Raw genomic sequence first — 144179 nt, forward strand, 5'->3', positions numbered from 1 at the left:
TACAGTTCAATCTGAGATTCCTCATAAAAAAATTCCAGCAAAGCAGATTTAAGAGCCTATATGATCAATTGCTATTCTTGCTGCACTTATGTAAATAATTGGGCCAAGTTTCTTGAAACTAAACTTATTTTACAAACCAATTAGTCTTAATTTGGCTATCTTTGGTGAAAATGAGGGTGATTTTAGAGAGAAGAACTATGTTTCAGTGAAAAACTAAAATACGCATTTGTGGATATTAGATCCTAGTTCTGTTAATTGTCTTTGAGGCTTTTTCTACCTGTGAACTGGACTGGATCCTGAATTCTTCTGCTGAAATATCTGGTTATAAACCTCCAAACTAATGTTTTCAATTTTTACCACATCTTCATTTGGAATCATTGAGAATTGAACATGCTCTTTTTCCTGAAGCCTTGCAAACTAAAGCTGAATGACTTGATAGAAACTTGAGAGATTCCTGTCTGTTGCTGTGTAAGCTGTAAGCCACTCAGAAAGATACCTGAATGCCCAATGACATCATCAGAGATGTTTCAAGCTGCTAAAGATGCTTCACTCTAACATCTAGAAGTCTTCTTGACTGGCTGCCTCTTGGACTCAGAAACTAGCTTATAATTGGCTCCAGCCATTAACCTTGTTTTTCTTTTATTTCCATAGAAATGCTTATTAAATACCTGACTGCTTGTTTCCAAAATATAGGCCTAACTTTGCGAGCCCACCTGCATCGCCGCCTTCTAAAATGACTTTAACTGGACTGATCTATTACCAGGACTAAGAAATGTGTTCAGTGAGATGAAACAATCTACCACTCTGCTTCTGGACTGTGAAACTTCTTAAAGTTTCAAAGGCAGGACTGTGGGGACCTGAAATTGGCCACCCCAAGACATGTCTCTTTGGCATCAGGATTATTTGAAGCTCATTGCTTTTGATAAACTGGGACAGGGAAGAAGGCTCTGAGGAATGGAACTTGCCCTTTGTTAGGACACGTTTACATCTGTAAGGTAATAAATCTCTATCTGTAAAGGTGCCTCCCTCTCTGTACCAGGAAGAAGAAAGGAGATGACCTTCTCTCTAGAAACTCTTAATCAATACTAAAGGCAAGGATTTAAATCTGCATTTTATTGTGCTTGTCTGGTACCCTCCTATAACTGACTTCCCTCCCCCTCCCAACGTTGGCATTTCTTAAGGATTAAGCATCTTTCCTTAGGCTAGGAACTGATTGCTGCACTCACCTGTGACCACCCAGCTCTAGACAATAGACTTGCCTCCAGCTACACCCTCCAAGATAGCAGACCTACTACCTGCTGTGTCCATCAAGTGCTGTGCCTACCGGGCAATCTTGTGACTATTGTGGGAGGGACATTTCAATCATATGTGAAACACCCTGTTTGGGGGTATATAACCACTCTGTGCACCCCATTTCTTCGATGCCCATTCTTCCTTCAGGAAAAAAGGCCCCGGGCCATGGTTCCTCATAAAGCTTTGTTTAATTTTCTCTTGCTATTCTGTCTCATGTGAATTTAATTCGTTCTCCGGCCAGACGAACCCCTATTTGGGAAGTGGAAATGTCTTCCTCCCCTACAGATGCAATTTTCTTCCTTGAGTATTTGGGAGGATTAAGTATTGAAGTCATCAGCACTTGGAGTTCTCTTTGTGGAAAAGATTTTAATAATAGACTTAAGTCTTGTAACAGATACAAATCTTTCCAGATTTTCTGTTTCTTCTTTGGTGATAAGTGACATTATTCAAAGAGTTTAAATATTTCATCTAAATTATCAAATCAAATTACTCATAGTATACCGATTGCATTTTAACATCTGTAGGATTGGTTGTGATATGCCCATTTTCATTCCTGATGTTATTTTGTGTGGTAGGGGAGGAAGACATTTATTTCCTCTACCATCTCTGGGTTCGTCTGGCCAGAGAACGAATTAAATTCACATGAGACAGAATAGCAAGAGAAAATTAAACAAAGCTTTATGAGGAACCATGGCCCGGGGCCTTTTTTCCTGAAGGAAGAATGGGCATCGAAGAAATGGGGTGCACAGAGTGGTTATATACCCCCAAACAGGGTGTTTCACATATGATTGAAATGTCCCTCCCACAATAGTCACAAGATTGCCCGGTAGGCACAGCACTTGATGGACACAGCAGGTAGTAGGTCTGCTATCTTGGAGGGTGTAGCTGGAGGCAAGTCTATTGTCCTGAGCTGGGTGGTCACAGGTGAGTGCAGCAATCAGTTCCTAGCCAAAGAAAGATGCTTAATCCTTAAGAAATGCCAACGTTGGGAGGGGGAGGGAAGTCAGTTACAGGAGGTTACCAGACAAGCACAATAAACAAATGCAGATTTAAGTCCTTGCCTTTGGTATTGATTAAGAGTTTCTAGAGAGAAGGTCATCTCCTTTCTTCTTCCTGGTACAGAGAGGGAGGCACCTTTACAGATAGAGATTTCCCTTACAAATGTAAACGTGTCCTAACAAAGGGCAAGCAAGCTCCACCCCTCAGATCCTCCTTCCCTGTCCCAATTTATCAAAAGCAATCAGCCTCAAATAATCCTCATGCCAAAGAGACATATCTTGGCATGGCCAAGACCAGTCCCCCACAGTGCTTTCTCTCCTTTTTTCTTCACCGGTCTTGCTATTAGTTTTATAAATCTTTTCAAAAAACCAGCTTTTGGCTTTCTTGATTTTTTTTTTCCCTCTGCTGTGCATTTATTCTCAATTTTATTGATTTTTGTTCTTTATAATGGCAGGTCTTCTGCTTTCTTGGAATCTACCTTGAAATTATTTGTCTCCACTCTCCTCTCCCCCTTATATCCTCTATTCTACTTCGTCTCTGAAATTTGCCTATTCTATGTACTTCATATAATTGGAATCATAGAATATTTGTCCTTTTGTGTGTGGCTTATTTGACTTAGCATAATGTTTTCAAAGTTCATCCATGTTGTAGCATGTATCAGAATTTCTTTTTAAGGCTGAATAGTATTCCTTTGTATGTGTATACCACATTTTCTCTATTTATTCATTTGTTGATGGACACTGGGGTTGTTTCCACCTTTTGGCTATTGTCAATAATGCTACTATGAATTTATTTTCATTATCAGTATGCTTAAATATTTTATAATTTCTTTTGTGATTTCTTTAGCTCATAGGTCATTTAGAATTGTATTGCTTAGTTTTCAAACATTTGTGAATTTTCTGTTTATCTTTCTATTACTTCTTCCAGTTTAATTCCACCTAATCAGAGAACATACTGAATTATTTCAATCCTTTGAAATTTGTTGAGACTTTCCTTGATGTCTCAACATATGGTATATTTTTTCCACACGGTCTCACAATCTTTCTCACAATATCCATTTTTTTCTCTATGCTTCCAACTGAATATTGTCTACTGACCTGCCTTCCAGTTTATTAATCAACTCCTGCCAGCTATGTGTAATCTATTGTCAAATTTAGCTACTGATTTCTTCAATTCAGTCAGTGAGTTACTCAGTCCCAGAATTTCAATTTGATTATTTTTTCACTGATTCTAGTTCTCTGTTGAAGTGATCTGTCATTTAATCAATTTTCTTGAACACATTTGTCAAATTTTTCATAGTTTGTGTCTGATAATGCTAATATTTTAATCACCTATGAGTCTGTTTTCCTTTTCTTTTGGTTTTCTGTCATTTGGCCATATTTTCTGGACTATTGATTTGAGGTTGAATGTTGGACATTGTATATGAAAAATAGCAGAAACTGGGTGTGATTTCTTCTGAAAGGATTAATTTTTCTAGCAGTCACATAAAATATGGGCTGATCACCTCGATCTAAGAAGGGGTTGCACTAATTCTAGGTTCTGCTTCAAGTATCTTGAGGTCCTCTTTCGAGTTTGCTCTTACTCCTGGAGTGTAGTCCTTCAAGGCTGTCAATTCAAAGACTGGGCATTGCCCAAGGTCTTTCCTTTTGGCAGCCTAGTGTCAAACTTGCCACAAACTGTAGGATGCCACTTTTTTCTTGGCCTCTATGTCCCATGCTATCAATCTGAAATATTCTGACGGGGGGAAAATAGTGGCAAACAGTGGCAAATACAGGGTTCACCTCAATGTACTCTTCCCTTCTCTGAATTTGCTTTCTCAAGTTTGTGGCTGCTTTTTATTTTCTTTTCCTCCAGTTAGTTAGTTTCTTGTCCATTTACAGCTTTTTTAGCTGTTTTCATTGGAAGGGTCAGTTTGATACAAACTATTCATTCAGACTCAGTAGCAGAGTGACTCCAAGATTATTTTTTGAGTCATTTAGGTTGTGTACATTTTTAAAATATTTTGTCTTTGAAACTAAAACTTCCATCCCTAAACACTCCACCACTTCCCCAAAATGCTCTTTTTGTGAACTCTAGAGACTTTCTTGAGAAAGTTTAGCCTCCTCTGAATGTTACTTCTGAATTATAATTTGCTATTCCCTCAGCTCTCCCACTCTTCCTTAAATTTCCAGTGGGGACACACTCCCATGTCCTTCAGAGGGCACTGTAGCTAATTTTCTTTTTTGGTTCAACATTCTTAAACCAAACAATGAAGACATTCATCGAGATGAACGTTACTAGGAAACATACACACACACCCACACACCTCCCCCCCCCCCACAATGAAACTAATAAAAAGACACAAGTATCAGGAGAAAATTTGTTTTCAGATCTCATATTACTTTGTTTACAGTGACCAAAACCTAGTTACAGGTTGTCATAAGTAGAATACAGTATCTTACCAGGCAACCATTCCTAGTCCTATTCATCTTCTTCTATTTTTACTCCTCCTCTTTACCAGCATGTGCTCTCATGGATCCAGTGTATTTGTGTGCACAGAGGCCCCTGTGCCTGTGGTCGCTTGACCACATTCCTCCCACTATAGCCTCTCCAAAAACTTGAAGCTTCTACCTAGGAAGCTTCAGAGGAGAGTCTGTTAGAAAGATATATGAAGTAGGGGTAAAAAGCTTTTCTTTTCAATTTTGTTAGAGGAAGGAATTAACACATTTTTAGGTACAAGGACTGGTAAATCATCCACGGTTGGTGAAGTTTGAACTGAACATGCTCCTATCTCAAATTATCCCATCTACTTGGGCCCCTCCAAAGAACACTGCTCTGGCAGCTCTCCTCTCTCTCCTAAATCATCAGTTTTCTATCTCTACTGGATCATTCTTAGCAGTGTATAAGATGCAGTTTCTCCCATCTGAAATCACTCTTGAATCCACATCTCTAGTCCTCTGCTCCCTTTCCAGAAGAATCTTTAAAAGACTGTCCACACCTATGGTCTTCAGTTCCTCTCCTGATTCTCTCCTGAGCTCTCTGCCCTCAGGCTTTTGCCTTCTCCATTCCACTAACACAGATCTTGTCAAAGGCCCCAATATCTTCCAAGTGGCTAAATCTTAAAGTCATTTCTCTGACCTTATCTAAATTGACTTGTCAACAGTTTTCAACATATTTGAATCCTTATCACTTCCTTGAAAAACTTTTTTCTCTATTTGACTTTGAGGATTCCATACCTCTTGATTTTTTTTTTAAGATTTTATTTTTTTCCTTTTTCTCCCCAAAGCCCCCCCCCCCCCCAGTACATAGTTGCACATTCTTAGTTGTGGGTCCTTCTAGTTGTGGCATGTGGGATGCCACCTCAGCATGGCTTGATGAGCGGTGCCATGTCCATGCCCAGGATCCGAACAGGCAAAACCCTGGGCCCTCGCAGTGGAGAGCGTGAACTTAACCCCTTGGCCACGGGGCCGCCCCCCCATATCTCTTGATTTTTATTCTGATTTTTATGCTCCCTCACCAGTCATTCTTTCTCAGTTTGCTTTGCTAGTTTCTCTTCACATCTCATGCCTCTAGATGCTAAAATGCCCAAGGCTCAGAATTCTTTTTTCCTTCACTCTCTTGGTTATCTCATCTATTTCAGTCCTTAAATACCATCTATATGTTGACAATTGCCAAATTTGTACCTACAGTCTATACCTCTTCTCTAAACCCCAGGTGCAAATATCCAAACATGTCTACTTGGGCATCTAATAGGCATCTCAAACGTAGCATGTCCCAACATGCTTTCAATTTTCCCAATTTCAGTAAATGACACCATCTCTCTAAGTGTTAAGCCAAAACCTTGGAGCCTATCTTGATTCTTTTTTAGTCATATTCCACATTCAGTCCAAAAGCGAATCCTGTTGACTCAAATTTCAAAACATATCCAAAGTCCCTTGACTTCTTACCAGCTGCACCACAATTATTTGATCTTAATCATTATCTCATGTCAGGTTACATCAGTCTGTCCTCAAAACTCTCCAGTGGCTTCCTATTTCCGATAACTTACAATTTTCAAGGCAAAAAAGATCTTAATCCCTCAGCTCCTATTACTTTGCTGATCTCATCTCCTCTTACTCAACTCCTTGCTCATTCCATCCCATGTCCCACTGGCCTCTTTGCTGTCCTTCAAACCTCCAGGTATGCTCCTGTTTTAGGCCTGTGTGGTTTTTTCTCTGTCTAGAATGCTTCTTTTCATATCTACATGGCTTCTTTTCTCATCTTCTGAGAGTCTTTGCTCAAATATTACCTTTGCAAGGAAGGCTTCCTGACTATTCTGGCTAAAGTTGCAGCTCTTCCACTCTCTGTCACCTTGGTTGTTTATGTTTCTGGTTTCTTTTTTTGTTTGTTTGTTTGCAGGGAAGAATTGGCCCTGAGCTAACATCTGTTGCCAAACTTCCTCTTTTTTTTTTTGTCCCTGAGCCCCAGTGCATGGTTGTATATCCTAGTTGTAGGTCCTTCTAGTTCTTCTAGGTGAGCCACTGCCACAGCTTGGCAACTGACAGACAAGTGGTGTGGTTCCATGACTGGGAAACAAGCCTAGCCCACCAAAGCAGTGAGAGGGCTGAACTTTATCCACTAGGCCATCAGGGCTGGCCCTGGTTTATGTGTCTTCATAGCACTTATTGCTATCTGACTTTATATTATGTTTCTATTGATCTGTCTATAGTCTGTCTTCTCCACTAGAATCTAAGTTCTATTAGGGCAAAGACTTTGTCTTGTTCAGCCCAATGCTTGGAACAGAATCTCACACAAAGAAGGTGCTTGATAAACATTTGATGAAATAAGAAATCCATGATGATTCCTACACAAGAATGTCATCTTCTAAAACAAAGATTAAAGTATTCATAAATTAGGTAAAATCCTCACAAACATATGTATATGGATATATATTTTGAATTCACTGGGAAAAGTCTGGTAGGAAATAGATGAATGAATAACCTTTGTATTAGAAACTGCAGAGTAGAGAGATACAGAAATTATAAAAAAATTGGGAATTTAAAACTTTATGAATGTAATGAAGTTCTGAAAACTCTTTCAACACTTTTATATTTTATTAAAAATTAAAAATCCTGAACAATGATCTGTAGTCATAAGAAAACAATGACAATAAAAACATAATACCCAAATGATTGATGATATTATAAAAATGCACCTAATTGGTATAGAAATTCCATTCTAGTTCAGAGTAATATCAATATGCATAATTCCCTTTATATTAAATTTATAAAATCTAACAGTTTTCTCTGGTATTTTACATATTTTTATATTATTTTTAAATTTCTTCATTCCTTCTTTGGTTTTGGATAAATTAACAGATATTTTAATTCATGTAACCACTAACCTTAATTTTAAAATTGATCTCTGGAGTAATTCAATTTGCCCTTTTTAATTTTTAACACAGAAATTCTAAGATAAGTCTCATTTATCAAAGTAGATCATTATGAAAACACTGACTTAATTTTTACCTAATCATTTTAAAAGCACAGTCCTTGATAAAAGCATTATTTGCTAACTCTACATCTCATTTTACCTATAAATAAAATATTATCTTTAACATAGGCATAAAAATATATGCTCTGAGCAGGTCTTTTTAAAGTCAGTGGCACAGCCACACCTTTATGTTATCTCTAAAATGGTACTTTATCTTCTAATCAAAAATGTTTAGAAGATATGGATCAAGATCACCGCATTTCATTCTACGTTTTAAAGTATTTTTATCAATATGTATAAAAAATACATTCTTATTTGCAAAACTCCAAAACTAAATAAAGTAACCCTACCACAAAAGCCATTCAGTGGTTCTCTAAGAAAAAAATAATTTGTCTTGGACACTCTACCTTAATGTTAGTTTAGTATGTATATCAGTCATTTTCCTTTCTAAGAAGTCTGGGCTGATAAGGGAAGGAGTTAGATGGCTCCTGGAAATTGACGTGAAATAGCCTGAATGGTTCTGCAGGAGCAGGGTGGACAGCAAGGGCACAGTTAGCAGTAATTACAGACCAGGGAGCACTTAACTGGAGACCCTCAGGAACAGGCGCTCCAGACGGCTCACATGTCTAGGAATTCCTCATGTTTAACAACTGCAAGATTGACACTGATAGTTTCTCTTCGAAAGTTTCTCTAGCTAATGTTTATGGATAGTTTAGAAAATTCTCAAACTGCTTTGGTCTCCTTTGTGTGGGTAATGAAGCCGTAGGAATATTTGCTAGAGTTACAAAGCTGTGACCACTCAAAAGACGTGTAGATTCAGTGATCATTCTTGTGTCTACTCCCTAACATATTCCATTACTGTAGAAAGTGGAATAGAGAATGTCAAGGAGAAATGATCAATCGGAGGCAAGCCTCTAGGGTCTTTTTTGTTTCGTCACTCTGTGATAAAGCTCAACACTAATTTCAGTCCCCACATACTTTTTAATTTCCAGACATCTATATGTAGGCAACAATCCTCTCTTCCTACAACCAGAAATATGTCTGAAAATAACTTACTATATATGTGTATGATTTGTCATATATATATATATATGCATATATATATATATATATATATATATACAAAGTTTATTTTGGGTTAATGAAAATTAGATTGATAAAATATAATTATCTGAGAGCCAGCCTGATGGCCTAGTGGTTGAAGTTCAGCCCTCTTTCTGCTTCAATGGCCCCAGTTTGGTGGTCGTGGAACCACACCACTCATCTGTCAGTTGTTATGCTGTGACGATGGCTCTCATAGAAGAACTAGAAGGACTTACAACTAGAATATACAACCATGCACTGGGGCTTTGGGGAGGAAAAAAGAAAGAGGAAGATTGGCAACAGATGTTAGCTCAGAGCAAATCTTTCCCAGCAGAAAAAAAAAAAAATATATATATATATATGTATAATTATCTGAGAGAAAAGAAATTATGGTGATTTGAGATCTGAGAATTATCAAAATGAGTCTAAAGATTTAAATCACCATAAAGGAAAACAAATGGGGCGGAGGGAGCAAAAGAAAAATGACCCTAGAGACTTGCATCTGCTTGATCATTTCTTCTTTGCATTGTCTCTTCCATTCCCTATATTAATGTCAGATAGGGACACATGCTCGGAAGAAAAATAAAGCAGGGCAAGATGACCGAGAGTGGAGAGGGCTGCTGCTCTAGACAGAGGGATCAGGGGAGGCTTTGTGCAGAGGTGACACCTGGGCAAAGATCAGATTGTGCTCAAACAAGGCAGATGCTGCTGCAAAGCTTCCCCTCCGCTGGACGGGCACTTCAACTGTAAACTATCAAGATGAAACCATATGCAACAGATTTTAGATATGTTTATATTCAGCTTGAAAAATCAATAAATTGGGGATCCTTTTAAATAGACTGCCTGAATTTGACATGAAAACTAGTAAAACAACATTGGTTTGGGAAACTTAGCCACTGCCATTCCCCAAAGAAGTTCGTGACGAAAGTACTTTTTAAAAAAGGCCTAAGAAAGTCAGCACCATGACTAGAACAATCTGAATCTGAGTCAAACTGGCATATTGTACCAAAGATGACTTCGCTATTTTTTAAAGAAGGGAGTAATATCTATTAGTGACTAGGATTTTTCCTATTTTCTAAAGGGAGTAATATCTATTAGTGACTAGCATTTCGACGGAATTAATAACAGGATGAGACACAAAAAATATGTCAAGACACAAAGTTACAGAATGGCATATTCCCAGATTAATATACTCTTATATATTAAGTAGTATGTGAATACATACACAAATTCTGTGTGTGTCTATGTATAATTGATAAAATGACGGATTATAAACACATATCAGATTCTTCTCAGGAGAGCCTAAAGAACTTTTCTTGGAATAAAGGTCCCCATAAAGAAGAAGCTTGGTGAGTTTAACTTGTATTCTCTCTACAGTGCAAAGTGTTCAAAATTAAGTTGTCCATTTGTTTGCATTTCTCTCAGATCGTCTAACATCTCAGACCGTCAGACAAACATACATAATATAATACTTGTTCTTCCGTTTTTCAAGTGATAAATGGTGTGCTGAGGCTTTGCGTGCTCCAACCGCGTTGTAGGTCTGCCGAAGGAACATCAAGACACCACTTGGAATCTCTTTCTGGAAGTCAAGGTTGTCCTCTGAAAAGATTTAGACTGATACTGTGAACCTGAAACACCAACCAAAAGTAATTCTCCTTAAAATGTTAAAAATTCCAGCTCTCAAAGGAATGGTTTTGTACATTCCATGCAGATGATATTTTTTAAAAAGAAAAAAATTATTTTAATTTCACTTTTACACAAACCAGGAAATAGTCATATGCAAAAACCACCATTTTGGGTCCTGAGAAGAAGGAAGTATGCTCCCCCTCCACCAAGCCTGGGTGCTGGCCACCTGTTCTCCCAGAGCTGGTGGGTTTGCAAGAACCTTCTATCCCAAGGTGGATCCCTAAGGCCCCGGAAGTTGAGCAGGGAGCTCTGCCAGACCTACTACTTCACAGGGACAGAAGCAATGTCAGCTGCCTTAAGATCCTTCCCACTGTTGGTGATACCCCCTCAATTTCTCCTTTTTTTCTGCCACAGAACAAATGTTCCTAAGTTAATAGTTCCTGGTGCTTTTTGACCCAGAGGCAAAAATAAGAAAGAGATATGTCTGCATGTCAGAGAAAAAGAAATAAATCCTTAGAAATACAGAAACATCTCTCTTATGTACCCTTGATCGCTTTTATAGAAATTAAAAAGGCTCCCAACTATCAATAATAATATTTGTCACAAAGTTATTGACAAGAGAATACACTGACTTAGTATTTGGTGAAAAAATTAAGAGTGCAGATTTCAAAACAAATTCAGAGCCCAGTTCCCTCTCCTAATCTCTACTGCTGTGTGAGCCCAACAAACTATTAGCCATCTCCCCTCAGCATGCTGCAGGCAACGTCTCCAAAACTGAATTCATCAAGAGTCCTTGGATTCCCTCCTCAGGACCACTGTCTGCTGGCCGTCCGCAGAATCATATTTGTCAACCTTCACTCCTTCTGTCTCACACACCACGTGACATTCATCCTGATGCCTGCGGCTCCCACCTCCTCCAGAGGCCCCTTTACCTACCTGCATCTCCAGCTAGGTGGTCCTGCTCACCACTCTCACAGCCCTCTCCATCTCCCCCACTAGACTGTTCCTTGAGACACAGACCAAAACATCCTTGGTGTTTGAATTTCAGCCTTGAGCACAGGACTGGGCACAGAGTGAGCACTTGTTACCTTGTTATTGATTAATAAACAAACTTGGATGCTTACTTTCCCCCTGCTCAGCCACAATTCTGTTAAGAGCATTACCTACAATATAGCATGGCTGCCTTTTAGAGAAGGAGCTGTTGTCATTGACAATGACCACTAACACTGATAGGGAACGTACAAGAAAAAAAGCAACAAAAAGGCACAGTAGCCTAGAGCTATTAGCACTGGAGAAAAATCTCGAAAGGCTGAAGAATCTTTGACATCACTATGATATTGAACTATAGAAGAGCTCATGTAAACAATGATAAACCTATGTTGTCCCAATGCTTAAATTTTACTACATTTATTTTAAAATTATAATATATTAAATATTTCCCTTAAAACAGCAAATTATCCTTTACATTTCAGATTATCTATAATACAAATGGTTTATGATTTTTGAGCAACAGTATATGCCTGGCATCTAGCTAGGTCCTCTGTATACATTCTCCCAATAGTTATTTTATTCACTCAGCTTGTTATAAAAGAAGAAACTGAGGCCCAGAGAGGTTGAGGCATTCCAAAGGTTGCACAGCTAGTAGATAGTAGAGCCGGGAGGAAACCAGGCAATTGACTGCAGAGTGGAACACCTCATGACTCATGACAATGCTATGTTGCCTCCTTGAACAAAAGAGTTGGTAGCAGTTTTGAAAATTACCACATCATTGGCCTGCATTCAGACTAAAAACTTTATGCTTCAAACAGCCTCTGAGGCTGAGAACGGGTATTTATCTGTAAAACTCTAAATTATAAAATAATTAGGATATTTGTATTAATTTTATCAAACATTTTTATAATTAGGTCTTCAAAGAGAACTAAGATCAGGGTTTCATTTAGGAGAAAAGCATGAAAATTCCAAAGCAGACGGCAACACTGATTTCTCCTAAGGGACATAAGACAGCATTTTCCTTTTTTATGAGAACGAGCCGCCAAGTTAATAAAGAGCGTTTGGGCATTTTCCCCTTTACAACCAACAGCTGGCAAATGCTTGTCTTTGCAATTTTGCTCTTTATAGAGATTTTTGAGGTCATAGACCACAAAAAGTTGGTATTTCCTCTTACATGGTCAAAATAGTCCTATGAATAGAGATCATCTTCAATTTCTCCTTCTGAAACTTCAAAGGTCACATATTACATCATTTTATTTATATATGGAGAACACTGACCTGTCAAACCTTGACCTGTCCATGTGTGACTAGCAAATTCCATCACGGTCAGTGAACTTTTTCGAGGCATCTCTGACTGTTAGAAGAAAAATAAAATGAGGGATCACTTTTATGGTTTCAAATATTTTTAAAAATCAAAGTTATTGGTAACAGAGAACCTACCCGAAATGTATGGGTTGTGCTGGGCCTTGAAAACTGTTCCACAGTCAGAGATCTTTCTCGAAGAGGCGACCGTTCTATACTGTCCGGTATCGCACTTAACACACGGCTTTGTGGATGCCTTCCTCTGTACTAAAGGAGGGATAAGAGGTTCTTGTTTAAAATAAATGCAATCCTTAAAAAGACAAAGGGAAATCTATATACGCTTTAACCATTCACTCACTTATCCATTCACTTGCTTATCTGAAAACTTTTATTTAGATATTGCTGAGAATAAAGTCTACTAAGCATAAATATGAAAATATATTTTAATGATGTAATTGTATTATTTAACCAGATAAAATGGTCATGTCCTAATAGGTAAATATGAATTAAAAGACTTAACCACATAAAATTCTTAATTTAAATCATAAGAGAAATGTAATTCTGTATTTGAGAAGCTTCAGACTTTTTTAATGTGATATTTGCCTTCTTTTATGATTTCACTCTAAGCCACAACATTCTTAGGATAAACATTAAAGTTTTACAACTCTTGCCTTCTGGGAATGGGTGAGTTCTTAATTTATGCCAGGCATTATTCAGCATCTATACATTCATTGAGTCCTTACAACATTTCTTTGAGGTAGGAATCATTATTGCCCTTCTGTAGATGAGAAAAGTATGGATCAGGGAGATTAATTTGCTCCAAATTGTACAGAGAGCTTGTGTGGCAGGATTCAAACACAGATCTGCCTGTCTCCTCACCTAGCCTTCATACTATTTTCTTCTCTATACCTTCTGACCATCAGATATTTCCTTGATACCCAGACTTTCTGATTTATTTCAAGGCACGTGTTTATTTCACAAAATAGTGAATAAACCCCCCTACCACGTGTAAATTCTCACAAGCCATTTACTTTCAGGAAGCAGATTATGGAGATAATTTATGGTACTGAGTTCATTTGGAAGCATCAAAATTATTTTTTGTTTGTTTGTTTGTTTCCCAACAGACTATCTAAATGGCGCTCTTAAATATAATGAAATCTGTCTTACAGAAACTGGGCGAGATCCGGGAACTGCCGCACTCTGCTCACCAGCCTCCGAGCCTATTGGGGGTAACCTGCTCCGCGAGGTTTGAACTGGTGGGGAGGACAGGCGGTCTATGCCGGCTTGCCTATAAACACAACAACACGTCACTTAGCATCCGGATGCAAAGAGAGTGAGGGATAGACCCTAGATGAAGTTCCTGATCTGAGCCATTAAGCACATTCTCCCTTCCCAAAGAAACGCCAAGTAGAATGACCTGAGCTTCAGGAAGACAAATGTGAGCCAGAGTGGACCACTAGCTCCAGTCGCCTTCTTGTTTAGCACTGACTGTCAGCCTGTATTTCCTGAGTGCTGCGCTATGCCAGCCACTGTGCAGAACACAGAAACAATCGAAGAGCTATTTCCTCCCCTTAAGGAGCTTATAAGTCATTGAAAACACATGCAGTAGAGTACAACGCAATGCAGTTTGTATAATGAAGTGCTATGGTCTATGATTCTGAATATAAGGACTGTAGAAATTTAGGGAGTGGAACAATCATTGAAGGATAATATTAATTATAAAAGTGCAGGGCTTCTATGAGAAAAACTACAAAACTTTATGTAAGGTCACAAAAAAGAGATATGTCACAAAAAGGGGGGGCAAAATATGTTCTCTGATGGGACAACTAAAAATTGTGAAAATGTTAGTTATTCTTACATTTTTAATAGATTTAATGCTATGAAGTCCAATGGGATACTTTTTCTTCTTTTGGAATTTGATGACCAGATGGTAAAACTTATTTGTCAGGATGGGTGAGTAAATTTTAATAAAATAAGGGTAAGGATGATAGGAGAGCTTCCCTACCACACATTAACACTGAAAAATTAAATTGTCTGGTTTGTGTGCAAGAATACGGATAGATATGCTAGAAACAGATTCTAATTCACTTATTCACTAATAATAAAGTTATGAAAGTTAAAATATGACAATTTTGCACCTATCAAGTTTTAAAATACACATACAACCCAAAGTTTAGAGGCTGCCAGGAAAGAGAGCGTCTTGTGTATTGTACTATAGTGGGACTATAAACTGGTAGAACTATTCCAGGAAAAACTTTGGAAAAATATTTCAAGAGGGGCTAGCCCCGTGGCCGAGTGGTTAAGTTCGCAGGCTCCGCTGCAGGCGGCCCAGTGTTTCATTGGTTCGAATCCTGGGCGCAGACATGGCACTGCTCATCAGACCACGCTGAGGCAGCATCCCACATGCCGCAAGTAGAAGGACCCACAATGAAGAATATACAACTATGTATCGGGGACTTTGGGGAGAAAAAGGAAAAAAATAAAATCTTTAAAAAAAAAAATTTCAAGAGCCTTAAAAACAACCATAATCTTTGACCTGGTAGCTTTACTTCTAGGCCTGCACCATCAAGAAACAATTTAAAGACATCCTTATTAAGATTTATATAAAAAGATGTTTGCTGCAGATTACAACAGTGAAAATATAGACGAAATGAAAAGTTTCAGTAATAGGGAAATACTTGATAAATTATCACATACATAACCACATGATTATTTTTCACTCATTAAAATCATGCTTTCAAAAATATTTAAAAATATGGGAAATGTGAATAATGTTAAGTGAAAAAAGTAGGTGAAAAAGTGCCACATTATACAATAGCGAGATAACAGTATTAGAAAAAAGATAATGGAAAGAAAGGAATAAATATAGTTACAGACAAAATTGGTAGTAAGTTTACTAACAGTTGTCATTTTTATATTTCTGTGTTGGGCATACAGGTGATCTTTGATTTCTACTCAGATTTTTGGTATTGTCCTAATGTTCCACAATGAACCTGCAGTATTTCGATAATTAGAAAAAATATGTTATTTCAATAAAAGTGAAAGATCATGAACAAAATCATGGAAGTTAGAATACGCATGGCTGGTATGTTTGTGGGTCAAAGAAAAAACTGATGAGAAGTACTGGGAAAGAGGTTTGTACATCAAAGAGGGTGATGTTGTCCCCAAAGGGTAAATATTGGTTCTCGATGGGACAAAAATATCCTACTCTTTGTATGTGTAAAACACAGATATAAAAAAAAGTACATGAACCATATATAGTGTATTTGTAGTATTAAATTCCCGGGTGGGGGGCTGGCCAGCGGTGCAACGATTAAGTTCAAAAGTTCCTCTTCAGCGGCCCAGGGTTTGCTGCTTTGGATCCCAGGTGCGGACATGGCACCGCTTGGCATGCCATGCTGTGGTAGGCATCCCACATATAAAGTAGAGGAAGATGGGCACAGATGTTAGCTCAGGGCCAGTCTTCCTCAGCAAAAAGAGGACAGTGGCAGCAGATGTTAGCTCAGGGCTAATCTTCCTCAAAAAAAAACAAAAAAAATTCCACAGGTGGAGGAGGAATTAGAAAAGATACTCTAAATGGGCTCCTTAGCATGGAAATCAAACCAAAAATGTTGGAAAACACAGGTCTACAGATAGGGAGGGGCCAGCACAAGAAGGGAATGTACAGTGGAGGCGTCTGAATTTATTTCAAAAGGAAAGAGAAAAGGTTTTCAACAAAAGCCTGAGAGCGGAGCCCAGGTGGACCGGGAGGAAGAGGGAGCCAGTGATGTGCTGTTGACATGGGCATGGGGTGAGGAAGGGGTCCCAGGTGGCCACAGCGAGAGGAAGGAGGGAGACCTTGAAAGAATTAGCAGAGCAGATCCAAACAAAGCTGGAAATATCAGTTCCAAATTGTGAAGGAAACATTACTATCAAAAAGCTGGAAGTGGTGCCATGTAACGTAGCCAGTTGTTGGTTAAGTACTGGCACCTGCTTTCACCTGCCACCCCTTCCGGGGGACCCCTCTGTAACTCCCTCCCTTGCTGCAGAGAACCCGTGGCTCAGTGGTCCAGGGGATGACCTCCAAAACTAGACAGTGCTGTGGGGGCGTCCCAGCTCGGCCACCCCTGGTGGGACGATCTTTGGCAAGTTATTCAACTAAAGAAACAGCCTCTGTTTCCTCATTTTCGATTTGGGATAATATGAGTACCCACTCAAAAAGTTTGTGGTAGGGAATAAATAATAAATGTGATTCATTTACCTGTTGCTGGTAACACAGAAAGCAATCAAAAAACACTAGCTGCTATTAACCTAAGTATGGGCTGACACTTGAGTAGGTGGGAAAGCTGGAAAGCTCCCTCGTAATTCCACGATAAAGGAAGACACAGATTCCTTTCTAATAAGGCGATGATTTGATGTTGGTCCCTAAGGTCAAAAGCTTTTCTGAAACTCCCTATATAGAGGGAAACACATCCTTAGAGATAAAAACTAGTCAGCATACGCTCCTTTTATTTTAAAGCATTTTACATACATTAATTAATTAAACCTCACAATAAAAGTATTAATCATGCAATTTAAAAGCATTAGTGAATTATTAGTTTTACAGACAAGGCCACTGAAGGCCATCCAAGATCACGTCACTATTAGTTTCATTTTGCCTCACTGCCTGTGCCATGGGATGCACTGCCTGACTTTACATTCTGGTATGCAGCTAAGTATACTCCTGGAACGAACTCCTGGTAAATACTCAAGTTGATGAACTATTTAGAAAAGTGTCCACATAAAATGTGACAGAGGATGCTTTGTCTGGAATAAACCATAAGCCCTATTTGACAAGTGTCTCTGTCCTCCGTGGCCTTTGGTTTACCGTGAAGGAAACAAGACTTACAGTTTTGTTCCCCTAAGAACTTCCTCACTGCACACATTGGGGGTTTTCATTCTCTGCGAGTCGGAAGTAAGAGAAGGCAGTCTCCTATGTGTCGGTGTTTTCTTTGCAGAACTCTGTAGCCCACGGCTATCTGAGATTCGTCCCAGACGATACCGTGCGGAGGAAAGAGCGCTGGCTCCTACACCCAATGATTTGTCCTCTTGCTCATTCCTGGGGGAGGCAAATCAAATTAATTACTCAGATGTAAGCACTGCGAGAAGAGCACACATATATATTTGCCCATTACTAGGCCTAGTCTCGGACAGTGCCTGGTAACATAGAAAACAGTCCTAAGTATTTGTTGAATGAATGGACAGACTCTCATTTCCAATCCAATTTCAATGTCAATGAAGAATCATCCACTGGAAAAATGATCTAAGTTTCTCACTATTTGTAATCAAATAGCACAGCACACAAGATTAAGAATTCTCAGTTACAGTCCCCCTTTCTTATCTGCTCCAACCTAATAGTAACTGTTGTGTGGTTGATATCAGAACAGTGTGTTTTTATTCGTACACGGTGGCTGGATCCAGGCACACCTGGATCGTGGGATTAAATGGGATTCTCATTATCTCATGTCCTCTGTGGTCTTCAGTGCTCCAGTGTGTCCAGCACAGGAAAGAGGCTGGGGAGTTATTTCTTATACGTGATGATGATCAAGGCTGCCCCAGGGAGAGAAGCCCAAGGTGTCCTGCCCTACATACCGATCTATATCATCCTCTGGGAAATATAAGATGTCCTGACCTGATCCGAACTGATTCGTGTCCAAAGTTATAAGACCACCCGATAACCAGACCCCAACCTGCACTGATACCATTTTAACAACTTTTTTTACATGATCTTTCCTTTGTCTTGTAAAGAAATAACTCACATACCTATGCCTTATAAATTTAGCCCTGCCCTCAACCCAGTGTAGCTCTTCCCTGTCCATGGGTCCCGTCCCGGTGCTGCAGCTCTTCACTCCCCATGGGTCCTGTCCCCATGCTGCAGCTCTTACTGCCCATGGGTCCTTTCCCCATCCTGCAGCTCTTCCTGCCCATGGGTCCTGTCCCCATGCTGCAGCTCTTACTCCCCATGGGTCCTGTCCCCATGCTGCAGCTCTTCACTGCCCATGGGTCCTGTCTCCATGCAGCAGCACTTTACTGCCCATGGGTCCTGTCCCCATGTGGCAGCTCTTCACTCCCCATGGGTCCTGTCCCCATGCTGCAGCTCTTCACTGCCCATGGGTCCTGTCCCCACGTGGCAGCACTTTACTGCCCATGGGTCCTGTCCCCATGCTACTCCATGCTATTCTCTGAATAAAAGAGCACTACTGCCGGACCTTGAGAGTCTAAGAAATCTTTCTTTCGACTCCTTGGCTTGCCGAGCCCGCATCATACGTACTGTGTTTTATCTGCAAAATAGGTAGGTCTCTGCTGAAGCGGTTTTGCTTGAATTGTCATCACACCATTCAAATCACTATAAAAGTTGCTGGAGAAGCGATGAATCTGAGAAAAGCAAAAACAATAAAAATGGAAAAGCATCCAGTGTCATTGTAATTACTGATGCCTGTGAGGAATCAGCAGGAAACAAATCTTGCCCCCAAACTGACTAATCTGAGGAAAATTTAATAAAGGGGCCATATTTTACACGATGTGGAAAGAGAGTTTAACAAGGAATAGCTTGATTCCCCCAAGGCTTATAACAGTGGGACACACAGCCACACCAAGGCCCAGAAGAACAAGAAGTGAGGGAGAGTTTCCTGGAATCTGGAAAGGGTGGCTGCATGGAGAAATGTCACCAATGCACTGTGACCTGGTAGAGAGGCCAGGAGAAAACGAAGCAAAACCCCACTCTCCTCCCGCGCTCTGAGCTCCCGGAAGCTGCAGGCGAGGGAGCCCTCAGCTGCAGTCAGTGCGTATCAGCGTCCAGGGCACACCAAGGGGAGGAAGACAGCGGATCTTGGAGAAGCAAAGAAAAGGTGTCGCAGCTCCTAACTGGTCTGCTTGCCTTGGACCTCTTCTCCTACCCTCATCCTCCTCAGCTTGCCCCAGGGAGCTGCCCAGGAGAGCAGGACAGCCTGGGAACATACCCAAGCACAGATCTCAAAGGCTTACCTTTGCCTCCCAGTTCTAACTGCTTCCTGGTTGGTGACCTTGGAAAGACTACATTGTTCTTAGAGTTTTAATTTCCTAATCTTTAAGCTGGGGATAATGATACCTACTTCACAGAGTTATAGTGAGAATTAAATCAGATAACATTTGCAAAAGCATGAAGTAAGGGCTAAGCAATTATTAATTCCCTCTTCAGTCCCACAATATGACCGACTAGGATTTAAAATAATATTTAGGCAACTAGACTTTTGGTGGTGAACACGATGTAGTCTATAGAGAGTAGAAATACAATGATGTACTCCTGAAATTTATATGTTATAAACCAATGTGACCTCAATAACAATAAATAAATAAAAATAAAACAACACACAAAATAGAGGAAGATTGGCACAGATGTTAGCACAGGGATCATCTTCCTTAAGCAAAACTAATTAATTAATTAATTAACTAAAATAAATGTTATCTTTCAATATAAATTAATAAATAAAATAATATTTAGATTCAGGCAAGCAGGATGTTAACACTAGAATTCTATTCTAGTTCAAGAACAGATGTAGCAACCCCAATCACATCTTCCCCATATTGAATATACATAAAAAGAAATGTTAGAGGAATAAATTAAGATATATTATAATTACCACTAGAACGCTTTGACTGTTTCAAAGTGGGCTCTATTAGAATTTTATTTTTACTTTTAAACTTGCTGTCCATTCATTTTCTTTTAACATTTATCCAAATGAAAACAACACAACAGCTGTAAAAAAATTTTTAAAAACCATAAAAAGCTTTAAAAACAACAAAAAATCTGAAAAAACTAGATTTTGAAATTTCCATATTTCTTGTTTATTTGTATTGGCTGATACTTAAAGGTTCTTTTCTATGTTGTCATCATCTGTTCATTTTTATGTGATTTATAGTGCCTACTCTAATATGCAAAGGGGGAAATACTGTTGAGCCTGTCAGAGCAATTTAAAGAGACCAAAAAATACAATAAGCTGGTCGCAATTCTAAAAGCTACTCTGAACAGCAAAAGCAAAGAAGACCTACTGTAAAGCCCATACACTAGCGAAGAGAACAATCCTATTAGATATTTTTGTTTTAAACCCCTGCCTGCTGAACCGCATGGCCTATTCAGGCCTGTGTCCTTTAATCTCGCAACAGTATGCTGTTTATTTGCATATTGTATATATGCCAGGTGCATATCTCAGCTGCCTCGAACATCCTCCCTTTTCTTCTTCAGCTTAACAAGTCTTGCCTATTATCTTAGTTCATGTCTTACTCTACTTTGTGAAGGGTGTGCTATTCTTCCTTCGAACTCCACAGCATTTATGAGCTATAGGACATCTAATTATAATTATAATACAATATAATACATAATTAGTATTTGATAATAAAAGCTAACACTTATTGAGTGCCTACTCTATGCCACACACTGTAGTAAATGTCTTATATCTTTTAATTCTCACAGCTTCCTACCTCATAGATCCCATAGATAATGATACGGAGATTTTGAGAGAAAAGAACTGATTCAAGATCACAGAGCTGGGCCAGCCCCATGGCCAAGTGGTTGTGTTCCCACACTCTGCTTCGGTGGCCCAGGGTTTCACCGGTTTATCTCCTGGGCGCAGACCTCGCACCACTCATCAAGCCATGCTGAGGCGGCATCCCACATAGCACAACCAGAGGAACCTACAACTAGAATATACAACTATGTACTGGTGGGCTTTGGGGAGAAAGAAAAAAAAAAAAAAGATTGGCAACAGATGTAAGCTCAGGCACCAATCTTTTAAAAAAAAAAAAAAAAGGATGACAGAGCTAATAAATTGTGACGTCGGGTTCCAAACTTGTAGTCTATACCCAGAGATCAAACTCTCATCCACTCTACTGTCTACTAGATTGCCTTATCGTGTGTGTGTGTGTTCGTGTGTGTAGTATTGTTTGGCATGGCTTGACTCCCTCCAAGGAAAGTGTATGGACCTGAAGACCAGGAATCCTGTCTTATCCTTTTTCTCTGCTCCCCCACACAAGGTAGGCTGTGCAGAACATGTCCAAACTCCTTAGCACCACTGAAGGTCTCCCATGAACACCTCATCCTTTCCAGCCTCATTTTCCACTAGATCTTTGAATAAGGACACATTTTGAGAAAAATTTATTGAGTGCCTAGTATATATCCAGTTCCATGTTAGGAGCTCTCACAGACTTATATGATGTTATCTCCACAACAACCCCTTGGACAATGTATTATTCTCCTCATTCTATAGATAAGGAAACTAAAGTTTAGAAAAGTTAAACGATATAGACAAAATAATTCTCATTATAGGTCTCCTGATTCTAAATACCCTGGTCTTGCCACAATGCTGCTGCTGGTCCCAGTATCCTAACCTCTAACCCTCAGTCCAATCACTGTTCCCCAGACACGCCCCGACCTTCACGCCTCCATGCATTTTCTTGGCCCGAAATGACCCACGCAGACTTCCTACCCATGGAAGCCCTGCTCATTTGTTCACATTTCTGCTCAAATTCCACCTCGAATCTAAGAGCTCAAGCCTCAAGCTCCAGCCAGAATGTATGATTCTCTCCTTTATTTTCCCACATCACTGTCTTTGCACATCGCTCACAGAATGCATTGCATCTGACTTGTATTATACTTCTTGTTTTACTAGGTCAGGAACTACGCTTTGTTCAACTATGTATCTCCTCAGAACACCTAATACAGTCCACTTAATACAGACTCAATAGATGTGGAATGAACCCAAGGCATACTCATTGGTCGATTCTTTCATCACTCTGTCGGGAGGAGAGGACAAGGTCTGTAACCTTCAAATTGGCTAGAAATATTGGGAGGAAGCTTTTTCTCTCTTCAAAAACATGGAAACAGCTCTACAGCTCAAAGCAGGTGCAAAAATCTCAAATCTGAGTGTCCCTGCTCTATTAAAGAAGATGATGATTCTATTAAACTCCATGAAATAATTATTGTTAAATCTTAGTCTTATTGACAAACAGACCCAAATAACTTGCTAACAGACTTTAATAGACTGGCACTCTTGACAAACTGAGGCCAGAGATATGAACATTGAAGGAAAGAGAAAGACTTGTGGGAAAGTATCTACCTGAGCTGGATTAAGATGAGAAGCCAGGGACACACTTCGAGTTTCAGAACTTCTGGATGGGGGGACACTGGATACATCAGTGTTAATACGGGATATGAGTAGGTGTGGAGATTTATTCTCAGCTACTTTCAAGTTTTCTTTCTGTTTTTTTCCTTCTGTGGCAACAGAAAAATCAATATTATTAAGAAACATATTATCTAATACATGTACTTAAAATTCATTATTCAAAGAGAATTATTTGGGGCCAGTCCCAGTTGCCTAGTAGTTAACTCTGGCATGCTCCACATCAGCAGCCCAGGTTTTGTTCCAGGGCGTGGACCTACACCACTCGTCTGTTAGCAGCCATGCTGTGGTGGTGGCTCACATAAAAAAGGAAAAAAAAAAAAAAGGAAGGGCCAGCTCAGTGGTGTAGTGGTCAAGTTTGCGCACTCTGCTTCGGTGACCTGGAGGTTGCAGGTTCGGATCCTGGGCACAGACCTATACATCACTCATCAAGCCATGATGTGGCAGTGTCCCACATACAAAATAGAGGAAGATTGGCACAGATGTTAGCTCAGGGACAATCTTCCTCAGGCAAAATGAGGAAGCTTGGCAACAGATGTTAGCTCAGGGCCAATCTTCCTCACAAAAAAAAAAAACAACAAACAGAATACTTGTTCTTGAGTTACCACGAGTCTGTTATGACCACTGAACCTTGCTGTAGAGGGCAGGGATGACACAGAGCCATGTGACACCTCTCCACACACACATTATGAAATGCCTATCATTTCAGTGGTAGGTGGAAATATAGGGATTATAAACTGGAGCGAGAAAGATTCTCAGTAGTTTATAATATCCCAACTAATCCCTTTGGTTGGAAAAAGAAAAATATTGACATTAACATGATCATTACCCTATTGTACAAATTGATTACATAATGCTAGTCATTAACGTCCACCACTGACATTTCTATGATTTGTTTCTGCTCAATTTCAAGTGGTTTAGAAAATATTTTATATGGTTAAATGCAGGGACTGTTAAATTAACTGTTTAAATTTTACTTTACAAGTAATGTCATAAACAATTAAAAACCAGTATCCCATTATTAGAGAATAGTTAGGTGAGTTTTTTTACCACACACACAAGAATGACCTCTAGCCTCTTTCTTGTCTATTTCTGTGTTTTTTTCCCTGAGTGCATATATATTATTTTTATCATTCAAAAAACAATAATGTCCATTTTCTTTTTTGTTTTTTTGCTGGGAAAGATCCACCCTGAGCTAATATCTCTTGCCAGTCTTCCTCTCCTTTTTTATCCCCCTCCCCAGAGTCCCAGTACAAAGTTGTATATCCTAGTTGAAAGTCCTTCTAGTTGTCCTATGTAAGCCACTCCCACAGCATGGCTACTGACAGAGAGGTGGTGTGGTTCCACACCCAGGAACTGCACCTGGGCCACCAAAGTGGAGCACACCAAACTTTAACCACTAGGCCATCAGGGCTGGCTCAATAATGCCCTTTTCGAAGTGACTAAAGATCACTTGTGAACAAAGGCAGAAAACCCACTTCCCTTCTCACCCCAATCACGTCCTAGGTGTGGCCAAGCTGGGGAGCGGGGCACACAGCTAAGGAACAGGGGTCTTTTTTTCCTTTTCATTAGGCCAAATTCTAGAAATAAGTACCTGTGAGTGTAATTTCCCAGTTTTTTCTAATCAGCTCTTCCAATATTTCTACCACGTTTGTCCAGACGTCATCAAACACTTCTGCAGCCACCGCATCTTTGATGCAGTCATGAGGGGAAACGGGAGGAAGTCCATGTTTACGCCACGTCCTACGATGCCGAGCTGATTTCGGTTCAAGGCATTCGTCGTCACTAAGGATAAAACCCACTCTAATTACTACAAGTGTCAACGGTCACAGTTAAAATAATGCTATCTATCTAACATGCATGCATCTATGTACATGATACATATGTAAATAAACACAGCGTTCTTGTTTAAACAGCACACTTTTTAACGTACCAACTTTCAATCAGGAGGCAAATTTTTATTATATTTGTAGCTTTTGTTTAAGAACCAAATATGCATTTAGTGCAGAGACTGAACCTTCCCCTTTGCCCTTCTGGTCAGTCAGGTACAGGATACCAGAAGCCCCCATGGGCATGAAGGCCACCAGCAGCCTTGTCCACTTTCACCAGCATGCTGTACACAATTATTGTTTTCGGTGTGCACCATGTTGTCAAAAAGAAAGGGAAGCGTGGCTCTAGCACATACACTTCCTGCTAGGAATCTAAAAACTTTTGGAAGCACATTGCTCTCAAAAGCATGGAAAATCTTTGGATAAGTGAAAAATACACCAAACATTAAGTGAGCATATAATCAAAATAAATGCCAACCAAGTTAATATTATTATACTATTACATCAATGTCAAAGAAAATTCTATTTACTCTTCTCTTCTGTCAAAAGCGAAATACTCTTCCATCTTTCCATCCACATCATAAACCTCTTCTTCGAGGGATGAACACGCTGGAAGGTGAGCAACCCCTGTGCAACCAGGGCCCGGCAGGGGAGGGGCCGAGGGTGCTACTGGGAGTATCTGAGAGCCAGAGATGCACAACCTATGGAGAGAAGCAGACTGTCTCTGAGAGCTGGTAGAACGTCAAAAATACGATGTTTGTGTGATCATGGAGGATCTTTCCAAAAGCCATAAAGCACAGAGCCCCAAATTTTAAAAATCACTAAACATTACATTGGACAAAAGTCATATCCCTAAAAGCAACATTTTTACACAGGCATCATTAAAAGTTTTAAGGACTTCTTAAAAGCCTAAGTTATTCTAGGAGTTTGCATCCTCTTGGTTGAAATGAAGGCATGTCATGGCACAGTCCCAAAAATGTGTGAATGGCATAGAGAGTTTACCAAAATCTGTTCGTGAGCAAAAGAAAACAGGAGAGAGCTTTATTTCTTCTGCTACTGCCTTGGGGCTTAGGATCCATCACAATAAGGCAGTTTTTGATTTTGCTTCTCACCCACCTTTCAGAGTCTTTGAAACAGAGTTCAAAAGTTAACTCCCTTGATATCTGTGTTACACACACACACACACACACACAAACAGTCATCATCATCAATTTAGAATCAGAGGCATCCTGGGAAAAAAATGCTGTGTACCTGCCCTTCATTGAGCTCTAAACTTCCAAAGTGATGGAGCCAAGGCTCATGGCTGAGATAGACAGGAAAAAGAATAACTAAAATGCAATTAAAAATACTTTTCAAAAGTATCTTGTAGAAACATACTCTCTGATGTTGCTGTTGCGTTCACAGGCATCAAAGAAGGGTTTGTGGACTACAGAACCAGGCTCGCTGCCCTGGAAATGTTGGAAGCCTTCATCAGTTGGCAGGATGAGCTGTCTTCCTAATACTCTGCAAGGTAAAAAAAAAAAAAAAAAAAAAAATTAGGAAACTCCTAATATTTTTATTGGAAAGGGGAAGAATGTTTTGCAATCTTAAAAATCGGATAAAATAATATTTTGAAGGAGCACGTATGAAGGAATAAGGTACATATTGTACATGAGAAGCATAATGGTGTCAGAAAAAACAGAGGCCTTGAGGCAGAGGACAGACTGTTCTTGCCACTGATGCAGAGGCTTGAGGCAAAGTTCTCTGGCTCTCGAAGCGACTGATTCCATTTGTTTGATTTTGTAGGCAAGATAGAATAATCATAGTTACCTTGGTGGACTGACGAATGGCTTAGAGATAACATGTTGATTCGAACATCTACAGTAACGCCAGGCACACAGAAGTTCTCTATAAATGTCAACTAATACATATATATAATAAATAAAACTACATAAATATATATACTTGGCTTCTGTTCCTTGCAGTCGTTTTTTTTCTACCCTCCCCTCCTTCATTTTTGTCTTCACTATGTGAGACAACAGTGGCAGGAGCCGTCTGGGCTCCTAAGTTTTCAGTAAGCGCAGCATGCCTAGAAAAGTAAGCATCCACGATTAATATCTAGTGGACATATTATACTCTTTGTTTATCTATTTTTTTAAGGTGATGTTGATGGGTTTCTTTTTTCTTTTTTTTTCTTTGTTGTTGTTGTGGAAGATTGGCCCTGAGCTAACATCTGTTGCCAATCTTCCTCTTTTTTTCTTTTTCTCCCCAAAGGCCCAGTACACAGTTGTACATCCTAGTTGTAAGTCATTCTAGTTCTTCTATGTGGGATGCTGCCACAGCATGGCTTGGGTGGGTCCTCACCCAGGATCCGAACTGGCCAACCCCAGGCTGCCAAAGCGGAGCATGCGAACCTAACCACTCAGCCTTGGGGCTGGCCCCCCATATTATACTCTTTAAAGCAAGGGGCTTGTGAAGGACTGAAAAGAAAAAATTCAAACCCTACTTAGTTAAGATTTTTCTTAAAAAGTTACCTAGATGAGGTAACCAGAAGATGCATTGACATTTGTATGAGTTTTCTAGTTTATTCTCCCCAGATATAATATAGAGGGACTTCAGATAATTGAGATGGATTTTTTCCCCTAAGTAGGTCTGGCTGAGTGATTGAAGGAAGAAAAGCTTGCCTTTATAACCAATCTATATTCTTCATCTTTGACATAAAAAAAACCAATGGTCCCTCCTACATAAGGAATCTGGGTGAAATGGTAAGATTCCTCTATCCGATCATTCGGCAAATAGTTACCCTGTTCCCCTCCCCGCCCCCACCCCCCACCCCGCACGGTTCTCAGCACTGACGACAGATACATGTGCTCACATACTATCGAATGGGAAGGTCGTGGATTATTTCCACCCTTCTTGCATTTGTGACATACGTAATGCCTTTGTGAGAATGAGTGAGATTTGCTTCTCACAAATTAAAATGCACTCTAGTATTGGAATGTCTCGATATTTTCTCAGATACCATGTCAAAGGATACGATTTCTCAAAAAGGACACGTGTTCTGGATCCATATTTGGACTGGGCAATGCTCTCAGTCAAAATGGACTCGTTGTATTAAGTCAGGAGGGGGCAATGCCGCAAGCCGCTCCAGAGAATTCCTATGAACAACTTCCCTACCTGAGATGGAGGGACCTTCGTGCCCACTCGCTGCATTCAGCCAGGAGATTCTGAGTCTGAGGGCTCACTTTCCCTTCAAATAACATTTCCTCGACCTCCCAGAATAACTGCTGTACTTTCTGTGCGTTGGCTTTGTCAAACTCCTAAAAAAGAAATGCACGTTTAGTTACAAGACAAAAAGCTGTAGGAATATGGGCTTCATAATCAATGATACTTACAAACTTAAAGTACCGAATACATAGGAGGGAGTATGACATGATAACAAGAATGAAGACTTTGCGGTCAGACATATTGGTGCTCTGATTTTTACTCTTCTGATAAATTACATCCCACGCTGAGCCTCAGTTTCTTTAACTGTTAAATAGAGATAATTTCTACTACATGAGTTATGAGACTTGAGATTTTGCATAGATATAGACGCAGATATGAGTATACATATTGACACAAACCTTCATATGGAAACTAGAACACACACACCTATAAATCTATGCACACACACACATACATATAAATGTACACAAACATATGTTCCTCATATAATTTGGTGTGACACATCTAAGCACATCTGCAAAATACAAGCTATTTTTTTTTGGATGATGATGATACCACTGAAAAAGAAAACTACTGTTATAGAAAAGGTCATTCACCTTCTTTTAATCAATGAAGCAAAAAAAAAAATCTTGTTATCCTAAGAGGCACGGTTATTAGGGTGAAACCAGAGTATTAATTTTTCCTGTCTGGTCTTAGGAGTTCTTGGACTGGCACCACAGTGAGTTGTGGGTGAGAAAACATTCCAGCACGTATGTTCTCCGCGGTTGGAAGAACCGTCCTACGGCCCTCAGAGCCAATGAGGAGCACGCAAACATTACTCTGGGAGGACCAACACCATACAGGCAGCCTCCAAGGCAAGGGCACTGGTTATATTTCCTTTCTTGGGTGTGTGAACTTGAAATCTAACTCACAACTCAGACCGACAAAGTGCATATTCAGTCTGACACAGCTGATCCAAAGGGTCAATTCAGATGGATTTTCATAGACTTCTACAATATTCTCCGCGTTACTTCTTCCTTCAAACTGATAATAAACTGCATTTGTGGAGTGCAGAGGCGTTGAATTCTCTCTTTTAAAATGCAAATCAGCAGCAAACCAAGAATAATATTTGTCCTAGTAAGGGATTTGGGGGCTGGGGCGTAAAAGGGGGCTTACTTTCAATTTCCTCTCTTTTGCATTCTGTTGCTTTTGCAAATATTACCTCTCAAACAGTAAATAAAAGTTTTTCAGTGAAAATCAGTTGTAGGGTCTGGAGTAATTTAAATTGTCCAAATGGAAGTCGTAAGAGCCTCTCTGGATAGTGACATGAGGAGTGTACTGAAGGAATCCCAGAGCTTGGACAGTCCTGGCTGGCTGCTGACTCGCCATCTGCAGACTAATGAGGAGGGTGTGTGAGTGGGGGGGACAGGGAGTGGGCGTGAGGGTGGGGACTGGTCATCAGAAGTGAGAGTCACACTTTGTTTGCAAAAGTCTTGAGCGCTTCAGAGCTGACTCCCTCCCAGCCTCGCCTCCCACGCCCCTCTCCCTCCCACAGCTTTGAGAGTCACTGCCCGGAAACCAGCAGGGAAGTGGATCCACGCGAGTGTCAGGAGTGGGGAGCCGCTGCTAAAGAAAACCAGAACTCAAACAAGAAAAGAGCGGGGTCAGAACCCCGAAGGCACTGGAGTGGAGGGTTCTCCCCAGCCGAGGCTTCACAAAAGGCCGCCCTCTGATGGGCAGAGTGCCAAAGAAAAGCCTGAACTGTAGACAAAAAGCTCACCCTGCTGAAATCCCACCTCCAAAAAGGAGAAAAATAGGGTTAAAGTTAATAGCGTCCACCAAAGTTAGAAGGCGAAAGTAAAATATCTGACTTAGAATATTGGGGGGAATTCCTTAATCATGATGATTTTGGGTTTTTTTTGTTTTGTTTTGTTTTGTTTTGTTTTGCTGAGAAAGATTTACCCTGAGCTAACATCTGCTGCCAATCCTCCTCTTTTTGTATGCGGGCCACCACCACAGCATGGCCACTGACAGACGAGTGGTGTAGGTCAGTGCCAGGAAACCTGGCCCGGGTTGCTGAAGTGAAGTGAGAAGAACTTAACCACCAGGCCACTGGGGCTGGCCCTAATCATGGTGATTTTTTACAGTTTTTACGTTCCCAGTTTTTCTCTTATTCAAGTTCCTAATTGTCAGAGTCCATCCTGAATTTCTAGCCACGGATATGATATATAACATACAGAGGGGGAGGGTTGGAAAAAACAAAACTATCAATAGTTAAGACTCTAGGTTATGAGATTATGAGTGATTTTTTTTTTTTTCTTTTTAGGAAGATTAGCCCTGAGCTAACTGCTGCCAATCCTCCTCTTTCACTGAGGAAGACTGGCCCTGAGCTAACATCCATGCCCATCTTCCTCTACTTTATATGTAGGACGCCTAACCACAGCATGGCTTTTGCCAAGTGGTGCCATGTCCGCACCCGGGATCCGAACTGGGGAACCCTGGGTGGCTGAAGTGGAACGTGCGCACTTAACTGCTGCACCACTGGGCTGGCCCCATGAGTGATTTTTATTTTTCCTCATATTTTCTGTATTTTTAAGTCTTTACATGTGCCATGTAAATGCTTTGATATGTCTGTGTATATATATGTGTGTATTAGGTAATGATTTTAAAATTAGGAAAAAAGATTTTTTTTTAAAAGTAAGAAAGCAATCCTTCATTATAAATTGTAATCATAGGATTATCCAAAATATTCTGAGACATACATCATCTCTCCAAGAGTAAATGGAACTCCGCTCGGTAGATAGGCCAGTGGTAGAACTCTGTGTCCCAGACTCAGACCAAGAGCTGTGGGCTTCTGGGCGAGAGGTACTTCCACTGGATGAAAACGATGACAGGGAGTCACTGCAGGAACAAACGTGAGTAAGATAAATAACATTCCCAGGGAAGGGGCTATACTGGCAAGCGGCTTTACTTCTCTGAGCTGACTTCCTCTTTCTTTCTTTAAATAGATTTGTCAGTTTCACAGTACACGGATTTTAAAATATTTATGCAGTGTAACATTTCACTAAGCTAAAAATAAAACTGCTTTTTCCCTGCTAGAAACTCACAGCCAGTCACTGACTTTGCTTCCCGTCTCCCTTACAGGCATCCTCTGATTTCACAGGTTAATTCTCACCAGGTATATCTATCAATGGCTTTCTGCACATTTCTTGTAAAACGTGTAGGCAGAGAATCTTTGCTTTTCACAGCAAAACTGTGCTTTCCAGATCCTTCTGACAGTCCTTTCCTGAAAAATAAAATCAGATATGAACAGTTTCTCTAATGTAATAATATGCCTTTATTCATCAAGACTTTCCAAATTTCCCTTTGTATAAAGTTGCTCATCCCCTCCTGCCGTGTCTCCCTAAACACATATGCATGCCTGTACACACATGCGCACACACCACAAATCCTCAAGAAATTGAGGCCTAGGACCTTACCATTTTTATTTTCCTTAGACTCAACGTTGCTATTAACCTATATGCACCTTTGCATAAACTGGAAAAAAACAAACAACTTTTTGTGACTTAGCCAGATTGGTAAAACTTTGTCCAAACTCTGGACAGACACAGCCTCATCCCAAGACTCGGCAAGGAAAACATGAGCTGGACTCCAGGTCCCACTCGTCCCTTAGGCTTGCAAAAGGCAACCAGCCTTCCAGGGAAAAGTCAATAATTCTATGCTAATTCTGAAATACATCAAATTCTTTTGACTCACTAAACACATAAATAAAAGAAATGATTGAAACACACAAACAATAATTCACTTTAGTTTGGTGTTGCCGTTTGGGGTATAGCCTGATTTGTACAGAGTTTTAAAATACCAAAATTAATGGAAAACTAAAACAGAAGAAATCTTGATTTAAATAAGGTATTAAATGTTACTGGTGCAGCACAGTTAGTGTTAATCATTAAAATGCCCTTTCAATGAACCTCTTAAAACATTTACATCCCTCTAGTCAAAAATATCTTCCTCATGTTTAACAGTAAACAACTTGTACTCTTTTATAGAAATCACATTTTCCCACACAAATAACTTATATTTTATATTAACTGATGATACGGTCATGATTTAGAAAAACAAAAGTCAACTATCGATATTTCTAACAGGGAATCACTCTAGCATTTGTTAAAAAAAAAAAAATTGGGGACCAGCCCCATGGCCTAGTGATTAAGTTTGGCGTGCTCCACTTTGGTGGCCTGACTTTGGAACCCCGAGCCCAGACCTACACCACTTGTCAGCAGCCATATTGTGACAGCAACCCACATAAAAAATAGAGGAAGACTGGTACAGATGTCAGCTCAGGGCAAATCCTCCTCAAGCAAAAAGAGGAAGATTGGCAACAGATGTTAGCTCAGGGTGAATCTTCCTCAGCAAAAAAAGAAAGAAAGAAAGAAAGTTTGCATTCAATTAAAATTTCAACATTTGTATTTCTGAATGTAAACGGAGTTTTAAAAAATATTAATATGAGAGAATAAATTCTGCCCCTAGTTACAAACCTATAGTATTCTACAACAAAGGGAAATTTAACAACAAATTGATTACAATAAACAGAGGTTGGAAAGAACTTCTGCCTTCTACATATGTCTTATATGAGATAATAATAGAATTATATGATTTTTTCCCCTCCTATTGCTTATATGTCTTAAGTACAACCAAGTAATTCTAAAGATAAAGGTGTTAAAAAAGAGACCAAAGAAAAGAACTCAGGACAAGCTTTTATGCTAATAAACTGCTTAATCGTCAGCCCTGTGCAGTTGGTTTTAAAATTATCAATTACTTATAATTTACATATGACTCAATATACGACATAAAAGAGGCAATCAACTAAAAATTGCATCAAATAGATCTGCTTTGAACATTAAGAAACATATCCTGGTATATGCGTTAATTTGCTTGTTATTGAGAAATCATTTTAAACTTCAGGGTGGTGAATCGAAGAAAAATTGTTCCTTGTAAAATCTACCTAATAATAATGGTGGACTAGAATCTTGCTCTGCCACCGAGAGCTGTGTGCTTTGAGGAAGTCACTTTTCGTTTGCTGGACTCGTGACAACCCACATCTGTAGAACAGAGCCAATCCTGTTAACTCTTTTGTACAGTGGTTGTGAGCCTTAAATTAGATCGAGTGTGTAAGGTGTCTAGGTAATCAGTGGATAAACCAGGTTGATCTTGCTCGGTGCTGTTACTGTTACCATGTGTTACTTGATGAAAACCCTGTGTTCTTATTTCTTTATACCTCCCAAAGCATTTTGGATTATATAGTTCTCTTTTGGTACTTCGGCTTTTTATTGTGAAGATCTTGACACTTTACTAATTTTTTAATTTGTAGCACCTAAAACAACGCCTGTCACATAAAGACGGTCTGTGTTTGTTGAATCAATCAACAGGCAAAGATAAATTAACGACTTAAACGAAAAACATGTGTTTGGTCTATAATTATTCTGAATGTTCATGCTTAATACAAAAGGCTACATCATGACCAGACACAAAAATATTTTCCAAATTCTTACAAAGAAAACAGTTCAGTGGTTACCAGGGGAAGGGGGCGGGGGGTGGGCACAGGGGGTGAAGGGGAGCACTTATGCGGTGACAGACAAGAAATAATTTGCAAGTGAAATTTCACAATGATGTAAATAAACTATTATGAACTCAAATAAAAAACTATAAAAATATATATTCTCCAAATTCTAGATTTTTCTGGAGAATTTTTTGTCCTTTAGAAAGAAAGTTCACAGCTCTTAGAGTAGCTGCTATCTCCAGAAATGACTTTAACAACCAAACGGAGCTTCTGTTCCACTCATTTCCACTTTTGTGGCTTCTAGCTCCTCCTCTGCCTTTCCTGCAACCTGAAAACTGAAGTCACTAATCAGATCCTTGCCAATCTGTTTTGTTTTCAGTGAACAATAATTTCTTCCTCCAGAAAATGCACCCTTTTCCTGAGGGAGGCGGAGGAAGTCTTTTCAAACTAAAAAGAAAATTTACAAAGTGGAAGAATGAATTCCTCTCTCCACATCGCATCACATCCTTGCCAAGATCAGCATGCCTGCTCACTCTGCAGGGTAGCTGAGGACAGGAGGTCTTGACCATCAGGGATGGTGGGGCGATTATTACAAAGTGGATGCCTTGAAACACCATCTACGACCATACCACTCCTCCAACTTTTTTCTCCTCTGCTTTTCCCTGCCTCCTCTCCTTAAAGTCTATTTCTGTGGAAGTTCTCGAACTTCAGAGTTCAGTGTAATAACATACATTTGACCACAAAATTCAAAAGAATTCTGCAGAAGAATTTGAGCCCATTAACTCAATGACTGCCCAAGGTCATGAAGAAGGTAGGGATGCAGCTGGTCCCAGGACCCAGGCCACCTGACCTGCATGTCTCTCCAGGAACCTCGAGTTACTGACATTGCAAAGTAAAATAGAATTTATAAAATTTGCCTTTTCTTTTTTCTTTTTATGTTTTGTTTTGAGTCTTCGGTTTCTCTGTCCTCTAACCATGCACTGTACTGTTATTTCATGCAAAATATTGAACATCTTTAATTCCCTGTAAACTACCAACTTCTAGGTAACCTCTATAGTCTAAGGAAGAGTACACAACTTATGGGATGTGTCCTATAAATATTTTTAAATATTTAAAACTTGAAAGTTGTGGAATGTCTATTAAGCTTTTATTACATAAAACATAGACATATAACATTTTTGCACTAGTTCCTGTCTATACTGCTTAAATTTTAGAGATGATAAAATACTGCTAGTCGGTACATTTAAGGCTGTTCATTTGGGGACAGGACCTAGGTTTTGGGGTAGACAAGCGCAACCACTGCACTATATCGCACTAATTTGTTGGTGCAGCAAAGTTCAGGCTGAGTCCCAATCCCGGAGCGTCACTCCAGCCCAGTCATCAAGGAAATGACTCGATTCTCTTTCTACGTTTTAAAAGTCGCCTCGTGATAACCCATCAACCACTGCCACCTTGCCCTGCAGAAATTCAGTTATTATACAGGGATTGAAGCTTTCAACACTTTGTATTTCCACTTAAGAGGGTGGTCTGAAATGAACACTGTATTCTGAATGAGTTGAAACGCTGGATGGTTTTCTGGGTGGACTGGCCATCACGAAGCTGCTCCTCCCATAAGACACTCACGCCGCCCCGGCTTAACATAAGGAGACCCAAGAAGCTCCCGTGGCTTTCTCGTCTCTGGGGACTGATGGAGAAGTCATCGCAGATGCGACGAACGCTTCTCAGACCAAGGGAGCAACTTCGCCTGGGAAGGTCTGACGATGTCAGCAGGAGCGATTTCATGAATGGACGCAAGGAAACAGACCGGAGGGAATCCGGCTCCGCAAGCAGGGAAAAATCACGCGCATGGCACAAAACGATGACACCACAGAAAGTTCATCCCGCCTCCCTTCCCAGATCGAGACTTACCCAATCACGATCAGCCCCAGGCCTGGGCTCGCGTCCCCCTGGCCGGGCCCAGCGCCTCGAGGCCTGGGCGCCGCCGGGTGCGGTCCCCCGGGGCACGTCCCTTGCAGGCGACTGCCGGCCCGGCGCCCCCGCGCCCCGGAGCCCGCGGCCCCGCGCCCGCCCAGCCCTGCGCCCCCCGCCGCTAGTCCTGCGCGTGCGGCCGCGGCGCGCCCGGCACCCGCGAGCCCGCAGCGGCGCGGCCAGGGGCTCTCCCGGCCGCGTCTACGCGGCCCATGGGCGCGGCTGTACGCGGGGAACCCCGGGCTGCTCCCCGCTCCGGATCCGCTCGCCCCACCGGGGCCAGATCCCCGCGCACGCCTTTCCCTGCCTCTCCCCTGCCGCCGCGCCCTTTGGAGGCATCCCCTCTTCCCAAGGCTGGCCGGGCACCCCGCCCTGCCTGCCCTCCCCCTGCCCTCTGACCGCGGCCCGCCTTCCCAGGAACCCGACTCCGGAAAAGCACGCAGTCCCCCCTTCCTGTGGCCAAAGCCAGATTTCCTAATCCCGTGACCTGAGCTTTGGCTACAGGCCACTGGGCCTCCTGGCACCCGCCCTGCCGCCCTCTCTGCGCCTCCAGCGCGCGCGGGTCTGGTCTTTCCACTCCTTCCCTGGGGTCTGTCTGTCTGGGCGGCGGGGTCTGTCCAGACAGGTGTTTGCTGTCCTTAATTCTTCTACATAGAATTTTAATTAACAGAAAGAGCCCAGAACTACAGCAGGATTTCACCTGCCCGCCTTCGCCCATCAAACGGGGCGGGGGGGCGGGGGAGGTAGGCAGAGAGAGGTTTAAAAACATTGAAGTCTCAGACCTGGGAAATGGCAGCTGCTAATCTGATTAACAGGAAGTCTAGGTCTAATTACGCAGCAAAGGTTGATTTCCTTTCATGGCATGGCTCTCCATCTTCAAATACACAGATGCTTTATCTCATGCAGTCCAATAACTTCTCTACAAACCAGACAGCGTATCTTCACTTTGGTTTATTCATGTATGCTTATTTCAATTTTGGAGTCACAATTATACGAGGACCAGAGTCATTGTGAGACAGCAAAATTACCAAGCCACCATTTTCATAAACTAAAAGAAATGAGTTGGCGGAAGTGAAATATGTTTTCCAGGCAAGGTGTCAAAGGATGGTCACTACATATGGCATGCCTTTGCCTACTAAAAGATTTTTAATAATTACAATTTAAAAAGTGGATGTGGTTACTCTTTCTAACCCTGGCCTGCATATCCATTCTCCTCTGAGATCTGAGGCCAGCTAAGCCTGAACCCGGACAGACATGCCTGCCTGTGACTCCTGCTCAGTCTCCCGCATTTACACAGTAAACCATGTCTGTTCGGGTTATTAGTGAAAAATTCAGTCTATTTATTTTGAATCTGACTTTTAATGGACAACCTTAAGCTGATGATAAGAAACCACTGCCAACAACAAAACAATAATCCATTTCTTGAACCAAGGATACCAGGAGCCTCACCACGTTTACAAATAATCAGTTTTAAAATGGTAAGTGGTTATAAATTCTAAAATGAATGAGACTTTAAATCCTGATACATGTGTGTATGTGTGGGGACATGTGTTTGCATATATACGTGTATATGTTCGTGTGTGTCTGTATGCGGGGTGTGTGCATATATATATACTAATATATATGTAAAGGGAACCATGACAGGGAAACAAAAGAAAGAAAGAAAAATGTTATGATCCAAATATCTGCTAGTTGCTTTATATAGATGTTACTTTGTTTAATTTTTTAACACCCATGTTAGGTAAATGCTGTTATCCAATTTTACTGATGAAACAAGGAAGGCAGAGACCTTAAGTAACATGTTCAAGGTCACTCATCAACTCATCAGCGTGTGTGTGTGTGTGTGTGTGTGTGTGTCTCCCAGGTTTCTATTACTGCATAACAAACCACGCCAAATTTAGTGGATTAAAACAGCAGACCTTTTGATATGTTCACAATCCACAGAATTCAGGGATTCCAGCAGGATTGGGCTGGGTGGTTCTTCGGCTCCATGTGGCATTGACTGGGGTTACTTGGTGATATACAGCTGGCCACTGGGCTGATCTGCAGGGTCCAAGAAGGCTTCACTCATGTATTAGCTCCTTGGGGTAGAAGGATGGCTGGAAAGCTGGGCACAGCTGGGCCCCCCTCCCATATGGTCCTAAGACCTTCCCAAGCAGTCTCTCCAGCAGGTGGTCAGAATGCCTCCATGGCAGCTCAGGGCTCCAAGAAACCAAGACAGAAGCTGTCCGCTCTATGAAAGGCTGGCCTGGAATGTGCATAGTGTCACTTCCACTGTGCTCTGTTATCAAAGCAGTCACAGATTCAAAGAGATGGAAAATAGAACCCACCTCTGGACGGGAAGAATGTCAAAGAATTGGCAGACGTCTTTACTCTGCCATAATCCACGTTGTGGCCACACATTATTTACACTCCTTTCACACGCACAGTATACTCAGGCCTCTCAAGGATCCCCTAAAATTTCATCCTCTCAACTACATCCAGGTGAGGATGAGGAAACTCCTCCTTGGGGGCATTTCCTCTGGACCTGAAGACCTACGAACTAAAAGACAAGCCAACAACCTCCCACACATCCAACAGACAATAGTGAGACAGAGACGGATAAGGGCAGTTGACACTCCTGTTGGAAAGGAGGGGCAGTGGGAGGCACAGCCGTCACTGGTCCACGGCTGTTTGAACCCCAAGAAGGCTCATGTTTCCAGTTCCTTGATTAGGACCCACTTCTGCTCTCTGGCTTCTTCCCAGCTCTCAGGTCTCCCTTCTGGGCTCTTGCTTCCACCCTCTGAAGTCATCCTCATGAGTACGAAATGGCCAAGGTTTGCCAGTGAATAGGCTCTCAGCCTGCCTCCTTCCAGAAAAGGGTGAGAGGGGAGGAAAAAAAGTCTGTGACCCCTCTAGACCCAGCTGGAAGTCCTTCCACCACTCTGCCAATATAATCCTCTTATACAAATGTTGTGTTTTTCTTTGGATTTTACTGGAGTTCACTCCATTAGCCATAAGCCACAGTGACCTTTCTTTTGGGGACAGGTCCTTGGGGCACCTGTGAGGCTGCTGTGGGACAACAGCCTTAAGCCCCTAAATCTTCCTGAGGTTTTAATAAGCCGACCCTTTGGTTTCACATTTACCCCTGCCCAGGATTCCATCTTTGCATGGAAGCCATTTCTTAGTTTTACCCAGAGAGACTATGATGTTGAAACAGTTTTATTTTCAAACCCAGCAAGTCTGGACTCTTTTCTATTTCATATGAATTCTTGAAAACTGGAAAGTTTTTAATTAATTAATTAAATTTTTTTTTATTGAGGTAACATTGGTTTATAACATATAAATTTCAGGTGTACATCATTATATTTCAATTTCTGTGTAGATCACATCATGTTCACCACCCAAAGATGAATTACCATCCATCCCCACACACACGTGCGAATCACCCCTTTTGCCCTGCTCCCTACTCCCCTCCCCTCTGTACCCACCAATCTAATCTCTGAATCTATATGTTTGTTTGTTTGTTGTTGTTTTTATCTTCTATTTATGAGTGAGATCATACTGTATTTGACTTTGTTGCTCTGACTTATTTCATTTAGCATAATACCCTCAAGATCCATCTATGTTATTGCAAATGGCAAGATTTCATCTTTTTTATGGCTGAGTAGTATTCCGTTGCATATATATACCACATCTTCTTTATCCATCATGGACAGTTCTTTCTTTAGTTCATCTCTCTCTTCTCTTAAATTTCAAAACCTAGAGCAATATTGCTTACTTGAAGATTAAAGTTAGAAAATCTTCTCATTGGATTGGTCTAGAGCAGTGTTCTCCAGTAGAAACGTAATGTGAGTTACATGCATAATTTTGTTTTCTACTATCCACATTAATAAAGTTAAAAGAAACAGGTGAAATTAATTTTAACAATTTATTTTCTTTAATCTATCAAAAATATTATCATTTCAACATGTAACCAATATAAAAAATTATTAATGAGATATTTTAAATTCTTTTTTTGGTATTGTCTTTGAAATCCAGTGTGCATTTTACACTTACAGCAGATCTCAATTTGGACTAGCCACATTGCAACTGCTCATTCACTACATGTGGCTAGTGGCCTATGTGCTAGACAGTAGCTCCAGATTATAAAATCCTTTGACTTTTATGTTTAACATCATTTAAACGTTTTAAGACTCTATCCTTCTTAGCCAAGCCTGAAGTTGCATATTACATATGCAAGATATATATACAAATACATACATATATACACACACACACATTCTCTTCCCTCTCTCTATATGTATATATTCTTTTCTAAATACACACTTATTCCAAGTAGTGATCATGAACATCAACAATACACAGATAAATGCTTATCTGCATATCAGAACCAAACTACTGATCTTGTCAGTTTATCCTTGAAGACACATTGAAATTTATATAGCCATACAAATGAAATTTTTTTCAAAAAAAATGAATTAAAAACGTTCTACATTTGAATATGATTAATAAAAGAAAAATATTTTTCTTAGCGTCATTTGTAAATAAGGATAATAGGACCTGCCTTAGCCTACTTTGGAGAATTCATTAGGATGAAATGAAATTGTGCATGGGATCGCCCTCTGAAAATCTATTAGTAATGTAAAAACATATCAGAAGTTATCAGCAAGATTTAACTTGCCTAAAAATGGACCCAACTTCAAATTCCAGCTCTGCCTTGCTCTAGTAATGCAATCCTGAGCTGGTAACTTAATTCTCTGAGCATAAATGGTCAAAAACAATTCTAATATTATTATCTTCCTTGTAGACTTGTGTGAATTAGAGGTGATTTTTGGAAAGTGCCTGTAGATGCATAACCAATTTTAACTTAAATTATTCCCCCTTTCAAACATTCCTCCTTTTAAAACATTGAGTTACTTAAACTGAGAGGTTTTTTTAAAAGATTGAGTGAAGAATTCACCAGTGTTCATTTTATTATTATGCATCATAATATATAAAGGTTACACAGAATCTTTTATATTTACCCAATACAGGCGTCCTTCCTTTGCACAAGTATCATGTAAACTGAAACTTCTGTGTATCAAACCTGTGTCCTTGCTTTGCAAATATACACATATACACACGTATTTCCTGTCTCTGCCACAGAGCTGTCCCCAGTAGCAATGCACACACCTAGCACCTAGATACTGGTTTCTAAAACCATTCTCCAAAAAGCAAACTAGGGCTCTTTGGAGAAATGGATGATTCTGGGGCTAGGACAGGGAAAATATAAGATGTACTTGGAGCATCTTGTAGTGGCAGAAAAAGAGAAAGTGCTCAAAAAAACCCCACAAAAGAATGGGGCTTGTCAAAGGGACACAGGAGCCAACCTGAAAAAGCCTCGAATCGCCAAAGCTGGAACAATGTGAGTAACAAAATAAATAAGGTGTGCCAGACGCCGTCCTGCAACTGCTGCAGCCCAGTGACACAGTCGGAGCACACGAAGCATGGGAATTGCAAAGCAACCCCTGCAGGAACGGCCGAGGGTCCCCCTTGCTCAATCTGCTGTTACTAGTTGCTGCATTGGCTCTCTTCATGACGCTTGGGCTTACCCAGGGGAATCTGCTGGGAAAGGTGAATCCCACTGTAATAGATAAGACCCTCTTCTGACTAACACTCCTTCAACATCCCCAGGGCCCTGCCGAAGAAAGAGGGTTAAAGGGTCAGATGTCTCAGTGTGGGAGTTATATAAGAGGATGTGGGGACCTGTACGTGCCTGGTCTAAACGTACCTTGGCTCACCTTTGCCCCAAGGCTTGTTCCGTCCTCCAACATAACCCGAGTCTCGCCCCCTGCAAAGAATTCTGTAGAGATCTATAAATATTAACTGCACTTACCCAGAAAATGAAAAGAACAGCTCTTTCCCAAGACTGAATAAAGGAAATAACCTTTAAAAACTGCTGACGACCCAAATAAATTAAGGAAGTAAAATGATATCATGGGGAAAAATCAAGCTACTTCAGGGGAGAAAATAAATGTATCCCAGACGCTTATGTAACCCTTAAAATATATATAAACACACACTTGACAATAAAGACTTCAGACTTGCTTCCACCAACTTGGTGTGCAGTCTCATTCCCTTCGCCGACGCCGTTCATCCCTCAGGAACCTGGACTCTCTTGGAGCTGGACTCCGACAAAGGGGGTATTGAATTATAATCGAAAGAACAAAAATAAATATCTGTGAGTCCATACTGATATAAATGAATGAACAAATAAATGGGGGGAAAGAGTTGAATCTCCCACAGAAGAATTCTAAATGCATTATGTACATGCTCCCAATCCAGGAGGTAGAGCTTAAACCCCACTTTCCCCATCCCTGAGTGTGGGCTTGATCCCAAAGAGCACACTATGGCAAGGGGAAAAAATAACTACAGGGGAAAAGCCTGACACGCACTCCCTCAGCCAGGTGACCAAGGTGAGCGTCCTCAGTGATGAGTCATGATGATAGCATGTCCCCTTAAGAAGATATGACAAGAATGCCACTTCATCTCTACATGATATGGTATCCTGGATAGGATCTTCGAACAGAAGAAGGACATTGGGGAAAAAGTGGTTATAATGGCTAATTTTAAACTGGTTGATTTTGAGTGAAAGAGATTACCCTCCACAGTGTGGGTGGACCTCATCCGATCAGCTGAAGGCCTTAAGAGAACAAAGATTGACTTCCCTTAAGCAAGAAGGAATTCTGCCATCAGACTGCCTTTGGACTTGAACGGCAGCTCTTCTCTGGGTCTCCAGCCTGCGGCGCCCCCTGCAGATTTTAGACTTACCAAGCCTCCAGAGTCACTTGAGCCAATTCCTTAAAGTAAACCTATCTGTCTCTCTCTCTCTTTCTCTGTCTGTATCTTTAAATATATCCCTATCTGTATAAGTCTATAAATACATGCATACAGATGTAGATACAGACTTACTATCCTATTGGTTCATTTCTCTGGAACCCTGACTAATCCACTTGTGAACTTGGAATGAAGTGTGGAGTTTAGTTAATACTGCATCAGTGTTGGTTCCTTAGTCGTGACAAGTGTACCATCATAATATAAGATGTCAAAAATCGGGAGTAACTTTTCTGTTACTTTAAAACTGCACTAAAGTAAAAACTCTATTTAAAAAATGCTTGTGTTAAACTCCTCTGCATATTTAAATATATTTTACAAGTTAGTAACTACTTTCCAAGAAGACCAATACAATATTATGTTTGGGGGCTGGCCCGGTAGCGGAGCGGCTAAGTTCGCATGTTCTGCTTCGGCGGCCTGGGTTCGCCGGTTCGGATCCCGGGTGCGGACATGGCACCGCTTGGCAAGCCATGCTGTGGTAGGTGTCCCACATATAAAGTAGAGGAAGATGGGCATGGATGTTAGCTCAGGGCCAGTCTTCCTCAGCAAGAAGATGAGGACTGGCAGCAGATGTTAGCTAAGGGCTAATCTTCCTCAAAAAAAAAAAAAAAATTAATTAAAAAAACCCCAAAAACAATATTATGTTTTATGTGAAGAGTATAATAATCTTAGAAAATGTTGGGTAAACTATGAAGTCCACAGCTTATATAAAATTAAAGAAAAATATGGAATTAATATATTGTTTAACATAAATGTGAAAAACTCTTTTACCTAGGTGGTGAAATTTATAAGGACATTATTTTGAAAGGATTGAAAGAAATTACAGTAAGTTACAGCTGACATTAAATAATAACAAAAATGTGCTTTACATCAAATTTTTCTAAGAACAGCCCACCTGAAGCAAAATACTGCTACATACCTGACTCACTCTGAATTGAAATGCTTGCATGCAATACTGGAAGAAAACCACTAGATGGCACTCTTTTTCCATCGTAAATTTACCCCTTTGGAAACCACGTTCAGATGGATTTTAATACCATGCATGTTTTTTGCAAGACTTAGGATTTAGTGAATTTTCATTCCAGTACAGATGTAAAATCCTGTTTAGATCAGAAACCACTACTGCAGTGAACAATATCTAGTATGCACAGCCAACAGAAAGTGTCACAGTACTGGCATCTTCAATGGATGGAGTGCTTTCAATTTGGGAGGCAAATAGGGGCAGGTCAGGGATCAAATAGGGTCAGGGACCTACATACCTTACTTCTGAACCTCAACACAATCCTGAATGTGACTACTTTTTTCTATAAAAAAGGAAAACCAAGGGTCAGTAACATGAGGTAAATTACCAAGGGTAAACAGTTTTATCCAGATCTGTCCAGTCTGGCTTCAAAAGTTTACTCTTTCTAGGATTCATCTCAGATCTAATTTGCAGATTTCTGTTGAAGTTCCTTCCATCAGAAAGATGTTCTATGGCCCTCACTTATAGATATACCAAATACGCCCTATAACAATATTCACCAACATTTCTTGAATACTTACCACATCCTGGTCCTTGTTTTAAGCACTTGATACGTGTTAGTACATTTAAATGTCACAGCAATTCTTTGAAGGGGGGAATATTGTTGGTACCGTGCTGCAGATCAGTAAACTGAGGCACAAAGAAGCTGATGGCATGGCAGAGTCAACATTCAAACTTAAGCTGTTGGCAAAAAAGCTCATTCAACCCTGTACTTCAATCTTTTATGGAGGGCATACCCCTCAACACCTCTACAAATAATATGGAGAAGCTCAAGCTCATTATATTTAGCAAAGAATATTTAAAAGTTTTAAAATTTAGAGGAATGCTGTCTCTGAGAAGAGAGAGCGGAAGGAAAAATTATTAGACTTTGAATATGACGAGTATGAAAAACTTAGAAAGGTCTACAGTTTGTATAACATTATAGAAGGATATAGAATTAGCATATTATTCAAAATTTTTAAAAAACCTAAGTTGGTTATTTAGAAACTCAACAATTTCTTTTCTTTTTTTTTTAAAAGATTGGAACCTGAGCTAACAACTGTTGTCAATCTTTTTTTTTTCTTTTGCTCCTCAAAGCCCCTCAGTACACAGTTGTATATTCTAGTTGTAGGTCCCACTAGTTGTGCTGTGTGGTGCACCGCCCCAGCACGACCCAACGAGCAGTGCCATGTCTGCACCCAGGATCCGAACCGGTGAAACCCCCGGAGGCTGAAGCAGAGTGCGCAAATTTAACCTCTGGCCACAGGGCCGGCCCCCCAACAATTTCTAAATAACTGATGAAATCTGTCAAGGACAATAAAGATTAGGTAAGGTCGTAAGAAATTGCCAACTTTATACTGTTTTCTGAACCAAAAAAACAGAAATTTTATGTTTCAACTTAATGCAATGAATAAATGGGCTCAATAACATTCTTTAATCCTCAATATTTTTTTCTAACTTCTAGGCATTTATTTTACCATACTTTTACCAGTAGGAAGTGAAAGAAAGAACCAACAGGCCAAAAACTGTTTTATAAATATTTTTTAAAAAGAATTCATCAGAATTTCAAAGCGAAAACAACTTATTCTATGGAGAGTTTAATTTCCCAAACTGCAACATCAGTATAGTCAAATTTTCCAAAAAAGTACTTCTTAATGTTTGATTTCACTTATTCTTTCAATTAGTAGAGCAGAAAATGAAGGCTTTGTAATCATTGCTGGTTCACTATTATAAGTTTCCATTTCATTTCATGTAATTGAAATATTAAAATATGGTTGATCCTCATTATCTGTGGATCCATATTTGCGAATTCACCTACTTGCTACAATTTCTTTGTTCCCTCAAAATTGGTACTCGGTAGCTCTCAGGCTAATTTGTGGACATGTGTAGAGCAGCAAAAAGTCTGAGTGGCCTGAAGCACACACTCTCAGCCGAGGTGGCACAAGGCGACGCTCTACCTTCTTGTTTCAGTTCTCAGTCTATAAACAAGTGTCCTTTTGGTGGTCTGTTTAGGGCCATGTTTTTGCATTTTTGTGCTTTCAGTTGGTGATTTCGCTGTCTAAAATGGCCTCCACTCGTAGTGCTGAAGTGCTGCCTGGTGTCCCTGAGCCTGAGAAGGCTGCAGCGGGCCTCGTGGAAGAAACGTGTGTCTTACAGAAGCTCCCTTTAGGCATGGGTTACAGTGCCCTTGGCCATGAGTTCAAGTTAATGAGTCAACAGTATATAGCAAATAATTGTCTTTAAATAGAAACACATAAAACAAGATTATGTATTGATCAGTTGATGAAAATGCTGAGATAGAGGCTCACGGGAATCTACTCCCGTGTTGCCTCTAGAAGCACTGATTCAGGATTCGCTATTTCAGCGTTTGCAGAGACTTTACAGAACACAACTACCACGAATAAGGAGAATTAAATATATTAGCTTTACCGTTGCTCATATTTATATATATAACATTACTATAAAATGCCTCCATAAATCTATTATTTAACTTCAAAACTGTATTATAATATCACAAACAGAATTTCAGAATACTGGAATTGGGAGATATTTACCTCCAAGTCTAAAGTATAAAATCTGGGCGCACAAGGCAAAGGGGCTGTACCCACGGCTTCTGTTCATGCTGCCTTTTGCTTCTCAGATTATAATCTGATCCAGGGTTCTCAACTTTTAACACACATCAGAATCACCTGAGAGCTTGTTAAAACCTGAGAGCTTGGGCCCCACCAAGAGTTTCTGATTCAGTAGGTCTGGGATGGGTGAGAATTTGGATTTCTCACAATTCCCAGGTGCTACTGGTGCTGCTGGCTCAGGATGGCACCTTGAGAACTACGGCTGTAATTCATCAGTTTTACAATTCTAACCCATTCAGACTCCTACCCCACGTCCCCCCAGAAGCCCAGGAATCGTGTCCGACTTTCTCTTGTACCCTAGTCCCAGCACATAACAGACCTCTAGTCAGTATTGGAAGGAGAAGAGGAATTCATCAAACCTTCATATTTCAGAGGAGAAAAGTGAGGTCCCTGAGGGGCTGACCATGACTGCTCAGTGCAGACCAGGGATCAGGACCCCAGATTCCTGCAAACATCAGCACAGGGAGCAGTTGGTCAGGCTTTCTGTCACAATGTTGAATTGTCCGCATGAGTGAAAATCCACTGTATGTCTGGGTGCGGACACTTGCAGAAGAGCACCCTTTCCAAATGCAAGTGACAACAATGAAACAGTCTGACTCTGTGGCAAGGCAAGATACCCAGGAAAAACCTCGGTCTGATTAAAGGAGGCACTTGGGGGAACACAAAAGAATTTCCTTTTTCCTTTGTGCTCCAAGGCACTCAGTTGACCAAAGCAGAAAGAAGAACTAAGACCGCCAGACAGTCTCGGGATGGCTGTGTTCTTGCTGGTTGCTTCAGACACCCATAAAAGGCAACAGCCTGATCTTACTCTAGCCACCACAGCACGGAGCACAGAGTCAGGCAGGAAAACGCTTCACAGACAACTCTACTCCTATTTTAGACCCAGACAAATGCCAGCCTAGACTTCCGGTTCCCAGTTCCTCATGTAAGGAACCTGGAAGTTGCCACTCCATCCGAACAACAAGTAAAAGGCTGAACAAACCGAAAAATCAACAACTCTTAGATGTATTAGAGAAGGGAGGTCATGGAGCAAACTCCTGCCCCCAGAATTGGAGAGGCAGACACACAACTTACTGGAGCAAAATCCTGCATGGAAACCAGTGCCAGAGTAGGAAAACCTGAACTGTAATTGACAAATTACTAGAGGCTCAGTAGGGACAAGGCTGAGAGTTAAAAACTCCAGGGATCCCTAGTCATACGGGGCCTCCATGCTTTCGTGAGTTTTATCTCCAGGAGTTCAACCAAGTTCTCACAATAAAAGTCAGAAAAAAATCCCCTTGTGCTTCCAGCAGGCAGAGGAGAAAAGGAACCATTTTGAAATATGCCAGAGTGCTCTGTTCTTCTTAACAAGGTCTGCCGTCAGGAGAAACTATTTCACCACAGCCTAACCTGCTGGGGTTCTATCAGAGCCTGACTCACATGGAGGAAAGGAAATACCCAACTCCAGCCCCCTCTAGCCTGTCCCACCTAGGGGGTGGAGGGAAGGAAACTGAGAATTCATAGTCCAGAAGCCTAGGCTCAATAAAAGAGAGACCTAATCACAGAACTATAGAACACTTCCCTCCCCTGACAACTTGCCACCATATTACTAAAGGACTATTTATGATAGTTCCTTTAACCAAGTATATCTTGTCTGACTATCAAGAAAAAGTTATAAGGCATACTAAAAGGTAAAAAACAGTTTGAAGAGACAGAGCAAGCAACAGTACCAGACCTCAGGGAAGTTGGAATAATGGGACCGAGAATTTAAAATAGCTATGATTAATATGCTAGGGACTCTAACAGATAAAGTACACAGCACACAAGAACAGATGGGCAATGTAAGCAGAGAGATCGAAATTCTAAGAAAGAACCAGAAAGAAATGCTGGAGATCAAAAACACTGTAACAGAAATTAAGAATGTCTTTGATGGGACGCCACTGATGGAAGAAACTCTGAGCTTGAGGATATATCAACAGAAACTTCCAAAATGGAAAGGCAAAGAGAACAAAGATGGAAAAAATCAGAACAGAATATCTAAGATGTATGGGACAACTACAAAAGGGGTATACATGTAATGGGAATACCAGAAGGAGAAGAAAGAAAGAAAGGAATAGAAGAAATATTTAAAACAATAATGACTGAGAATTTCCCCAAATTAATGTCAGAAATCAAACCACAGATTCAGGAAGCTCAGAGAACACCAAGCAGGATAAACGCCCCCCAAAAACTACACCTAAGTATATCATATTCAAAGTTCAGAAAAACAAAAGATTAAAAAAACCCTGAAGGAAGCCGGAGGGGGAGAAAAGCTTACCAATACAGGAGCAAAGATAAGAAATACAACTGACTTCTCTCCAGAAACCACGCAAGCAAGGAGAGAATAAAATATTTAAAGTGATGAGAGAAAAACTCACCAATCTAGAATTCTATACTCTGAAAAATTATCCTTCAAAAGTGAGGGAGAAATACTTTCTCAGGGAAACAAAAATTGAGAAAAATTGTTGCCAGTAGACTTGCCTTGAAGAAATGTTGAAAGAAGTTAAGAGAGAAAGAAAATAATATAGGTCAAAGTTTGGATCTGCCTAAAGAAAAGAAGAACATTGAAGGAGGAATAAATGAAGTTAATATAAAAACTTATTTTCTGGGGCTGGCCCCATGGCTGAGTGGTTAAGTTCGTGCACCCCACTGCAGGTAGCCCAGTGTTTCATTGGTTTGAATCCTGGGAGCAGACATGGCACTGCTCATCAAGCCACGCTGAGGCAGCGTCCCACATGCCACAACTAGAAGGACCCACAATGAAGAATATACAACTATGTACCAGGGGGCTGTGGGGACAAAAAGGAAAAAATAAAATCTTTAAAAAAAAACCTTATTTTCTTCTTGTTCTTTATTGGCCTAACAACAAACAGTTTCTTGCAAATAATACCATCAACAATGTATTTGATTATGTATGCTTATTATACATCTTATGCATATGTGCATATATATATCTTATATATGCTTTTATATAAGTGAAATAAATGACAGCAATGACACAAGGCACAGGTGGGAGTTATTATGACTATTTTGTTATTATTAGGTACTCACACTACTCATGAAATGGTATAACAGACTTGAAAATGGATCTGGATTAGTTGTAAATGTATATTGTAAACTCTAGGACAACCACTAAAAAAAGTAAAATATACATACATATATATAATTGATATGCAAAGAAAGGAGAGAAAATGGAATCATAGAAAATATTCAATTAAAACCACAAAAGGTAGAAAAATTATCGAAGACAAAATAGTATTAAAGAGCAAGGGCAAGAAATAGAAAATAGTAACAAATATGGTAGCTACTAATCCAACTATATCAAATAGTCATTTTGAATGCCAGTGGTCTAAATGCACCAATTAAAAGACAGGGATTGTCAAAGTGCATCAAAAAATCAAGATCCAACTATATGTTGTCTACAAGAAAACCTCTTTAAATATGAAGACATGTAGATTTAAAGTAAATGGATGGCGAAAGATAGACCATACTGACACTAATCAAAAGAAAGCAGGTGTAGCTCTGTTAATTTTAAACAGAGCAGACTTCAAAGCAAGGAAACTCATCAGGGATAAAAAAGAGCATTACATAACGATAAAGGGGTCAATTCTCCAAGAAGACGTAACAATCTTCAATGTGCATGCACCTAAGAACACAGCATCAAAATAAGTAACCCTAACCCTAACCCTAACTCTAAGTAAAGCAAAAACTGATAGAACTGCAAGGACTGATGGATGCATCCACTATTTTAGTTGGAGACTTCAACACTCGTCTATCAAAAATGAATAGTTCTGGCAAGTAGAAAATGAGTAAGGACATGGGTAAACTCAATACCACCACCAATCAAGTGGATATAATTGACACCTATAGACTAAAGAATAAAACAATTCTAGTGAATAAGAAAGCATTGTATCATAGTTTAACTGGCAACGTTTTTCTTTTTAGTGGAATGGAAAATAATAGTGTGGCTTTAATCAATCGCATTGTAGATTCAGTGAAATTCAGTAACTCCTGATTTTGAAATAAAGTCTTTTTCAGCATTGATGGCTTAATTTGCTGAAATGGATAATAGATCTGCAAGGATTTGCCCTTTATTAAAAAGCAGCATAAACTAGAAAATCATATTGTACCAGGGTAATTTGTCAAAGGATTAACATTCCTGGTTCTTTGCTGTGGAAATACTATGTTTACCTGTGTTTCTAAGCCTTAAACTGTAACTATTTAGGTTTTTGTCTTCCAACCTTTTACACAGATAATAACCTAAGAAGAGAAGCTAAATTCAACTCAAAAACAAATTCCAAAGGACTTCCTATCCAACAGTTAATTACAATTACAGGGCCTTACAAAGCTGTTTTGGGGTAATGAAAAATCTTCCAGTAAATAGTCTCTGCATTAACTAAGTTCTTAATTTTAACATAATGTAATCTACCAATCTTTTCTTTCTGCTTAGCATTTTTTTGTCCTATTTAAGAGATCTTTGCCTATCCCCAATATCCCCATCTCCTATATTTTCTTCTAGAAGCTTCACAGGTTTTCTTTCCATATTTAGATCTACAAGTCACTGGAAATTTTTCTGCGTGAAATGTGACATAGGTGATTAAGTTTCTTTTATTTCTTTAAGGATACACAATTGATTCTGCACTATTTGTTGAAAAGACCATCTTTTCACCATTATCTGCAATGCCAGCTTTGCAACAAACATCCATATACTTACAGGTCTATTTCTGTAAGTACTGGCCTACTTGTCTATCTTTGCATCGGTAACACACTGTCTTATTTACTGTAACTTTATAATAAATTTTATAGCCTTTAGAGTAATTATCGTGTTGTTCAATTTTTTCTGCATATCTTCTATTAATTGTTGTGAAAGCTATGTTAAAATCTTCCACAATGATTTTGGATTTGCTTATTTCTTCTTTGAGCTCTGTCAGTTGTTGTAGATACAGATAGACACATAATTTCTTTGTAAACTCAAATTTTAGATTCTTTTTCTGGAGTCAAATAGGCTCTTCACTGTTCACGAGGTTATTTCTGAGTTGTAAACTTATCTCCTCCTCATGTATGGTAATCCCTATCTTCCCCCATTCAATCTTGGCTGCCACAATCATACAGAAATCACGAGAACACTTTTTTCTTGCATCTGTGGTAGAAACCTGAACAGCAGATATTAACTGTTCCAGGTCTGTCAAAAATAGATGCATCTTTATATATTTTTGGAACTATGTTATTGATGCCTCTATATTTAGAATTTTCCTATCTTCTAATTAATTGGCCCTTTCGTTTTAATAAAATGGCCCCTGTTACCTCCACTAATGCTTCTGATTTTAAAGTCTACTTGATTTGATATTATTAGAGCTAAGCAGCTTTCCTGTCATTAGAATTTGCACATACAAACACTTCACCCATACATTTGCATTCAACATTTCTGTATTTTTACATTTAAACTGTGTCTTTGATAACATGTAGTTGCTTACAGCTTAAATTCAGAGGGGATTAAATTTGTATAGCAAACTGGGCTGAGGGCTGTGACAATCCCAAATCACTTGATCCAATCAGGAATTAAGAAGATCGAAATCCAGGTCTCAGTCCCTGTGAGGCCGGTCTGTTTCCAGTTCCCCCTTACTCCTGCGTGTTGTTTTTATTTATTGTCCTGCTTTTTCAGTTGAACTCAGGTGGTGGTTTGTCTGAAACAATCTCATTTGCCATTGTAGGAAGTAGAACTAAGGAAATCTTTGTAGTGAAATACTGCACAACGTTTGATATAAATCACCATTCATCTCCCAAGGGAATCATTGGTAAAAAACACATTTTTTCCCTGATGCGTTAATGCAAGAATAATTCACTAATTCTTTATGGCAAAAACAGGGTTGCATCCCGCTTCATGGTCAGCTTCAGGCAAAAACAGTGGTTTCCAACAACGACAAGTATATGGATCAGAAGTGTCTTTGGAGTACCCACACATGAGATGCTAAACTCAAAGTGTCAGTATTAAGGAAATGAATTCCCCAGTGAAAAGCCATCTTGGCCTTGCATTTTTGGCATATGCAGCAAGGACATGCAGAAGTGTAAAAGATCCATGGGGAACTGTCTCCCTCCTCATTAACCCCATTTTCCCAAAGGTGAAGACAAGAAAATTGCCAATAACTCACAGAATCTTTTAAACTATATTAACTGACAAACACATTTGGACAAAAATAAGCCTTGAGCATCTTTTGAAAAATCAGGTAATAGCAATTCACAGGGTTTTCATGGCCAATTTTTTTGCAAGTTTGGGCAGGTCTGTCTTCCTAGTCTGTCTTATTCTGGAAGCTCCACTGAAAACTCTCCATCATGGCTGACCCTGCTGGTATTTGAAATATGGGTGGCACAGCTTTCAGCATCACAGAAACATGCAGCTGCCACAGTATAACAGACAGACGGGTAGGCTGGTTCCCCGATCGGGAAATGAACCCAGGCCACCACAGTGAGCACGTCAGATCTTAACTACTAGACCAGCAGAGCTGACTGAGGTAACACATATCCACAGAGAAATGGGGTAAAAACAGCTCCAACTCCATTTCACTCCTGGGAACGAACGGCTGTAACAAGAACAAAATAGGTGATCTTTGAAGTATTGGGGAAGGGGCTGAACTTCTCCCACTAGACAGCTAGGGCTGCTACCTGTGTTAATGCTAACTCGATATCAGAATGAGCTAGCGTTGAACTCAGAGACACGGCCTATGGATACAAATATCTTTCATTTTCTAAAAGAACATTCTCCTACATAACTCTAATACTGTATTGTATTTAAGGGAATCAATAATAATTTCCTAAGACTATCTAATACTCATTCCGTTATTCACTCCACAATTGTCCCAAATGTCTTTTACAGCTATATTTTAAAATTAGCATCCAATCAAGGTCCCACATTTTAAACTGTTCTCACATCTCTTTAGTCTATTTTAACCTAGGAAGAAAATGATTCTTCCATGTTTCCTCTGACCCCCCAATGACATTGACTGTTTAAAGGAGTGCAAACCATTTATCTTGTGGAATATACTACATTTTGAATTTGTCTTATTGTTTTCTTACCAACGTTTTTTTTTAAACTCCTTTATAACATCTTTTTTTATGTATAAATATCTTATCAGAAATTTTCTCACTTAATATGAAGATATAATAGGGACGAGTGAGCATTTAATGAAAGAAAAAGGAAAACAAGTATTGGCTATTCGGTTTTCCCTGGTAGGCGGGACAGGTGTGGTTCCAGCCAAGAGGTCAATGTCTTGGTAAGGTCAAGGGGGTTAGTGTAAGTTGGCAGCACAGTTAACAGAGAATCCACAGAGAGAGATCGTAGGGGGGCTTAAGTCAAGTTCTCAGGAGCTTTGAGGGTTAAACCAAGAGCCAAATTTACTCATCAAGTCCAAGGTTAAACTCCACCACAAGGTTAAGACACAGACAGAAGGATTAGAAGCAGAATTGTAATGAAGTCACAAGAGAGAACAGGGTAGAAAGACAACTGCTGGATAGCGGACAACAGCACAAGGTTCGTTTTTTCAGCCCAAAACTAGGTGGTGCGAATGTGTGAGGCAGCCTTTTATAAAAGGCACAGTGCATGTTTGCGTATATTGGAATTTAGTAATTGACATCAATATTTCTTTTACATCTTGAATAGAGTCCCATGATTTCTTTCAATGTAATTCTGAAATGCTCCATTAAAAGAAATTTCATTGTAAGGAACTGAAGTTAATGATTAATTTAAGAATGGTCACTTTAATGAATCTTTAAAATAACAAGTATCTCATTATTAGATGTTTTTAGATCATCAAAATTACATGATTTATATCAGAAATCAACAGGCAAGAAAGACCCAAAATGTTAAATGTCATGTGAAAGAAATATACTCATTAAATAAACATGAATATAAGTCCCTGGCGAGGATTACGCTTGTCAATATTTAATTATAAGCCTTCTTTTAAACCCTTAAGTGAAACATCTAATTAAAGAAATGTTAATGTGGAGCTCTTTTCCCCTAGAAAGGGCCATATCTACTTGCTTCTTCTCCATCCTTTTCTAGTAAGACAAAGCTTGCTAATTATCTGCCTTACTAGGATGAATAAAATATTTGATTTGCTTTAAATATATACAAAATAATTTACAATAAACATATATATAATAAACTAGAAGAGAGTTGACAAAACTAATGCTTTCTTTTAAAGAAGTCATGCCTTTACGATAAAGTCCTCTGCTCTCTGTACTGCAAAATGGACAAAAGTAAGCTTTAAATTTGGTCTCCTCGTCAGGATTAACAGGAACTTTATTCTCAGAAAGATAGTTTTAGATTACTTATTAACATTATTTTTATTTATCAAATTTATTTTTACTGGAAAGAGTATAATTTCTTAGAGTCAATTTGTTCCAGGAAAAATACCACCAATTGGCTTAGAAGTACATTTTAGCCCTCATTACCATCTTAAACAATTCGTTAAAAACACTTGGTTACGCATATGTGTGGATGATATACATTGACTGCCTGGATTTGAATCTCATACTTCCCACATACCGCCATGTGCAACTAGACAATTTCTTTCCCTTTATGAGCCTCAATTTATTCATCTGTAAAATGGAAATAACATTCCCACTTTGTAGGTTTGTTTTGGAAATTCATATAATGTCTGTAGAACACGCATGCATGCAGCATTTGGTACCTCGTAGACATAGAAATATTAGTTGTTATTCAAATGCCGAGAACCTTGACTTTGCTGAATAATACATATTTGAACAATGTTCACATCAATCTGCGAGACATGCTTACAAAAAACTAGTTAGTAAGTTAAAACTAGTAAGTAAAACTAAAGTCTGAGTGGTATAGACCTTTTCTTGAGAAGATATCACCTGCTTCTTTAAAATATACTTCATATACTACAATTAAAGTTCTCTAGCACTTATTTTTATGCATTAATTTAGCAGTGAAATTACTCTTTTTTTAGGGGGCGAGGTTCATTTTATTGTATGTCCTGTTAATTCAACTGGATTGTGAAAAGTTCTGCATATACATGAATGGTTTCTAAAACTTCACTGATGTTAGGAATTTGAATGAAATGTTTCATTTTTAAATAAATCCCTATTTTAACCTTCTGTGCACCTAGCGACATTCTCTGAAATATAATTATTAGCATTAAAAGCCTGATATAAATCATCAGTTTCCAAGGTGGGGTTTGTCCTCATCCTCATTATTGGCATTACAATAAATTTGAGATGACAATGACCGGAAGAATATATGTGTATATATGCATAAGAGAACATTTAATTTAGTTCAACTTAGCCTTAATAATCTGTTTATTAAACGACAGTAGGGAAAGTCAGCTTGACCATTTTTCTTGTCATTGCCAAAACCTATCAGCTGGATATTTAAATCATTTCAAAGGCTTTATTTAGTTTCTGTGCTTTCTTAAGTATGGTGTCTTCATTGACTTTTTCTCTCAAGAATGAAGGGGCAACTTTTGAATGTTTTAAATACATATTTAGTGGATAGCATTTATTCATTTATATATAATACCAGTATTCCTAGGCCCAAAAAATGTTCAGATAATTTTTGCTACAAAGCAACATTGTTGTTTATGGATTGGAAAATTATTCAAATCCAAAGAGGTACATGATTTGGCTGTTGTTGAATGAAACAAATATCTGCACTGCACTGACGAGGGAAAACAAAAAAGAGTATTTTCAGCATGTGAAGGATATGCGGTCGAGTATTTTTCAGTGTTAACTGATATTCTTTCCTAGTGTTTTCATTCTCCTTTGTCCCTTCCCACATTGAGTAATCCAAGGCTTGTTTGCCTTTTGCTTCAGAAAACAGAGACTGCAATAGGTTTTTTCCTCATTGGTTTTTCTGGGGTTTTTTAAGGCCTAAACATACAAGATTGGCATGAATTTTTAGCATAGAAAAAGATCTAGGAGGAAACATCTATGAGGGAAGTTCTTCCCAACCCTCAGAAGGGAAACGGATTCCCTGGAATGGGGAGATTCTGCAGGCTCAGATTTCCTATGCTGAGAAAGAGAATCTCAGGGAGGTTAGGTCAGGGAATAAGGAGGTGAGACTGGAGGGGACTGACAAATCGAAATAGTCCATCTGGGACACTGCACCCTACGGGAAGGCACCCGGCCAGAGGTCGACTGGGGGCTGAAATCTAGCCAGCCCTTCACGTGGTTTGCACCGTGGCGCACTAATGAGCCTCCTTCAAGAAGGAGAGTCTTTTCCCATTCCCATGGGCTGGTGGGGCCCTGAATCAGGCATTCAGCACCAGGGAGTTCCTAGAGGATGTCTTCTGGGAAACTGTGATTCAGAGGTACCAAATTCAAACCTCCGGTGGAGGCTGACCTAAGATATGTCTGTGGGGTAAGGGATCAGAGGAGACCGGTGCCCTGATCCTTCAGTAGAGCCTGGGTAAGGTGGCAGGATCTCAGAGAAAAGAAACCCACGTCAGCCCCCCAAAATGAAGCTTAAACCTAAGACAAAGATGGGAGAAATCCCAGATAACTGAGTTTGAGTTTCTACCACTTTGGCAGAACATGAACTTCAAATGGAAATTAAACTTAAAATATGGAAAGTTTCCTGATGGGGAATAAGATCACTGCCCTTATTATGACACGATTCCTTCCTATGCAGTTCAGAAAGGATTAATACAGCATGATCATCTGTGCGTCTTAAGCAAGGGACTTTTCCTAAAGATAGACTGCAGACTGGCAGCGAGAGAAGAGAGCATGTCCTTTCTGTAAATTTCCTGTCAAAAGTTCCTTTTCATTTGGAAATTATCTGTATTTGCATCTTATCCCCTATGAGGAAATTGTCATTAAGGGTTGTGAATGAATTATGAGAATTACGATGGGACATAGCTATAGGCTTTGTTGTTAGTGCCGTCAAGTGGATTCAGACTCCTAGCAATCCTGTGGACAGCAGAGCGGAACCCTGCCTGGTCTTTTTGCGCCATCTTCTCACCTTCCAGTGTTGTATCAAACAGCACTCCGCTGCTGTTCATAGGGTTTTCGTGGACAATTTTTCAGAAGCGGGTGACCAGATCCTTCTTCCTAGTCTGTTTTAGGCTGGAGGCTCCGCTGAAACCTGTCCACCACAGGTGACCCTGATGGTATTTGAAACAGTGTCACAGCTTTCAGCATCACAGCAACATGCAGCTTCCACAGGATGACCACTGACAGACCAGTGGGGTGGTTCCCTGATGGGGAAATGAACCCAGGCCGTGGGAAATGAACGGTGGGTCGTAACCACTGGACCCCCAGGGCTGGCTGCCATTAGCTCAAAAAAAAGCACTAACAAGAATGTGAAACTCCCTCCTTTTGAGCAGTGGATTCTTGGCCCCAGGTTGCATTCCCACGGCCGTAGCTCCCAAAAGCACTGTGAATAGAGTATATTCTCAACTCTAGAACAATTTCAACTCATTTGAACAATTTAAAGAATCTCATCTTTCATCAGGGGATACTATTTGAGTATTGCTTAGCCCTGTATTTTAAGGAGAGTAAAAAGATAGTGCAACCATTTGGCCAGTTTTTTCTCTCTTGGTGTCCTGAAGTTTCTCGCTCACCGTGGTCTAGAGGTATCCAGGTAAAGTCTGCCTCAGCGCTTCTCAAACTAGTGTGCAGAATCAGACCATTTAAAAAATTTTTTTCCAATTCGCTGTGGATAAATAATTTTTAAAGTATAAATAAATCACTAGAAAATAAAATAGATAAAAAGATGCACAAAATACAAATTCAAATGTTTTATTATCAGTCAATAGACATAAAGTTGCTTTATCAATTGCCTTAAAAGATTCTAAATGCTTATTCTCACCTTCTGTACTTATCTCGTCTTGGGCTAGTAACGAGTAACTAGTAATTGCTAAACACACGTTGAGAAGCACTGGTTTAACACAGAGAGGAGATACCTCTAATTTTAGAAGATCTGAAAACAGCAACAAAAATAAAGAACACTACATATCTTGCATAGTATGTAATGTAATGTGTTATATAATTTGTAATTGCTGTGTATATTCACCATCAACTGTACACAGAAGGCTGCCGTATTTATATTTCCAGTCTTTAGCTTTCTTCCAAATTCCATGTGAGAATGTCCAGCTCTCTGCCTGACACCTTCTCAGATGTTTTCCTAAGACTTCAACTCAATATGTACCCTAAAGTGAATTCCTCATCCACCCGGCAAACCCACTTCTAGGTTCCCCACTTTAGTGATGGCATTTTCCTTGCAGTCACATACAGTTATCTTCAGCTCTCCCTCTCGCTTCCTTCAACCTCACCAAGATGTTGCCAAGATCATCCCGGTGTCTTCATTTTTATCAGCTTTATTCCTAGGCCCCCTACCTCTCATGTGCTTTATTGCTAGAGCCTTCCTCCTATTTCTCTGCATTTACTCTCTCCTGTGCATTAGTTTAATCCTTCTGAAGCTCAACCCTGGTCATACTACTTCCCTGCCTAAAACCATTTACTGGCTTTTCCACTGTTTACTAAACAGGGTCTGGCATCCAAGGCTCTCCCAGTTTTCTCTTAATCCCCTCACAAACACTGTGCTTCTGACAATCTGAATTCCTCATACGACATGCAGCTGTGTACCTCCAGGCTTTTGCTCACGTGGTTCTAGTCTCCTGAAATGTCCTCCTGGAGCCAATCTCGGTGTGCCCCAATTTGACACATGCTTTAGGACCCAAATCCCTAAGGCCCCCTCTCTTTCCATAACCTATGGACACCTTCTTCTCTAATTGTGTGCTCACGGCAATTTGTCTGAAACCTCTCCTGGATTGTTCATCTGATTTTCCCTACTATCTGATGACAAGACCCATTTCCAATTCTTGCTCTGATTATTCAAAAAGTCCAGCTCCATCTGGGTTTTGGATGGAATAGATATTTTATAAATACAGGCTAACAATGAATGTTTGGAAAATAATGTATTAACCTTTCCCGCAGGTCATAGCAATAAACTGTACTTTGTACAAAGGATGCTGATTGTGGGTGATAAATAAAATAAAAATGTATTTAGAATAATGAGAATTATAAACTAATAGTAGTAGCTATTTTTGAGGGAGCTTATGTACCAGCCAACATTAGAGAGAAGTTTTTATATATTATCTCTTTTACTGTTTACAATATCTCTTTGAATAGGTGTTACTATTAATTCTCATTTCATGGGTGAGAAAGTGAGGCTTTAAGACGTTAAGTAAGGTACTCAAGGTGAATATTGAATTGATATTCTATTCTTAATATTCTCAGAAAAATTATGAAGTGGGATTTGAGTAAAAGTCAATCTGACTTCACACCTGTGCTCTAAAAACTATACTAATTTAAATTAGCTACTACAATTTCAGAACTTGAATTCAAATCCTACATCATAGGATTGTGGTTATGGACCTGGCACATATCAAGTGTTATATACATGTTAGCTATTACACTAAAAATATTCAAAATGTTCTTTAAATACACAGCAAAACATACAACTATTACCTCAAATATAATTTTTGAGATTTTAAATATAATAGAGAAAATAATTTAAATTTTAAAAAACGATTGCAAGGCTAGCCCCTATGGCCAAGTGATTACGTTCGGCATGCTCCACTTTGGTGGCCCAGGTTCAGTTCCCGGGTGCAGACCTACACCACTCATCAGTGGCCATGCTGTGGTGGTGGCTCACATACAAAAAGAGGAAGATTGGCAACAGATGTTAGCTCAGGACAAATCTTCCTCAGCAAAAACGAAAAAGATTAACAACAGATATTAGCTCAGGGAGAATCTTCCTCAGCAAAGAAAAACTATTGCATAAGTCAGTAATAACAAAATTGTTTTCTTGGGTTTCAGCATATGCTAGACATGGACAACCAAGTCAAGTTTATTACTATTTTTAATGAAAGTAATGGTCATATGACTGTAATAGAAAGTACAGTCACAAGCTGCATAATGACCTTTCGGTCAATGACAGACCACATATGTGACAGTAGTCCCATAAGATGAGGCGCATATAGCCTGAGTGTGTAGGAAGCTATACCATCTAGGTTTGCGTAAGTACACTCTGTGATGTGTGCACAATGACAAAATCACCTAATGATGCATTTCTCAGAACGTATCCCCGTTGTTAAGCGACACAGGACTGTAATAGTCATATAACAATTGTCTACTGAGCTCACCATTCATCCCTGTGGAAATGCAAAGTCCCAGCAGAAGGCATTACTAACTTTGGGAAAACTCCAAGACAACAAAACAAAAAGGTTCAAGACAACAATTATTCTTAAAGAAGGACATTTAAATTGCCTCTAGACTTTCACAAGATTAAAATCCATGAAAGCAGATTATATGAGGAAGAAAATATTGTCATTCATTCACCCAAAAATGTTATTAAATGCCTTTTGCAGGCATGTGTTCTCTTAAGGGTCATAGGACAGACAAAGAGCCTAAAAAGGATGCAAGGTGTGAAAATAAAACACAGGCCTACCAGGTGGGAACGGGCAAGGCTCTGCAAGGGGCGGCCCAGGGACAATTTGCGATGCTGTTGATTATTCTGCATTGTCTCTAAAACTGAAAAATTAACAGTTCGATCCCAGAGTGGCAGACACATTTCTTCTAGGTATTGCACAGCAGTCAGTGGTAATACTAATTAAGGCACCCTTTCTCTTCTGTGAGTTGTGCACAGAAAATGATGAAAGATTAGAGTGTACTGAATTTGTTCTCTCAAATAATTGAAGTAAAAGATGCCATTTATTACAGTCATGTGATAAATACAAATGAATTATTTTTTCTGTAACTCTTTTCTTCATCTGGAATGTATCCTTTAATGAAACATTTTCAAATTTTACTTCTGTGCTAAGAAGCAGATAGCAATCAAAGATAATACTTTTAAAGCATTCCTCCATGTGTTAGGCACTTAAAACAGTAATTCAATTAATTTTTGGAACATCCCTGTGAGGAAAGTATTATTATCATCTTCATTTTAAGGAGGAAAACCTCCAGTTTGGAAAACTGAATAACCTGCCCAGAATTACACAGCTAGAAAACGGTTCGAGATTGGAATTCAACTCATCTGATTCCTGGGTCATCTCAGCTCTAGGCTGCCTCAGTAATGGCTGAATTGAGAGAGAAGACGCTGCATTCACTGTACTGCCAGCCAAGTTAACCAGCCCTGCAGGGAGCCGTGCAGTATTTCCACACTAACATGGCTTTTACAATGGAACCCATGCTAACAGCTACAACGCACGAAAGATACAAGTACTTCCTGACCACATGAAGTTTACAGTCTACCAACATTCACATACAGCAATTATCTATCTGTCTACCTACCTTATCTACTGTTAGAAATTCTTATATTTCCAGAACAGACAGAATAAGACCTTTTACAAGGTGATAATTGTGTAGTTCTGACCGGAAGTGCTCAACACAGATAGTGAGGACAAATGGGTGAAATTGAAAAACAATGTAAATGAGGCACAAAGTATCAATGAAATGAACCCCACCTCTGCTTCAGATGTGGCAGCCAGTACACACTGTGGAATGAAAAGGACAAACCCCCCTTCCATGGGCCATTCATTTATCTAATCCATGCGTCATAGATCAAAACTCATGTTGCTATATAGCATCTTAGTGGAAAAAAAAAAGGCTCTGAATTGAAAGAAAGTTTGCATATTTTCCCACTCAAATTAATTTCACAATTTTCAGTGTTAACAAAAGCCAAGTAGAGAATCAGGTCAAATGTAAAGTGTGTGGGTTTTCTTCAAAAAAGTATAAACTGTGAATGAGGATTCTCCTTTGTAACTGAGTGTAGTGGTCTTAAAATTAGACTAACGTTTCTCAAAGATTTCTTTACCTGTGTCTTACATGTATCCACATTCTCTCTGCCTACTCTTTTTTTCTCTTATTCTTGCTTTAACCACTTCCCCATCTCTATGTCCCTGGGATTTAGAAAATTAAATATGCTATATTAATATTAATCAAGCAGGTTAATATTTAGTAGCAGCTATCTGCAAACTGGCAGGTGAGGTGGTAGTTGTATAATTTAAATCAATTGTTGAATGATGTTTGTTTATTCAATGTTATAAATAGCCACCCCAGAAATATAGAAGGGAAAAAAAATACTTCAAGGTAATTGGTCTATAGCATTGAAGGAAAAATCACCTTCGTATGTTCTTCCTTTGCCATTGTCCCTTGGTAAACTTTATGATTAAAAAAGGAATGACGTATGAAAGGAAGAGAATATGACTATTTTCATATGTAACAAAGAAAAATGGTGTACTCAGAGAGCTGTCTAATGTCCCACAAGGTGTACAAACACAGGTAATCAGAAAGATCCATGCATGTGATTTCTCATGGCAGTTATCTAAAATTCAGTGTGTGTACTTTCAGTAAAATTGGATACATTTGCTAATGCAGAATAGTCACGTCTATAAGTAAAGCCAAATATAGTGCTATTCAAAAAGCATCTGTTAAAAATTCTTGGACAATACAAACATGGACTCAGATGCTCACAAATGGAAACCAACACCAGTTCTTTCACTGGTCGTGCTGAATGTTTCAGTGACTGTTTGTAGAAAGCACTAAGACTAGAGTTTAAGGTCAGTGTGTAGATCTGTTTGCACATAAAACATTAATTGCATAAACGTTAAGGACCAGTAGCCAATAACAAAGGTCTAATTCCTTAGGTATAGATATTCTAGCCACTTATCCAAATGCAATTGATTTTCCTTAGGGAAAAAAAATCTGTTGATTAATATATTTTGTAATATGATGTTTTAAATGAAAAGAAACAACTTATTATGTAACTGCTTATGTTAGCACTGAGATGAATGTCACACAGTTTGTGAAAATGTAGTTAAATTATGAATGGGTTGGAATCAGTCTTGATAGAAAGTTCTCCGGTCTATTTTTTGGGGGACAGGGGGAGCTTCTGTGCTAGCAGGCCTGACTATTCTTCCTTCACAAGATTGCAAGGCAGAAATCTCCATCCTTGAACGGGCCCTTCTCGTCTGCCTTTGACCAGTCGCTATTGGTTTGTAGGATTCAGAAGGCTGAACATTTTTGAACTCACTTAAGAATGAGTTCTGAGAATAAGAATAAGGCCATATGTTCTGCTCATTAAAAAATAAAATTCACCTTAATTCTAAAATACACATTTTACAAGAGGAATGTTTTCATCACTGCTCTTGGTGGCGAAAGGATGGTGTGTGTGTGTGTGTTTGTGTGTGTGTGTGTGTGTGTGTGTTGAAGGAAGTGCCCTCCAGTTCTCCCTGAAAAGGTTCCCACGAAGTCAGGCAACGTTTCTGGAAGAACTCAGGAGGCATGGAGTATATAATCAGATGCGTCCTTAGCATTACAAATTCCGTTTGTGTCAGATGATGTTATGCATATGTAAATTAACTAGATGTCTCACAGAGAAAACCCATCTCACTTCGGATAAGAATTGGGGCTGATCCCGGAAAAGTGGGGAGGCACGGTGTCTCACTATTTCTTAAAATAGTAGCTGCCAACGTATGTATTGGGTCACCCTACACACCTGCCACATTCTGCATCAGAGAAAGGGACTTGAAGCCTCCTTTCAAAGTCCTTGAGAAAACCAGACTATCAATGTCCACGCTTCAGCTAGAAGAGAAACAATTCTGTCCTTCTTTCCGTCATCATTCATGCCCTGCGTCATCTCCCCTTCCTCTCCGCTGCTAAACAGCAGAGGATTATCTCCGAGAAAGCTGAGCAAAAGCATATCACAGCGTATGTTTGAAAAAAACAGAAAGCCAAGGAACAAGGAGGACCCAGGAAAAATGCAAGCAGGACGCCCAGGGGAGTAGCTGGAAGTTATGGCAAATAGCGCGATTTTCTAAAGGCGGAGGGGTAGGGGTCCAGTGAAAGACAAGCGGTGCCTGGAGCGGGCCGCTACTCACGCTTCTCCGCCATCCTCCGAGGCGCCGTCCGAGGCCCACTCCTCGCCGATGTCGGGCAGGGTGAAGAACAGGGTCTTGGCGCCAGGCCCGGGGGGAATCCCAGCGCTGGGCTCTCGCTCTCCGGGGCCGGCCGAGCGGAGGTTCCTTGGGCTCGAGGCTAAACTGCCGCTGCCCGTGGCGCCCCCGATGGACGGCAGCGCCGCCCAGACCCCGCCAGGGCCCGGGGGCGGGCGCGCCAAGGCCACCAGGTGCGCGGGGGAGCCCGCGGCGCTGCAGCCACCGCTGGAAGGGGTCAGGGCTAGGGGCTGGGGTAGGGGCAGGGGCTGACCTTTGGTTACCCTCGGGCTACTGGGCAGCGAGACGGGGCTCCCTACTGCTTCTGCTGCGCGGCTCGCGACCGAGACCCTGGGGTAGGAGGCGGTGAGCAGAGGATGGAGCGGGACGGGCGCCCCCCGCGAGGCAGAAGGGGAGTGTGGCGCCAGGGCCGGGAAGAGGGTCAGGGTCGTGGCCGTGCTAAGCGAGCTGCCAGCCCCGGAGCCCGCGCGCCCTGCGGTGGCAGCGCCTCCCGAGTGGCTGGAGGAGGCGACCGGGGAGGGGACGGCCGGGGGCGCCGTCGAGGTCTTGAAGATTTTGGCAAAGAGAGACCCAAGGTCCAACACAGCGACCTTCATGTCCCAGCCTTGGAAGTGCTGTCCCCGCGGCTGCCCGTATTTCAAGATCCCCGGGAATCAGGCTGCAAGGCTCCATCCACCACTGCTCCCAGGGATCGGACGGGGCCCCAGGCGGCGACGGGGGTCCTGGGGTCCCCGCACGCCGCGGAGCCTCGGCGGCCTTGGTGCGCTCTCGGCACGGAGGAGCCTCTCCCGCGCTCAGCCCCGCACCCCGTCGGACTGACCTTCCGCGAAGCCCAGGGCCGCCCGCAGGGTGCTCAGGCTGCAGAAGGCAGGGGGGATCGTGGCCACCCCTTGCGGGGAGCAGTTCCTGCCCTGTCCCCGTGCTACCAGACCCCGAGGGCCAAAGGTCCCGGAGCCCACCGAGGCGACATGCTTCAACTGCCAGCGCCACCACGAGCGGAGGGTAGAGGTTTGGGCCTCCGCCGACGGCCCGGGAGGGCGCTGGCGGTTGCTAAGCTAAACAAAACCCCGGCTTAGCTCCGCGCTAATTGGGCCCCAGGCTGCAGCTAGGAGCTGCTTCCACGGCAGACTCTCTGGCTCCCCTCCTCATTGATTCCTACCTTAAAGGAACACTCTCCAATTTCTCCATCACCCTCAGAGCTTCACCAGACTCTCAGAGCTCTGGGCTGAGGGCGAGGAATTTGAACACAGCCCTGAGAAAGATAAGCCTGGTTCCAAAAGATCTGGAACTTATCCAGTCTGACAGACCAAATGTGCCAGGTCAGGGAGAGGGCCAGCTCTCTGATATGAGGGAAGGTTAATAAAAATTAAAGGTATTCAGGGGCGTCGACTTGAAACAACAGTGCCCACTCTTCCCACCTCGGGGCCATGTTCAAAGTGGGTCAATAAGATGACATAGGGCAACAGCAGCCAGAGCCTCAGCCGAGAGCTTGGAAATAAGTTTGGGCTCTGATGGCTAAACGAGGAAAATTCACGTACTACAATGTATATGTTTAAACTCCTATTGGAGTGAATCAAGAGAGTTAATAACCAAAATGTTTGAGAACTCAAACTATAATCAGACTGGTTTGGATACAAACTCAAGGGCAGATATGAAATGTAAGAGTTTTTGTATTAAGTGGAATAAACTGCATTTTGCTAAATTTGAAGAAATGCGTGTGAAGGAGAGTGCAGAGTGTTAATATCTGCAGGAGTGGTGTCAGTTTTGAGCAAAATTTTAAAAAAAGATATTGACAGGGTTTGTGCATTAATGTTGGGTGAGAGTTTCTGTTCTGGTCTAGGGAGGGAGGGCGAGGAGATGAATAGGTCTGATGGCGAATAAATTGACTGGCATTCATGATTATACACTTTCGTGTTTTACAAGTTATCAAACTGGATTCTGAGCCACAGCAAGTTTCTGTGGTAATGCCAACTCTGCATCTTCTTGGAGACAGCTAAGTGGTCGTCTGCCTGAGGTAGCCACATTCTGTCATGGTCCCTTTTCTGCATCCAACTCCCACTCGTAAACATGTACTGGGCACTTTTCTACTACAAGGTTGGGTGAAGCACTGAGATGTAAAAAGGGAGATGTTCTCTTCCCACATGGTGGACTAATCAGCTTCATGTCACACGGTAAGTGTGGGGCAGCCATGACAGTCCGCATTAGCTTGAGGAAAGAACACATATGTGCGTAAGAGAAGTAAGAGACAAGGAGGATAACGGTCAGATTATAAAAGGCCTTGGATGTGAGGAGAGGGAAGAGCATGCAGTTGTCAGCATATAAAGCATCAGCACACAGTGAAGAAGCAAAGTGGGAGAAAGAGGGAATGAGTAACAGACGTATCTGAGAGCAGCAACGGAAACTAGAGGCAGACACTCAGGGTCAGATGAGGAAAGCCGTGCCAACTCCATCATCATGTGAGGACAGCAGGCTGGGGTTGGACCATCAACATTGCTCATCTTCTCATTGCTCCTCTTTCGTAGTAACGCATCTGGTAGCCTCAGAGGTCCAGAACGTTGGACCATTTTCATCCAGCACTCATCCAGGATTGCAAAGCTGTTTCCTAAAGATTTTTTGTTTGTTTCTTTCATAAGGATCTTGATTCTGATTCATAGAACAATTTGATCCTCAATACATTAGGTCATTCTCAATGCAAGTAGAGATCATTCTAGAGTATGCACTTTCAGTGTTTAAGCTGCTAATCATTTAATTAATTCTGAACATAAGTAATGTAATTTGCAGGGATAGGCAGCAAAGAAGAGCCATTGGCAAGTGAAGCCCGATACAACTCACCCACTCCCTTGGGAGCAGCACTGGTTCACTGCCACATCTCAGGGTTGCTGATTCTTCAGGCTTGGAAATCTGATAGAACTAGGATGGAGCCCCACTAGCCTGACTTATAAAATACTGATGCCTAAACCTCAACTCAAATGTGTTAACTAGTAGTTGTATAACCGTAGAGTTGTCCTCTGCTCTGTCCCTGGAGAGGAATTCCTATTAAGATGAAATGAAGTTGAAGACTGTTAGATGAGCATAGAATCAAAGCAAGGGGCGTGAGTCATATGGTTCATATCTAGGGAACATTAACCACAAGGGCCAATTGCCCTCCTCCTTCTTGGAAGAGCAACCCTACATAAGCAGTGGGGTGTTTCCCGACCTGTCTTTGGCTCTCTAACTTTAGATAACTCTGTGCTTCCATTACTAACTACTTCCCTTTTGTGCACACGATTTTCTTTAAGTATACGGATACCGTGACTAAGGCTACAAAGAATCTGCAGACTTTTCGAGATCCCAGCCTGGAAAGTATTCTATCTCAAAAGTGTGTTTGCATGCGTCCTATCTGTGATGGGTTGACTAGTGTTCCTCAAAAAGATATATTTGAATCCTAACCCCCAGTTCTTGGGCATGGGACCTTTAAGGAAAGGTCATTAGGTTGGGCCCTAAGCCAATATCACCACTGCACTCTTAAGAAGAGAGAAGTCTGAACACAAACACACAGGGAAGACATTGTGTGATGACGGAGGCAGAGACTGGCGCGATGTGGCCGCAGGCCAAGGAGTGGGAAGGATTCCCGGCCACCACCAGAAACCAGGAGGTGGCAAGGAAGATTCTTCCCTGCGGGTTTCAGAGGGAGCCTGGCCCTGCCCGCATCTCATAGCGGACTTCTAGTTCCCGGAACTGCGATAGAATTAATTTCTGCTGTTTGAAGCCACCCAGTTTGTGGCACTTTGCTATGGTGGCCCTAGGAACTAATACACTATTGGGGTATTCATTAATTATTGGGGTAGTTCATGATCATATGCCGGGGTCCCGCCCCGGCGGAGTCCAGGTTCCTGAGAGATGGACGGCGTCGGCGCGATGAGGGGAAAATAAAGGGTACGTGAGACTTGGGTTGGTGTTAGCAAGTCCGACTTTACTGTGCACGAGTGTCGTTTATATATTTTTCAGGATTAGTACAGAAATAGTTCTACAAATATTCTCAGAGAGATAAGGAAGTAAAAAACGAGCACAAGAATATTTATTAGCATTCTATTCTATAGAGCATAAGGTTAATGGTAGTCTTCTCCGCAATTAACTAGTGTTTGTTGTCTCTAAGCTAAAGGAGATAGGTACCTAGGCATCTGTTGTAATTCATGGTAAAGTTAAATCAAAGAGAGAAGGTCCAGGCCTCTGGACAGGACAGCAGTCCGTCTGGTTGCATCCTGGTGGAGCCATCCCTGCCTCCCTCAATCATTTACGTCATTAGTGTAGATGGTTAATGGGAACAAAAGGCGACTCCAGGGTATCTTATCCCCAGGGCTATCTGCATTCTCAGCGGGCAGTTAAACATCTTTACTTTTTCCCGCCCTTTAGGGGGTGGAAGCATTCCTTTGTCTTTTAGATTGTGGAGCTAACAGTCCCTTAAACACACTGCCAGAGAAAGTATCATTTTGATAGTAAAGTAAAGGGCTGAAAAGCTAAGCTAAACTATATATCTTCAAGAATAAAAAACAGAAATAAGTATAGACATAACCTTGATAGAAAGCATGCATATAATTCAGAAAATATCAGGGGTGTCGGCCGGCCATCCTTCACCGAGGGGCATTCTTGCACCCCTCGGCCCTTCTACTCATCAATTATTTATTATTTATTGCTTTTAGGAGAAAACCTCTATAACATTTTAACAGAAAGCAGAAGGTCAAGAATAATATATAGATACTTCTTGATCATCCAGTTAACCAGCAAACTTAGAAGGACGATGCGTATATGTATTTAGACAAAGAACTGGAGGGAGAAGGAAACATTAACCAGATGGAGACCATAAACCCAATTCGACATCTTACCTGGGCAGGATTCCTTTCTGCTTGTCTCAAATGGGACTGTGTGCTCCTCCATTAATTAACTGAAAAATATCTTGAAAGTTACCTGCAGGTGGTCACATTCTCTTACTATATCTAATTTTCCCAGGAGGTAGTGCCTCCCAAGCAGCCACCCAAAGGAGTGAAAACTGGAGGTTAAGAAAGGAAAAGGAATGAAGGGCAATTAGAAGCAGCACAGGTTTCAGAACTATGTGAGGGGCCGGCCGGTTATTCTTCACCAAGGGGCGACCCTGCACCCCTCGACGTTAATCGGCTGGACCCTGTCAAACAGCCGATCAAATGATGTAGCCATGGCTCCCAGCAATCATATATTGGTACCTCTATGAAAGTCATCAGCGAGTTTATTTGCTCTAAAAAGCTGGCTACAAAATAAAATGATAATTATAATTGTCTGAAATCTACAAGGAGAATGACAAGAATCATAAAAAGGACATTGCAGAAGTATCATTGTCAGTGAGGGCAGTGGATGTGACATTCTGGCCAGCCAGCCTCACGAAGAAGGCACAATGAATGAATGATTGATCCTTTTGTTTGAAGGTCCTTTGAAAATGACCTGTAATTGCAAACATGGTAAACAATTCTTAGCAAGATGCTAGGTCTTTTATACCCGTTGTTCATCCATCAGCAGTCTTTCAGACAGATGTTAGATGCTCCCGGGCTTCTCTGTTAATTACCAGCAGCATGCCGTTCCCCTAGCATGAGCCCAGGGCATGTACTGTCACGGTCTGTCTCAGGCAGAGCAATGAAATGAAAATAAATGCAGTAAATCATGGTCTCTAACTACGAGAGTGTTGAATTTAGATAGACTTGATTAGAAACATCACAGCAATGTTTTATGTGAGAAAATTCTTCTGCTTATATTGGTGTTGGTTTTCTGATGTGTATAATAACGCTTGGCAACATCATTGAGAAAGTATTAGGAAGTTATGACCATGTTGCTAAGCAGAAATGTTATGTTTTGGAAACCTGAAAGTTAAAACAAGTAACCTGAGGAATGAATCTGTTTAAGAATTTAAATTCCCTCTCTTAGCATGACACCAAGGCCAGAAGCTGTAAAGAAAACTACTATCAATTTGATGATAAGAATTTAAAACTTCTGAACAATGAAAGACATTTGTTGATTCAGCAAATATCTACCAGGCACCACAATAGAGATAGTACAGTGTGGTAGACTCTGGAGCTGGACTTTCCGGGTTCATATTGTCTCTGCCACTGACCAACGCCCAGGGCTCCCTCGGTCCCTTAGTTTCCCCAGCAGTAATACAGGGATGATTAAGTTTCCTGTCTCAAATAATGGTATTCTGTGAGAGTTACGTTAATTAATGCATGCGTGGTAATTGGAACAGAACCAAGCACAGGGCAAGCTTTCCATAGATGTTAGTTTTTATTGTATATGATGCCAGGGACATTGAATAATCCGAAAAAAGATTTGAAAGGAAATTATAACTAGTTTTACTTGTTTATTCATTTTTGTACTATTTGAATGTTTTCAATAAGCATGTATTGTTTTCAATGATAAACACAATCAAAGAAAACAAAACAAATCAAAACTTCAAATGCCTCAGGCAAACTTTCTTCATGTTTGATTAAAGACTCTGGATTCTTCTGAGGGAAAAATATTGAAACAAGAACAACTTTAAACTGATCAAAAAGCAGCTTGAGATCGCAGAGATAATTAACAGACCGTAACTGAATCTACTGGGTGTGGTAGCAGATATAGTGTAGTGGAAAGAGCAGAGACCAGACACATAAGGGCTTTTTTTTTAGGTATGATTTTTTTGGTGAGGAAGATTGGCCCTAAGCTAACATCTTTTGTCAATCTGCCTCTGTTTTTTCTTCTTTTCTCCCTAAAGCCCCACTACATAGTTGTATATTCTAGTTGTGAGTCATTTTAGTTCTTCTATGTGGGACGCCACCACAGCATGGCTTGATGAGCAGTGCATAGGTCTGTGCCCAGGATCCCAACCAATGAACCCCAGGCCACCGAAGCAGATCACACAGACTGAACCATTTGGCCACGAGGCTGGCCCCCAGACAAAGGTTTAAGCTGCTTTCACCTGCAAGTAACAGAGGAAGACCTCATTCACAGTAGCTTGAGCATTTGAGATGCTGAAGGAGCTCACAGAGCAGGAAGCCCAGAATTAGCCGGTTCTGGGAATGGTCCCATGAATTACCAATGTCATCAGAGACTCAAGATCTTGCTCTGTCTTTTGTTCACAGGTTGTCGGGGAGTTATGGCTCGTTTCCTGGTGGTCCCAAGATGGCACCCTCAGCACCAACCTTCTTTTCCTCAAATAACTACATACAAGACAAAAAGGTACAGCTCAGTCTCTCTCTTTCCTTCTCACTAAGGAACAAAATACTTTCCAGAAGCTCCTCAAGTGGACTTCCAATTAAGTTTCGTTGCCCAGAACTAGGTTAAAATTCCATCCCTAAACCAATCATCAGCAAAGGGGAAATAGGAGTTTTCCTGCTTTGTAACCTTGGTGCATCCCCTCGCACTGGAGAAGTGGTCCACTTTCCCTGAACGTGTTGCCATGTGAACAAAATCAGGGCTCCGTAAATCAAGAAAGAGTGAACGGTGGGCATGTTTGTTGGGTAGGTAACTAGCAGTGTCTGCTATAGTAGATAGCTACAATGAATAGTTTGCCCATCTGTTATTATCAAATTAAAAGGGCAACTACCAATTAACAGCTTCCATGCTCTATGGATGTGATTCACGCATAGAGCATGTCTTCACCATTTTAAATGCTGTCATTAAAGAGATAGTAACAGATCTTCAACCTCTCCATATTTCTAGATAACATATCACAGTCAATGTCAATTCATAGCACATAGTATTTTCATAGTTTTAAAGTTTGGACTCTGGGGTCAGACTACTTGGGTTCAAATCATGACTCCAATAAGTGGCAGAGATGTGACATTGGGCCAGTTAGGTAACCCGTGTGCTTAGGTTTCCTAATCTCTAAAGTGAAGGCAATAATAGTACCTTTTGGGTGGTGAGAATTAAAAGAATTAATATATAAAAAGGACTTAAGAGTGCCTGGTGCATAAGAAACGCTCTATTAAGTGGTATAATAAGAACCATGACTGAAAATTTGACAAATGTTCAACAAGACCCTTCTCCCTGCTTTTTCAACCTTCGGTTAGAAAGCGTGCAGTTTGCCTACTAGCGTGTCCACAGCTAAGGAGACTCTGTGTCACGGTGGGGGTATCAATGGCTTTGTAGCCAAGCCAACTTGGACTTGAATTTTGAACATTCTTGCCTTTTGACTTCAGACAAATCACTTGGCTTCTGTAGGCCTCAGTTCTCCCAACTGTAATATCCTTTCCTCACTAAATTGTTATGAATATTAAATGATATAATGGGCTTTGAGAGGAAGAAAGCAGAACGTAGATTCCTGCTTGTATCTTGCTGAGTCCAGCTTGTTCAGTAAACCAGTTACATGTGTCATACGGCAGCCTTGGGAAAGAGCATTCTATCCATGAGGTTCTAGTGGGCAACCACAGTACTTTAGTATGGACATATTCCCCAAGCTAGGCCAATAAGAGGACTTTTCTGAAGCTTTAAACATTGAGACTAGGAAATGACAATCCCTTGTTGATGTCAAATGAGAGCCTAAGAGATCCTGGGCACCTACGCTTCCAGCAATACAAACCAGGGGCGCCAACACACAGAGAGGAGTAGACGCGAGGTATGCTGGTGTTTTAGCCCCTGGTTCTAGTGCTCCTTGAGGGCTAGTTATCTCTGCCCTCTTCCCAATTTTCCCACATTCTCCCTTTTTGCCTAAACAACATGGCACTTGCAACCAAGTGCTCACTAAAATATAAAGCTATCTCTACAAGGAGCCAAAAAGAAACCTGTGTGCAGGCTGCTGAGAAAGAAAACAAGAGCTTCCCCTGGCATCTAGAAGCCAGCCTGGCACTCACAGCTAGACCATGTTATTCTGTTATTGGGCACAGACAATCTTGAAGGATTCCAACCTCAGACAAGCTTACTCAGACCCTATAAAATGAGATAGAGCATGACCACTTCATAATTTTGTCTGAGGACAGGCAAAACTAAGGTCACTGTGCCACCCTCAAAATACCCCACACGCTCCTCTCCTAGTTAAACGACTGTTATTTCTTCGGCAATTACAACTTATCCTTGATCTGATCTCTTCTCTCTGTAGATAAGATTTATTGAGATACCCAATCATAAAACTTCCCCCTTTGTGACAGCATAAAATCCAGAGCAAAATTCTGCTTCCTTAGGCTCTCCCCCAATCGCCCAAGGAAAGCCCAAACCTGTACAAGTTCTTTAAAGCACCTTTGTCCTGAGACACCCCATAGTTTCCCATGGTGTGTCTCCTCCTTCACTGCAATGAGTAATAAACCCAACTTGTTCAACCGTGAGTGTGTTCCTGGTGGCCTTTGACTGGAAGACATTGACTCTGTTAAAACATCTTTGTTTAAAAAAAAAATGTTGGCTTCCTATGAAGTCATTTGTTTCCAGAATTTCTGGAACAGACTTTATTTAAAAAAAAGAAAATGGTTGGAAGCTGCAGAAGCGCTTAAAGAAACCAACTGAGCTCTGTCTATTTTAATTCTTAAATAGCTTAGAAGGTGTAATGGATGCTGCAGTGAATCGCCAAGATGTCCCCTTCCAGGACCCAGGTACCTATTCTTCCAGTTGCCCACTGTTAGCTCCCGATGGTTCACAATGGAGTCCCTTCTTTGGAATTGTTCTTGGGCAAAGCTTTTTGCTCAAGGTCACACTTCCTCCCTGGGACTGCCTACACCCAACAACCGGTTGATGTGAGGGTACAGTGGCCCAGGCCCTTTGCCTAGATTTGCATCAACTCTGTAGTGCCACTCCGGCTCCAGAGCTCTCCGTAGGGTCTGCTAAGGTCTCAGTGACCATTGCAATTGCAGCACAGTTCACTATTGTCTCTCTTCCCAATACAGCTTGTTTCACTCCCTTGTAAATCAGAGCACTCCTCCAAACCTGCTGCAGGTAAATCTCCATCCTGCTGTGTGTTTCCTGGGGAACTGACTTAAGATAAAAGGAAGCTAAGAATTCAAAACTGGCTGCCCCAAAATTCTCACACAGAACTGGAAAAGCTCCATCATTGAAAAGTCCCATGACTCCTGCCCAATGTATACAAGAGATGGTTAAACTGGTGGGGGGAGAGTCCCGTGAGAGAACCAGTTTCTCCCTTGGACAGGAAGATGGATCAAGGTTAGAGAGTTGCAAGAGCTAAGAATGGCTAGCATATCATCTATTGTAATCAGTGACTAATGATCAACTGATTGCCATGTCTTATTATGTAATATAGGTTTATGTGTTTATAGGAAAAAGAAAGTGCTTCAAATCCCCTTCTGTTATGTAAGAGTAAATCTGGCTATTTGGACTGTGAAGTTATAAGTTAAGCTCCTCTATTCAACTAGTTGTCACATAAATCTAAGTCATAGATCCCAGGAGGGAATCTTATTATTGTTTCTAGTTTCGCCACTCTTTGAAACCCATAAAGTTACAATTTCAAAATACCTAACTCTTTAAATGTAAACTCCTCTGCCGTGCTCTCTGCAACATGGTTCCATCCTCTGACGCATCTCTACCATCTCCCGACACCAAGTTCCTGTCTCCCTCCCTACCTTCTGTCTTACTATTTGTTCTGCCATCTGCCTCCTCACCCACCAAAATCCCACCCAGCTTTGAAGGAACTGATCCTCTTCCACGGATCCTTCCCTGTCCAGGTCCATCTTCGATAAGCCCTTCCTACCCTACCTCTTACTGCCCCATTGTCTACAGTATAACTCATCTCCTTTGTACTCCATGGTATTTAGCACGGGCTAGACGTGTAGCTGCTCAGTTAATACTATTTTTTAACAGTGTTATTAACATGTAATTTATATACCATAAGATCCACCTGTTTTAAGTGTATGAGTCAATGATTTTTAGTAAATATACATAGTTGTACAGTCATTACCGCAATCCAATTTTAGAACATTCTCCTCACCCCAGAAAGATCTCTTCTGCTCATCTGCAGTTATTCCCATTTTCCCCTGTCCCTAGGCCCAGACAAAACACTAATCTACTTTCTGTCTCTATAGATGGCAAGAAATATTTTTTAAGCTCTTGATCTGGAGCATCTTTCCATTTTCTAATGGTCCTCACCACTTACTCTTGAGTCCCTTTTACAAATAATCTAAGGTAGACATTTGAATAATTAAGCACTGTTAAACAAATGGCATTGAAAACCCCCTTCCTCACTAACAAATTGTTTCTACTTCTTCTTATAATCGAAAAGATGTCATTTTTAGGTAGAATCTAAATACCTAGATTTATTTTAAACTCAATATGGTTGATTCAGCTGGGATTTGTTTTGAAAGTGAACAATAGGAAGAAGAACTTGGAGTGAACAGATGACATGATGGCACCATGAGGGCATTTAAGCAAGTCAGTTCACTTGTGGAAATCAATCCGTCAGACAAACATCCTTTACTCCTCTCCCCTTGTCTTGAACTCAAGGGAGGAGGATCCTCCTGAGAACAATTATGAAAGACAGCTTGCAGAAGTTCAGGATGTTGCTTCCTGTGTAGGTCAAACACAAGTCAAGTCAATAAAAGTTACACCTTTTATTAGTTTCATTTATACTCAGTTAAACAGGTCATCTCTTGTGTAGCCTAAGTCTTAAATATAAAGCAACTTTTTAAAAATTACATTTGGACTCCATTTAAATGGTGGCCCTTTGATCAACTATTTCATAAGCAAACAAACAAGACAATGAAAGCAAAATTACTTCCCGCCCTGCTTTTCGCAAATTGATCATGGATTGGTTAACTCATAGTAATCATTGATTTAGAGACATTTTAATGCAGTTGAGAATATTGATAGATAACATCCAAACTGCATCAAGAAAAAAAGTAGCTGTGATTTTTTATTTTATGATGCCAGAGTAAACCAGCATTGTTTTACAGTTAGAAAACAAATCTTAATGAAAAGGCCGTAAAACAAGTGTCTCTTGTGGAAGGATGGTGCGTAACGTGAAAGGGAAAATGAGCCCTCTGTATAGTCACGATGTCGGGGGACTATAGACTCCCAGAACCAGCAGTACAGTGGGTATTAATTTTCCAGAATTGTGTCAACTTTAGCCCTGAGAACACTGAACTCCTTAAAGTTCCCAAATGTGACATCGCAAAAGCTCCCTAAATTCAGTAGACGAATGGGCCCTTCAAGTACAGAAAGTAACTCAGCATAATGTCAACTCTCTCTTATATTTGAATATAAAGGTTTTAAAAATTTATTATTGTCTATTTCCAAGAATTAGACTCTTTTTATTGTAAAACAAAAACAAAACTTAAAATAGTCTTTCTAGAAAAGAACTAACTTACACATAGTATACTATTTTAAGGTAGAATAATAGATTCCATGTGAATGTGTTATACCATGACCATCATCGCTAATTACAAGGGAATCTTTAAGATTTTGTTTATCATAATTTTCAAGGAGTCAAAGAGTCACTGTGGCACAAGGTGATTCGGCCAGGGCTGTCTCCTGAGTCTGTGACCAGAGGAAGACAAATTTTTGTTTCCACAAAGCCAATCTACCAATTAATCTTCAGGAAGCAAGCCTTTCTGCAATATTTTTAAGCAAGAGAGTTATTTCTTCTAATACCTCCTACAGCAGAAATCCAAATACCAGGAAAATATAAGTAAGTCTTTATTAAATTATTTCTTTTATTAAGTAATCAAAATGAATGACAAATGTTTTCTGCCCTCTATAAGGTATATTAAAATGGTATTTAACATTTAAGAAATCAGCACTGGATAGGCACTACTAAAATACAAAGCTTTTCAATTTAAAAAAAATACCATAATTAAACTTTTAAAAATGTAGATATATATTTTGCTCTTTTACAACTGAAATAGCATTGTACCCTTTAAAACAATTACCTTTTATTCTATTATGAATGCATCCAAAAAAACCCAAACATAATTATCACAAATCCTCATAAACTCTGACTTTTCTTTAAATGAGGAATATTTTAAATATTATTATTGTCACAGCCCTCAGCAACCAATTGAGTATTCCTTAGTACAGGATATTCTTCTACGTTTATTTGGAGTCAAATTAAGTTAATTGGCAATGGAACACCTGAAGTAGGGAGACATATTTCCATGGAAGAGATATAATTGTGATATAATATTCTCACCTATAAATATGAATAAACAGATTTATGTTATTTTCAGATAAAACAAATTTAACATGGAACTTTTAAATTGGGAAAATTACGCCTTTGTAAATTAGTCTTTAAATACATTTAATGTGCTGAATTTCTGGATCCAAGTGCTACTTGCAATTTATGATGAAAGGCATTTATCCGTTCTTTCTGGACTGGCCAGTTCAAGATACAGTGTGATTTAAACATTCCTCTTCGCAAACAGAGCGCATGGTTCAGTTTATAATCTGGAATCTCTTCAAGAAAGATCAATATAATGGAATCCAGGTTCTGTTCAATAGCTTGCTGAACTGCATGATGCACCTTGAATCTAATTGAAAAACATTATTGAACTAAGTTATATATCAATATACATATTTTGACAGTCAAAAGCTCTGCAATCTAAAATTCCCCTTAGAGTTTACTCGAACCTGTCACTAAAAATCAAGTTATGTTTTCTCTTAATTTTATTTTTAAAATTCCTTGAGTTGTGAGTAATAATGTTAGTCGTATTTAAAAACTCAGTTGAAAAGCAAGTACACACTAAAAATTGCACAATGTTTACCTACCTTTTGCATAATGGATCTTTTAATAGATGCTGTGTTATAATGAAAATAATTTTTCTGCTCCTTTTGATGCTGTTAATAATTGCTTCAAGTTCAAGGACACCTGCCTGAAAGTCCCTTTCTTCCAGACAAAACTTGAGAGTTTGATCTTGTTCTTCCATTGGGGAGAAGTGTTCCCAGACCCAGTCCCTATCTTTGTAGGCGTGAATTATATATGCTGCATATTCAAACTGCTCTGGCTGGCTGTCTATTTCTTTGAAACCAAGAACTCGATGCACTGAAACGTTCCAGTAAAAAGATATTCTCCAGCCTTCAAAATGGATGAGCAGTACAATAAAGATAAAAATCAATAGGAAACTGGTATTTATCATGAAAAGAAGTTCAAAGGGGGCACTGTCTTTGCAGGATGATGTATCAAAAAGCATCACTGGGAAGCCATGATACTGAGGTGGAGTGTTGCAGAGATAATGACTTGATAGCTCAGAGATGTTGGTATGGGTACCATTAATCCAATTAACAAACCAGGCAATGCTTTCACATGTACAATCAAATGGATTAAAGCTCATATCTAAACTACTCAGGTTCTTCAAAGCTGGCCCGAAAACATTCTTCTCAACCGATGTGATGAGATTCTTCTGAAGGCTCAGTGACTTCAGAGACACCTGATCGTCAAAGACAGATGGCGGAAGTATGTTTAAATTATTCAGTCCTAGATTAATGCTTTTTAATTCAAATAAATTCTTGAAGGCCTCTGCTGGGATCTCATCAAAGCCATTAGACTCTAAGTTAAGGACGTGGAGGTGAGAAAGACCCTTTAGAAAATGAACAGGACCACCAGGGTTTGCGTGTTTCCAGAGCCGCGCTAAATTGTTATGCTGCAAATCCAGAATTTCTAGTTTCTCAAGACCCTCCAACAGTTCATCATTTATGTTGGCTATGTTGTTGTTGCTTAGATCCAGGATGGTCAAGTTATGAAGAGGGCGAAAAGGCGGAGGGGAGCTGTCCACATTTTTAAGGGCCACCCTTCGGAGCATCAGTCTTTGAAGGCTTGGAACCAAGGCAAAAGAGTTGCTAGTCAATTGTAGGTATTTGTTGTAGGACAGGTAGATTTCAAAAATATTTTCTAGACCTCTCCATTCCTGACCTGTGAGTTCTTGCCCAATTTCATTAAGGCCAAGGTCCAGTATCTTTAGGTGGCCCAACCAAGAAAAAGCACCACTTTCTAGTTTTGAGATTTTGTTTTTGGTTAGGTTGAGTGTGAGTAGAGGAGAATGAGCAAGTGATAGAAATGTTTCATTTGTTAGAGTCCGCAAACTTGAAAAGGAGTTGGACAGACTTAAGTGTTTCAGCTTTACCAATCCTGTGAACATATCGCTTTTTATGCCTGGAAAATTATTATCTTCCATGTTAAGATACTCCAAACATTTTAGCCACTGAAAGGAAGAATCATCAATCTTGGGAAGCGAAGCAAGAGAAATGCTCTGCTTAGTAAAAGATCGTCTCAAATTCAGGTATCTCACATTGAAAAGCCCATAAAAGGAGTGAGCATACAAATGCTCTATATTATTATACTCCAGGAAGAAATATTCCAGATGGGGAAGCCAAGCAAAGGAATCATTACCAATCACATTTAAGTTGTTGTGGGAAAGATCGAGCATGGTGAGATTTGTCTGCTTTAGCCCAACGAAAGTTGTATTGCTCGTTCTGTACAGCTGTGTGTTACTCAAAGATAGATTCTGGATGCTGGTGTTTGATAATTCCAGGCAAAGTTTCTCTGTGAGACTGGGGCCCAGTTGGACATTGTTCAGAGAGAGGCCAAATAATTTTCCAATTGCCTGAAAACACCCTGGAGAAAACTGAAAGTGGGAGAAACAAAAGATTAATAACCAAAACGCAACAGTCTGTACAACCCTTGAAACGTTTAGACACAATTCCGTACCCAATCCCCCTTCTACTTTCCCACCTTCTCCGGGTTTTCTCTCCATCCCTCTACTGCACAGCTCCGTGCTCTGTGCCTGTAACACCCAACTCCCGCTCCAGCCCCTTATCTCCCCTGGCCACTGGTTGACATCTACCCAACATTCATGTCTCAGCTGAGATGCCGCTTCATCAGGGGGCCTTCCCTGCCCTCCCAGTCCAGGTTAAGTCTCCTGGGACTTTTACGTCATCACACTGAGTATAACTGGAATTCATAAACTGTTTGTAAAGTCACCATCGGGGCAGATCCTGTTTCTGTCTTGGTGATCACCCTTCTCAGTGGAATGAGTGCATGGAGTTTATTATGAAACAGTGATGCACACTTTCCCTTCCGTAATTCTGAGTTCCAGCGGTCCTTTCTGGCTTTCCACCAAGGTTTTCTCCTGACTTTATTTCATTACAGTGTTTCCCTTCTGCTCTGCCCCCCTTCCCTCACCAGAAGGCTTAGCTGCTCTAGGGTTCAGCACTGGAACAAGAGAACAGAAGGCAGGAGAGAAGGATAGTAGCCAGTCCCTGGTGGTTAGGTCCACCAGGAGAGCCAAGAGGCTCTGATTTCCACCATGTCATATATGAGATGTTAGGGCTAATGGAAGAAAAGATAGGAAAGTTGGAGGAAGTGTGCGTTACTGTAAGTAAAGTAAGTCGAAATACAAAGAAGAAAATGATTAAGTTGATGATGATAAATCTACATGGTAAGATTACTTTGCAGTCACTGCATTTAAGTTTTTGAATAATTCTTCATGACATGGAGGATGTGCGTGATACAATATTACTTTTACACGGCAGGATACACTGTCATCCTCAGAGGCAACATAGCACAGCTGTTAAGAGCATGGCCCCTGGTCTAACACTGCCAGAAACCCAGCTCTGTCACCAGCTGGTCACCTGCAAGACCTCGGAGAAGTTCCCTAATCTTTCTTCATCTTGATTTACTCTTGTGTAAAGTGATGAGAACAAGTTGGACTGTATTACAGGATTACATCAAAAAGTATTTAAAAAGAACTAGTCACAGCGCCTGCCATACAGTTTACAGTTACGCACTCTATGATTCTCGGCTGCTGTTAATTTTCTTTTTATTATTTGGAGAAAAGCTGGAGGTAAACATACCCAAATGCTAACACTGGTTGTCTCTGGATTGTGGACTTTTGGATGATTTTTATTTTCCCCCTCATTATTTATATATTTTATAAGATTTCTCCAATACAGGCTCTAAACAGAAAAAAACGCTGTTCAAAAATTAACTGGAGTAGCTTGCATAGAATATTCAATTAATATCTCAGGATAATTTTGTACACAGTCTCAAATTATGTCTCAAAATTAACACAGCTTTAAAAAATTCTGATTTGGTTTGCGATTTCCAATAGTCTTATTCTCAGCCTGTAAAGGAATAGAATACTGACATACCTGTATACAAAAATAGTTAAATTGAAGATTATGGATTCATAAAGAGAAGGTTAGGTGTACTCCATTATGGGAAGGTTTTTATAAAGTTGAATGCTAGTTGTCATTTATGGGGCACTTACTGAACAGCAGACACTGTGCCAAATTCTTTACCACCCAGCCCAATGAAATAGTGTTATTATTAGACCAATTTTAAAACTGGGGAACTGGAGCAGAGAGAATGTGAATAATGTTCTTGATCATACAATTATTAAGAGAGAAAGCCCAGATAGGGAGCCAGCTAATTCAACTCGAAAGACTGTACTCCTAGCCATCATGCTATTTCAGTTCTTTCAGAGATTTCGTGAGATACATGGTATTCGTTCCACTTCACCAGCGAGGAAACTAAGACCCAGAGAGGTTAAGTAAGTTCTCCAAGGTCAAAGTACTGGCTTCTAATGGAACGGGGATTTTAACCCACTTATGTTTGACAGCAGAGTCAGTCTCAGCTCCTAATTGTCACCCAACTCCTTTCCTTGTGAGGAAGACATCAATGAGCCCAAGCAATAAATGTGAAGAATTTCTGGAAGACGTGGAAAATGTCATAACCTCTTTCTCTAGGGATTTTTAGATTCTTACCCATATGACACATTTAGGAAGTGTCCGCACTTAAAAGTAGCACACATAATAATTTCACCTTACTTCTTACCTCTTTAATTTGATTTGATGACAACTCTAACTTTTTCAAAGAAGAATTGCCAAGGAAATCAAGTTCGTCATGTCTCAGTGCCTGAATTTTATTATTTGATAACAGAAGCTCTTGGAGATTTTCCAGTTGGAGCTGAGTTCCTAATTTAGTAGATGATAAACCGTTATGAGATAGATCTAATTTGATTAAATTCTGAGAGAAAAAAACATGTATATGTTAGAGTCATGCCATCAAAAATAGTTCCTCTAAGTGTACATGAATCTTAGAAATAACACAACAGCAATATGTCAACTCTGTATTATTCTATAGACAACAATAGGAGTAATAAAAAATCTTTCTTATGTCTGAAAATATCATTGTTACAAGGATTTGGTTTCTTACTCCAAGGATCACTTTATTTCTCTTACCAAAATAAAAGGACTTAAGTTTGTTTATTCTTGATATAAGAAATATTCATATGAAGCATGCATTCATGTATTTATTTATAATAAGCAATTATTTATGATGTAAAGAATATTCATGTGGCTTATCAACATATAGTGTCATGCAACAGCCTTGTCACAAAACAACAGAAAGAAGAAGAAAAAATCTGTTTTCTTAAAAAGGATGAGTAGATCTTTGCTGTTCATGAAATCTTATATTGAGAAAGATTGATAGTTATGTAAATTCTGCATCAATCTTGTTTGTTTGTTTTGTCAGCGTGGTTGAGTATTTCATCCCTCTCCGCTACTTTTGAACATGTGACCTTCCACTCAGGTAAAAGGGAAGGAAAAGCTGATATATGTTGGGACAAAATCTTATGTAACGTCTATTAAACAGAACAAGACTGTTATTTATGTTTTAAAAATAAAAATAACATATTGCCAACGATTACTCTAACCAGATTTTGAGGTCTTTGTGTGCAAAGACATTTCATCCACATCAGAATCAAAGAAGGCACAAGAAAGAATTTCAAGTCCCTAGCAAGCAAATCATTTTATAAATTTTTCTAAGCATATTTAAATTTGAACGTTATTCTTGGCATCTGAGGTCAAGCCATGCTTAGTTTTGTGTAAGTCCATAAAATGAAGGAAACAAAGGTTTTGACAATGGCTTTGGTTTAAGAAAACAATTAATAATTGTCTCAGACTTAGAAACAGTAACAAACATTTTTCACAGATCTCAAACTCAAGCAAAGTGCTGAAAAGAAAAAGGGGATAGCCATTTGAAAACCAATATCGTGAGGAGATTTCTTAAATCAAGAGCAGGTAATTTTTAGTTGAACAACTTGCTTTACCATGTACCAATTTGTTAACTTTATTGAGGTCAGAATTTGGACTTATTAAATTAGCAGCATTGAGAGTTTTTTTGCCATGTTCCTCATGGGATATTCTGATTCTTCTCTGATCATCACAGATAAGATTCTTCTCTGATTTCCACCTCTTGTATGTGGGACACTGCCACAGCATGGCTTGATGAGCAGTGTGTAGGTCCATGCCTGGGATCTGAACCTGCAAACCCCAGGCCGCCAAAGCGGAGTGCACGAACTTAACCACTATGAAACCAGGCTGGCCCCTCTAAGTTCTATTTCTAATAGGAGGAAGGGAGAGAGGCAGAGTTCTTTAAAATTAAGATTGTAACTGATTTAAACGACATTTTCTCTTTTAAAAACATTTCCAACCATAATGGCAATATTTGTGTGTGGGGCGCCCCCCTCCCCATTTAGGCAGATCAAATTTCTTATTCTTCACCTTGATATTCAGATATTAAGTGTAAGGATGAATAAGTGACTTGAAAACTTAACATTAGATAACTTTTTTTTTTTAGGTTGACACCTAAGCTAACAACTGTTGACAATCTTGTTTTATTCTTTTCTGCTTTTTCTCCCCAAATCCTCTCAGGACATAGTTGTATATTCTAGTTGTGGATCCTTCTAGTTGTGGCATGTGGGACGCTGCCTCAACGTGGCCTGATAAGCGATGCCATGTCCACGCCCAGGATCCAAACCAGCGAAACCCTGGGCTGCCAAAGCAGAGTATGTGAACTTAACCACTTGGCCACAGGGCTGGCCCCTAGATAACATTTTTTATTTCCTATATGAAAATGAATATTTTCATCTTACCTTCAGATTTTTAAAGGGATTATTTTGAATTTTCTGGATTGAGTTGGACCTTAGATGGAGTTCAGTCAAATTCATGCAGAACATAAAGGTTTTATCAGAAAGTTGAGACAGCTCATTGTGCTGGAGGTCCAAAATTTCCAATAAAGGGAGTTTTTGGCACAATTCCGGCTCCAGTTTTGAGATGCAGTTAAATCCTCCATCCAAGATAGTAAGTTGGCTGTATCTTGTAAAATTGTCAGGTGGCAATCTTCTGAATTGATTATGGGTGAGATTCAACACTGTTATGTTTGCTGGGAGGTCATCAGGTATTTGAGTCAACTTCAGGTGACTGCAGTCAGCTACTTCATGTCTAACAGCACATTTGTTGCAGGATGCACACAGGACCCAAAAGGGCAACAGTCTCAAAAAGGAGTAGATGTGATAAGGCAAACTCTGACTCATGATTCTGTCCTATGAAAGAAATATAAAAGGTAATGGACAACATTAACAGCACATGCTTTCCTCTGCATTGGTATATTCCTTGTAAAATATATAACCAAATGTGACTATGTATGCTCTTCTTACTCATAACTTTTATGATATACAAGTATGTAATATACAAGTAATACATCCAATGGAAATAATTCAACAGCACAGAAAAGTAAAAAATGGAACATACAAGCTCTCTCCTCATTCTTCACCTCCACCCCACTTGCAACATTCCAGTGTAACTTCTTGACTATTTCTATTCTTAATTCTTAGGGTCACCTCCACAAAACTAAATAAAATGCTTGCGTTTCTGTTTCTTCGTTTACTGATATTATTTTCTTCCCACTATAAAGATAAGGAACATAGTTATACTATTCCTTCATCCTCTTCATATTTTCTTTAGTTATTTTAAATTTAATCCATTGTTACATTTATAATCTTAAAGACATGCCTAAATCTCTATTCCTTGATCAACCACCTTTACACCAAATCTCTTGACTCTTCACACTGTGATACAGGAAATGTGCACTCCTATATTTTCGTCTCACTTCTTCTATCCTTATGTTTCCTAAAACTGTCAGCTATAACATTGCTTGACATTGTCAAGATATAAAATCTTACCATTTTTATCCTGAAACCATGATGAAGTCTGACATACTTGGTCTAGATCAATTCGGAAAACCTAAAGTCAATGAATATCATTTACAATTTTATGATTATATAAATAGATATTCACTGCAGTATGAGTAAGACAGAAAAACATAGTGATTAAGAAAACAAACCCTGGAATTACGCTGTGCATTCTGATCCTGGCTCCTCCGCTTTGTAGCCTCTAGCAAATCAATTCATTCCTCAGGCCTTAGTTTCCTTATCTTGTAAGCAGAGATAACTACAGTGGCTCCCCCCTCCTAGGCAGTTGTGAGGATTAAAGGAGATAAAGCTTACAGTATCTGACACAGAGCAACATTTGATGCTATTCCTATTATTGATCAGTGCGATAATCCCATGATTTACACATGAATCATTATAACTTTTCTATTTTGTAAATTTTTTACTATAAAGAAAATCTATATAAAACAAAGACAATTTATATCATGAGACAATCATAGCTAACCATTCAACAAGAAGGAAATAGTAGAGGGAGCCAAGCATGTAACATAATTGAAATTCAAGGAAGTTCACGGATGGTTGAAAAGATTTGAGAAGCTCCTTATTAACGCAACCTTGGGTTAGGTGGCAAGCTATAGCACGGACTCTGGGGCTGCTTTCACAGGCTAGGAAGCAACCAGTATCTTCTCCGCACAGCTACAAATGATCTTCATTTACGGAGGCCAGATTCCTTTAAAATTGCTCTGTTTATCAATTTCACTTTAAAGCATGAAAAGAAAGTCCTGGGTTATGACACATCCATAGTCACTTTACCCTTCTGCTTGGTTTAAAGATTGAAAGTAATAAGTTTAAGCATTTGCTAATACATCATTCACAAAATCCAGAAGCCTTTACGAGTATTAATAGCAATCTTTTATACATCCGATAAAAATTGCTTAGGACATTAAATACACTGCTTTGATTTTTATGTAAAATTTTTGTAATTCTTATAAATTAAGCATAATTGTGTTTGATGTTTTAAATGGATGATTTGAAGAGCCTTAAGTAACAATCACAGTTTTGTGCACAGAAATGAAAGGAAATAGGATTTCAGTTTGTGGAATCTTTGCATTAAATAGAGTTTGTAAGGAATTTATATTTCCCATGAATAAAACATCAATGCAGTTGAATGCAGAAGGTATAACCCTATGCTTCCAAGCAGGTGACTGGTGAAGATTGAAGGCAACATGAATTTGTCTCCCTTATGCTAAATCGATTCTTCAGAATTATGCGTTGTTTGGTTTGCTGCTTTTTTTGGACCATGACTTTTTTGAAGTTTATAATTTCCCTTATTTTATTCTTGTTGAAAGAAAAATTATATGTGGCTTCATTTCCATCACACCAAGATCATCCAGCTTCTTAATGGTACTCTTGGTTGAATGGCCAATTTTGATGGATACGTCCAACACCTGCCACTTGTTGGCTATCATCACAGAATCCATTTCTCTGAGCTCCTAGATTAATGCTGCTTGTATATTCTTTGATTAGAGTATCTCCTTGAGTAGTTCTTTCTCCCTCCCTCCCCAAAACGTTTATAGAAGATTATCTTTCTAAGTTCTCGTATGTCTGTTTTTGGTTGTTTTTGTCCTCATGATTTTGACATGTAGGCTATTTGAGATTCAAAATCATTTTAATGCAAAATCATGAAGGCATTATTCCATTGTTTTCTAATATCCAGTATCCAGTATTGCTAAAAAGAAATCTGATGCCCATCTGATTTTCCTCTCTTTATTAAAATAAGGGATTCTTTTATTTTCCTTTCCTTTTTCTCTTTGAAAGTTTTTAGGATCTTTTCTTTGTCCTTGGTAATGTAAAATTTCACAATGATGTATCACGCTAAATCTTTCCTTTAATGTGACTATACACTCTGGTATTTTCAATCTGCAGGTTCATATCTTCCCTAAGTTTCTATGATTTCTCTTTGTATTCTCACTATGATCATTTCCTTTTGTCCTTCTCCTATGTTCTCTCCTTTGGAACCACTTTCAGGTTCTCATTGTGCTTGCTGTGTGATCTTCATTATATTTAAAGTTACCTTTTAATCTTTTTATTCTATATTCCTAGACATAAGCTTAGATTTTGTGTCAGGACTTATATCGATATACACTTTAGCAATATGTATATTGATATATACTGGATCAGGACTTATATTGACATATAATTCTTTAATTTTAGCAATTATATTTTAAATACATACAGAACCGTTCACAAATCATGAGTGGACAGCTTGTTAAATTCTCACAAAGTGAGCATATCAATGTATTCACCACTCAGATCAGGAAACAGAACACTAAGAACACCCCAGAGACCTCCCTCAGCTCCCTCCTAGCCACCACCTCCTCATTCCCAAAGACAAGCTTTTTGTGATTTCTTACACAAAAGATTAAGTTGACCTGCTTTTGTATTATCTATTAATGGAATCGTGCACTACATATCATTTCATGTCTTTTTTTACTCCACATTAGGTTTGTGAGATTCATCCACATCTTGTCCTGTAGCAGCATTTGTTTATTTTCATTGCTGTAGAATAACCCATTCATACAGAATATGGCTATATCACAGTTAATTTTTTTCCAACGTTTCTAATGAAAAACCCTAAACAGCACAATTCAAAGAACTTTATAGTGAACACCCATGTGTTGCCATATATCTACCCATCTATCCATCCTGTATCCATCATCAGTTCATGAAGGTATTCTGCAACATGAGAACCTTCCCTCTAAAGAGTGTGCATTACTACCTCCAATCCAATATTCATTAATAGAGTTTTTCCTTTCGATGTGAAGTTTGCATTCAATGAAATGCACAAATCTTTATGTGCGTTCTCTGACCTGCGCACCCCAAACTCTAGAGAGTTTCCCCATACCTTTCCCAGTTAATTCCAATCTCATCTCTCAGAGACCACCACTGCTCTGACTTTTTTCCACTGTGGATTATCTTTGTGTGGTTTATAACTTCACATCAGCGGGATCATATTCACTCTCTTAAAGAGGGCTTCTTTCACCCAGACAGTATTGCTGAAATTCATCCATGTTGCATGTTTCAGTGGTTCTTTTCTTTTAGTAACTGAGAGGTATTCCATTGTATGAGTAATATCATACCTTGTCCATGCTCTGATTATCAGACACATGGGTTGTGTGAGGTTTTTTACTATTATGAATAAAGTTAGTATGAACATTTTTGTACATGTTTTTATGGACATATATATTTGATTTCTTTGGGGTGAATACCCAGGATTGAAATTGCTGGTCATTTAGTAAGTGTACCGTTAGTTTCATAAGAAATTGCCGGAACTTTTGGCAAAATTTTGTACCATTTTACACTCTCACCAACACCTTTACCAAATGGTACTATTAGCTCTTTTACTTTTAGTCATTCTAGGGGATGTGTAGTAATAATATCTCTTATGGTTGTAATTTGCATTTCCCTGCTGACTAATGATATTTAACAATTTTTCACGTGCTTATTGTCCATTTGTGTATCTTCCCTTGTATGTTCAAATATTTTGCTCATTGATTATTTAGGTTGTTTCTTTTTTATTATTGTGTTACAGGAATTTTATATATATAAATTTGTACAAGTATGAGTCCTTTGTCAGATTTTTGTTTTTTTAAAGATAGGCTCTGAGCTAACATCTGTCCCCAGTCTTCTTTTTTTCTTCTTCTTCTCCCCAAATCCCCCTAGTACATAGCTGTATATTATATCTGTAGGTCCTTCCGGTTGTGCTATGTGGGACGCCACCTCAGCACGGCCTGATGAGCAGTGCTAGGTCCATGCCCAGGATCCGAACCAGTGAAACCCTGGGCCACAGAAGTGAAGTGCACAAACTTAACCACTCAGCCACGGGGTTAGCCCCCTTTAGCCAGATTTATATTTTGTGACTATTTCTTCCCATTTTGTGAGTTACCCATTCATTTTCTTAATGAATGATAGTGTCTTCTTAATTATGATAAATTCTAATTTATCATTTTTTTCTTTTGTTATTATCGCTTTCTGTGTCCTAAGAAACTGTGTCCTTGCCTACTCCCAAGTTACACTTTTTAAGAGATTTATGGTTTTAACTGTTATGTTAAGGTCTGTGATCTCTCTTAATTTTTCTGCATCATGTGAAACAGGAGTCAAGATTCATCTTTTTCAAGTGCACATCCACTTAGTCAGACCACTTTTTTTTTTTTCTTGAAATGACCTTCCTTTCTCAACGGAATTGCTTCAGCGCCTTTTTTAAAAACCAAAGGACTGTTTAGGTGTGACCTGTGTCTGGGGTCTCTCTCTTCCACTGAAATATTACCAGTTCTTACGCAAACACCACACTGTTTTGATTATTGTAGTTTTATGGTAAGTCTTGAAGTCAGAAGTATAAATCTTCCCATTTTGTTATTCTCTTACTAGATTGCTTTTTCCATGCTATGATTGGTGGGGATCATCTGAAATATTTTTTTCATTATTGATTTAATTATCCCTCCTTACTAGAACGTAAAGCTATCACAGTAGAGGCCATGATGTTTTTTATTTTGTACAGTGCCACCTGTGCCTAGAAAAATGACTGGAACATAACCAGGACTGAATAATAATTAGCTACACGGGTAGCTAATCAGTTCAAGAAAACCACTTATCTCCACATATAGTCACTTGATTTTAGTGGGAAGTGTACTGATGTGGTAGTCCCTGGTATGATAATTTATCTAGTTTCACTTTTGGATATTGAAAAAAATTGCATATATTCTCAACGTGTGGAGATGGAGCAATGATAATGATATTTAAATAGATTTTTCATAAGATCTAAAAGTCATGAGACAAGAAGAATTCCAGCTAAGTTTTAGAGAATAAAGTCATTTGAGATTATTAATTCCAGGAAAATAGAACTAGTATTAGTATTTAGAATTGTTCTAATATGCTTTTAAAAATGAAGTGGTTTTACTTTCATTCTTACCTAGTTCTCAGAAACAGAAGAAAATCAGTGTCCATAAATGAACATTCCCACTCTATGGGCTTTATAATACTAGCACTAACTATGTTTAAAGCTACACACAATGTTCACATCCATAGGCTATGAGGAACATCACAGCCCACGCCAGCTAGGACGCCCCTTACAAATTGCTCAGGTGCGCGAAGTATGTGAGGCTGGAAATGATACATTCTAGAAATCAGGGACCAGCTCCTCACCCCCCACCTCTGTGAGATTCTTCCAAACCTCTCCTCCCCGTTACCATAAGGATACTGTCTCAATTTACAAACGTTCAGGTACAGTCCTGCAATGTATTCTCCTCATCTAGGTGACATTTACCTTTTCTGGAAGGACTGTAGATAGAGATCAGAATTCCTGAAAAGGACTAAACCATTTACAATGCACATCCATGAAAGACTGAAAAACATTCCTGGATCTGAAGATACACTTCATCAGATGGAAATGACTCACAAGTGCTAGGCAGGATGAGTGAAAAAAGGAAAACACACAGAGAGAATCATATAAAACTACAGAATTGTGACCATTCACAAAAATTCCTAAAACCTTCTAGGAGAACATATGATCAATTATTTCCAAAGGAAAGAGACCCTGATTGATACAAAACTTGTCATCAGCAACATCAGCCATTAGAAGACAATAGTGATAAGCTTTCAAAACGTGCAGGGGAATTAATTTTGAACCTAAAATTTCATTTCCAGCTGAACAATTAAAGATAAGAGGGAAAATTATTTTGAGATATGAAAAGATTCAGTAAGTTTATAACTATGCAACCCATATGAAAAAGTTATTATAGAATGTACTTCTGTAAAACAAACAAACAAAAAGACATTTAGAGGATGAAATGAGAGTGAAGAAAAAAACTGCTGTTGAATGAAATGTAACAGAAACAGAGAAAGCTAAAAACAAATGAAAAATAGATTCCTTGGGCCTTGCAATTTTGGAACGCCTTCTCAGGGTGCAAAGGATTACTATTTCTTTGTCCAAGTGAGAGACAATATTATATCACGGTTAGGACATGGAGTCTGGAGCCACTAGCTACTAGCTAACCAATTGTTACAGTTTGGCTTGTACAGTTTGGTTTGCAAAGTCACAATATTTTTTTTCTTAAATTTATCCAGATACACTTGCATACAGACATACACCAACACATAATTGCGTTCAAAAGTTGGAAGGCGACTTCCTGGAACCAGTACTACCCCAGGCTGACTCCGACTAACCCACATCTGCCAATGCTGATTACTGAGTTTCCTGTACATCTGAAAGTCTTTCCACTTCTCATCTTCCTCCGTTTTCCTTCATCAGGCCAAAGAAAGCCATGTTTTCACTCCTAGAAACACCTGGAGTGCTCTCTCCTTTTCAAGCACATTAACACAAAATGCCAGCTCCTGTCTCCTCTCCAGCCAGCAAAACTGAAAAAACAAAATAAACTCTGTGTGTCTTTAAGACAAACGTGATTTTTTTAAAAAGGCAGTTGCAAAACAATTTTCATAGCTTCCCTAATGTGCTTCTCCAGATACAGAATTCCACAAAAGGAAAAAAAATTAATTACTGCATAAAGTATTTTATTGTGTTAGAAATGGTTGCTATTCCTTGTACTCTGGGTTATGAAACACTTCTCTGCAGGGCTATTTAGCTCCCTTTTCTCCCACTGTCCTTGCTGAATGATTCTGCCTGGATTTCAAGCACCAAATCAAAGAAAGACCAAAGAACGCGAACACCAACCTGCCTTCTAGCTTTGCCCAACAGGAAAGACCCTATACCAATAAGAATTGAAAATATATACCTTCACTTACTCTGAGGACAGCTGACCACTCCTTTTTTCATTAATCCAAATCCAGTCGTTTTCATCAGGGAAGTGTGGCAAGTTTCCTACACATGCGAAAGTGAAACTAAAGTTAGAAAAAAAAAGCCTTTTAAAATAGTTGGTGCATTCTAACAAGGGGAAGGGAAGAAGGCACAATCTCAGCAAGAGGTATTTTAAATTGCTTCTTTAAAATATCCCATTTTTTTCTTCTTCAGGTGCAGTCCCTTGGGTTTTATTTAAAAAGTCACAGATTTACAGATTTAGCAACAAAGTTGAGAGCGTGAGGTCTCACCTCCTGGTGTGGGCAGAGCTGTCTTCCAGAGGTTAATGAATACATAACTCAGAGTGACTTCCTCTATTTTTTACCAAAGACTAACACAAAACTGTCAGAATCTAGCACGATGTGGTCAGAGGGACAGAAAAGAACTCAATCCCTAATCAAAGCGAAGTACTCTCGCTTCTCTTATCTCAAGTTATCTTCTTAGCCACCTTGTAAGATAAGTAATGCAGGAGTTAACCAGTTTCAGAGCAGAGAAAGAGCTGTAGTGGCAAAGCCAGGAGCCATTGCTGCTCCACCTTCCACATCAGAACCTGTTAGGGAACAAATAGGTAAGCCCAGAGGAAACTCACATTCACTATTTAGTTATCAGTTAGCTTTGCTGACTCAAACTAGTCAAAGGAATGTGCTTGTCAAGAAACAAACACATTTTTTCATTGTTGTTATTCTATAATATTAGAACTGTATTGTTACATAGTGAAATATAACAATGGGCAGGAACTGTAGAGATCACCTAATTCAACTCCTTGCTTGAGAAACAAGGAAAACGAAACCTAAGGAGGTGAATGATTTGCCTAAGGACATAGCCCGAGCTGCCATAATGCTTTATGCAAACAAGTAAAGTTATAAAACGGCCTGGAACAGTTGAAACATGTCCCTAGCTTGACTGCAGAATTGACAGCAAGAAATAAGTTCGTATCAGGGTGTTAAATGCCCTCTCCTGGACTCCAGTCCATGATGTGATTACTGGGCTCATGGTTACATTTTTTTATTTTCAGTTGTCACATCTGTAATACAATACCATAAGCAAACAGTTGTCCTGAGTAAACAATTGTCCCCCACATATACCCACTGGGATGTACGGTAAAACATTCCTAGTGCTCAAGAGGTTTCTTATGTGTGGGAAACTTGAAGGCAGGACAGGGACATTCCTTGTATTATAACTCTCCAGCCACTCTGCTACGGCAGGCTGCTACTTTGGCCGCCAATTAACCAGGCTTCTCTTCAGTACTCAGACCCTTGCATGGTCTTCTCCCACATTGACTCTGGGCTTGGCCACATAACTAGTGCTGGCCAGTGGGGTATTAGTAAGCACGAAGCAAGCCAAGGCTTGATAAGCCTTTGTGCATTGGGACTTACCGTCTTCCTTTCAGAACCCAGTCACTCTGCGGTGAGAAGCCCCACCTAGCCTTGTGCAAAGGCCACATGCAAGAGAACTGAGGCTCTGGTCTACAGCTCCAACTGAGATCACAGAAGACAGCCAGCATCAACTTGCTATCCATATGAGTAAACCATGTTGGGAGTGGGTTTTCCAATCCCAGTTGAGTCATCCCAGTTGATGCCACACGGAGCAGAGACAAGGTGTCCCCAACAAGTCCTGCCAAAATTCTAGAAGAGTAAACAAATAAATGATTGTTATTGTTTTAAACCAAAAAAAAAAATGTGGCATGATGTGTTATGCATCAATAGATAAATGAAATACGTTCCCTCCACTATTCTACGCATCTATCTATTATGCCTTATGACTCCTTGCACGTATTAGATGTCCCATAATGTCGGTTGAACTAATGAGTGGCTTTTGGAAAATAATTTTTCTTGATTATCTCATCATGCAGTAATCAATTTAGGCTTAATACTAGTTTACAGCCAGGTATTAATAGTCCTCAGTTCTTGCTAATTTCTAAATACATCACAGGTCCGTTTCTCTCCACTGTATATTTCTTAATTACACATAAGTTATTAACTACTATGGTGGTAGGTACTACAGTGAAAAAGTTCATTTCCCCCTTTTTAAGAGAATTAAGTCAAAACTGTGCTATTTGTCCATAAATGTAAAATAACAAGTCCAGTATTCACTGGTATTTTGTGGTATGATAGATCAGCCAGTGTCAAAATAAGGAAGCTGCATTATTGCCAGGAGAGCAGAGATTTACTGAATTCTAGAAGCCAAAATCCCTCAAATTTATCAAATTTATACTAGTTTTACTAAAAGTTATAAATGTTACAGTTTCCTCCTTCAACCTGAGGGAGTACTTTTTTATGAGAATTGAATAAGATAATATATGCAAAGAGTCTGAAAGAATGGCTTGAGAAAACAGCAAGTTACAGAGACTGGAAGTGATAAGCAGATAATTGGTAACTTACTATTTACATATTTATTAAACTAAAGATCCTCTGTCCCTTTCTGCCTGCTCCTAATAATAATTCTTAATAAACTAGTCACTGTTTAAAGAACAATTACGACCATCCAGGCAAAGAATTCTTTGATGATTGAGGATAGCGCAGAATCAGCAGGAAGCATAGTCACGTCACTGGAAGACTCATATAGGAAGGATGGATTATGAGTTTCATTATCATCATCATCAACATCTACAATGCTAAGCTATGGAAGGCTATATAAGAGAGTTTTTACAATCTCCCATAAAATTAATTTAGACATGAAGATTGCATCATCGCAACTTCTGAAAACATATATAGGTGTTGAAATTTTGGGGCCAACAGTAGACTATGTGAAAAGGCAGGTTAATGTTAGACAACACAATAATTACGCTGTTGCCAAAACTATGAGTTGCAAATAAAGAGAGAAATAATTACTGAGGAATGGTTAAACTTGGACCAGCACTGAATATCCAATTGTCAGGGAGCCATTGGGTATTTAAAAGAATCAATATCGTGCACAGGTTTAATTTAGAATGGCTCTCAAGAATTTCTGAAATAAACCTTTATTGATAGAAACAAGGAGATTGGACTAACCGATCTCCCCTATGTTAGCAGGAAGTCAAAGTAAGGCTATACTTTTTCATTAAAAGTTCTCACGGGTTTGTAATCTGATGAATATATTATGGACCTGGATAAATAGTTAAATTTACCTCAGAGCATTAGATAGTCATTTTTCTTAACTTTTTATTAAGATTATGATAGTTTATAACCTTGTGAAATTTCAGTTGTACATTATTGTTAGTCATGTTGTGGGTACACCACTTCACCCTTTGTGCCCTCCCCCCATCCCCCCTTTCCCCTGGTAACCACCAATCAGTTATCTTTGTCTATATGTTTAACTTCCACCTATGAGTGGAGTCATACAGAGTTAGTCTTTCTCTATCTGGCTTATTTCACTTAACATAATACCCTTGAGGTCCATCCATGTTGTTGTGAATGGGGCGATTTTATCCTTTTTTATGGCTGAGTAGTATTCCATTGTATATAGATACCATATCTTCTTTATCCAATCATCAGTTGATGGGTACTTAGGTTGCTTCCATGTCTTGGCTATTGTAAATAATGCTGCGATGAACATAGGGGTGCATGGGACTTTTGGAATTGCTGATTTCAAGTTCTTTGGATAGATACCCAGTAGTGGGATGGCTGGGTCATATGATATTTCTATTTTTAATCTTTTGAGAAATCTCCATACTGTTTTCCACAGTGGCTGCACCAGTTTGCATTCCCACCAACAGTGTATAAGGGTTCCTTTTTCTCCACAACCTCTCCAACATTTGTCACTTTTCGTTTTGGTTATTTTTGCCATTCTAACAGGTGTAAGGTGATATCTTAGTGTAGTTTTGATTTGCATTTCCCTGATGATTAGTGATGATGAGCATCTTTTCATGTGTCTGTTGACCATCTGTATATCTTCTTTGGAGAAATGTCTGTTCATGTCCCCTGCCCATTTTTTGATCGGGTTGTTTGATTTTTTGTTGTTGAACTGTGTGAGTTCTTTATATATTATGGAGATTAACCCTTTGTCAGATATATAACTTGTAAATGTTTTTTCCCAACTAGTGGGTTGTTTTTTCATTTCAATCCTGTTTTCCCTTGACTTGAAGAAGCTCTTTAGTCTGATGAAGTGACATTTGTTTATTCTTTCTATTGTTTCCCTCATCTGAAGAGTTATGATGTCTGAAAAGATCCTTTTAATACTGATGTCAAAGAGTGTACTGCCTATATTCTCTTCTAGAAGACTTATTGTTTCAGGTCTAATCTTTAGGTCTTTGATCCATTTTGAGCTTATTTTTGTGAATGGTGAAAAAGAATGGTCAATTTTCATTCTTTTACATGTGGCTGCCCAGTTTTCCCAGCACCATTTGTTGAAGAGACTTTCTTTTCTCCATTGTAGGCCCTCAGCTCCTTTGTCGAAGATTAGCTGTCCATAGATGTGTGGTTTTATTTCTGGGCTTTCAATTCTGTTCCATTGATCTGTGGACCTGTTTTTGTACCAGTATCATGCTGTTTTGATTACTGTAGCTTTGTAGTATGTTTTGAAGTCAGGGATTGTGATGCCTGCAGCTTTGCTCTTCTTTCTCAGGATTGCTTTAGTAATTCGGGGTCTTTTGTTTTAGGATTCTTTGTTCAATTTCTGTAAAGAATGTCCTTGGGATTCTGATTGGGATAGCGTTGAATCTGTAGATTGCTTTAGGTAGTATGGACATTTTAACTATGTTTCTTCTTCCAATCCATGTGCATGGAATGTCTTTCCATCTCTTTATGTCGTCATCAATTTCTTTCAGGAAAGTCTTGTAGTTTTCGTTGTATAGGTCTTTCACTTCCTTGGTTAAATTTACCCCAAGGTATTTTATTCTTTTTGTTACGATTGTGAATGGGATTGAGTTCTTGAGTTCTTTTTCTGTTAGTTCGTTATTAGAGTATAGAAATGCTACTGATTTATGTATGCTGATTTTATACCCTGCAACTTTGCTGTAGCTGTTGATTATTTCTAAGTTTTCCAATGGATTCTTTGAGGTTTTCTATATATAAGATCATGTTGTCTGCAAACAGCGAGAGTTTCACTTTTTCATTGCCTATTTGGATTCCTTTTATTTCTTTTTCCTGACAAATTGCTAGATAGACAGTCATTTTGAACTGTGTTCACTGGTCTCCTTTCATCGTCACCATTCAGAAAATACATGGTCATGCTCTATAGCTTCTGAAATTCTGAAGGCATTTCTTTTCTTTTGTACTCTTTTTCTGAAGTAAAGATACAGTTCCTCTTACCGGTGTCATTTCCATTTCTGCTCATTGAGCTTCAGCTGGTTTAAATTAAGCTCAACCAGACACGAACTCAGCAAGAACTTTAATAAGAGAGGAATTAACACTATGTCCTTCCTGCTACTTTCACTTACATCTACTGAGCAGGATTGAACTTGAACATTCCCTCTGAAGAAGAAACTAACATTGGACACACAGAGCTTCTGTTTTAACCTGAACTTTTATTTATTTATTTGTTTGTTTGTAATTTTTCAACGTTGTTGAAAAGTCGTGATATCTTCCTATCTCTTGTAAATCTGTGATGTGGATTAGTGTGAATGTGGTCTCACTCTCCTTTATTGACAGTCTCATGGCTAAGAGCTCTTCAAACTCTATGCTTTGACTTGATATTCATTTATTAATATAAAAATAAAATTCTAGACCCAACTTCACTATTATCTTATAATTTAAGTATCCTAATTAAATTTGAATAAACTGATGTCTACTGGGCATGCAAGGAATGGAGTCATAAATGTCAGACAAAATCATTAAATAACCACATTTAACATAGGGAAGTTCAAGTATCAAAAGTAACTAATGATTTACCATAATTAGATTAAACTGGTCACTGCTGAGAGTTAATGCTCATGCAGATTGATCTCCATCTTATAATGCAAATTTCAAATCAACAGGTGACAATAGAGAGCCCAGAATTGGAAGGGTTACGCAGTTTCTTTTGACCACACTTCTTGCTTTCCACCTAAGAGGAAGCTTTATCTGTATCTGAGATGATTTATAATAACAATATGAGAACTGATCCTTAAAAACTGAGAAGTAAAAGTGGAAGCAAGGTAAGGAGGGGAAAGTTTATTATGATAAAAATTTGGAGATAAAATACATAAACCTAATAAATTCAGAAAGCTCCAACACAGAGTTTACAGCCCGTATAAAATGCCAGTCTTATTCTTTATTTAATCTAGAAATAAGCCTATATAAGAGTTGAATGTACACTTTAACATCATCAAAAGATATGATAACGTTTCTTTTTGTTTAAATTACCTGTGAGTATATAGTGGCCTGGAATGTGAGAGCCCAATAAGGGAAGTGAGTGAATGGTGGACTTAATCAGCTCCTCAAGAAGGAGAGCTGACTGACCCTTAGCCAGAGCCTCAAAACTGGGTCAAGAGAGCATTTTTTTAAAAAGATTGTGTTATAGTTGACACCTTGATGTCTTAACATCAGTTTTGAGCTTGATTTTTTAGGATACTTGAGTTTTCTGAATAATAGAGAAAACTTCCAGATATAGGGTGTTAATTTCCCTAAACAACTTAGAAGACAATTTTTCCATGAGGGTGAAAACGAGAGAAAGAAATAGAAGGACTTTGTAGTCTGGCCCATAACCAAGTTCCTCCTTCATATGGTATCAACCAAGAAAACAGATCTAAAATTTCTGAGGTCCCTAACAAGATCTTGGTGGAATTGTAAAGTGTGTTAAGAGTGTGAGTTTTATTTTTTGTGACAATAATTTCCTGGTGTATTTCTTGGTGAAAGATGGCACAGTTACATTGTTGGAGGGTATAAATTAGTCACTTAGGTATATGTAAAGCTCAATGGTATTTGTTTGTAACCAAAGAGAAGAGTAATTGTGGTGGTCAAGGTCACAGTGCAGAGTGGAAGGTGGTGGTGGAAAGCTGGAGAGGTGGCGTAAGAGGAGGCACTGGAAAATGGGAGATGCTTCCCCAGGGGATTGAGGGGTGGACTAATACTTTCAATAATTTTTAGAATGGCACAAATTTTTAGAATGGTAGTAACCTCTTTAAGATTTCCGTTTAGGCACAGGAGTGCCGGGGTTTTGGCAGAAAGCAAGGTGTATACCAGAATCGTGGGCTAAGCAGACAGTGAGCCCAGGAATTGTAATAGAATCCCTAATTTCAAGGGAAGAAAAGCAATAAATGTCCTGTGTCCAATCTGTCAGCACTTTAAAGAGGCAGTCCACGGCAATGGTCTGAGAGTCTGGGATGAATTACCTCTGACAGGGAGCAATGCTATCTTTAGCAGCTCCCCAGCCAGGGCTACGTTGTCTGAGATGTGAAACTGGGGTATCCTTCCCAAGTAGATACCCACTCAGGTTGGTGTGATGTCTTGTTTTTGTGGCCATGTGGTATTATAACAAAAGCTGAGCTTCTTGTAGAATTTGAAGTCAATGTTGGGCTTGGGAGCTTGTAAATATCTTTTAAGTCATGGGACTTTGAGGATGCACAGCTGGCAAAACTCATGCCAGCATCGGCGATACTCTTATAATGGCACCACAGCTTCAGAACCCAGTTGGCATGATTAATGCCCTAAATAAGGCTGGCTGAATCTAAAAGCTCCAAACAACCTAAGGCTTTGCCCAGATGGATGATGAAAGAGGTTTTACTGCAAATAGGATTTAAATCCTATAGCCTAACTTGGGTGCGTGTGGTTAACAGAGGGTCAAGTTGTCAGCCAACTAAAATATCTGTGGTTGAGCTTGGAGCTTTGGCATTATCCTGTTCATAGTTTCTCAAATTTAGCCAATGTCCATGGGCCCTTTGCCTCAGTTGTCAGTTTGTTTGGTGATGGGCAAGCTAGTGAAGTCTTTGGGCTACAGGGCTCGCATGAACTAAACTGAATGGCGTGTGGGCCTCAGAATTTGCCGTGTCTGGTTGAAACAATGGCTTACATGGAAGGTTTAGGCCTCCAGATCACAAACTAATGAAAACTCTGAGACCAATAGTAACAAGACTAATAGCCCACTGAAGGGTGTGTGGCTACCCCTGACAGTCCCTTGTTGCCTAAAGTTGATTTTCGCCTCGCATGTGTTATTACCAAAAATGGGTTTTCTAGTTTTATGATTATAGGATACGATGTTGATTCCATTATTATCTCCAAATGTGATTTCCATTTACTAAGTGGAGTTTCCTATCTCCCTTCTTGGTAGTCCACGCTGTTGTGGGAATGGCCGTGGAAAACTAATTTTAATTTCCTAAAGAAGATCAGAGGGAGAGCCAGATTCATTATCTACCTCTTATAACCTGAATATAGAGGAAGGTTTATGGGTGGAAGTTTAGGCTCAAATCGGTCTCATAGCAGATGGGCACGTGTCTAGCCCACAGGGCAATCTATAGTCTAATGGATCCCAGGAGAGTATGCAGCCCTGATCTGGCCTCAGCCCAAATGGGATGGGAGCAGGATAGAAAATCTATAAAGACAGGGTGAGACATTATTAAAGGGCCTCACATATACGTCTTTATACATGAAGGAGAGACACATCTCCCTTTAAATATAGGAAAAGTTTATGGGAAGGTTTTTTAAAGTTGGTGTGAAGTGTGAGTCAGCCAAGGGGCCTTGAATTAAGAGAGATTAAGGCCTAGGGAAAGACAGAGATCCATCTAATTGTTGATTTGTCATTTTGTAACATAAGTAAGGGTTCTTTGAGGAGTCCATTGATCCTCTCTACTAAACCTGTTAGGAGGGACCTATTAGTATGCTGAAAGTTCCATAGGATGCCTTTTCCAGGAGCCCAACAGTTTATCTTAACAAGTGAAATGTGTACCTTGGTCACTATCAGTAATGTCTGGAACACCCAAGGGATGAGGAGTCTCCTTGTGAGGCCTTGTTTTGTGACCTTTGCATATGTAGAGATGTCTGACTTTGATTTATATTTTGGGCATCTACGAGACAAGGGATTCCAAGAGTTCTTTACCCTGAAAGATAGAACTTAAGCAATAGCCCAAGAGTTTGTAAAAATGTGCAGAGAGGGCCATTTGCTGATTAGGGCATCCAGTGCTAAGAGGACTTCCTAAAATTTGGCCAGTTGTGCTGATCCTTGAGCCCTCTCTTTTACTGGGGACACCCTAGTTAAGGGATATAAAGCAGCAGCATTCCACTGAGCTCCATCACATGTGACGGTGGCAATTCCATCTCTACAGTCTACAGACTCTCATTGCTATTTACTTAGTTAATCCCAAGGGGCTCTGCAAATACCCAAGAGGCCTGGGAGAAGGGTGACCTCCTCTAGCACCGTGGCATCTGGCAAGGGACCGAGGGGAGGGGAGACCACTCCCTCCTGCAGGTGGAATATGCAGAGGGCCCAGGTTTAGCTCCACCCTGTATTAAGGAGGCCTCAGTAGCCATGCTGATCTTGTGGGGTGCTGCTTCCATGACCCAAGGCATAATGTGCAGGTGGGTATGGAGGGTCATAGGCTCAGAGTCTGTGAGAGCCTCTATTTACAGGGGAACCCAGTATGTGGTCAACAATTTTTGCTCTAATGATGTATAGCATGGGGCCAGGAAGGGAAGTTTCTTGCATTAGAAATCCAGGGACAATTCATGGTCATTACATGTGATCCAGAGACTCCAAGAAGCATGAGAGGAGGTTGCTAAAGCCTCTGGAAGTACTGAAGCTACTTCTCTGAGGGTACTAACAGGCGTGCTTGTTGATTTTAATTCGGACAAATTCTAGAGACTTTTGTTGGAGGGGGCCCGTTTAAGGTGGCTCATTTGTAGGGAGCAGCATCAGTGAGATGAAGTAAAGTCTGTAAATAAGGAACATGGTGAATTTTGATTCTAGAACCCAAAATTGACTAAAAGATGTTGGGCTTGTATGCCCTTAACAGTGTGTCAAATGACTCTCTTCTGAGGAGGATGTCTCAGTGTAATGTCATAGATGTGCTCCTGGAGAAAGACGGATGCAAGTAAGATCCTGTCTGCAAAGATGATATGTGATGGAAAATCTGCCAAGGATAGTTTTGGTTAGCCAAGAAAAGGTGCATTGTGTCCTTCAAGAGGTGAAGGCAAACTGCAGCTGAGAGACTGTTGACATAGGCACTGAGTAGAACACATTAGCCAAATCTGTAATAGCAAATGTTCACTGGTTGCTAACTGGATGGAGTTAGTCATCTTAATGATATTGCATATCGGGTATGGGGGACTTAACAGATTGCGACCACAGCATTAGGTTGCAGTAACCCACCGTGAGGGGCCATTTATTCTTTCCAGGTTTAAGAAAAGAAAAAATTGGGTAGTCAAATGGAGAAGTGGTGGGGACAATCACTCATTCACTAAGTAGGTCTTATACAATAAATCTCAATCCTTGAAGGTCCTTTTTTAACTTACATTGAACCACAATAACTATTTTGACTAGCGATTCGTGGAGTCCCATTTCGTCAAGCTGAGTTGTAAGCGTGAAAGACTTAATTTCATTTCAATGCATTACCTGTTGTGCAGAGTGTCAGTGTCGACCGTGGAATATTTTAGGGCAATGGGTGCTCTAACCATGAGAAATTTAGGCAAGGCTATAGTTAAAGGGCGGCATAACTATTTTTTCTCCATTTTGTATTTAGTTATTTTCCTGAGATTATAGAAGGGATTATGCTTAAATTTAGTAGGATTCCCAGATGTAGCCAATAATTGTAATTTGAGCCCCAGTACTGATTAAGTCCATGGAGCTCTGTTAACCAGTGTATTTTAGCAAATGTTTGATTTAGAACCTATGTTGTAGAGGCACAAAAGCCAGTCGCCACCCTTTAATCTTTTTGTCATACACATTATCAAGGTAAATTTTGTATTTCCAACCGAATCAAATTATGAACCTTTGTTTTAATTTAAATATATATGTATTTATATAATATATAAAATTTCAGTAATATATATAATTTTTAAAGTTCTTCTCCCTGTATTTCTGTATTCTTTTGAAGTGGGGGGTCAGGAGGGGTGGTGGTGGTGCTTCTAGCTGCCTAAAGCCCCAGTTTTTAGTTTCTGTCTCTGATAACTCTTTGGGGCACCTTCTAAATGGATTCAGGAAAAGTCGGGGAAGGCCCATGACCTACCTCGTAGGCAGCTGTCTCCCCTTCCCAGGCTTCCCAGTCCAGCTCCCAGGGAGCAGTTAAATAACCCAGGTTGGTGTTCTGGAGTGGGGAGGAGAGTGCAGGGAAGAGGCATTGGTTTCCTCGTCCCAGAGGCCCCCTTTGGATTAAACGCTGCGCTACTGGTCTCCAAGGATGCCTCTCATGATGCCCCTGAGAGTCTGGAGAACATTTTGTTCGCCGGCAGGAGCAGCAAGATTTGCAGCTGCAAGGAAGACAGGCTGGGTCCATGCCTCCACTGTAGCCACATCAACATGGAGACTGAGGTACCATTTCTCTACCATAGGGGAGCTCAACCAACATTTTCCTCCACAGGGATCACAGGGCCCAGGGACAAACCAGGGTTCTGCCCCAAATAATAATAAACACCGATGCCAAAGAAGTGATGGGCCTCTGGAACAGGCCTCTGCCAAACACTGGCTGTGATCTGAAACATACGAGAATGCCCAGTCCTGGAAAGCGCAGCTCTGGTGGCCTGTCACTCCTCTTGCCCTGAGGAGGGCCCCCACCTGGGCTGGTATCTAGTGCCTCAGGTTAGCCACTTAGTACTGTTTGTTTTGAATATTCCCACGTGGAAGAAATTTGGGTAAAGAGAGATGTAGCCATCACTGGCAGACACAGCAGCCGGCAGTGAGGCTAAAGTGCAGGCTCGTCAACAGCCGGTGATCCTGTCCCAAGCTGCTCTCACGGTAGTTTGGAACCAATTACTAAGACGCGAGCAGTCTCTTCACAAAGTGACTCAAGAGTCAGCAGTCACGGCCGTGCCATCCTGCTCACAGCACCAATTCCTTTATAAGATTTAGAGATTCTTTCATTGTGGAGAAGAACACAATGATACTGAAGGGGTTCAGAACGAACCTCCCCAAAATGTGCCACTTTGGCATGTGGACTATTTTGAGCCGAAGGCAATCAAGAGCCAGCAGATTCAAGAAAAACTTTTACCTCTCCCTTAACTACCTAAAAGAATTTAGATAGGGGGCTGGCTCAGAGAGAGCCATTACCAGAGATAACTTTACCTGAGTGATCTCTCTGTATGGCAGGGCACACACCTAATCACCAAACATCTGCCATTGTTATTGTCCTGTGAATTACCCTCCTTGCCTTTGAATTCTCAGGCCCCTATCCCATTCCTTAGCTTCAATTGCCCAATTTATCCTTGGGTCTCATATTCTTATGAGGCCCCCATACACACGTAATTAAATTTGTTTTTCTTCTGTTAGCCTGTTTTATGTCAATTTGATTATTAGAACAGCCAAAGAACCAAGAAGGGTAGAGGAAAAATTTTTCCTTCACAAAAATACTCAGCTAGATGAAAAGCAGTTCCAAACAAGAGAAGGCTGCCAGGCAGGCTCACATGGTGGGGGGAGGGGGGGCGGGGGTGGGTGGGTTGCAACTGGGGACAGAGTAACAGCCAGCTAGGCTGTAGGGAGCACTTGGTGTATGGCAAGCTAGGTTTGGTTAGCTAGTCTTTTCAGGCTCCCTGTGAATTGAGTAACTTAATTTCAGCAGCTCTGAGGCATAGGGGCTGTCCCTACTGGTCTGGTACTTGGCTCCGGGGCAATTATGGCAGACGTATAGTGGCCTGAGTATGAAAGCCAAGGGAAGTGGTTGGGGTGTGGACCTAATAAACTGCTCAAGGAGAGCTGACTGGCCTCGTGCCAGGGCCTCAAAACCAAGTCAAGACAACAATAAAAAAAACCTATATTACAACAATCAACTAGGAGTAGAGGAAACTTCCTCAAGATAATAAAAGCTATTATAAGAACCCCACAGGTAACAGCATACTCAATGGAGAAAGACTGAAAGCTTTTCTCCTAAGACTGGGAACAAGACAGGTATGCCTGCTTTTGACACTTCTATTCAATGTAGGATTGGAAGTTCTAGCCAAGACAATTAAGCAACAAAAATAAATAAAAGGCATCCAGGGGCCTGCCTGGTGGTGCAGTGGTTAGGTTCTCACATTCCACTTTGGTGGCCCAGGGTTTGCTGTGGACCTACACACCGCCTGGCAAGCCATGCTGTAGCAGGCGTCCCACATATAAGGTAGAGGAAGATGGGCATGGATGTTAGCTCAGGGCCAATCTTCCTCAGCAAAAAGAGGAGGATTGGTTGCAGATGTTAGCTCAGGGCTAATCTTCCTCAAAAATTAAAAAGAAAATAAGTAAATAAATAAATAAAAGGCATCCAAATTAGGAAGGAAGAAGTGAACTGATCTCTGTTCACCTATGACATGATCTTGCATATAGAAAACCCCAAAGATTCCTTAAAAAAATGTTAGAACTAATAAACAAATACAGCAAAGTTGCAGGATACAAAATCAACACCCAAAAATCAGTTGTATTTTTACACACTAACGACGAACAATCTGAAAAGAAATTAAGAAAACAATTTCATTTACAATAGTGTCAAAAAGAATAAAATACCTCAGAATAAACCTAACCAAGGAGACAAAAGACTTGTACACTGACTATTATGAAATACTGTTGAAAGAAACTAAAGGAGACATAAACAAATGGAAAAACGTTTCCGTTCATGGGTTGGAAAACTTGATAATGTTAAGATGACAACACTACTCAAAACATCCATAGATTCAACGCATCCCTATCAAAACCCCAACAACATTTTTTGCAGACATAGAAAAACCAGTCCTAAAATTCATATGGAGTCTCAAGGGATCCCAATAGCCAAATCAATCTGAAAAAAGAAGAAGATTGGAGGACTCACATTTCCAAATTTCAAAACTTACTATAAAGCCACAGTAATGAAAACATTGTGATATTAGCAAAAAGACAGACATATAGACCAAAGCAATAAAATAGCCCAGAAATAAGCCCTCACACATAGGTTCAAACAGTTTTTGACAAGGGTGCAAAGATCATTCAATGGAGAAAGGACAGTTTTCCAACAAATGATCCTAGGAAAACTGGATATCCACATGCAAAAGAATGAAATTGGACCCTTATCTTACACTATATACAAAAATTAACTCAAAATACATCAAAGACCTAAACATAAGAGCTAAACAATAAAAATCTTAGAAGAAAATATAGGGGAAAAGCTTCATGACATTAGATTTGGGAATGATTTCTTGCATATGACACCAAAAGCACAGGCAACCAAGAGAAAAACTGATAAATTGACAGTTATCAAAATTAAAATTTTTGTGTATCCACACTATCAGAAGAATGAAAAGGCAACTCACAGAATGGGAGAAAATATTTGCAAAATATCTGATAAGAAATTAATATATGGAATATATAAAGAAGTATAACTCAACACCAAAAAAACCAACAGCCCGATTAAAAAACAGGCAAAGGACTTGAATAAACATTTTTCCAAAGAAAATATACAAAGGCCAATAAACACACAAAAAGATACTCATCATTAATCATTAGGGAAATGGAAATCAAACTCACCATGAAATATCACTTCACACCCACCAGGATGGCTATTTTTAAAAATTTTTGTTGAAAAAAAACCAGCAGAAAATCACACATGTTGGTGAGGATGTGGGAATGTTGGATTCCTCATGCATTGCTGATGGGAATGTAAACTGGTGTAGCCACTCTGGAATATAGTAAGTTGGTTCCTCAAAAAATTAAACATAGAATTATCATGTGATCCAGCAATTCCTCTTCTAGGTATATAGAAGAGTTGAAAAGAATTAAAAGTAGGGACTTGAATAGGTACTTGTATACCAACATTCATAGCAGATTATTGACAATAACCAAAAAATGGAAACAACTCATGTGTCCATTAACAGATGAATGGACAAACAAAATGTGGTATATACATACAATGGAATATTATTAATCCTTAAAAAGGAGGAAATTTCAACACTTGCTACAGCAGGGATGAACCTTGAAAACATTGCAATGTAAGCCAGACACAAAAATACAAATAATGTATGATTCCACTTACTGACTAGAATAGTTAAACTCACAGAGACAGAAAGCAGAATAGCAATTCCTAGGGCCCAAGAGGCAGGGCTGATGGGGAGTTAACGGGTACAGAGTTTCCCTTTGGGATAATGCAACAGTGGTGATGGTTGCACATCAATGTGAATGTACTTAATGCTACTAAATTGTGTACTAAAAAACAATTAAAATGGTAAGTTTTATGCTATGTATATTTACCACAATTTTTAAAAGGTTTATCATATCATGATGTTTCAGTCTGGGAAAGGTGACCATATAGTACTGATCATAACATAATTGGGGCCACATTATCAAATGTTATATGGTATAGTCTCCAAATATCCTCATTACTTACATGAACTTGGAAATTCATTTGTCACTCTGGAATTCAGTTTTTTTTTATTAAGCTTATGATAGATTACAACCTTGTGAGATTTCAGTTGTGCATTATTGTTAGTAATGTTGTGGGTAAACTACTTCACCCTTTGTGCCCTCCCCCCACCCCCCCTTTTCCCTGGTAACCACCCATCGGTCCTCCATGTCTATATGTTAACTTCCACCTATAAGTGGGGTCATATAGAGTTCGTCTTTCTCTGTCTGGCTTATTTAGCTTAACATAATACCCTCAAGGTCCATCCATGTTGATGCAAATGGAACAATTTGGTCCTTTTTTATGGCTGAGTAGTATTCCATTGTGTATATATACCACATCTTCTTTATCCAGTCGTCAGGTTCTGGGCATTTAGGTTGGTTCCACGTCTTGGCTATTGTAAATAATGCTGCGATGAACCTAGGGGTGCATGGGATTCTTGGGATTGCTGATTTCAGGTTCTTAGGATAGATACCCAGTAGTGGGATAGCTGGGTCATAGGGTATTTCTATTTTTAACTTTTTGAGAAGTCTCCATACTGTTTTCCATAGAGGCTGCACTAGTTTGCATTCCCACCAACAGTGTATGAGGGTTCCTTTTTCTCCACAACCAACATTTGTCACTTTTGGTTTTGGATATTTTTGCCAATCTAACGGGTGTAAGGTGGTATCTTAGTGTAGTTTTGATTTGCATTTCCTTGATGATTAGCAATGATGAACATCTTTTCATGTGTCTCTTGGCCTTACTTATATCTTCTTTGGAGAAATGCCTGTTCATGTCCTCTGCCCATTCTTTGATTGGGTTGTTTGTTTTTTTGTTGTTAAGCTGTGTGAGTTCTTTGTATATTATGGATATTAATCCTTTGTCGGATAAGTAGCTTGTAAATATTTTTTCCCAATTAGTGGGCTGTTTTTTGTTTCAATCCTGTTTTCCCTTGCTTTGAAGAAACTCTTTAGTCTGATGAAGTCCCATTTGTTTATTCTTTCTATTGTTTCCCTCATCTGAGGAGTTATAGTGTCTGAAAAGATTCTTTTGAAACTGATGTCAAAGAGTGTACTGCCTATATTCTCTTCTAGGAGACTTATTGTTTCAGACCTAATCTTTAAGTCTTTGATCCATTTTGAGTTTATTTTTGTGAATGGTGAAAAAGAATGATCGATTTTCATTCTTTTACATGTGGCTTTCCAGTTTTCCCAAGACCATTTGTTGAAGAGACTTTCTTTTCTCCATTGTAGGCCCTCAGCTCCTTTGTCAAAGATTAGCTGTCCATAGATGTGTGGTTTTATTTCTGGGCTTTCAATTCTGTTCCATTGATCTGTGGACCTGTTTTTGTACCAGTACCATGCTGTTTTGATCACTGTAGCTTTGTAGTATGTTTTGAAATCGGCGATTGTGATGCCTCCGGATTTGTTTTTCTTACTCAGGATTGTTTTAGCAATTCACGGTCTTTTGCTGCCCCATATGAATTTTAGGATTCTTTGCTCAATTTCTGTAAAGAATGTCCTTGGGATTCTGATTGGGATAGCGTTGAATCTGTAGATTGCTTTAGGTAGTAAGGACATTTTAACTATGTTTATTCTTCCAATCCATGTGCATGGAATGTCTTTCCATCTCTTTATGTTGTCGTCAATTTCCTTCAAGAAAGTCTTGTAGTTTTCATTGTATAAATCTTTCACTTCCTTGGTTAAATTTATCCCAAGGTATTTTATTCTTTTCATTGCGATTGTGAATGGGATTGAGTTCTTGAGTTCTTTTTCTGTTGGTTCATTGTTTGTGTATAGAAATGCTACTGATTTATGTATGTTGATTTTATACCCTGCAACTTTGCTGTAGCTGTTGATTATTTCTAATAGTCTTTCTATGGATTCTTTGGGGTTTTCTATATATAAGATCACGCCGTCTGCAAACAGCGAGAGTTTTACTTCTTCATTGCCTATTTGGATTCCTTTTATTTCTTTTTCCTGCCTAATTGCTCTGGCTAACACCTCGAGTACTATGTTGAACAGGATTGGTGAAAGTGGGCACTCTTGTCTTGTTCCCGTCCTCAGAGGGATGGCTTTCAGTTTTTGTCCATTGAGCATGATGTTGGCTGTGGGTTTGTCAGATATGGCCTTTATTATGTTGAGGTACTTTCCTTCTATACCCATTTTATTGAGGGTTTTTATCATAAATGGGTGTTGGATCTTGTCGAATGCCTTCTCTGCATCTATTGAGATGATCATGTAGTTTTTGTTTCTCATTTTGTTAATGTAGTGTATCACGTTGATTGACTTGTGGATGTTGAACCATCCCTGTGTCCCTGGTATAAATCCCACTTGATCATGGTGTATAATTTTTTTGATGTATTGCTGTATTCGGTTTGCCAGAATTTTGTTGAGGATTTTTGCATCTATGTTCATCAGTGATATCGGCCTGTAGTTCTCCTTCTTTGTGTTGTCCTTGTCAAGTTTGGGGATCAGAGTGATGTTGGCTTCATAGAATGTGTTAGGGAGTACACCATCTTCCTCAATTTTCTGGAATAGTTTGAGAAGGATAGGTATTAAATCTTCTTTGAATGTTTGGTGGAATTCTCCAGAAAAGCCGTCTGGTCCTGGACTCTCATTTTTGGGGAGGTTTTTGATTACTGTTTCTATTTCTTTACTTGTGATTGGCCTATTCAGATTCTTCATTTCTTCCTGGTTCAGTCTGGGGAGGTTGTAAGAGTCCAGGAATTTGTCCATTTCTTCTAGGTTGTTCAATTTGTTGGCATATAGTTTTTCATAGTATTCTCTTATGATCCCTTGTATTTCTTTGGTATCTGTTGTGATTTCTCCTCTCTCATTCCTAATTTTATTTATTTGAGATTTCTCTCTTATTTTCTTGCTGGGTCTGGCCAAGGGTTTGTCGATTTTGTTAATTTTTTCAAAGAACCAACTCTTTGTTTCATTGATCCTTTCTACTGTCTTTTTAGTTTCAATATCATTTATTTCTGCTCTTATTTTTATTATTTCCCTCCTTCTACTGACTCTGGGCTTTGTTTGTTCTTCTTTTTCTAATTCTGTTAGGTGTCATTTGAGGTTGCTTATGTGAGCTTTTTCTTGTCTTGTGAGGTGAGCCTGTATTGCAATGAATTTCCCCCTTAGGACTGCTTTTGCTGCATCCCAAATGATTTGGTATGACGTGTTCTCATTTTCATTTGTCTCCAGATAATATTTGATTTCTTCTTTAATTTCTTCAATAATCCATTGTTTTTTTCAGTAGCGTGTTGTTTAGTCTCCACATTTTTGCACCTTTCTCTGCTTTATTCTTGTAGTTGATTTCTAGTTTCATAGCATTGTGATCAGAAAAGATGCTTGATATTATTTCAACTCTCTTGTATTTATTGATGCTTGCTTTGTTTCCCAAAATATGGTCTATTCTTGAGAATGTTCCATGCGCACTTGAAAAGAATGTGTAGCCTGCTGTTTTTGGATGAAGTGTTCTATATAAGTCCATCTGGTCTAATTTTTCATTTAATTCTATAATTTCTTTGTTGATTTTCTGCCTGGATGTTCTATCCATTGGTGTTAATGGGGTGTTGAGGTCCCCTACTATTATAGTATTGTTGTTGATGTCTTCTTTTAGTTCTGTTAAGAGTTGCTTTACAAATTTTGGTGCTCCTGTGTTGGGTGCATATATATTTACAAGTGTTATGTCTTCTTGGTGGAGAGTCCCTTTTATCATTATATACTGTCCCTCTTTGTCTTTCTTTACCTGTTTTACTTTGAAGTCTACTTTGTCTGATATTAGCATAGTGACACCTGCTTTCTTTTGTTCATTATTAGCTTGGAGTATTGTCTTCCATCCCTTCACTCTGAGTCCGTGTTTGTCTTTGGGGCTGAGGTGTGTTTCCTGGAGGCAGCACATTATTGGGTCTTGTTCTTTGATCCATCCTGCCACTCTGTGTCTTTTGATTGGAGAGTTCAATCCATTTACATTTAGAGTGATTATTGAAATGTGAGGGCCTACCACTGCCATTTTATGTCTTGTTTTCCGGTTCTCTTCAATTTCCTTTGTTTCTCATCCCATGGTTTAGTCTGTTCTGATGGAGAGCTGCTACTCTCTGTTGTTGTCCTTTTACTTATCTCCTTTGCTCTTGGTTTTGTAGTCCCTTTCCTTTTTTTGATTTTTCAGGAATGAGGGTTTTCCTGAGTATTTCTTGAAGAGGAGGTTTGGTGGCAATGAACTCCCTTAATTTTTCTTTATCTGGGAAAGTTTTTATTTCTCCATCATATTTGAAGGATATTTTCGCTGGGTAGAGAATTCTCGGCTGCAGGTTTTTGTCCTTTAGATTTTTGAATATATCATTCCACTCTCTTCTAGCCTGTAAAGTTTCTGCTGAGAAATCTGCTGACAGCCTGATGGGGGTTCCTTTGTAGGTTAATTTCTTCTTCCTGGCTGCCCTTAGTATTCTCTCCTTGTCGTTGACTTTTGCTAGCTTCACTACTATATGTCTTGGGGTTGGTCTACTTGCATTGATAAAGTTTGGAGATCTATTGGCTTCTGTCACATGAAGTTCCATCTCTCTCCCCAGGTTTGGGAAGTTCTCAGCCATTATTTCTTTGAATAGGCTTTCTGCCCCCTTCTCCCTCTCTTCTCCCTCTGGTATACCTATAATCCTTAGGTTGCATCTCCTAATTGTGTCAGATAATTCTTGGAGAGTTTCTTCATTTCTTTTTAGACTTAGCTCTCTCTCCTCCTCTGTCTGCAGCATTTCTATATTCCTATCTTCCAAATTGCTAATTCTTTCCTCCATATTATCGGCCCTACTCTTCAGTGCGTCTAGATTTTTCTTAATCTCCTCTATTGTGTTCTTCATTTCCAGTATTTCTGTTTGGTTCTTCTTTATAGTATCGAACTCTTTTGTGACATAGCTCCTGAACTCGTTGAGTTGTCTATCTGAATTCTCTTTTAACTCATTGAGTTTTTTAATGATGGCTGTTTTGAAGTCATCATCATTTAGGTTGTATATTTCATTGTCTTTGGGATTGTTTTCTGTGTGTTTGTCATTTTCCTTCTGTTCTGGAGATTTAATATATTTTTTCATATTGCTTGATGGTGTAGATTTGTGCCTCCGCATAGAGATATAGTTTAGTTACTGCTTCCACTTGTTTCTACTGGTGTGGTGGGGGGAAAGCTGTTTATACTGCTCCAACCAGGAACCCTATCAGCTGTTGCTAACTGGGCCTGGGCCCCTCCACGCAGTCACAGTGATCCTGTGGGTTCTCTCTTCAGCTGTGGAGGCTGTCACAGGGGGGCTTCAGACTGCTGGTGCCTACTGTTGCAGACCACCTAGACGTGCTCCCTCCTTAGGTTCTGCAGTGGTTTTATGGGCTTTCCCAGCGGTCAGGGGCAGGATCACTTATATTTGCAGCTCTGTCACTGTCGGTGCCCACAAAATCTCACTTGTCACTATGGGTCACAGCAGAGCTATGGGCATTTTCTACAGTCTGTGGTAAGCTCCCCTAGCTATGCTACTTTTGTCCCAGGGTCTTCCAGCCTTGTGGTTGCCAGATGGGTGCTCTCTACTAGTGCTGTGCAGAGGCTATCGCTGAGGCTTCTCTGAGACTGTAGAGTTTCCCCCCTGGGCCACAGAGCCAGGTCGCTGGAACTCCACCCAGCCCCAGTCCTCTCCCCTAGGATCTCGGGGAGCCCATTACCCTGACTGGGGGATAGCCAGATACCTTGAGTTCAGTGGCAGCTGATCAGCTGCTGCCCTGCCTGGGATTCTCCTCTTTGGGACCCTCCCGGCGTTGTGGATGCTGGGCGGGGCCTCTCTGCTAATGGCAGGCAAACACCCTGCCTACTGCCCGGATGGGACTTCAGAGTTTCTCCCCCAGGCTGCCTAGCCGGCCACTGGAGCTCCACCAAGCCCCGGTCCTCTCCCGGGAGATCTCCGGTAGTCCTGAGCCTCTCCCAGGCGAAAGCCCGGTCAGCGGAGCCGGTCGCGGCAGCTAGCGGGCTGGCCTGCCGTTTGGGAGAGCCCCCAGGCATTGTGGACGCTGGGCGGGGCCTCTCCGATAATGGCAGGGAAAGACTCTGCCTGCGGCCAGGACTGAACTCTAGAGTTTCTCCCCCTGGCCGTGTAGCCAATCGCTGGAGCTTCACTCAGCCCCGGACCTCTCCCAGGAGATCTCCGCTAGTCTCGATCCCCTCCCCGGCGAAAACCAGGTCAGGGGAGCCGGCGGCGGCAGCTGGTGGGCCGGCGCGCCGCTTGGGATTCTCTCCGGGGGCCCCCAGGTGTTGTGGGTGCTGGGTGGACCTCTCTGCTAATGGCGGGTAGGGGTTTTCCCCACGGCCTCTGGTGTGTAACTCTGGAGCTTCGCTCTGGGCTCAGGTGTAATTGCGGGGGGCTTAGGTAGGGCTCTGTTCACCTGTTTCCACCGTCGCTCCTCTGGTGTGCGCTCCCTCCTGCCTTTGGCGTGTGGCGATGTTCTGGGGGCGTTCGCTGGAAGAAAGCCGCCCGCAGGCTCTAGGCTGTTCGGGGGTCGGGTTGGAGAGTTTTCACCTATCTCCACCTCCTCCCGGAGGGAAGTCCGTCCGCCTTCCGATGTATAGCAGTGTGGGTCTCTCCGACGTCCTGAGATGCTATATAGATATCCTTTGTCAAGCGATGAATGTCCAATTAATTGTAGATTCGAAGGGGGAGAGACAAAGAAGTCTGCTCACGCCGCCATCTTGGATCTTCTCCGTAATTCACTTTTAAAGAATATCATATTTAGCTTTCTTCAGTAGTATTTATTGCAATGCCACAGTGATAAAAGTAGGTATCTTACTGTATGTGAGTTCTAAAATAGGATTTTGAACTCTTGAGAAAGGCAGATCCAGTGACAGAAATAGTGTGAACTTTGGAGCCAATCAAAGCTAAAGTCAAATCATGACTTAGCCACTTACTAGCTTTATGACCTTCGGCAAGTTATTTCATCTCTCTGGGCCTGAATTTCCTGCGCTGTCAATTGGAGGCAATATAACCAACGGGAGAATTGCTGTGAGTTTTAGGGACACACTCAATGTTTGGCACATAGGATGTACTCAATAAATTATAGCTATGGTTTTTACTATTAACATAAATCAACTAAATCTTATAAGAAAACCAGATGGGCAGTAGCTCTGAGTTTTGAATACTCAAACAAATTAATTGCGTACAACAGCTTGGCAGTGCATGAGAAGAATTGTAGCAGATCGACAGTGTAGTATTTCTCAGGGAGTAGCCTTAAATACAGTCTAGGAAAACAGGATCTGATTCTATCTGTAAAATCACCATCTGGTGGCGCTCAGATACTGTTACAGCCAGGTGCCCGTATGCCCCAGAGCACACCTCTAGCACGTCACAGGGGAGATTGGTGAAGGAGGTAGCATTGACAAAGCCTTTATTTGAAGATATTAAGAGGCTTAAAAATATATGTTTTGAAAATAAGGGTATGCTTTTAATATTGTGATAGTTATTGCTCAATCTTCATCCAAAATGTTATACCAATCACCAAATTATATTCCCGCCAAATAGTTCTTACAAGTGCCTGCTTTCGTATAGTTTCAAAAACACTTACATTTTGACAATCTGATAAAAGGAAATAGTACCTTGCCATTTGATGGTATATTTTAAATGTTATGAGTGAAGCTGAGCATTTTTTTCATATTATATTTGTTTATTTGTATTTCCTTTTCACCAAGGTGCCTGATTATGTCATTTTTCCAGTTTTTCTACCAATGGCGTTATCCTTAAAGTATGAGAAAAATCAACTAACAAGTTCAAGAAGGGGAAGATGAGAACTTTTAACATTTCCCTGCATTGTTCTACCGTCAAGCTTAACTGCTTTAGCAATAAAGCACACATTAGTCCTAAGTCAGACTATCCTAGGATGCTTTGGAAAGCTAAAAATCGCCACTTTGGCCCAACACTCCTTTATGTCCATTCATAGAGAAAACATGGTTTTTTGGTTCCAAATGTGAAGAGTATAATGACACAGAGCATTATGGGATGGTTTGGGGTTTGTACAGAACAGAATTCTTCTCAGCAGGAACATAATTAAACAACTTTGGGACAGTAGAAATAGTGTTTGCGAAAAAACCAAAACGCTACTGGAGAGAACATTCTCCTCCATTTTTTAGTTTATGTTTCGGAAAGCTTTGACCTGGCCTAATAGAGGCACAAAACTCTTAGGAACTGGCTTATTTCTTATCCAGGAGAGGGCTTGACAATCTTCTCTTTTGTGTCGAGACTGCAAATCTGCGGTTGCTTAACTAAGTCTCTGAGCCAAGGTTTCTGCAGAAAAGACTGTCATTTATAAAGTACCTGCTTCTCTCATGATCAACGTGTTGATAATTTTAGGTCCCGGTATTACCAGCTACTCAAATGAGGATATCTGTACCTTGGCATTTGGAAATGCTATACGAAGTTCAAGTTCTCTTCCTATGCCTCACAATCTGGGTGTATTCCAAGTTGTAAATGATCATTTCAGCCATGTTGCACTTTTCGCAACATCAAGTGGTTACTTCCGCATATAGTTTAAAACTATTCTAATGAAAATAAGAAACAGATTAAGGGTCACAAATATAAAGAGGAAGTTCAGCTTTTAGATTTATGGTTGGTCTCGAATTTAAAGCATTTCTGACAGAAAGAGGCAGTATAACACAGTATGGAAAGCAGAGTTTTGTAACCTGAAAGATTGAGGCTCACGTGATAGCTCTGCCACTGAATGTGTGACCTTGAGTGGCCTCGATTTCCACGTCTGAATAATGGTCACAGTGATGCCTACCTTAGGGTGCTATGGTGAGGATTAAATGAAATATGTATATACACATCTGGCATATAGTAAATATTCAATCAATGGTCATTACTATTATTAGTATTTTTTAGGGATAATTTTACTTTCCTATTTAGTACATTTTGTCCATATGCTTATTACAATCAAATAGCCTTTTGACAGCGTATTTTACTTAATGTGTTTATTTATTTTCTCTAGATATGGTTATATAGGTATTGTATTCTGTCTCCCTCCTTCCTTCCTTCCAGAATTGCACATAAACTTCTATCGTCTATGATGTAATTGTCAAAAGAGCTGATGTTGAGGTTAAGCTGTAGAGGTTACATTCCCGACTATGTTTATTCTCACTGTACCAGGAGCCAGAGTCGTGTCCTGTATCTGAACTTGCAAGTCAGTAATTGGATCATAATTACTGCCTGGCCTTAGGTTTAGGGATTTCCTTGGAGACCATGGAGAAATTCATTTGGTGCTAGGAATGCATAATCTTCTGCTTTGGAGCACTTCTCAGGGTTATGCAGCAGACGCAGCTCATTTTACCGTGTCCCACGTTATGTAACACTGCAGTCCCTTTGGGTTGTGAGAGGCGCAAAGGAGCATGTCATTTTCAGATAGAACACTAGATGGAGCAAAGAGACCAATTTTTTTTTTTCCTAAATACCACCAAATAAAATTTCATTTTAAAATTAGGTGACTAAAAGGCTACTCAGAGATTAATTCCACAGTCGAGTTTGCTCTTTGTTCCTCCCTATCCTCTTCTTTGTCCTCTGCTTTTCCTTGTTTGGACCTGCAGCATGCCTTGAAATTTGGGCTCTCTTGCAGTAGAAAAAGGAGTGGGTTTGTCCAATGGTCATCCCGGTGTAGGTAAAAGATGCACAGGGTCGATTTTCCTGTCTATGGAAACACAGGGAAATGATGTCACTGTTTGCATTACATGCATATATTGGCCTGCTTGTCTTCTCCATTGGGAGAGGCTGGCATGTTGTGCTTGTGGCCAGCTTTGCTGACCTTCCCCACCCTCTCATTGGGTCAACTCAACAGTCTGCCCCTCGATCTGTATTACAAGCATTGCTTCCACCATCTTTTCTGAACTTTCCCTGTATCATCTCTCCTTTTTTCTACAACTCCATCTCTCTTATCTGCATCCCTGCCTGGAAGAGCATAACTGTTGATCAATTCCCTCCTGTATGCAGTAGATTAATTGAATCAGATTATACTACAGTTATTTTCCCAATCTAAAGAGTTTATCATTCTTGGTCAAGACCAGTTTACCCCATTGTTCTTCCCTTCAGTTCCCTGGATGTCATCCACAAGCTCATTCTAAACAAGCACTTGTTCCATCAAGGAATGAATTGCTGTGTGAATGAATGACTAGCTCCCTTGACCTCATCCATCTATGACGAACACTTCCTTTCCTGTTCTCTTCCCCCCTCCCCGCCCCCCACCTCCCGTTTGATTTGCTTGTCCTCATCGTTTAATTGTCCTTTGCCAGTAATTGAATTTAGGGCCCCTTGTTGGAATTCCTCCCTTTCAAGTTAATTCATTCCTGTAATTCTTTCTGCCGCTCTCCAACTGCTTCCCTGCTGTGTCATTTTAATTGCTAGTGTTTCATATTTTGTTTTCCACATTTATTGCTGGCTTACGTGCTCACCAAAATAGATTGACTGCGATATTTATTGAAATGACAGATTTGGATTCACCTCAGTTTACAAATGAAATTTGAAGCTGAGTAGGAAGGTTATAAAGATAAAACTAAATTGGTCACATGAATAGTTAGGAAGGACCCGGTAAACGTAAGAAACAAATTAGCTTTAATTCTTTGGAGGATAGTCCCTGGGTCAATGGTCTTAGATGCAAATAAAAATATTTACAGAGTTTAGACCGCTACTCAACTCCACGTAGGCAATTCCCAGCCTTTACCAAAAGTAACTGATTATCTGCAAGGCAGAGAACACATTCTTTTTTTACCCGTTTCCCATTATTTACATTAAATGTCAGGAGCAAAGTTTCTCCTAACACGTGACAGTCCACTAAAATAGCTATTGCATATGTACAAAAGCATATTTACTCTTCATATTTGAAACTAAGAATGACTGAGATCTTGATAGGGAATTGTATATTTAAGATGTATTTATCAAAAAGTCGATATATGTAAAAATAGTAGTTTTCTTAACACCATAAAATGTTCCATAATTCATATTAATTTTGATTGTAATAACACAAATGGGTAGATGTTTAGCTGTTAATTAGGAAAAATAGCTGGAAATAGGTTTTTCAAAGTATCATCATAAATCTTTAGAAGTATTTCCCTACTTCTGGGGATGGGGGGTAAGAGGAGGACATAGCACAATGTAACAGCGAGGGGACTGGGAATCCATACCTGCATCAAGAATGAGCCGTACACTGAATAAATAACAACTCTGGCATGTATTTAGCAATCTTTATGTAAATACATACTGTTTTAATGAATGAAATAAAATTTATTTAAAAGGGATGAGTTTTTGGTTTCTGTGACAAACAAATGGTGAGCAACAGGATATACTGGAGTATATGAGGAAGCCATTTGGAACCTGACCTTGTTTTTCCCAAAGGGCCTGACATGGCCAGTGAGCATGCATTGTATAGTTGTATATCTGCTTTAAGCATCTGCTGTGTCCCAAAGACAAGAACAAATGCCCTTAAGATAAAGATGCAACTTCCCCCATGTTGGCATTTCCTTAAGGATAGGCATCTCTCCCTAGGCTAGGAACTGATTGCTCTGCTTGCCTCTGACCACCCAGCTTGAGAAAACAGCCCTGCTACCCTGCTGTGTCCACCAAGACAGCAGACCTACTACCTGCTGTGTCCATCAACCACTGTGCTGACAGAGCAGTCTTGTGACTATTGTAAAAGGGACATTTCAATCCTATGTGAAACATCCTCTTTGAGAGTATATAACCACTCTGCACATCTCACTTCTTTGGGGCCCTTCCTTCCTTGGGGAAGGAAGGCCCTGGGCTAAGCTAGTCCTCAGATCTGGTTCATAAGAAATTCATGCCAATTTTCATTTATAGTTTGCTTATGGATTATTTTCATCCACGTCTGGTTGGTTTTTGCCTATTCAAGCAGAGCTAAGTTCCTCTGCTTTCTTCACCACGTATTTAGCTCCTTTAGAGAGTACTAGAGCCTTTGCTTTAGGTAGTTGACTTGACTTCCCTCACAGTGTGTTAATCGCCGTTTTCAATTCCCCGTTCTTGTTTTCTTGAGCATCTTCTAGCAGTCCACAAGTCACAGAAAAGAAGTCAGTTGCGAATGGAATGCCGATTCTTCTCCTGGCTCATACAAGCCTGGAGATTCTCAAAAAAAAAAGAAACTGAAGTGGACCAGCTGCTCTGCCAAAGCAAAGTCATTTCAGATGTTAAAAATGATTATAGAAGACAATTTAGGGGATACAGACAAACATTATTTAACACTTCATGAAGCAGGCAGTCTGTTCCCAAAGGTCCAGAGAACCGCAAAACAGGATGGAAGGCAGGAAGCTTTCATAGGATAAAGAATAAGGAAGAAAGAAGAGAAAAATAGAAAATACCTGGCTGGCTGGGGCCACATAGTCAAACTTGATTGGGGTGAGAAGGAGCAAGGACGTAAGTAAAGAGCACAGAGCTGGCTTGGCATTTGGGGATTGGCTGGCTGGATGTATTGCATTTCTGGTCAAGCGGAGCATCTATGGGGACACAAAATTTATCTAAGTTTTGGGTTGCTGATGTGGTACCCCAAACAGGAACAGCTCCATTTTGGGCCTAGAAATTTATTTCAACGCAGAAGGCTGAAAATAACTCAAGATGCTGAACTGACCTGGGCTCGAGTGGCATTGAGATTGATGAAAACCTCTGCCTCTCTGTGGGGCATTACAGGTTAGGGAGAAATTGATGTGCTCAATATTCTTTCCTTCTTCTTGTTCTTTCTAAGTTTCCTGCCTCAGGGCCTTGTAGCAATAGCAAGAAAAAAGGATTCTGTCAGCGATATGACTTCACGTGTCATTTCATGGTCTCGTTTTGCCTCCCGCAGGACTAGTCCATCAACAAAATAGACACGAAGTCGTTGGCTAAGTTTAACAGTGTGACTGGGTAGGAGAATTATTCACATTGCGCTCAGATGGGTAAAGAAAATGTAGCTTCTCAGTTTCTCTGTGACTGATCATACCTCGCTCCTGAGTGTCAGTCCTCTTGGGGTTGCTGATTGTGAACAAAGATTTGCTTCAATCTATTAATTTAAAATCCCTCCCTTCAGCAGACACTCAGTTTTCTAGATTGCCTCACTTTCTTCTTCTTCCCACTGTCTCCCAACACAAAGGGAATGGGCACAGCCGCTCGCTCCCCTCCCTCAAAACTCCTCACGTCCACTACGTCCTCCTGCTCTAGAGCCCTGTGGACCTCCTGCCATGCCCTCCCAATGCAAGGTAACTTCTCTACCACCAGGGCACAAACTCTGTGATGTCAGACATCCAGGTTGGGTTCTTTATATGCTTAAGAGGTTCATAAAATTCTCTCTTTCTCTCTCCCCATCTCTCAATCTGTCTCTTTGTCTCTCAGTCCCTCTCTCTCTATCTTATTCCTGCTCACTATTGTTTTCTCTTTCTCCTTCTCTTCTCTCCAAAGTCTAACCCTCGGTCTTATTGTCTTGCTACTGACAGCAACAAAACTCAAATTCGATTATTAAAGCATCTCGCTGCAAGCAGGAATCCCCTTTTTCTCTTGAAGCACCAAAACCCACCATTTCAATGGTGGGGGTGCCCAGGCATTAAGATTTACTGGAAATGGAAATATGTCTGAAAGGAAATACATCAGAAAATACATATTGAAAAGTGCTGTGCTCACGATGAATCATCCGTCATATGAAGGGAGATAAATGTAAGGAACATTCTTTTCACTATCCTTCCCTCTGTCATGAATATTGTCATATTTCTCAGGGGGAAAAAATGAGTCTAAGGGTTGTTAAATTGGCCAAATTACACAGCTTTAGGAGGGAAGATGATAAGAAAGAATTCCCATTGAAAAAAGAAAATGAATGCAGAAGGCTGATAGTTAACCAAGAAGTTTGGAACAATTTTATGTATTTGCTGCTCGTTTGTTTGCTTGTTCATTGCCGGCTTGCCTTGGAAATAATGGAAGTCTGACAAATTCATCACTTGAAAGGCCATGGTCTCCACACCAAGCCCAGGTTTCTCTGAGGCACCAGCACACCAGAAGAGGGAAGTATCCTCCTCTTTTTTCTCCAATAGCAGCCTGAGGTGCGTGAGGACCATTGTCCCCTGCCCTAACCCCTCCAGGGTGGGGCTGGGATGCTGCGTCATCGTGACTGACCTTGATTTCATTCCCTTCCTAGTGAAGGAAAGGAGAAGGCACATGGGGGCTCCTGAGCTAAGTGGTGGGTGACACCAACAGAACGAGGAAGCCGAATGCACAGACAGGGCACTAAATTCTTCTCACACTAAAACCGAGAAAAGTCGTCGTCACCACCCCCCCCCCCCCCCCACCGAAACTCACATACCCTCAGTGCTGGTTAATCTCCCTTTCTGGTTATTATTCAACGGCTGCAAATCCCGTCTCAGACCTTCACCCTCCTTTAAGCTGTAGAAAGAGAATGAAAAAAATGTACCCTAAGACCTTAGGGTTTTTTCCCTTCCTTTTCTGTTGCCAGTGAATCAGTTTGAAAAGCGAGCTGGCGCAGGTTCCAGGAATTTGTGTAAATGCCTAATGGAGACAGATATGCTGCACAGTCGCTGCAGGCTGTCCAGGCATTGCCAAACATGGTGCTCACAAACCGCCTGCACTTTTAGGGGAGTGAGCTGCCTGGCACACGTTTTCCTACCTGCAAAGAGCCTTGAAACGTTAAAATACTTCCTGTCTCCTTTATTTTGGGGTGGGCAGAGGGTCACATACATTTTAATAGTTTCCTCATCAAAATTGCTGCATTTTAAAGCCAGGTAATGAGAACACACATCATCTCAACCTCTTTACTGTTCTTTCTTCCTAGGGAGCTCAGAAAGCGGAATGGAAATGTTGGGCCTGTCCCTACAAGCCCTTTTCCATGGAAAGGGCAATCATTTTTGGTTTTGTTTCTATTCAATTTTGAAAGAGTCTGCTGATTTATTCAGCAGTATTTATTGAGTGCCATCTGTATGCAAGACACTGTAGTTTATAGTGAGGATACAGCAAAGAAAAATGAAGACAGGGTCCCTGCAAGAGTGGATCTTATAAATGAGTAGAGTAGAGGGAGATACTCGGCAAATAGAAATAAACAACCATATGTATTTTATTTTTTTCTAAGTGCTCTGGCACTATGAAAGACATTAACAGGGTGATAGTGTTACTGACCCAGGTTCGTTTTGTCTGCTGCACAATTGTGTCAATCATTGAGATGATGAGTTTGCAGTAGAGAAAGTGTTTATTCACAAGGCAGCCAAGCAAGGAGACGGGAGAACAAATCTCAAATCTGTCTCTCTGAAAGTGGGGATTAGGGATATTTATGGGATAAAGGGGCAGGGCAGTCTGAAGTGTGGGAATAGACCATTGGAAGTAAGGAAAAGTGAGGTAATTGCTGATCTGTACAAGCGTAGTCATTTCATGGCTCTTCATAGGACGCATGTTCCCAAAATGCCGGTGTTAGCATGATCTGAGGGTGGGGTTTTCAACTCCTTGACATCAAAGGGTCACCTGCCAGTCATCTGTGCAGGCCCAGTCAATGAATCCTGGTCTTAACCAGCCTGAACTGGACAAGGCGTGAATTCTTAGTTCCTGAAAAACTCAAGCATCTGTTACCATGGTGACCCAAGAGGCAGAGATGTTAACCATAGAGTGGGTGTTAGCAATATTTTATCTAACCACTTTTGCAAACAGACTACTAACTGAGTATAGTGAAAGCAAGTTGGCCCCCAGTCTCAATAGAAATGTATCTAGTTGGGTGGTTGGGGCAGTAGATATTATGGACTGGCTTTTTCAGCTCTTCCTCCAATCTACGTATAGAATCCCTTCCTGAATTGTAGCTAGGATGCCTGCTTGAACTGCTGAAGCAGAAAACAAAAAAAATAAAAACTTAAAATGATATGTCCCAGACTCCCATGTAGCTAGGGTCTGAACGTGGCCCCACAGGAGCCTGAGGGAGAAAATGAGCAGGGCTAGGCAGTGGACACTTGTGAGGAGACGAGTTTTGGGGGCCAGTCTGGCAGCAGAGGCCATAAGTCGTCAAGACAGCTCAGCCGGAAGCTCTTTGCCTGATCTCTGGGGTTGTAGGTGTGGAGAGGCAGGTTGTGGTGGTGAGATTTCCACAGAGACTCATCTATGGAGTGTTGTTTCTCCCAGCTGCTACTTCTGGCTGCAAAGCTCCCAAAAGCCTTGGCACGAGAGATGTTCCTGCCTCTTTCCTTCATTTTGCATCCAGTGTAGCATCCTGCACCTGTGCATTTTCATCCCCTCCCCCCAGGGCAGCAGATTTGCTTCTACTCCTCCCTCAGAAGCAATGAACCTTTGTCAGCAACTGTTTCCTGCCCTGCCCCAAATCCTTCTCCTGTGCACACAGTAGAAAACGATGGGAAAGAGACAGTGAGTGAGTGCGTACACCTTCTCCTTGTGTCTGAGGCTCCCAGGCATTCTAAATTATCTCACTAGCCTGCCCTTGGTCTTCAAGAAATTGTGAAAATTGTAGCTGTTTCCTCCCAACCTGCTTTTATGGCAGCTCCATCCTCCTCCCATGTTCCACCAAAGGTGAAAGAGTCCGCGTCACCCATTTCTCTCCAGTGGACTCATCACTCTTCAGAATTGAGTTCTCTTGGCTGCCTTACAACCTCAGCTTTCTGATGTGCTCAAGAAAACTTATAATTTTGTGGGCTACCTGTATTTTTCTTATTGCTGAACCGGGAATGACATGATCTTGAAGCAATCCACATCCCAAGTGGAAGCAGAATTCTCTTGAGAGATTCGACATTGGGGGTCCAGAGTTTGGTTCTCTCTCTGGCAAGCAATCAGAGCACGCACAATGCTAAAATCTTCAGATATGAAACTAAGCATTTATTAAGTGTCTACTATTTGCATATCCCTATAGAAAGACCTGAGGATACAAAGATGAATGAGGCACAATCTTTGTCCTATGGTTGCTCCTGATCCAGAGGGAGCGAATGCACATAAAGCGGTGTGACGAATGCCACAATAGGAGTGGAACGAAGCACTGTGGGAACGTGGGCCTGAATAACTAGGATGCAGGGGCACTGAGGAGGTGTAATTATTTAGGTTATTTCTGGAATTTTCAGCAAGAGTTTTCTAGACAGAAAAGATGAAGAGAAACCGACAGAAAAGTTCCTTCAATTCCTCATGCACCAATAATTCCATTTCCTGGCATGGTTAGTAGGATCAGAATTCTCTTTCTAAGATATAGTAGGTCAACCCAATCTTAGCCATGGTCAGCTCTGTGCCTGAGTCCTCCAGGTGAACTCAGCATTTCTGCAAGGTCAGCAGGTTCCAGGTGGACAAGATTAATAACAGAGAATCTAATAGATTGCATTGGACTATAACTATGTTTTTTCCTAAAAAAACAGAAGTTTGCTCCCAACATCTAAAGATGCTATCTTTCACACTTGGCCTCTTTATATTTTTGTTAACCTCTAGATTTGCTGTACCCCACGTGGGTGGATATCTGTATATTTGCTTGTTTGGACCACTGGGATTAGATGTCAGCATTTCTCTAAAGAGAAGGGTGATGCCACGCAGTTGTCCAAGCTCTCCTATTTGGGCCCCTTCGCCCAGCCAGGACAGTGCAATGTGGCAGTGCCAAGACAGGAATAGTGGAGTCAAACAGAGTCTGATGCCTGAAGGAGCACAGGACGTCGGCCAATATTTAGTCCTTGATGTGAAAGCTGAGTCAGTGGCAGGCTGGGTTTAGACAGAGTTATTAGCATTAGATGGCAGCTTCCAGGGAGCACAGTGATCAATCTGTGGACAAATCCAAGATCAGAAGCTGACGACATAGACAAGGAGGGATCAGGGGACAGGAAGCTGGATTGCCCAGGTGGTCTCAGGAGGCTGGTAGGCTGGTGTGGCAGAGTCTATCTGAAGGTTTTCAGACTCAGCTCCATTGTCCCCTCTCCACTGGCATTTGAATATCACTTCTGAAAGATATGCACAGCATACACACCAAAAACACACAGGCCATCACTTCAAAAGTAGAACAATATTGAGCAAGAAAAGTACAGCCAATGTGCACATGAGTCCATGTGCTCCTGACGCTGTAGGGTTTACTTTTAAGATACTAAACTTGATGCTAATACACTCTGAAAGGTAACTTTTGAAATACATATAAAAATTTATGTTAAAATCACAAATCCTTATTATTCTGAGAAATAGGGAAAAATATTTCAGCAGTTTAAAAGTTTCCCTTTTCTTTAACAATTGACTAATGAAACAAATTCATGAAGAGAGAGTTTCAGTCTGTAGAAGAGGACAAAAAATTGATGTTGTAGAAAATTCCACAGTTTGGCACTGTGTGTGCTGGCAATTCCGTGTCCTCATTCCTTGGTGTTTAGGGTTCCGCCTGGGCGGTGGTGGGTGTGCTGAACTCCGCACTGTGAAAATTAGTTTCACGTGCACATTAAACAGCTGGCCCATTCTGGGGTGTCTCAGCATCCTTTTGGCTGTATTTTGAGCTTTCAAATAAGTAGCAAGTTAAAATAATTGTCAACATTTGCCAGACATGATCTTAAATATCTTGAGGTTCATTATAAAAGAACCAAAAAAACCCTAAGTAATTGTTTTCCTTATTGGAAATGTTCCTTCACATTCTATCTTCACAGCACAGTCTGTGAGAATATATTTCCTCTTGTCTTGTTTCCGAATCTGAGATTTTGCTGAGAATATTTTTCTCGTGAGAGTAAAAAAAAAAAAATCACCATTATATCATATAATTTGAACCCAAGTATCACCACCCAATCTTTAACCCTAATATAGCAAAAAATTCAGCAATCCAAGCAGTTATTTATGATCATTTCCATCCTTGTATTTTACTGACCTGGAAGCGATTTAAAGCAAGGTCAACTGGTGGCAATATTTACTAGGAAAATCTACGCTCACTGACTTAGGGCTAACCCTCTTCACTGTCCATTTCCTTCCACACTGAACACACGCGTGCTTATCATAATGGTTGTACAAAGGCATTACATGGTATGGATGCTCTAGAAATGCGGGTTATACAATCCTCAGAGAGAATCCCTGTGAGTGACTTATAAAGAGTAAGAACATATATCTCCCAAAGTTTAAAGCCGCCAATAGAGGATTTTCTTCATGGGAGACTTCCTTTTTTAAAATTTTTTTCTTATTGAGGTAACATTGATTTATAACATTGTACAAATTTCAGGTGCACATCATTATATTTCACCTCCTGTATAGACTGCATTGTGTTCCCCACCAAAGTCTAGTTGCCATCCATCACTGTACACATGTGCCCCTTTACCTCTTTCTCCCTCTACCCGTCCCCTCTTTCACACTGGTACCACCAGTCTATTCTCTGTATCTGTGTCTTTGTTCATTGTTGTTGTTTTGTCTTCCACATATGAATGAAATCATACGGTATTTCTCTTTCTTCATCTGACTTATTTCACTTAGCTTAATACCCTCAAGGTCCATCAATGTTGTCACAAATGGCAAGATTCCATCTTTTTTTATGACTGAGCAGTATTCCATTGTATATATATGGATACTATGTCTTCTTTATCCATTCATCCATCAATGGACACTTTGTTAGGTTGTTTCCAAGCCTTGGCTATTGTAAATAATGCTGCAATGAACAACAAGGTGCATATATCTTTTTAAATTAGTGTTTTCATGTTCTTTGGATAGATATCCAGAAGTGGAATGCTGGATCATATAGTAGTTCTATTTTTACTTTTATTTTTTTCTCTAAGTGTATGCTTTATTTCTTTTTTTACTTATTTTTTTTTATTGTGGTAACATTGGTTTATAACATTATATAAATTTCAGGTGTACATGGTAATATATTTTGAATTCTGTGTGGATTACATCATGTTCACCATGCAAAGACTAACTAATCATCATTTCTTACAGTTGAGTAGTATTCCATTGTGTATATATACCACATCTTCATTATCCATTCATCCCTTGATGGACACCTAGGTTGCTTCCAAGTCTTGGCTATTGTGAATAATGCTGCGGTGAACACAGGGGTGAATGTGTCTTTATGCATCTGTTTTCAATTTCTTGGGAGGAATACTGAGCAGTGGAATAGCTGGATCATATGGTAGATCTATTCTTGATTTCCTGAGGAGACTCCATACTGTTTTCCATAGTGGCTGCACCAGTTTGCACTCCCCATGGTGAGACTTTCATCAATAGGGCTAAAAGGGTGGTTATTGCATAGAACAAAAATTATTTTTTCACCACTTGTATGTGTATATGTATATATATATTTTTCATTATTATGTTGTATCTCTAGGTGACAATCCTAAAGCACAGAATTTAATTAAAGAAATATCTTAACAGATAAACATGCACTTTCCTCAATAATAACACTTTTTCAAATCTTTATAATTTTAAACTGTTTCATATACTTTTACTTGATCCTCATCATAAGTCTATGAGATGGACAAGAAAACATTATTTCCTCATTTAATTGATGAAAAACTGCATCCCTATTTAATGGAGATAGAAACATGTTGAATTTGCCCTTGGAGAAGCTGAATTGTGAATAGATAGGGTACATGACTCATGTCCCACAGGCTGGATCAGACCATGCGGCCGTCATTACCCAGACAAGTCACACAAAACCAGGATTATTTGGGCCTGGATTTTATCCAGTAAATTGTATCAATAGTTTCCTTCACTTCGGTAGCAGTAGATTGCTCTGGAAATTACTGACAGTCTCAGACAGAAAAGTAAAAACAAGCGTCTTGACTCCCAGGTCTGACTTCTGGCCACTAGAGGGTGGTATTGTTCTCCGCACGTCTTGCGCAGCATCTGTTCTAAGAAAAAATGTCGGAACCATCCACCTATCTCACACCTTCGCAGGGTGTACCTAGGCCAGAAATGTCAGGATGTGGCTTTGAAGCTCCACTTCTAGATAGTGTCTCATTTACCAGCCTTAAGCACTAAGAGGTTATTGGCCTCTATACCTAGTAGGGTGGAGGGCAGGAGACAGTCTATCTTTTCATTAACCTCTCTCTGCAGTGGGGCTCCAACTAAGTCTTTAAAACCTGGAGGCCTCTCCCTAAGTATTAAGCTATCAAAGAATAATAGTATCACAGGCTGGTGGATTTTCAGCCTGATTCATTTCCTAGAGAAGGGGTAACAGTGAATGGATTGCTTTGATCTTGCTATTAGGTATCCAAAAATTATAAAGGGGAGGAGAGGAGAAGAGGAAAAGTTCTCTGTTCCCATGGTAAACTACTAAATTAGAAAATATACTATATAAAAACTGCTACATAAAAATACAGATTGCACAACCTTAAGTATACGTGCTTTCACTGATGTTCGAAAGGCTTCCGTGAGTGTGTGTAGGTGGGAAGATGTTTCTGGTGGTTGCATGACACTTGAGTGTTTCCAGGAGGATATAAAAATAGCCTGTAAAAGTTTTTACTGTGAAAAATAATGATCTCTAACCTTGTGTGGTTTCATGGCCTACTAATATGACTTGCGCTCTTTACAACGCTGACAGAAGATAATAACCACTGATCTACGAAAATTCTGCAACAGGATGAAGCCACACATGGCCACACACCTTATCTCATAGGTGAAATCTTCACTTCTGTTTTGGGTTTCCATGTTTCTCCTTCCTTGAACTGAGTATCTTTATCCCTCTGGCACTTACCTTCTGCTACTTTGTATTTTAAGTCAATTTCCTGAGAGACTAGATTGATAATTCATTTCAATCCCACAAAGATTTACTACAAATTACTCACACAGTGCTGAACTATGTACTAAGATATATTACATATAATGCTGGTTTCTACAGAGCTAACCGTTCTGTGAATTCCTCCAACATCTCTTTCACAACAATGATGCATTTTGCTGGTCCTTACGTCTTCCTGCAGACACACACTCTCCAGGCCACCCCTCCTTACAACGCCCACTGCTTTGATTAGCTATGGTTGGGAATCCTTGGGATGTCTCACCAACACCGTCTTATGTTCTGCCTTGCACACCCACCCTTGTTCACGTCTCTTATCCTCAAAGCCCCACAAGGGTAAGACCTCTGTATATGGCTGCTGTCCATGTCACGGAAGGGGACAGTGCCAAGGGAGTGGTGTTGCAGGGATCCCAAACTACTGACCCTCCCTGGGTCTTCAATAAATCAGCATTGTCCTCTCCCACAACCTCTCTGTCCATACACCTCCACAGATCCAGGTCAAGGGACCAACAGATCAAAGCTAAACTCTCCTCCTCATCTCTCTTTATACTCGTGTATCTGTGACAACCCCTGGCTTGTTCTCCTTCAGCCACAAACCTCCGCCCTAGCAGTCATCTCAGGATCCCCAAATTCCACCATGGCCTCCTGCCAAGCCTTCCCTAAACAGGGATAGATGACAGAGGCCATCCTCCCACAGCAAGTTCACCTCCACGGCTTGGCCTGTTCCTGAGACTCAGCAGAGGAAACTGTACACATAGTAGATGCTGAGGCAAGTTTGGTCAGAGTGGTGGTGATGAGTGTGGGAATTTGCCTTAATTTTAGGGGTTACCAAACCTGTCATCTAGTTAACATTCATTCTGGCGAGCACTAAGATAGATTTCATTTAGTGTTTTAACACAGAGCTCACTCACTTGTGTGAACCATACAACAGAATCTGTCTTTCATTGCCTATTTCCAATGATTTCATGTTAATAAACCTCCTTAATGAGACCATAAAGTTTTCAAGGTCAGGGAATTGATCTTATACTTCTCTTCCCTTTCTCTTGACCCTGTTATATACTCTCTCCATAATCCCCATTTCAAGCACCCCACATTCCAACCGCCACCTCCTGTATTTCCAGCTGACTCCCTCTGGTTTCCCATCTCCAGCCATCTTCTCTCAAACATGTCCTTCAAGTCTTTGCTAAAACGTCACCTCTGCAGAGACCTTTTCTTAATGCCTTATGTAAAATTGCAAGCGCCCTCTCACTGTTTATATTATCGGGACTCGGGAGCTTCGGCTTACTGCAGAAATAAGTCATGTACCATGATTATATTTCTTTTCTCGAAAAGCCTCTCTTCTCCTAGGAGTCACCATAAGCTTTCTATGTTTCACTTACCTCCATGGTACTTATCACTTTCCAACATTTGGCATATCATCCTTCATATTTTCAGGTATGTATTTTTCTGCCTCCTCTCTCTGGAATGCAGTGCATGGGGGCAACGATACCTGTCTATCTGATTCATTGGCTATGACAACAGAGCAGAGAAGAGCTCAGCACACAGTAGATACTCAATAAACGCTATGGAATGAATGAGTATCTATGAGAAAGAATATTCTAATGTGGAATTAACAGAGCTGATACCAATAAATGGTGGGGCAAAATAGAAATATGTGTGATCTCCCTGAGAAGGCAGAGGGGAAGATGGAGCCCAGACAGTGAGTCAGACGGTTCCTTGTATCGACCCTTGTGTGCCTCCATTAGCCCAAGGGAGCTAACCCGACTCTAAAGAGGAGGAGTGGTGATAGCCATTCATTTAGCAGTGGTGTGAGGATACGGCATACAGGTGAGCTGAAGAGGTAACGAGAGGAAAAACACAGAAATAAACAAAAAGCAGTCTGCTTCCAGCTGTTTGTTTATCTGAAACATCCATGAATTAGACATACTCGGTTAATACCTGTTGTCTCGCCTGTGATGAACCGAACTTCCAATAATAAGAATAGTTTGGAGGCAAACGTTCAGGTTGATTGATGCTTCTACTAAACACAGGTTTGCCAGAAAGTCAGTTTCAATTACTCCTTTGTTACAAACTAATTTTTAAATATTTAAATAGACTTCTTTCCTTAATAACATAATATGTAGACTATGATTAACGCATATTTGGGTGATATGGTAGTCTTCCATTAGCTTCAACCTGAAGATTAACTGGGCTCAGATAACCTGAGGTAGAAGAAATAACTCTGTCTGGAAGATCCACCTTCTTGTCTTCATTTGACCCTATCCAGCTGAAGGTGACCTTTACTAAGTCACTTTATTCTAGTCTTTTCTATTTTGCCTCTAAATAAGAGTATGGGACTCAGTGAGCTGACACTCATCAGATTTTAACAGGCTGTTATTTATTTATTTATTTATTTATTTATTTATTTATTTTTCTTTTCTTTCTTTCTTTTTTTTTTTTTTTTTTTGAGGAAGATTAGCCCTGAGCTAACTACTGCCAGTCCTCCTCATTTTTGCTGAGGAAGCCTGGCTCTGAGCTAACATCTGTGCCCATCTCCCTCCACTTTATATGTGGGACGCCTACCACAGCATGGCCTGCCAAGTGGTGCCATGTCTGCACCCGGGATCCGAACTGGCGAACCCCAGGCCCTGGAGAAGTGGAACATGCGAACTTAACCACTGTGCCACCGGGCTGTCCCTAACAGGCTGTTATTTAGCAACAGTTTAGATATAGAATATGTGAGAGGCAGGAATTTTTACATGCTAATCAAATGAAATATCCAGGAAATAGTGGGTGTAATTATTTTTTAAAGAAATTCCTCATCATTGACTATAGACGGACTATCATTTGACTATCATATTCCCATCATTTGACTCATGATTTTTTAAATCAATAAGCGAAGAGCAAAAATTCTACATATTTGGTAAGTTTAGTAGTACGCTCTCAATTAAGTTTTATTGATTATAAAGTGCTATATTCTATATTTTCAATAAGGGTGGAATTGTACACCTGATCATGATCAGTGATCAATGGTACATTTCATAAAATCATAGGCTCTCAGAGTTAATCTCATAGCTCCAGATATCATTTGGGCTATCCCCATATCTTTACATACAGGAAAAAGTGGAGCTGAAGGTGTGTGTATGTGTGTGTGTGTTTGTGTGTGTGTAAGAGACAGAAGAAAATAAAAGATTCTTTTTAAACCTTTGAATTAATCTAATCCCTGGCCATCCAAACTAACATATTCTATGTTCCTAGATTCTCAAAAGAAATGAATCTGTGGAAAACAAAACAAAACAAAAGTTGAAGAATGTGAAGTTCTTGTATTTTACCAGTTGGTTAGATTCACATGGAATATTCACGTGTAAACTTTGAAAGGAATAGCAATGAAGGTGTTGGCAAAACTGTGTGGAATCCATATAAATCTGGTGGATGGTGAAAATATTAGTGGGCCTCAAGACTTGAACAGTGAGTGAGTCATTTTCATGAACTCTGATAAAAACATCTTTTAGGGCTGGCCCCATGGCCAAGTGGTTAAAATTTTGAGCGCTCCACTTTGGTGGCCTGGGTTCATGGGTTCAGATCATGGGTGCAGACCTACTCTGCTCATCAGCCATGCTGTGGTGGCATCCCACATACAAAAATAGAGGAAGATTGGCACAGATGTTAGCTCAGAGCGAATCTTACTCACACACATGCCCAAATCTTTAACTCTTTTAGCAGGACATGCAATTAATATCAAGTTCTTGCGGTAAGAACAGGAAATGGGGGAGTTGTCAGTTAATAATGAAACGAGGTACATCAGTTTTCTTAGTCATCTGAAATTATGTTTTGTAAGTGCTTAAGTTCCTTTCCTTAATAAAGGAAATCTCGTGATAACTATGTGAGCATGTGGCTTGCTCTTCCCAGAGGACGTGGAAAACAAGCTCAACCCAGACCCACATGTCTGGAGTGGTTAATCCCAAATGTGTTCATTCATAGATTTGAGGTTGTAAGTTATAAAATTTCAAAGCTTCTTACAGAATTTAATTCTTCTAACAATGTCCCAAAGGAGACGTTCGTTTAACTCCAAATCCTTCCCCTGCATTTATAATTCAGAGAGTTAAACAGCAAAACCTGAATGGGAAGACCAGGGTTTCTTTTCTTTCTTTTTTTTTCCTGAGTAAGATTAGCCCTGAGCTAACTACTGCCAATCCTCCTCTTTTTGCTGAGGAAGACTGGCCCTGAGCTAACATCCATGCCCATCTTCCTCCACTTTATATGTGGGACGCCTACCACAGCATGGTGTGCCAAGCGGTGCCATGTCCGCACCCGGGATACGAACCAGCCAACCCTGGGTGGTCGAAGCGGAACGTTCGAACTTAACCGCTGCGCCACCGCGCCGGCCCCAACACCAGGGTTTCTGATAGTGAAATTTAGCAAGTAACGTGTAATCAACATCTTCTGTAACACTGGAGAGAAATTTTCAGAAAGTATTTAACAGTGAAGTTTCTTTCTTCTCATCACAATTTAGAGCCATCTACATATGATCATGCCCTGTCACAGTTCATCTGGAGAGAAGACCTTTCTGCCTAACAGGCAACTTTGGGAGGCATTTGTTTCGTAGAGTGTTCTGGAAGGTGGCAGACCTACTTTGTTCCCAGCATTACACAAAAGTGGAGAGAGACAAATTCGTAAGCAGGCGTTCAGGGCTTGAGGTGTGACTTATTCACAGTGGACAGTTTCCGGAGTTTTCAATGGCTATAAAAAAATGCTGTTTATCTGGAAAATAGCTAGTCCATTGCAGGCAGATTAGAAATGACAAAGAATTTTTTAAAAAAGAAAAAAAATTTATATATATTTCAATAACAGAAACAAACTCATACAACTCGTAGTTTGATTGTGTCTGTGTGTGTTTACACAGAGTACAGGACACGACTCCAGTGTTGGTGTTGCAGACTTGGTCCATTTTCACATCATAAAACTTCTTATGGTTGCGGAAGCGGTGGGTAAACTGAGTCTCTAGGGGACCCATCATCTTCCGCTTGGGGACCAGCTTCCGTTTTGACTTTCTGCCTTCCATGCCTCCAAGAGTGTGAACCTGCACTCACTTTCCTGTGTAATTGTGGCCCTGTTTGAATGTGTGCATGCATGTGCGTGTGTGTGTGTGTGTGTGTGTGTGTACTCCTCTAGGTCTTACCAGCCTGAAGAAACAGGGTCACACTAAGTAATAAGAGCAGGGTCACAAGCCCTTCCTTAGCTCTACCTGATCACAGGACATGAACGTCCTGCCAAATTCTGTCAAGACACTTTGGAAAGTCCCCAGGTGTGTCTATGAGGGGATTGGCAGAGCAGTGGGTTTCCTTTGTCCAGTCAGTTGCCTGGAAACTTCCACCAGGCACATCTTGCTAATTCTGCCATGTACTAAGAGCTGGAGCCATTTCCCCCACCCCAGGCACCTCTGCAATGCACTGCTGGCCTCCTTGTACAAAAGCCAAGTAAAAGGTCATCTGTGGAGAAGTGGGGAGAATGGCTCTTTCATTGTTCTGGGTTTCATTTTGTTGCCTGGTACAACTCAAAATAGCTGTTCTTTTTTTGTGTGTTTTTCCTTTAAAGCGTTTCCTCTCCCAGGACCAAGCCTGTGGAACTGGGGCAGAGACACAGCTCACTGGTGGACCTCTTGCTGCACTCAGACTCGTTCTGTCTACCCCTGTGTCTAAGGCTTTGTCCATGGGTCTGGCTTAACTTACTGGGTCCCTCTCCCCTTAAAATGGGCTCCTTCAATAAACAGACCTCTCTTGGCCTCAACAGTACTCAATAATACACACCCACATTTTACTCTCGGCTGAGACCCCAGTAGATCCCATGTTAAAATGTATTTATATGGTGTATGCATGTGTGTACATACATGAACACACACCAGTGTTACTTAATGCTGGCTGCTCATTAGAATCACCTACCCAGTTTTAAAAATATATAGATACCTGATCCCATTCATAATCACTTGAAACAGACTCTCTGAGGCGGTGGGTCCCAGACATCTGTAGTTTTAAACTCTCCCTGGACAATTCTGATGCACAGTAGACTGAGAACCATTGGCATGCATGTATGGTCCAGCGTAAGGGCAGGCCCAGCACTTTTTGAAAACACTCTGGTAATTCAGCCTGAGACCAATGTTGGAACCACAGACTTAAGCTGGTCCTGAAGCAAGACACCCAACTGTCAATTGCGGTCAGTCCTGGGACCCATAAAGAGAGGCTAAGCTGTGCTGAGCTTTCTAAAGAATTATTCCTTAACAAAACTTGCTTTGATGATTCTCATCTCTGGCTCTGTCAAAATCATTTGTAGAGATGGCCCTCAAACCCAAGTTACTGATTGCAAAAGTAGGTCGCAAAGTCTGGATACCTATTAATTTTTTTAGTTCTACTGTCTTAATTCTATGTATGTCACATGTTGCACTTGCAAAATTAATGCATTAGGTTAATTATAGTTGGTTAGATGATTAGGGGAAAGTTCTTTCAAGATTGTGAGTGTAAACATTATCTTTCACATATAGCAGAGAATATTTTTAAGATTAGTTGGCAGTCAGGAAGAATGTAAAGAAAAAAAATAAAGACCAGAGTGTTCTGTTAGAAGACAGAATCATATGATAAATGAAACAGATGGAAAGCTTCCAATGTATGTTCCCAATGAATCAAAATTATTGGAGGGATATTTAAAGATAAGCGTGTGCGAGGAAAATAGAAGGGTAGTGTCGATCACAAAGAACGAGTTCTAAGACTTCGAAAACACAGAAAAACTCAATTCTCTGTCAATCCATTAACTAGCAAGAGGCGTTGTGAAGACAATTGTAGGGAAAGCAAACCTCTTCAGAAGTGGCAGGCCTGATACTTGACATAGAGTGAAGGTATTACCAAAGTAGGGAATGAGAATCGTCTATAAATGACATCAACAAAAACATCTTCTGCTGTACACTGATATGGACAAGACCTGGAATACAAATAGATGATAAACCGAATCTGAACACGGAAAGACAATGAGGAATCCCCACCAAATCAGAATGGAGGTTAATCTCTCAATCAAACTTGACTAAAGATTGTTTCTGGTTTCTTAATATCAATAAATTGGAAATGTAAATAAAAACCTCACAGTATTAGCTTTTGTTGCTTTCTACGACTTATATTGAAGTAAATTGTATAGCAAATTGAAGATATTTCTTATTCCTTAGGGACGTTTTGATCATTCTCACAGATATTTCTACCGGCTTCATAAAGCAATGAGTTAAAAACCCTTCAAGGTATTGTTAATATAATATGTCAGGATCAGGTAGACTCCTCATGACCATTAGTTACAATTCTAGTAGATACAGTGAGATGATCCATGAAATCAGCTTATCTTCCAGAAATTTCCGTGGTCAGTTCTGCTTCACTTTGATTATGTTCCCATTAGATTTTTTCTAAGTGAGAACCTACTTAACTTATTATTCACTTAATTTATATTTTTAAAAAGTGCTAAAAAACACACATAGGGGAAAGTTACAAATAATATCATTAATGCCCAAGAAAAATCTTAGTCTCTGATAATTTCTACAGTCACAAACATGAAAATCTATGTGGTAACATGTCAACTGTCATTCTTGATCACCCACACAAACCCAGAATTTATACCAGATGCAGCAGAGTGTCCAGTACGAGAATGACAATGTGTCTTTTAAAACTGCTCTTACAAAAGGGAGAAAATCTTCAGAAACCATCTTCAGAATTCTTACTCCTAAATATAGATGCTTCAAAATTATTTGCAGAAACTCCTTCAGAATATTTTTTAGAAGAATTAAGTGGGAATGTCATCTCCAAAGTCATCTTTGCAAGAGACGTTCAAATAGAGTTTCTTAATCATAGATATCTTACTAGTGACAGGAGAACTACGTTGTACTGAAGTGGGGAAGGGAAGGGATGGCAAAGAGTAAAGAAAATATATAGGTAAGTACCGGAATAATTTAGACGTAAAATAAATTGTCAGGATAGCTTGGCAGCTCATCTACAGAGGACACGCAAGCCACCACTTATCTTTGTTATTTAGTATAGACACTTAGGCTTGTTATTATGCATAAAAGCTCAACATGACTTCCGATTCTTTATGAACTGGGAAATTGAAGAGACAGTGGTGCTTACATTATTACATCATAAAAATCAGACTACAATCAAGTTGGTTCAAAGTTTCTAACTTTTATACTTGTACCTCTTTATTTTGGCATCATTTTAGCATTTCAAAAATAAATAGATGGATTTTTTTTTGGTCAGGAGAAATTTTGTCTTATTCATAGCGTACAGCTCAGATGATATATTACAATTTATTTGTTTGAAGTTGAAATATCAGTGGGGATGCCACTTTCGGATTCATGACGGAGGTTGGGGTGGAGAACATTGTCACTTGGTGACCTTCTAAGGAATCCAGATGGATCGGACCACATTATCCAAGCTGCATACTGTGAGCACTGTACTCAAAGTACAACTCTGAGGACCAGGCTGGAGTTTATCCCTTCTGACCCTCAGTACCATGACTGCACTAACCTGGGAAGGAAGGAAGTGCTGTTTCCTAGGGCAGGAAGCACAGTAATCTACCAAAAGACTCAAGGGCAGCACCCAGATATCATCTGGATTCTAATAGACACAATTGTTATGCATAATAAAACATTGATTTCATGAAAACAAATTATCTATGTGTAATGTCTTCTCCTCAAAGTCCAGCTAACATTTACAAGTGCACTAGTGAGAAACGACTGTCTTAGAAAAAGAGAGATTGGAAAGAACCTGGGAGTGAGGAAAGATCAATTAGAAAGAAGTGAAAAGAAGGTGTTAAGCCCAGTGTCCAAAATTTTGGAATGAGAGTCTGGGCTAGGTCAGGGCTTCAGAGTAGAACACATTTTTATAATAGAGATGGTGATTCTAAGTTGTGTAATTTATGGGAAAATTATTATTGAGTATATTTTGTGTGCCAGGAATTGGGCTGAAGGCAGTGGTAAGCAAACCAGAATTCCCTGACCTCGTGGAGTATGCAGTCTTGAAGATGAAGCAAACATTAAATGACTAATTACAAATTAGTTGTTAATATGCGGAGTACTAAGAAGGAGAAGTACTAGATATTGTTAACAAAGGACCTCATCAAATCCAGGAGACTAGGAACGTTTCTTGGAAGTGAAATGCAAAGGATGAATATAAGTTAGATTGTTCTGGTTGCAAGCGACTTAAGTCCAATTTAAAATTGCTATAGGAAAGTAACCAAATATGAAAGGAAAATGTTGTCTCACATATCTATAAACTCCAAGAGTAGATATTACTTCAGGAAAACCCAGATTAAATACTATTGCGAGAAGCCTGTCTTTCTATCTCAGCTCTGATTTTTAAGATGTGGGCTTCAGTCTAGGGCAGGTTCTCTCAACATGGTGGCAAGATGACTCACTTCCCAGCCTTACATCATAGCAGCCAAGCAGCTCCGTAGGAAAGAGGGCTCCTTTTCTCCCAATAGTTCAATAAAAGTCCTGTGGTCAACTCCTCTTTCAACAGCTTAGGTCACATGACCATCCTTAATATAGTCATGGTAGCCAGAAGAATGGGCTTTGCCAATGGTCCAGACCAGGATTAACCCCATACCTGGAGTCTGGAAGTGGCATGAAGAACCCCCAGACCATGAGGACTTAGGGTAAAGAAGAATGTCACAGATTGCCAAAAGAAAATCAGGACACTGTTATCAAAGGAAGGTGATTGAATGGGCAGCAAAAACAACAGATCTTTTCAACCCAACTTGACTCTTTTTTTCAGTCATTAAGAAGTCATTTTGTTCAGAGTGTTCACTTCACCCACAATTAATGATACTAATTTGCTACTATAAACTTAGCAGAAAACTCAAAATGTCTCATAAATCACTATATATTATTTTGTTTTCTACAGGTATACATAAGGCAAATTTTATAGGTCAAAGTCAATGTTATAATGCTGTAAATAATGAAGCTAAAAGTCAATATATTTAATTGGAAGTATGAACACATTAACTGACCTAGAGAACAAGGGAAAAAGTATTTAGGATTTTTGTGGGCATGAAGAAAAGTGGCTGAGAAATGAGTGGTTTCCAGAGTTTTAAACATCAGTACAAATGAAATATCTTTGTAAATTTTAAACACAGCCATCACAAGTCACCTTAGATGTTAGAACATGCCTTCAGCACCTGACTGGGTTGGTGAAATTATGTTACACGTAATTCAGCCCTGAAGATTCTGTAGTTTGTTTATTCTGATAAAACGGAATGTGAGTGACTGAGATTCCAAAACCTGGCAACTCCCCCAATATTACCAAAACTGAGGAAAATTCAGAGCATGAAATCTTGTGTTTATGAGTGATCAGTTTATCTGAATTCTTGTTTTTCAGACTCTAAGCAATTATGCTGTCAGCTCAGGGAATGTGGCTCCTGAAATCTTAAAATCAGCAGCAGGCATGGTCCCCTTCAAACGAGAATGCGTTTACTCTGGTGGATTATAATAACAGTGTCCATTCATTCTTCCTATCTATCTTTGCCAGGTGAATAAGGGGTCGGTTTATGACCTGGACACAGAATGGAGTTAGTTGAAATTTAGTGGACAAGTGAAAATGTTTGTGAATAATATTTTTCTCTCAATCATTTGCAAAGCTATGGAAAAATTCCAACATGCAAAAATTCATCAGTTTGAGATGAGTCAATCTGTGAACATGTGATAGAAAGTGACATGCAATTAAAATTTAAATTTAAATCCCATAAGATTTTTCAAATTGCAAACACTATGGTTGTTAAAAATGTTACAGGATGCTAATTAATGGCGTTGGACTTCAAAATTTCTACCCTGCTAATAAAACAGTTATTAGATGCCAAATCTTATTCCACAGGCAACAGCTATACCAAGGAAGGAAAGGAAACGTACCTCCTGAAAGCCACAAACTTCTCATCTAGTTTTATTACCAACCTCATTATACAGATGAGGAAATTGAGGATCAGGAAGAATAAGAAATTTGGCTAAGGTCATATGGAAATTTACAGACCTGAGATACGAACCAAGGTCCAGCTGGCTTGCTAGTCTATCTCCTTTGTGCCACACCATGTCACATCAAGGAGCATTAAGCACTGCTCTTCCATTGTTCTTTGCAAGAGGGAAGCTCAGTTTCTGTACGATAATACTTGTCACTGTATAAATTAACCTCAGATATGTTACTTTTCCCGTATATCTATAAACATTTTAGACTCATTTGTTACACTTTTTTGTATGAGTGTGTATGTATGTCTGTCTTTAACAGCAGTGAATTATTCAAATAAATTGACCCTTTAAATCTGACAATTCTGATCTAATTCTATAGGAGACATCACATAGTAAGTCCTATTATAACTGACACATTATCATTCTAGGATATTCCATGTTATGATTTACTCTCACTTTTTAATTAAGTCAATACACAGGTGACGTTTTTTGAAGTCTATTACTACGTAAACAGATATTATTGAAAATTTGTCACAAATATATTCAGGCAGAATATGATGCAAGTCTTATGTATTTTGCTTTGCTTAGCTCTGCCACATTTAAATGACCACTTTATGGAAAATTTGATTGACATTAGAGTTAAGTTAATTTGATTTACAGCTCACCAAATCTAACACTTCTACATTCGGCGAATTCTTTTTTCTAACCAGTGCACTTGGAGCTGCACTACCTATTAATTGACCCTAAAAAGGGATGTCAGATTTAATCCTGAGACATCGTGTTTTACTCTACAACCTCTCTGACTTATGGCGCCGTGTCCATATTTTCCTTTCCCTCAAGCCATTTCCATTTTGCAGAATTCAATTTCTGGCTTAAGCCCATCTTTCAGAGGAATGAGGTCACTCAAATATCATTTGCCAGATCTCTCCACCAAAGGACAATAACCAAGGGCTGAATGGAAACGCTCACACAAAGCCAGATTAGAATTTGCGCTAATGAGACGGCAGTATTGGTTACAACGATGCTATCTCTCAAAGGCAGCATAGTTACCGTAAATGCTCAGTCATCTTCTCCTCCTCGTCAGCTCTCTTGGGCAGACCCAGAGACTCCGACTCTAGATTTGACCTTGTTTCCAAGAGCTTTGTTTTTCTTACCATTTGAAGTGGCCTGTGCAGGTTCTGAAAATTAAGGCATAACATTAGAAAAAATTGGACGTCTCTGACTACAACTACTTTCAGTGCAACACATTGTACCATATTATTCAGCTTTATCACAGTTGTGATGTATTTTAGAGATACTTCAGCAGACAGAAAATAATTGGACTCGAAAGCGGAGACCTAAATTTTAGCTCTCCATTTACTTATTTGGTTTTGCTTAAGTCAGTGAAGTTCTCTGCCCTTTGTTCATTGTTAACAATTGGAAAAGAAATAATAATTATACCTACCAAACTTACCTCAGACATGTGCAAGTGCTGCATAAACTATAAATGATGAAGACCTACAAAACGCAAATTATTGTTATGTTTATGTTACACTAGGAAAAAAACCTTCAACGTTCTAATAAGGACAAAAATGCAGTAACAACACTCATATCAGTATGAAGAGTATGATAAGCCAAATTAATCTTTCCTTGATGTGCGTATCAGGAAGGAGTACCAAGTAGGTATTTTTGTACAATCCGAATAGGCGTAACTCCCATGAAATTTTACTTTTCATGGAAACTTTGACCATATTAATCTTGGCAGAGTTTGAGTAATATTTTTGGAACTCTGAAAGGACTCTTTCATTTTAATTCCCAAGAAAGGCTTTATTTTTACTCACTGTATTAGGGAAATCCAAAAAGAAAAAAAAAAAAAAGCCCCATCATGCTTCTGATAAGACTTCATGGAAATAAAACAGCAGAGTCAGAAGAGTCCCCTCAGATATCACCTTTACCATAACCATCACCTATTTATGAAAATGAGCCTTTCAACCTTCATTCATTGGTCGTTCATTTTATACTTAGTAATTTCATAAATTCATGTTTGCACAATACATTAATAAATCGAGATTTTTGCCTTTAAGCAATTTTCATGCGAAGTGATTTTATCTCTCTTAGCATGACAGTGAGTCAGACTCCCTCGGCTGTTTTCTACTTCTAAAACTCCTAACTTTGATAAAGTACAACGACTCTTTCAGTCTACTGCAGCAGTGACCTAGTGTGAATGCTATGCTGGCTTGCTGGAAGAGTTAATTGACTTCAAGGCTGGATAATGGGCCCCGGGGAAGCTAAACGACTTGAGAAAAATCATCTTGCGTTACTTGATCACTTTGTACTTACTATTCCACTCACAGGAAGACTTCAGGAGGCAGCGGGGGCTTCTTTTATTCTTAATAGTAGAAATGAAGTTGGGAACGTTGAAGGATTAAGAAGTACTAAAACTGAGACTCAGCACCCTCGGAGTATGGGGAAAGCAAAAGTCATTCTTATCCTTGAAAATTACCTCCAAGTGGTTTTGCCAAAACAAGTCTCTGTAACAGTAGGAAATTGTCGAGGCTCCAATTAGTGAATCCCTAAGCCCCAAAGTTAATTATGTGAGCAATGAAAAGTGGTGGAAAACTCTGACTCCCAGGAAGGGGCAGAATCAGATCAGTCATTAGCCCCACTGGGTGTGTAGAGGGATTAGGATCCACCATAAAAATAAATGTTTGTGCTCCCCACTAAGATGGAATAAAAACCATTTAATGATTATTATTGTTAGATAAGTTTCAGTAATTTTCTGGAGCAATAAAAGACAGCAAGGAACACTGAATGCTATTCCTCTTAAAATGGTCCCTCCATTCTTATGCGCTATAAGCGAAAATATAAATATATGTTTAAGATATTAGTGAAAAGGAAAGGATAAAAAAAATGATTTTTCTTTGGTAGGCAAAGCCAAGAATCTCTTACTAATGTAATAAAAAAGATTTTGTCATTTAATAATTGAGAGTAATGACAACCCTCACAGAAAAGGGGAGGTCAATTTATACCAAAGATAGACAGTACACCATCAAAATATCACAAAACTAAGCATGAGTATGAAAAATAATGGTGAAAGGCGGACCACATCTATCAATAAGTTTGGTTAAGGCTTCAGACCTGAGATACTTCCAAACCAGGATAGTTAGTAAATGAACTGGAGTTAATAAACACAGGTAGATATAATCTCAGAGAACTTAGGAAAGCCTAGGAACGCTGGCAATTTTACCCTTACATTGCAAATGAAGAAATCATTCCTTATAAGGAAGGTTATTATTTTGGTTGAGGCTGCAGGAAATCCACTAAAATCTCATTTTCATTTTTCCGTAGCACTAGAGTTGTTGCTGGGTTCATAACTGACCAATCAGATACCAAATTTCCAAGTCTCCTTTGCATATCGGTGTACCTCTGTGACTAAGTTCTTCACAAAACAATGAGGATGAAGTGATGCTTGCCACTCTGGGTCTTGGCCTTAAAATATTGCGTAAGCATGCTTCCATACTTTTTCTCTTTCTTTCAGGCTAAAACACTGATGAATCATTGAACTAATGAGGCCAGTGTTCTATAGGATGGAAGACAAAGAAGATGGAAGGAACCTGGTTCTCTGGTTCCACATGGAGAGGAGCCACACTGCCAATCCAGACACTCACCTCAGTGCTGTCACCAGAGACAGAAACAAACTTTTAAACTTTAAATATTTAAACTTTAAATAGAGTGAACATAGTCCTGATTTTCTTAGAACGGTCCTGTCTTATGCCTGTTGTCTTGGCATAATTATAAATGGCATTCTCTTTCACTATCAAAATAAATTGCATGATAAACCTCTTTTAATTCGATGTACCATGCCACCTCTTCATATTAGCAGCTTAGATTCTCTACAACCAATATAGAAATTGGTGCCTAACTTATGTGTGATTAGCAGTCCTGTGGTGGGAGGTGAGGGCAGGTCTAGATCAGCTTAGAAGACTAGAGACCCTTGTTATACACTGGTAAGAGTTGATAAAATTGTCCCCTGTGGTAACTTGAAAGGCAGACCACGTGTACCTACCAAACCTGCAGCCGTAGTGCCGGAATGTTAATCGGTGTTGGTAGTCCTTGCTGCATTTAGCAAGGTATTACAAGGAAGAAGTAACCACAGGCAAGAATTGGCAAGTTGAAAAGCAGGGGTAGAACAAATGGGGTTGGAAATACCTTCTGCTTCTACATACCAAACAACAGTGGATTCATAACTGTCATTTCTCAGAGCCTTTCTCAAAGACCTACCATTAAGCAAAAAGATCAATTAAGAGTTTTACCTTGACACATAAACTCATGTTTCAGATGTCCTCAAAATAGGTGGCTTTAAAATAAGGAAGAGAGGGATGCAGTCTGGAAGCCAGCAAAGAAGGTGGGCCTAAGAGCTATGTGCAGAAAAGGGTTTGGCATATGGTGACTGGAACCAGGGACTAACTGGAAGGAATAAAACTGCTAAGAAGTCTA

The 144179-nt window shown here is 40.0% G+C and overlaps 2 protein-coding genes across 7 annotated transcripts; both read right to left on the reverse strand.

The window, feature by feature from the left end:
* Nucleotides 1-8814: 8814 nt before the first annotated feature.
* FAM149A (family with sequence similarity 149 member A) lies at nt 8815-65126 on the reverse strand. Of its 4 annotated transcripts, none has more exons than XM_014855768.3 (14): nt 63866-65126; nt 31107-31217; nt 30694-30832; nt 27902-28044; nt 26123-26248; nt 25276-25446; nt 24511-24701; nt 22854-23008; nt 19034-19137; nt 17612-17821; nt 13912-14032; nt 12883-13011; nt 12721-12796; nt 8815-10454 (listed from the first exon to the last, which is right to left on the reverse strand). In XM_014855768.3, exons 1-14 carry the CDS (start codon nt 64534-64536, stop codon nt 10381-10383), a joined length of 2421 nt encoding a protein of 806 aa, XP_014711254.3. In that variant the 5' UTR covers nt 64537-65126; the 3' UTR covers nt 8815-10380. The 4 variants fall into 4 exon arrangements, with proteins under 4 accessions (XP_014711254.3, XP_014711255.3, XP_070356101.1 ...); XM_014855769.3 differs by lacking the exon at nt 63866-65126 and adding an exon at nt 35400-35860; XM_070500000.1 differs by lacking the exon at nt 63866-65126 and adding an exon at nt 35400-35455 and having other exon boundaries at nt 31039-31217.
* A 10029-nt stretch (nt 65127-75155) lies between these two features.
* TLR3 (toll like receptor 3) lies at nt 75156-92267 on the reverse strand. 3 transcript variants are annotated; one of them, XM_044760586.2, is made up of 7 exons: nt 91957-92267; nt 91644-91729; nt 90179-90315; nt 83779-84228; nt 81678-81869; nt 77615-79467; nt 75156-77376 (listed from the first exon to the last, which is right to left on the reverse strand). In XM_044760586.2, the coding sequence occupies exons 4-7, from the start codon at nt 84217-84219 to the stop codon at nt 77148-77150; spliced, it is 2715 nt and encodes a 904-aa protein (XP_044616521.2). In that variant the 5' UTR covers nt 84220-84228; nt 90179-90315; nt 91644-91729; nt 91957-92267; the 3' UTR covers nt 75156-77147. The 3 variants fall into 3 exon arrangements, with proteins under 3 accessions (XP_044616521.2, XP_014711257.3, XP_014711256.3); XM_014855771.3 differs by lacking the exon at nt 90179-90315 and having other exon boundaries at nt 91654-91729; XM_014855770.3 differs by lacking the exon at nt 90179-90315.
* Nucleotides 92268-144179: the final 51912 nt, after the last annotated feature.

This window comes from Equus asinus, chromosome 27 (assembly GCF_041296235.1).
Source record: "Equus asinus isolate D_3611 breed Donkey chromosome 27, EquAss-T2T_v2, whole genome shotgun sequence".
Taxonomy (NCBI): Eukaryota; Metazoa; Chordata; class Mammalia; order Perissodactyla; family Equidae; genus Equus; species Equus asinus.

Coding starts and splice junctions, on each gene's coding strand:
- TLR3 (XM_014855771.3), bottom strand. CDS start 84,219: ATGAGTCAGAGTTTGCCTTATCACATCTACTCCTTTTTGAGACTGTTG. Junction 79,468..81,677: donor CATCAAATCAAATTAAAGAG/GTAAGAAGTAAG, acceptor TCCCACTTTCAG/TTTTCTCCAGGGTGTTTTCA. Junction 77,377..77,614: donor AAAGATCCATTATGCAAAAG/GTAGGTAAACAT, acceptor TTTTTCAATTAG/ATTCAAGGTGCATCATGCAG.
- FAM149A (XM_014855768.3), bottom strand. CDS start 64,536: ATGAAGGTCGCTGTGTTGGACCTTGGGTCTCTCTTTGCCAAAATCTTC. Junction 25,447..26,122: donor CGCAACAGCAACATCAGAGA/GTATGTTTCTAC, acceptor TTCTCTCCATAG/GTTGTGCATCTCTGGCTCTC. Junction 13,012..13,911: donor CCGGATCTCGCCCAGTTTCT/GTAAGACAGATT, acceptor TCCCTCCTTTAG/TACAGAGGAAGGCATCCACA.